At 46.6% G+C, this 144,179-nt stretch overlaps 2 protein-coding genes across 2 annotated transcripts; one reads left to right on the top strand and one right to left on the bottom strand.

Annotated features, from left to right (window-relative positions):
- Window positions 1-14,508: 14,508 nt before the first annotated feature.
- On the bottom strand, window positions 14,509-29,182 carry SIRT6 (sirtuin 6). The gene is made up of 8 exons (XM_056845029.1): window positions 29,104-29,182; window positions 27,572-27,699; window positions 25,594-25,776; window positions 23,530-23,589; window positions 22,223-22,318; window positions 21,340-21,420; window positions 16,909-16,992; window positions 14,509-14,598 (listed from the first exon to the last, which is right to left on the bottom strand). Exons 1-7 carry the CDS (start codon window positions 29,167-29,169, stop codon window positions 16,962-16,964), a joined length of 645 nt encoding a protein of 214 aa, XP_056701007.1. The 5' UTR covers window positions 29,170-29,182; the 3' UTR covers window positions 14,509-14,598; window positions 16,909-16,961.
- Window positions 29,183-41,461: 12,279 nt separating this feature from the next.
- On the top strand, window positions 41,462-107,691 carry ANKRD24 (ankyrin repeat domain 24). Its single transcript, XM_056843984.1, has 19 exons — window positions 41,462-41,586; window positions 51,367-51,497; window positions 53,084-53,172; window positions 59,548-59,612; window positions 61,948-62,005; window positions 65,062-65,132; window positions 66,305-66,411; window positions 74,859-75,031; window positions 76,776-76,828; window positions 76,935-77,027; window positions 81,082-81,189; window positions 82,610-82,654; window positions 82,822-82,920; window positions 84,220-84,286; window positions 85,822-85,943; window positions 87,636-89,180; window positions 99,580-99,753; window positions 103,498-103,563; window positions 107,614-107,691. Exons 1-19 carry the CDS (start codon window positions 41,518-41,520, stop codon window positions 107,689-107,691), a joined length of 3,213 nt encoding a protein of 1,070 aa, XP_056699962.1. The 5' UTR covers window positions 41,462-41,517.
- The last annotated feature ends 36,488 nt before the right edge of the window (window positions 107,692-144,179 follow it).

Below are 144,179 nucleotides of genomic sequence, written 5' to 3'. Positions count from 1 at the left end.
TTTCTGGATCCAGATACTCAGTGGCTGTCAGAGTAACAAGTTGCCCATAATAATCTGACAGAGACAGCTGACAGGTAGCTGTCAGATCAAAGGCATCTGGGATGATGCAAGAGGCAGCAATAGCCTTGCAGATTCTAGGGTGAACCGCAACTAACCGGTTTGAAGCAGTAAGGATGATGTAATACTGTGGCCAGGTCTACAGACAGGAGGCCTTATTGGTTTCAGGTGGAGTTCTGTATATAAGCCTATGTAACTGTAACTCTGTTTTGGGAAGTTTGGTGGAGAGAAGTGTACGTGATGAAGTGTCTTTTATCTGTGCACTGTAAATTAAACACTGTTTTCTATAAAGCAAGGAGTTCTGGTGGTGTGTCCTGGATAACTGCTAATCCGCCTGCTTCCACGTCAGGGCTATGGGCCCAGATTCGCTGCACTGCACAGGTTACGTGTAGTGGTAGCACGATTAAGTTTCCAGGACGTCCAGAGGCTTTTGGAACAGTGAGTGATTGAGTGGAGAGATGGCTCAATCTGCAATCCCAGTGGAGAGGCTCAACACTGACAACTACAGCATTTGGTCGGTGAGAATCAAGCATTACCTTAAGAGATAAGATTTATGGGATGTTGTGCTGCAAACCCCCACTGATGATGATGATGATGAAGGGCAACAGAAAGATAAGAAGGTGCTTGACAATATAATTTTGACTGTGGGGGATAGCCAGCTTGTATATGTTGCCAGCAAAACTTTCGCAAAGGATGCATGGGCATCTTTGCAAGCCGTTTAGCGCAGAGACTCGGCTGGAACAATACTTGCACTAATAAGGAGGCTGTACAGGACTAATAAATCACCTCACATGCCTGTCTCGGAGCATTAGAGAACTCTGGCAGAATTGTTTCGGCAGCTAGAGTTGAGAGGAAAGAATGTCTCAGACAAGGATAAAGTATACATCATGCTGGGTTCCTTGGATGCAAGCTTTGATGTATTGGTGGCCCCTCTGGAATGCATGGCTGTGGAACAGCTTACGTGTGATTAAGTTACCAGCAAAATCCTGGAAGACGAGGAGAGTCGGCAGGAGGGATGGATTCAGAGGACAACAGCCCAGCTGAGAATGAGTCGCCCCACGATGGAAAGAGCAGCATCTCGTCCATCTTCGGAGACCTCAGCCCAGGAGTTTAACAACCCGGATTTTCACCCCTGGTGAAAACTGAGGAGCATGAATGTAATTGAAAATGAATTTCGTTTAAAAAATAGAAAAGCCCAGTGTTTATTATTTTAAAATTTTATTTTAGACATACTCCACAGTGCCTTATCTGTCTCTCTCCCAGACAAGCTTTGCTTCTATTGTCAGAAGAAAGTCTGAGCAAATATTGGCATTAGCAAAGAATCTGGTAAAGTGATGCTTTCTCAGACTTTCTGTTGATAACAGGAGGAGATACAAAGCAATGAGTAAACAACAGAACAATTAGTGTTAAATTCTCTTATTCTTTTTCCCCATTAGATGATCTCTGGTGTTGAGATCAGGCCTCAGAACAATGATGTAGCATTTGGGGAGAAAGATGCAGCTCAGCAGGCCAGCACTAGAGGCTAAGATGGAGAAGACCTCCACAGCCACCATGGACTTCCCTTTGGTGCCCCGGTAGGTTGGCACAAAGGAGATCCAAACACTGCAAAACACCAGCATGCTGAAAGTGATCAATTTGGCCTCATTAAAGCTGTCAGGTAGCTTCCTAGCTAGGAAAGCCACTGTGAAGCTCACCAGGGCCAGCAAACCCAGGTAACCCAGAACAGTATAGAACATGGTGACTGATCCTTCATTACACTCCACGATGATCTTTCTGTCAAAGCATGGAAGTCCAAGTTGGGGAATGGGGGAGAGATTCCCAGCCAAATTGCACAAATGAGAGCTTGCAGGAGGGGACAGGCCAAGACGATGGAATTTGCCACTTGTATTTTCAATGCCTTTTTGGCCATGTTTCCTGGCTTGGTGGCCAGGAAAGCCAGAACCACCATGACGGTTTTCACCAAGAGAGACGAAATGGCTATAGAGAAGATGATTCCGAAAGCAGTTTGCCGGAGAAGACAAGTGACCTTCCTGGGTTGACTAATGAAGAGCAGGGAGCAGAGGAGGTGAGGCCTCGGTTGTTGGCTTTGACTTTGTCTTGGTGCTTAATAAAGGTTACTAGAACCAGAGTTGTCATCAGAGAGAGGAAAAGAGCCAGAGAAGCTAAAACAACTCCCAGGCTCTCTTTATAGGAAAGGAAGCTTATAGTCTTTGAGAGACACTGGACATGGTTGTTATCTGGGTATTGATCTTCTGGGCACTAGGAGCAGTGAAGTGCATCTGGAAAGATCAACCACTGGTTAAGCTTCTCAAATGTGACATAAATGTTCCTTTTATGGAGTTCTATATAGCCACTACTACCACTATCTTGAGCTGCTGCTGCTAAACCAGTTGGAAGGACCTTGCTTTGCAGCCTATTTATATGTGGTCCGAGGGGATGAGGGAGCTATTTGACTCACTGCAGAAGACCAGGTGGTTTTCCACAATGGGTCCCATTGTTCCTTTCCCATACTATTTCTATTTGGGGTAACTCTGCAGGGAGAGGGGTCCTTCTGCACCATGCCATGGTCGTGATCCAGAGCAGAACACTGTGCATGGGAAGAGAGGAGAATATCTAAGTATCATATGATAGATCCCTGGCTTCTCATACCATATGAATTCAGTCTTGTGGAAATCGATCCTGAGCAACGCTAGAGCTTTCCTCAATTGTACAGGGACACATAATATTCAATTTCTGACTCTTTATATGAGCAGATGGGGTTTATGTGAACCCATGAACACATGAAGCTGCCTTATACTGAATCAGGCCCTTGGTCCATCGAAGTCAGTATTGTCTACTCAGACCAGCAGCAGCTCTCCAGGGTCTCAGGCAGAGGTCTTTCACGTCGCCTACTTGCCTAGTTCCTGTAACTGGAGATGTGCCAGGCCTGCTTTCCGCTGCTCTCAGCAGCCTGTCAGACTGAGAATGTTTTGGTTTTGGTTCCACCAGGTGCATCTCAAGGCCGAGCCTGCTAACTGTTGAATTCCTGTTCCAGCGCTATCTCCCGTGGGAACGGCTCCTCGTTAGGAGGGGGGTGCCATGACTCATTGTGACTAATGCTTTCCCATATAGGCCCTGTACTGTACTACCAGTTCCCATTCGTGCCAATTTACCTGTTAGCTCTGTATACCTATAGGTTTTCTAATAAATCAACTCTCTTTTGGACTACTGGTCTGTGGATGTTGTTTGTGGGATTACTTGTGGGACAAGTACTCACATTTTGGCACGAATCACCTCTCTATTTTTTACCTGCCTGGCTGGAGCCCTGGAGGGTTCGCCAGGGTTTCGGATGGGAGCAGGGAACGTGCTCTCTGAGTGAATTGCCTGTGGCTGGAGCCCCGGGTGGGAGTAGAGGCAGCGCTCCCCGGGTAGAGGGTTTCTGGCCGAAACCCTGGAGGGTCCTGAACCTTGGTACCCTCTGTTGGAACCGTCGGACGAGTACCCTGACGACCCTTCTCTGCTGAATGACATTCTTGCTGAGGCGCAGCGGACGGATGCGGAGATCAATCGCCTAATTGTACTTATTTGAGATCAGTGGCGCCGCCTGGCTGACACGACCCCCTGGATGACCCCCGACACAGATCAAAATGCCCAGCACGACCTCCGTACACTGGATAGTTTGTTGGAAGAAGTTCAACTGGCGCAGGAGGATTTAGCAGCCTTAACCCGCTTGTTAGCGGGGTTAACTGTATGTGAGGAGCAACAGGAACCAACAGCGGCCCCAATCCACCCCGTTCCGCCCCGATCCATGGCGGGAACACGGGCGGAAGAGGTCCCGATCTCAACTGTTCCTGATCCCAACTTGTGCTTGAAGGAAGCACGGGATGTAGGGCTGTCAAAAAAAAAAAAATTCGGTACAGTTCGGATTCGGCCGAATTTGGCCCTTGTGGGTTCGGTACGTGCCGAAGTCTGAACTCCCCCACTTCGGATCCGTTCAATTCGGCGGGAATTCAAAGTTCGGAAAAAAATTCGGCCGAATAAAGCCATTAAAAACACAATTGCGTCTTTCCGTGGCTCTGGGGGGCATTTTTGGGGTTAGAGGTCCCAAACTTTTGGCAGAGCTTCAAAGGACGTTTATTGAAAGACTCCCCAAGTGTTGTAAAGATTGGGTCAGGGGGAGCTGAGATATGGGCCCTGAAAGGGGTCCCCCCCACCCTTAATGTGCATCTCTCAGCAGAGCTTGCCGCCCACGCACAAAGCTCCCAGCCCCGACAACAGCTGAGAAATTAGCAAAACAACTGCAAACACAACCTTGTTAAACAACACCTTTGCAACACACAACTGAAACCTCCCCCCTCAAACCATGGAGCGAGAGACTCGAGGGGGAACACACACCCCAGGCAGAACCGACGAAAGCCCCCTTTGGCTTCCCCCCCACCCACAGAAACTGCTCCCTCCCCACACACACACAGACTCTGCTTCCCCCCCCACACATACACAGGAGAAAAATTATAGATTAAAGCCCCCAAAGGGGTCTTACTGTGGCTGTCTTCTGTTCCATCAAGAGGGGCTGAAGAGAGGACTTGTAATCCAAGATGATTCCAATTAGGCACGGAACGTTTTGCTCTGGAGAAGATGAACAGGATCGGCTGATCCATTCATCCCAATAGGGAAAAGGGGAAAGGGGAAAGCCCATATCTCGGGACCCCCTGACCCAATGTTCACAAAACTTGGGGGGTATCTTAAGAACACTGGTCTGAAACTCCGCTCAAAGTTTGGGATCTGCACCCCAAAAATGCGCCCCCTGCAGCCATGGAAAGAGAAAAGGGGGGGAGGCGATATTTCTGCCCCCACTGAACCCATCTTTACAAAACTTGGGTAGTATCTTAAGAATAATTCACTGAAGCTATGCTAAACGTTTGGGGGCTATATCCCCAAAAAAGCGCCCCCTGCAGCCACATAAATGGAAAAAGGGGGGGAGGGAAAAGGGGGAGAGCCCATATCTCGGGACCCCCTGACCCAATGTTTACAAAACTTGGGGGGTACCTTAAGAAGCTTCATCTGAAGCTCCAGTGAAAGTTTTGTGTCTGTACCCCAAAAAATACGCCCCCTGCAGCCACAGAAAGGAGCGAATGTGCACAAGCACCCCCCCACACACACACGAGGATTTCGCTCTCTCTCTCTCTCTCCCTGGCCGGGCCGCACATCAGCTGATTCCTCCAGTACTCAATCCTGACTGATTGGCCAGAAGAAGACCCAGCTTGCCCACCGATTGGCCGGGGGAGGAGAATGCTGCTTACTGATGGTTATGCTGCTTACTGACGGCCGAATTTGCCGAATTTATTCGCGAACTCCCGAACTCGCTGAATTCGGCCCCCCCGGTTGCCCGTCAGTTTTGAGTTCGGTTCCTCCCGAACTAAAAACCACCGAATCAGGGGAAATTCGGCTGATTTTCAGTTCGGGCCGAACCGAATTGACAGCCCTAACGGGATGTAGTGGCCCGGATGGCCTTACTGTTTGTAGGACTGACCTCGGCCATGGCCACGGTGGCCGAACTCATGAAGCATTTAACCCCTGAGTTTGGAGCAGACGCTGCTGCTCTGGCAGTTCAGGTCCAACCGTTATTGGACCTAAAGGATTCCTCTGAAGACAATCTTGGTCTTCAGGGCCATGTGTGTAACATGAGGAAGGGGCCAAAACAGCAGCAACAACCAGATCATCAGAAGCCCAGAGACCTCTTCCCTTTGGTCAGCAGCAAGACTCAGAAGGACGTCTGGCTAGAAGGACCTTCAGCTAAAAGGAACTGAGGTTGTTCTTGAAATCAAAGAGGTAAATGTCAAAGTTGCCCATTCTCTGACCCAACCCCCCTCGGAAGGATCCAGGGCATATTTATAATGTCCTCGGCACAAACATGTTTGGTCCTGAATATCTTTGTTATTGACAAGGAACAGATGAGCTCTGGAAATCGACAGGGATTCAACAAGAATTACTGTTATTTAATAATTGCCGGAGAAAGAAACAATCACGTCCCCACAGTACAGGACTCTCTTAGCAGGAGAAAGCAAAAAACATGCTTGTGGGACCACACCTCCAGCACTCTCTGTTTGCCCTTCCAGTTAGGGTTGTTTTTTTTTTAAATTGTTTTTGTTCTGGTTGTCAAGAGAACTCAGAGCAGATTTTGCCCCTGACCATCAGGTTCTGGTCATAGGCTATTGTGCAACTGAGGATATTAAATCCAAAATGGAGTCTGTGTTTGCCACTTTGCCACTTGCCAAAGTGGCAAGGCTTAGAAGAAGAATGTGCCACTGAGTATACAACTGATTAATGACGACCCCATGCACAAGCATTCTGGGCAAGAGAAAAGCAGAGGTGGTTTGCCATTGTCTCCCTCTGCATACCAACCAGTCTTCCTTGGTGGCCTCCTATCCAAGAACAGACCGTGGCCAATCTTGCTTAGCTCCTACTGGGTTGTTTTGGTTGCTAGATAGATACTGAAGGAGAAGCAGTGGCTGGGCAAGCAACAATGGTCTCAAATCAGGGGCCATGGCTCAATGGCAGAGTATCTGCTTTGTATGCAGAAGGTCCCAGATTCCATCCTGGGCATCTCCAGTTAAAAAGATCAAGTCGGAAGTGATCTGAAAGACCTCTACCTGAGGGAGACTGTTAGAGAGGCCTTGATAGCTTTTCTCCATTGGTATGTCAGCCAGGCGAAGTGTTAAAAGCAGAGCCATAAATAGGAAATTTTGCGCCTGAGGCGAGAATACAATATTGAGCCTCCCCTTACTTTCACAGTAGTTGGAAAAACGGCACATATGTAAATAACAAGAATAATGCAATGTTCATTTTAGTCATCAGATCTGCATACACAATCAACTAAAGAGTGAGTATTTGACTTATCATTTAAAAATACAAAATTAAACTACATCAGGTATAACTATTTTTTACAATTGCCCTTTTTGTGCTTTTAATGACATTAACATTAAACAAAATTAACATGTTTTCATTTTTAAAGTCTATCTGTCGCCAGACCACCAGGAACATTTAAACAGGAAAGGCCTAGCACTGAAGACTTCAATGATCTCCACCATTTCTATTTAAAACTTTCTCTGATGTCCCAAACAGCCAACCACTATACTCAAAAAGAGCTCGGAGAGTGGGGGAGGAAGCAGCATGGAACCATGAATAGGGTTGCCAAGTCCCTCTTCGCCACCTGAGGAAGATTTTTGGGACGGAGCCTGAGGAAGGCGGGGTCTGGGAAGAGGAGGGACTTCAATGCCGTAGAGTCCAATTGCCAAAGTGGCCATTTTCTCCAGGTGAACTGATCTCTATTGGCTGGAGATCAGTTGTAATGCCATGTTTGAAATAAGATGCAGCAAAAAAAGAGAATTTTATTTAAAACACTCTGCACCAGGTCTTCCTCCCAAGGATGGTGATAGGGGCTGGAGCTGAAAACAGGCAAACATGGTTTTATGGAGACCAAGCTGTCCCTGAACACAAAATTTGTGGCAGCCAGACACAGTGTCTATTCCAACATAGGCTAAGAACTCAGGAATGACCAACATGGAATCCCCTTTGTAATGGTGCGAATCCTCCATCTCTTCTGCAATTTGTTCAGTTATCTGGCCTGAGGCATCTTCCATGCCTCCAAACTTTGCAGAATTCTTCTCTTCAGAACATCAACCAAAAAGCCTTTGCAGAGTCTTTTGCTGAGTCTCCCCTTGCGTTGAACATTGTTCGATAAAGTCTCGAGGAGACAGGTCACAATTTCTACAGTAGAGGTGCTTTCTTCAGAAGGAAAGGTGTTTTGCAAAGATAGCTCTCTTTGCCCAGGTAATCCTCAATGAATTTCAGAAGAGCATACTTCAGAGTTTCCACAGGCAGCCTTAAATGTGTTGGGGAGACTCGATCCACCAATTTCACTAATTTACCGAAATGGCTTAACTCATGCCCTGGGATCTCCCGCCCGGTGGTTGGGACGAAGGTACTTGAATGCCTTTATGGCAACAAACCACCGCTGTGAGTGGGAATGTACCATCCTCTGCCCTCATTCAGGGACTGTTGTTCCCTTTCCCCACCAAGTAGGCATTCAGACTCCAAGATCTCTTTGATAGAGGAAGATATCATCGACTAAGGCTCTTGTCAATGTCTTCCGGGGAATACGCCTTCACCCCTGCATATTGTTTGGCTGCCAATCGATTTTCCTCTTGGGATTGGTTCCTAAGGCCTGCCTTGGTGGTTCTGATGATCAGTCATGATATCTTCTGGGTCAGATTGCTCAGGAGAGACTGGGGTCGAGCAGAGACTGACTCCTTCCTCTGCATGCTGGCTAAAGCAGCAGAGCTGACATCTTCCAGCAGCACCTCAACCCAATCCTCAGAAATCAAGGGCAGGGGTGACTCATCTCTCTTGGGAGCTTGGTATGCCCCTCCCCTCCAGCAGATATGGAAAGGCTCAGAAATTGGAATTGAGCCTCTTTAATTCTTTAATATGGAATTTCTCCTCTTTAATTCTGACCTGTTAAGCAGGGATCTTTCCCCGTAGTCACCTCTGCTGACTGCTTTGGGGCTTCCTTTTGATTATGCGTGCCTTATCCGCCCATCCCTGCGTGTTTTGCCCGCATTTTCCAGATTCTGGCTGAAACAGCATCTGGAAACAGTAAAATGCGCAGGGGGAGAGCGAGGCGATAAGGCATGCATAATCAAAAGGAAGCCCCGAAGCAGTCAGCGGGGGTTACCGTGGGAAAACATCCCTGCAGAAAAGGCCTCTATCACGCAGCAGAGTTTATTCAGAATGGTTTCCACAGGGTTACAGATCTGGACTTGAAGAGCTCCTATGGAATCCGGATTTGTTCTGAGAAGATGTTCCACGGAGCACTCTTGTGATGGGATGCTGCCTTTCACACTGGTGTTCCTGATGACTGAAACTAGCGAGAACTGAACTGCTATGCTTTCAGTCAGGACAATACAGGGAGCAGCAATCTTCTCCACCCCCTTCTCTAACCCTTGTTGGAGATTCTGCAGAAACATGCTGGCTGTTTTCTCTGTATATCTTTTTAGGTCGCACGGTTGGAGCCTCTGTTCATCTTTTGTGCCTTCTATCAAAGCAGTCTGGCTGTGGGAATGCAGAATATTATGTAAATACCTGGGCAGGCAGGAGGTTTTTGGGGGGGAGGTGAGGGAAAGATCACAGCTACGCCAATGCAATCGTATTACTGGGAGTTTGAGTGGTAAAAGGCCCGTTGCGATGCGGCACTTCCGGGTGTAAACCAGAAGTGACGTGCTGGGCAGGCAGGCGCGCGTGCATGCATTGCCTGCTGACCCTAAGCTGGTCGGTGGGCAGCCAGGTGGATTGGCAGGGGTTTGCCCACCTCCACCTGGCACTTGGCAACCCTAACCTGAGGGCAGTCGCAAGTCTTTCCACTATCATAATTTGCTGGCCTCCCCATCTTCCCCCCAACCTGGTTTGGGGGTCCACTGCTGACCGGGTCTGTCTAGTGGCTGCGATTTGGAATTATATGCCATCTTGTTTTATTGTAATATGAAATATGGGGTTCATGTTCAAACATGGTCTTCCCTTCCTTTTTTCATCCATGAATCTCGTTTTGGTTCTCTGGGCAGGTTCAGGAAGTCCACTTGGTGTTTCTGAATCGGTTCTCCACTGGAGAGGTGGAGAACTAAAGGAGCTCAAGATATCACTGATTACCTGAAGAACAGAGCTTTTTGGAGGAGGGAGCAGTCCTGCCTGACTCGTCTACCTCTGGATGTAGCTGAGGACAGTCCCAGTGATGTCTTGGACAGACTGGATGATTCTTCTCTTGGAAGAAGCACACAATTTCAGCAGGTGCAGTTTTTTTTGTCCTATGGTAGTAGACCTTCTGTTTCCTTCTGATCATCAAAACAGTATTCTTGGGCATCTTGTTGAGCGTTTCAAAGGACTGGAGGATCCAAGATCTCCAGAAGGCTGGATCCAGAATAGCTTGTTGGTCTTTGAGAAGATGCCACAATTGATCTTTTGTGTGACAGAATGCAAGTTGTCAAGTACATCTGTGACAATGTCTTCCACAAAAATGCTGGTGATCCTGGAAACGGAAGTTCTTTGAGAGGGGCTTGCAGGATGGCTGCCCAAGATGGTCTCTGACATCAGTGTCAGGAACTCCTCGTGGACATAGGCAGAGAATTACCTGAAAAACGTAGAGGTCACCTAGTGTCTTCTGGAATATGTCTTCCAGAAGAACTGCATCTCTTTGGGTGAGGTCAGGCTTTAGTCTGGCAAACAGATTTCTGACATCTAAGCCCACGGTCCTACTCGGTCATCCATCACTTCCACTTGGTTGGTCTTCTCCTTCATCCAAGGGTACCTACATTTGGAACAACCCCTTTTGAGGTGATGATGGCCAGGGTGTATTTTTGGCTCTTGGAGGAGTCCCTGAAGACCAAAACAAAATAATAGTTAAAGAAAGGTCTGAAGCAAACATTAACTACAACAGCTTATTTTTTCAGCGACTCCATTAGAGTGGGGACTTTTACCCATGTGCTGTCCTAGATGTCCTCTACTCATTAAGAGTACATATTCCTCACTGCATAGCCACACCCCTTTGTTGGCGTAACAGCTCCCAATGTATTTTTCCCCTGGAGGGTATGCATTCATTGGGGTAAGAGCTTAGACGTAGCAGAGGATCAGTTACTTGAACACACCACATGAGTCAAGCCTGCTAGAAGGGGAGAGACTGAGTGTGTCCTGATATAAGTAATCGGTTTTCCAGAAAACAGGTCTTTAAAAAAATTTATGCTCTTGCAATGGCAGCATAATTGCAAGCATTTTTCACTTCATTCTTCATGAAAACAGAATTCTGCTCCTTGGTTCCTTGTAGCCATGTACGTGGGTGTGTTAAGTGCTGTCAAGTTGCCTCTGACTCATGGCGACCCTATGAATCAATGTCCTCCAAAACATCCTGTCCTTAATAGCTTTGCTCAAGGCCTTATAAACTGAGGGCCGTGGCTCCTAGATTGAAGCCATCCATCTCATGTTGGGTCTTCCTCTTGTCCTGCTGCCTTCCACTTTTCCTAGCATTACTGTCTTTTCCAGTGACACTTGTCTTTTCATAATGTGATCAAAGTATGATAGCCTCGTAGCTGTTCTCCTGATTATTGTGAGGCACTTAACAAATGTAGAAGCTTGGAGGCTGACTGAGAATTCTTCCTGGTCTCATCCTCCTCAGAAGTGGAGTTGTGCCCTAAAAAAAGAGAAGAATTTATCTCTTTGTGTCCTACCAGATGTAGGACCCACGCTACTTTGGCAGGTGGGGGGGGGGAAACTACAGGTGTCAAAGAAGAAGAATTGGGTTTTATATGCCGATTTTCTCTACCTTTTTTAAGGAGAATCAAACTGGCCTAGAATCTCCTTCCCTTCCTCTCCCCACAGGAGACACCTTGTGAGGTAGGTGGAGCTGAGAGAGTTCGGAGAGAACTGTGACTAGCCCAAGGTCACCCAACAGGCTTCATGTGGAGGGATGGGGAAACCAACCCGGTTCACCAGAGTCAGTTGCTCATGTGGAGGAGTGGGGAATCAAACCCAACTCTCCAGATTAGAGCCCTCCGCTTTTAACTACTACACCACGCTGGCTCCTCCCCTTTAGCATTTCAACACTGTGAATGTGGCCCTGAAGAACCCCACATTGACTTGGATTAAGGTCTCCATCTTGGACCAAATATGGGTTTCTCATTGCATGGATACATTACTCAGGCGGAGTTTCCTATTTCTCAAGAAATTATATAAACAAAATGGTTGATGGTAACAGTGCCTCAAAGACACTGTTGGGTTTCAGAGTTGCAAGTTATTGTGCTTCACCATTAACTGGTGAGGAATTCATGCAGTTCCCATAGATCCTTCTGAAGTAAACATCCCTAGCCCTGTATCTGATTTATAGGAAGTTTCTTTCCATAATCATCCTGCTCTGCCATCTGGTGACTTTGAATTTGTTTGTAATGGGGAAAACTCGTTTTAAAACACTGACACCTTTAAAGAACTGAAATGATCTTGGGGGTGGGGGGACTAAAATAATGCACAGAAAAGTTTGAAAAATTCTCTCCCCTCAGACACTCTGATCAATTGCAGGCTGGGCAGTATCATACGCTAATGGTGTTGCAATCCACATACCTTCTCCCTGGAATGGGGTGACTGGAATCGGCAGCAACGGCAAAAAGCTCCTTGCGAACTGATCTCCAGGCGACAGAGAACAGATCACCTGGAAAAAATGGCCGTTTTGGATATTGGACTTTATGGCATTGAAGTCCCTCCCCTCTCCAAACCCCACCCTCCTCAGCCTCCACCCCCCAAAATCTCCAGGTATTTCCCAACCTGGAGCTAGCAACCCTGCCAGTGAATTGGGTTGCCAGGTCTCCCCTCTCCACCAGCGGGTAAACCCAGAAGTGATGGGGAAGTTCTAGCACATTCCTCCCAAAACTCTATGGAAAGCAGTTTGAGTGGTAAACGGCCCCTTGCGATGTGGTGCTTCTAGGTGTAGACCTGAAGTGACATAGCGCCGTGGGTAGGTCCATGTGCACGCGTTGCCCGCCAGGTGGATTGGTGGATTTGCCCGCCACCACCTGGCACTTGGCAACCCTAAGTTCACAGAATCTAAAAACCTCTAATTGACTGACAGCCCAACTGAGAGTGTGATTGATAGGATTGCCAGATACCAGGTAATGGCGAGCACTCCTGGACTCTTCTGAAACTTTTCCTGCTCCGGTGAAATGGAGGAAAGCTAGGATTGGCTGTTTGCTTAGGGGAAGAGCTGCTTTGCAGAAGAACCAAGTACGCCCCAGGAAACAATGATGTGCCCTGCATTTGCAATCGCTGTACTAAATCTTATTAGAATGCAGAATGGGTGACCAGGGATGGAGGATTGGGAGAGAATACGTGTGTTACAAGATAGGACAAACTCTCTAGACCAGGGGTGTCAAACATAAGTCCCAGGGGGCAGATCCAACCCCTTGAGAGCCCTTATGCGGCCCATGAGCCAGCCCCCCCCCCATTTCCAAGATATCAATTATCAAAGACTGTTAAATAAAATACTGTAGGAGTGTTATTGTGTTAAGCATGTTTGTATTTTAAGTAAAAAAAAGTAAAAAATAATATCATTAATTGGCTTTGCCTGTGTGATCTATAAAGTTTGTATCTCCGGTACCTGGCATTACATTTTATGGTACACATGGTCCGGGAAGAAGAAGACGACGAAGAAGAGGAGGAGTTGGTTTTTATATGCCGACTTTCTCTACCACTTAAGGAAGAATCAAACCATCTTACAATCACCTTCCCTTCCCCTCCCCACAACAGGCACCCTGTGAGGTAGATGGGGCTGAGTGTGATTAGCCCAAGGTCACCCAGCTGGCTTCATGTGGAGGACTGGGGAAACCAACCCGGTTCACCAGATGAGCCTCCGCCGCTCATGTGGAGGAGTGGGGAATCAAACCTGGTTCTCCAGATCAGAGTCCACCGCTCCAAACCACTGCTGTTAACCACTACACCACGCTGGTGTTGTCATATCTGGCCCTCGTAACAAATGAGTTCGACACCCTTTCTCTAGACTTTCAGTTTGACAGTGATAACTGAGGTAAAAGTGAAACCAAGAAGTCAACACTCTAATTTGCCCTAGTTTCATTTACTGGCCAACCTAATTAATGACAAAAGGTCGAAATGAGTTAGACACCCTTGAGTTCGAAACCCTTTCTCTAGACTTTCAGGTTGTCAGTGATAACTGAGGTAAAAGTGAAACCAAAAAGTCTTGTCAACACTCTTAACTCACCCTAGTCTCATTTACTGGCCATCCTAGTTAATGACAAAAGGTCCAATTGGTGGGTTCCCCAAGGCTAGGAAAGGGTAGACAGGCGAATGCCCAGTTCAAAATCAGATGAACTTGTATTTAAGGGCTCCAGTCTTTAATCTGAAAGTTTATATGTTTTTTTAAAAAAACACAATAGGGAAGGGACTGTGCAGGCACTGCCGAATGAACCATTTTGGTTATCTTTGACATTTCTTCTGCAAAGGTAATTATGAATAAGTGTTGCCAGGCGGAGCCATCTGAGAGGGGCACAAAAGGAAACACTTGCAAATTCAAAATAAAAAAAGAGAGATGGGAAAGGAAAATGTTTCATAAGAGTCGAATAACCTCGAATGCCAAAAAGTTTCTAAGAGATATAACAGGCAATGCTGAAAACATGCGCGCACGCTTGATCAAGTGGGCAGCGGTTCCATTTTTGGGCGCTTGGCTGTGACGGGGTTGCTGTCCAGAGGGCAAGATTCATGCTTCAGAGAAGCGCCATGCTCCCGGCATGTAGGCTCGGGGCCCTCCTCTGTGCCGTTGCTATACGGAATGGTTTCCTCCTCGTTCAGGAACTTAAAGTCTGTGCTCGGTTTCGCCGGTGGTTTAGACTCGGGGATCTCAGCACTCTCCTTCACCAAGTGCGGCCCTGCCCACTCGGGGATTTCCAGCCCCAGGTCCTTCATCAGCTTCGTCATGACCTCATCCACGTACCCATGAATCCGTAGGTCAGCTTGCTTGTCCTGAGACAGATAGATAGATGGGAATTAGGCAAAAATGTAACTTTGGGTTAGCTGGTGGTGTTTTTTTCATCGCATTTTTGGCTTTTAACTGATACACGTTATCCGTCCTGGGGATGAAGAAGAAGAGTTGGTTTTTATATGCCAACTTTCTCTACCACTTAAGGAAGAATCAAACCGGCTGACAATCGCCTTTCCTTCCCCTCCCCACAACAGTCACCCTGTGAGTTGGTGGGGCTGAGAGAGTGTGACTAGCCCAAGGTCACCCAGCTGGCTTCATGTGTAGGAGTGGGGAAAACCAGATTAGAGTACACTACTCATGTGGAGGAGTGGGGGAATCAAATCCAGTTCTCCAGGTCAGAGTCCACCAAACCACTGCTCTTAACCACTACACCATGCTGGAGCTGCATTGAAAAGTGGGAAATAAGTATCTTAATTAATCCCAATGGTGCCCAGTGTCTAGGTCTTCTGGAGGCATCTGGACCTCCTTGGCCTGATCCAGAATGGCTGCTCTCATGTCCTTAAAAGGCGAACTATACAAATGAGCAAGTAAAGCCACCTCTGAGGTGGCTGAGGGAAGTCTGGTCTAACTCAGTGACATTCCCCACTTTAATTTTAATTTATCTACCTCATTTATACCCTGCCTTTCTCTCCAAAGGGGACACAACATGGCTTAGTTTGTTCTCCTCTCCTCCAGTTTTACCTCACAACAACCACATGAGGTTAGGTTAGGCTGAGAGAAAGAGAGCGACCGGCCCAAGATTACCCAGCAAGCTTCCATGACAGAGTGGGGGATTTGAACACTCTAACCACCACACTTTTTTTCAGCTATCATTTAAAAATTAAGTACACCACTAGCCCTTTTTGACTGACATGTCTAAGGGCTGAAAATACAGGCAGTATCTGACCCAGTGGCTTCAGTAAGTCAGACCATCCCTGCCTGCCAACATGCTCAATGCGCACAAATTTGTTGGGATGACCGATAAGCAGTCTTTATTCTTAAAAATAAAATAAAAAATTAAGATATCCGTATTTAAGAACTTTTAAACCTTTTCTTCCCCATGACAGTGGGCTCTTTAATTTTATTTTTGAAAATTTATTATTATTATTTTAAAAATTTAGGGATACAGAATAAAGAAGGAGGGTAGGGGAAAAGACAAAGTTTAACAGATTATACCTTCCGAGCCTTAACAAAAATGGTATTACCGAGGGAAAGTAACTTGCTCAATGAGCACAAATTTGTTGGGATGGCCGATATGCAGCCTTTATTCTTAACTTAAAAAAAAATTAAAGTATTCGTATTTAAGAACTTTTAAACCTATCAGGCTGGCTGCAATTAGGCCTCGGGTGGGATTGTGGACGACACCAGCGTGGTGTTGTGATTAAGAGCGGTGGACTCTAATCTGGAGAACTGGGTTTGATTCCCCACTCCCCCACATGAGTGGCAGAGACTAATCTGGTGAACCGGATTGGTTTCCCCACTCCTACACATGAAGCCACCTGGGTGACCTTGGGCTAGCCACGGTTCTCTCCGAACTCTCTCAGCCCCACCTACTTCACAAGGTGTCTGTTGTGGGGAGAGGAAGGGAAGGTGATTGTAAGCTGGTTTGAGACTCCTTAAGGCGGAGAAAAGCGGAGTATAAAAACCCTCTTCTTCTTCTATAGTTCATATTGTTTGTTGCTTTAAGTAGGCTCCTACTATGTAATTCTTGCTTTCGTTTAACATGTCATGTTAATACTTAACGCTGTGCTTCACCTCTGGTTGGTTTTCCAGATCTCTACTAGCCAAATGCCTACTGCGTTGTCTTTTGGATGTCCCACTCTGTTGATTGAACTGATTTGTTCTATGTAATCCGCCTTGAGCCCCAGTGAGAAAGGCGGACTACAAAAAACATAAACAAACAAACAAATAAGTCTCTTGATTCTACACTAACCTCCTTCTACCCACATCACAACATTTCTGTCTTTGGGTCTAGGGAACTTATGTAAGCATACAAAGCTCACTTACACGGAATCACACCACTGGTTCACCACGGTCGGTATTATCTACTTAGGTTGGGGATGGCTCTCCAGGTTCTCAGGCCAAGATCTTTCACATTACATACTGTGTTATGTGTAAAGTGCCATCAAATTGCAGCCGACTTATGGCGACCCCAGCAAGGGGCTTTCAAGGCATGAGAGGAGGAGAGGCACCCCCCCTACTACCTGAAATATATATATTTTTCAACCGGAGGTGCCAAGGATTGAACCTGGGGCCTTCTGCATGCCAAGAAGATGCTTTCCCACTGAGCCACAGCCCCTCCCCAAACTCACATGCTTGGTTGGCTGCAGGTTGACGATCACCAGCTTGCCCCCTTTCTTCTTCGTCAGCAGAGGGAGGTCGCCGCTGGGTTTGATCTGCAGTGATGTCCCCAGGGTGACCGACAAGTCGGCTTTCCTGGAGTGGGGGGAGGGAGAGAGAGGAAAAGCAGGTTTTAAAGGGATGGGAACAGGCAGCATGTGCCACAAACCCCTTCCTGAATTTGAATGCACTCGACCAGTTTGGTATACCCACCATTCGTTGCACCTAGAGTATTGTGTTTTGGAACCTGATCGTGATCCATTCTAGCAAGGATCCCTCACCTATGGATTCATTTATCTCCCCTGAGAAATGGGAGAGCTTTCTTCGTAAACTTTATTTGGATTCTCATTATACATCATCCTCACTCATTCAGGAGGCCCCACGAGATCTGCCGGTTTGGCCTCCTGTGTCAGTTGGGGAGGTTGAACTTTTGATAGCCAAACTGAAGAACGGCAAAGCACCAGGTCTGGACTTTATACCACCGGAGCTATTGAAAGATAATGTAAAATGGTGGGCTCCCCTACTGGCTGTATTGTTCAGTTACATAGAGTCAACGGGGGTTATTCCAGTGGTATGGAGGGAAGCTACCATTATCCCATTTTATAAAGCAGGGCGGCGGGAGGATCCAGTGAATTATAGGCCAATTAGCCTTCTGAGTATTTTGGGCAAACTATATGCATGCCACCTCCTAGAGAAGCTAAGAATTGGGTAGACCGGGAAAATTATCTGGTCGATGAACAAGCAGGCTTCAGGGAAGGGCGTTCTACTCTGGGACACAACCTGATTCTGTCACACTTGGTAGATAAATATGCGACTAGCAAAACAGTTTCCCTATACGTTGCCTTTATAGATCTAAAATCGGCATTAGATTCTATATCCAGGATGAACCTATGGGAGAAGTTAAGTACCTCCTCTATTGATCTGAGACTTTTATTTCTGATTCAGGCACTACATACTAATACCGTTGTTAGGATTAGATGTAATAAACAAGGCCTCCTCACTAACCCTATTCCTACCACTAAAGGTGTTAAGCAGGGCTGTATTCTGGCCCCTACTCTTTTTGCCATCTATGTTAATGACATGATTAGTTATCTTGGCCAAGCTGATACTCATTTCTCCATCCTTGGCGGGCCGCCATATATCAGCCCTACTTTTTGCAGATGACACAGTTGGTCTTAGAAGAGCACTGAGACAATTTGGACGTTATTGTGATCTAACCCTTCTTGAGATTAATTATCAGAAAACAAAGATAATGGCTTTTGGCCTGAAACCAAAGATTAGGGGCTGGAGTATTAATGGCCATAGGTTACAACAGGTGACAACTTACAAGTATTTGGGGGTCATGATTCAATCTACTGAGGCAAATAAGGCTCACATTCGGGTAGGAAATCGGCCCAAGCCATTGTTAGATTCTTCCACACAAAAGGAGGGAAATATGTACCAGTGGCCCTAAAATTACTTCTTGCTAAGACTGTACCACAACTTCTATATGAGACTTTATCGGCCCACCTCCATCTAGTTTTGTTCCTCTAGAAGTGGTTCAATCCAAGTTTCTAAGAGCTATTTTCCAATTCCCGAGAAGTGTCTCTAATGCTACCCTACGCCTAGAAACAGGGTTATTAAGAATAGAGGCAAGGGTAAGTCTTGCTTCAATTAATGCATGGCTTAAGCTTAGTCATTGCACCTCTGATATTACTTCGTTAATCTCTTCAGGTTGCAAAATTTTGTTTAGCAAAAATTTTGTTTAGCAGCAATGAAAATTCGTCGCCTTAGAACAGCGCAATTGACAGATGTGTCCCAGCTGTAATTCTTTTTTTAAAATGTTTTAAGACTCGGACTGTAATTCTTTGATTGTAAGAATCTATTAGTCCATGCTTTCCGCTTTATCATGTTTTGACTGGCTAAGTGCCGCAAATAAATTATCTACCTACTTCGTTAATACTTAAAGATGACCATTGTTCCACTTGGCTCAGAGCCACTCATCAGAAGGTGATGCTGGGTTTCTCACCCGAGTCTCTCCAGATAATGGCCTTGGGCCAAGCAAAAGCCATAGTCAAGCAGAGAATGTTTGATATTGAGAGACAGAATGATATTGCGATGGTTCCATATTTTCTAGCTCCCCCCAAGAAGAGATATGTGGCTTTGCCAGTTCCCTATTTATCGTATTTGACAGTTCCGGCATATAGAAGAGCGTTTGCTATGGCCCAATGTGGTTCCTTCCCTTTGGCGGTTCAGGAGGGCCGTTACTAAAAGGTACCAATGGCAGAGCGCATCTGTTCGTGTGCACACTGGAAACAATCGAACATATCCTGTTGGGGTGTGGGTTCTATAAAGAAGTTCGTGATAAGTATTTACAACCCGCTACAGAGATTTTCAGGTCTCTCAGACTGTGAGTTAGGTAACCTGCTTATAGTGGATTCTAATCCTCAGGTTTCTCTTGCATGCGCCAGATTCCTGGCTGCAGCTGTTAGGATCCGCAAAGAACTCAAGAAGGAAGAAGATTAATGGGTTCTAGGTTTTCTGGGTCTGTGTTTATGCATTCTGTCTTACAGGGGTTATTTTTTAGGTATATAGTGCAAAGTATTGTTTTGTATTGACCGCTGTGTATTTTGTGTGTGGGGCTATAATGGTCTCACTTGACTTATGCTGGTTATGTACCGCAATAAAGTAATTCATGATGATGAGTATTGTGTTCAATTTTGGGCACCACAATTTAAGGATGTAGACATGCTGGAACATGCCCAGAGGAGGGCAACAAAGATGGTGAGGGCTCTGGAGACCAAGTTCTATGAGGAAAGGTTGAAGGAGCTGGGTAAGTTTAGTCTGTAGAGGAGAAGATTGAGAGGGGATATGATAACCATCTTCAAGTACTTGAAGGGCTGTCATATAGAGGATGGTGCCGAGTTGTTTTCTGTTGCCCCAGAAGGTCGGACCAGAGCCAACAGGTTGAAATTAAATCAAAAGAGTTTCCATCTAAACATTAGGAAGAACTTTCTGACAGAGTGGTTCCTCAGTGGAACAGGCTTCCTTGGGAGGTGGTGAGCTCTCCTTCCCTGGAGGTTTTTAAGCAGAGGCTAGATGGCCATCTGTCAGCAATGCTGATTCTATGACCTTAGGCAGATCATGAGAGGGAGGGCATCTTGGCCATCTTCTGGGCATGGAGTAAGACTGGGGATGTGGGGGAGTGGGAGGTAGTTGTGTATTTCCTGCACTGTGCAGGGAGTTGGACCAGATGACCCAGGTGGTCTCTTCCAACTCTATGATTCAGAGTTTTCCCACTTTCCTGATGGAATGCAGCAGAATCCCAATTTGTAGGGTGTTTTATCTGTATTCTGTTTGGATTTTTGTCTAAAGTATTGTAATTATGCCAATAAAGGTACGTGTATGCATGTGTGAACGCAGCAGAACAAGGACATGATGCAAGAATGTAAGAGAGAGTCCTGCTAGATCAGACAGTAGTCCATTGGTTCAGGATTCTGCGACCTCTAAACAGGGTGTGAAAGCCAAAGCCTCTCTTCCCCTCCCCCACTGTTGGCCCCAGCAACCTCAAAGGCATGTTGCATCAGAGAAAGGAGCATCCATTGAGTCCTGATGGTGAACAGAGCTTGAGAAGGTGCAGAAAAGAACAACCAAAACTATCAGGGGGCTAGAGCATCTGCCCTAGGAGGAGCAGTTAAAACACACAGGGCTGTTTAGCTTGGAAAGAACGTGGTTAATGGGAGACATGATAGAAGTCTATAAAATTAAGCATGGTTTGGAGAGCAAGGACAAGGAGAAGCTTTTCTCCCTCTCTCATAATACCAGAACGCTGAAGCTGGAGGGTGAGAGATTCAAAACAGATTAAAAGGAAGTATTTCTTCACACAACGTATAAATTGTGGAACTCCCTGCCCCAGGACGTGGTGATGGCTGCCAACCTGGAAGGCTTTAAGAGGGGAGTGGGCATATTCATGAAGGAGAGGGCTAACCATGGCTACTAGTAAAAATGGATACTAGTCATGATGCATACCTATTCTCACTAGTACCAGAGGAGCATACCTTTTATATTAGATGTTGTGGAACACAGGCAGGACAATGCTGCTGCAGTCATCTGGTTTGTGGGCTTCCTGGAGGCACCTGGTTGGCCACTGTATGAACAGGCTGCTGGACTTGATGGGACTTGGTCTGATCCAGCAGGGCTTTTCTTATGTTCTTATGTACATTAATTCAGGATCCTGTGACCTTCAAACAGGGCGTAAAGGCCAAAGCCTCTCCCCCACTGTTGGCCCCAGCAAACTCAAAGGCATGTTGCATCCAAGCAAAGAGCATCCATTGAGTCTTGATGGCTAACAGCTGTCGATAACAGACCTGTCCTCGGTGATTCTGCCCAGCCCCCTGGGAAACCAGAGCTATGGAAGATCCTACCTGCAAGCTTCACTGGCCAGATTGAGGTCCTGATCAGGTAAGGAGTCTTCCCAGTCCAAAATGGTGTCCGTTAGTTTTCCTCTTTAAACAACCAACCAACAAAATAGAAAAGAGTTACAGTGCTATGGTTTCCCAGTTAAGTCATTATTCTTTGTCAAATGTTCCCTGTTTACTTCAGTGGAGGGACCCATGACTAGCTATACTACCAGCGTGGTTCAGTGGATAAGAGCGGTGGTTTGGAGCAATGGACTGTGATCTGGAGAACCGGGTTTGATTCCCTACTCCTCCACATGAGCGGCGGAGGCTAATCTGGAAAACCTTCCCTCCACATGAACCCAGCTGGGTGACTGTGGGCGAGTCACAGTTCTATTAAGAGCTCTCTCAGCCCCACCTACCTCACAGGGTGTCTATTGTGGTGAGGGGAAGGGAAGGTGATTGTAAGCCTGTTTGTTTCTCCCTTAAGTGGTACAGAAAGTCGGCATATAAAAACCAACTCTTCTTCTTCATCATCCAGTGTGGCGTAGTGGTTTACAGCAGCGGACTTTAATCTGGTGAACCGGGTTTGATTCCCTGCTCCTCCACACAAAGCCTGCTAGTGACCTTGGGTTAGTCACAGTTCTCTCCGAACTCTCTCAGCCCCACCTACCTCACAAGGTGTCTGTTTTGGGGAGAGGAAGGGAAGGCCGCTTTGAGACCTTAAAAGGTAGAGAAAAGCGGGGTATAAAAACCAACTCTTCTCCTTCATCCAGGCAACCCAGTCATTCCAGAAAACCCTTGGAACTGCAGAAACTAAGGATCTTTAACAGGTGGCTGAATTGGGCCCTATACTGTGCCAGGGATGCTCACAGAAACCTCCATGTACCCCTCCACTGAAAAGAAGTACCTGCAGGACCGAAGCCCTCTGCGTTTGGACACATCGCATAGCCGGCCCGTCGGCTTGAGGCCCATCGTCCCCACCACGGTGTCCCGTATGTACTGCCTTTAAACACATGCAAGGAACACACACTGAGATGGCGAAAACTCCTGGGTGCCGATAAATAAAAAAGACTCCAGCTTCTTTTCCACCTATTTTGCTTTGCCCAGTTCACCCCCACGCAAAGCTCCTTTCCTTCCGCTGCTCGGCTTTGCTTGGTCCTGGCGCCACGTCAACACAAACAGCTGCTTCAGTTTAATGACTTCTTAATAGCCTTTAATTCCCAGAGGGAGATGCTTATGTGGGCACGTAGCATCTCCCTCTTGGAATTAAAGGCTACTAGTTCAGCCAGTGCGGTTTAGTGGTTAAGAGAGGTGGTTAGGAGTGGTGGACTCTAATCTGGAGAACTGAGTTCGATTCCTCGCTGCTCCACATGAAGCCTGCTGGGTGACCTTGGGCCACTCACGGTTCTCTCAGAACTCTCTCAGCCCAGGTGGAGGCATGCAATGGCTAAGCCACCTCTGAATGTCTCTTGCCATGAAAACTCTACGGGGTCACCACAAGTCAGCTGTGACTTGACGGCAGATGCACCTACACTGTCTCTTTCGGTTCTGTCATATTGCCTGCAGACCCCTTCCCGCATCCCCAAAATCCAGAGGAAGTCTTCCCCTATGGCTATTAGAGGTAGACTGAAGGTTACAGAACTGGGTCTGTAATCACCACTGCAGTACCAAGCCCTCAGTGTGTGACTGACTGGCAAAATTAGATTTCACAAATTGAGTAGGAGTCACCATTTAGCTGGGAGGGAAGGCAGCAGGGTAGCCCAATCTCGTTGGAGCTTGGAGGCTAAGCAGGGTTGGTACTTAGAAGGGAGACCTCCAAGGAAGACTCTGCAGAGGAAGGCCATGGCAAACCACCTTTGCTTCCCACTCGCCTTGAAAGCCCCTTGCTGGGGTCACCATAAGTCGGCAGCGACTTGACGGCATGTTACACACACAGTCAGATAATGTGGCCCTTGGGCAGTGGCCCTTCCTTATTTGTACACAAGGTGCCAGGGGCCCTAAAAGCACAAAGCACAAGACCACAGCCTCTCCCATGTAGCACGTTAAGGAGTGGGAAGCAGCGTAATCTGTGGACCAGAAGAGCCACGACTGGAATATGGGTAAGAGGACGGACGGGAGGAGGACGGGAGGAGCCACTCAACGTCCCTTTTGCTCTGCTCCCCCAGTCCCCGTCCTTCTCCAGGGACCCAGTTCCAGAGCAAAGGGGGTACATACTTGCCGCACTTCATGCATTCTTCCACAAACATGTTCCCGTGCAACTCGGCCAGCTTGTCCCTAGGAGGGAGAGGAGATGTGACTGTTAGACAAAAAGCCTGGCACGTAGTAAGGCCCCTGTCAAGAGAGAAGCCATCTTCAGAGGACAGTTCCACTGAACACCCCCCCCTTTTCTCTTGTTCATTAGCAACGGGGGTCATCCACAGACACCCTCACCCCATCCCACAATAGATGGTTAGCTGTACAAGGGCGTTTCTCAAGCCTTGTTGCCAATTATCTCACTTGATTCAGCTGGAAGTGATTGGGAAGAAGAGGAGGAAGAAGAGGAAAATGAAGACAATGAAGAGGAGGAAGAGGAGAAAGAAGAGGAAGAGGAGGAAGAGTTGGTTTTTATATGCTGACTTTCTCTCCCACTTACAGTAAGGGCTTACAATCTCCTTCCCTTCCCCACAACAGGCACCCTGTGAGGTAGGTGGGGCTGAGAGAGCTCTAAGAGAGCTGTGACTAGCCCAAGGTCACCCAGCTGGTCTTATGTGTAGGAGTGGGGAAACCAACCTGGTTCACCAGATTAGCATCCGTCACTCATGTGGAGGAGTGGGGAATCAAACCCATTTCTCCAGATTAGAGTCTACCAATCCAAACCACCACTATTAACCACTCCCACCACACTGGGAGGGGGAGAGAGCTTGCTCTCTTCCAGAATCATCCTCAGAGGCAGCCTGATGATTGGTTGAAGGGGGTCAGGAGGTCTATGACCCACCTTTCTATAGAATATAGTCTCTGCTGATAGGCCACAGTCCTTACCCATATTCCATCTCCCTGCTTCTATTCGTGTTACCTGCTTTGCCTTATGCTACACTTATATGGAGGTATGCTACTTGCTAGGAATTGGTTCAGGTTCAAGTTTATCGCATTTGGCCAAAGGCCGTTACAGGAACTTATAAAAATCCATATAACTATCATTGATAAATGTTACATTTTGATAACAGATTAAAACTCAATAAATACATCTCTCTAACCCGCCAGAACTTATCAAAATACTGGAGAATGACATTGAACATTCTTTACAAAGGTAACATTCAAAGTTAGCTGGGAATACCTCAACATTAAATAAACAGCAATACCATTCCAGACTTACTATGAAATGGGAATAAACCCTAATAATTAGGTCTCAAGTACAAACTTTGAATGGCTCCCCAGATAGTGTTCAGTTATAATTAATAAATCCCACTTCCCAACAAAAAATGAGTTTACGTCTCAGCGCTACGAGTTGAATTTGCTAAAGCTACAAGAAATTGAGACTCATGCTGCTAATACCTGAAGGTGTATCTACAGAGAGTTTTCTTATTTTCTGTGTACTCGGAACTGCCACTGGAATGATATTGCTTGCAAAATATTTTTCTTTTAACTCCCTTTATAAAATTATTTTCACTCTAAGATGTGTTGCTGGGAGTCACTGGGCCAAACCAAGGGTAAACTTCGCTACATTACATCAGAGGGGCTTGTTTCAGGGTCTCAGGTCACAGACAAGGGAGCAAATCTCTCAGACCAAGGCAGGTCAGCCTTGGCAGCCCCTGAAAGGGATGTTTGCATTCAGAGGGTTATATCCTACCTACTACCTGGCTCAGGTAACCAGGAAGGTTCAGGCAGGCATATACGATCCCCACCACCACCTGTTTTATTCTCATAACCACCCTTTGAAGTCAGTTCTTATATATTGTTTTCTTTCATCAAGTGTATCTCCACTATTGGGAGGCCGGGGGAATCCTAGATGAGGAATGTGGCTTCCAAACAAGGAGATTCTCAATACTGCTCTTCTCGATTCTCTGTGCTGATCTGATTATTTTGCTAGTTGCAAAAATCTGATCTAGTCCATTTGCCGTTAAGATCTTCATAGCAAACAACACTTAAGTTTTAATCTTTATTTTTGCGTTACTGTATTGTATCTCCTAAACTTTATTGTTGCCAATTCTAGTGTTGTATTATCTGTTTGTATTTTATATTAATTTTTTTAAAAATACTGCTCTTCTTGCAAAAACAGATCCGGGAAACGTGGCATATTACCTTGGGAACCCGGAGCGCACGTGGAGCCCGTCCACATTTTGGCTGACTAGAAATCGTAGAACGCCCTTCCTCTGTAGCTCCAGGAGGGCCATGTGGGTCTTGGAAGGCCGTGCGTTCTCAAAGGTGGTGTCGAATTTAGGGGCCAAGCCTCGCTCCTCCATGGTCCACACACCGTTCGGGCCTCTAACAGGAGGCAGGGAACAAACACCCAACTATTAATCAGGCAGGACGGTGGTAAACCAGAAGTCATGGGAGAGGGGAGAGGGACCACAACTCCATAGATTTTGACCTTGTATATTCTGGATTCTGTCTCATAGCCATTCCTTTTATGACAGCCAGGGTGATGTAGCAGTGAGACTATGGTCATTTATGCAGGGGAAATTTGTGTTTGGTTTGCTGCACAGTTTTCTGCTCCAAATTCTCAAACATCATATGCATGAGAGCTGTGTGTGTTAAGTGCCGTCAAGTCGCTTCTGACTCATGGCGACCCTATGAATGAAAGCCCTCCAAAATGTCCTATCTTTGACAGCCTTGCTTAGGTCTTGCAAATTGAGGGCTGTGGCTTCCTTTATTGAGTCAATCTATCCACCCAATTCCAGGAGTACCTTGTATTAGGCATCTCCAGTGAATCACAGAGCTTCTGAGTCCCTCCCCCTGCAAATGCAGCCTTGTTGCATTTTACTTGGAGGGAGCGGGTCAGCTCTTAAAGGGGCTGCGTGTGCTTTTGCTGGGTATTCCTCCACACCTTTCAACAGCTCCCTGCCAGGAGCTGCCTTCCAACCTTTGCAGCCTCTCTTCGGTGTCTTCCTGCACATTTAATGAATGTTTAACTCCCTCTTTTGTGCTTTGCTTTGAGAGAAAAGGTTAGATGAGAGGGACAGACACGTGGGAGGGAGAAGAGAAAATGGGCGTGGGGAGAGAAACCCAAAGTTAAGAGATATGCATGGAAATAGGGGGAATTTGCGTCGTTCTTGACTCGAAGCAGTATTTAAACTTGTTCTAAAACAGGATCCTAAAATTGCAGGGGAAGAACGAGGCCAGAGTGAAGTCATGTCTGAAGGTCAGTAAAATCATGAATAACGCAAAGGAAGCCTCAAAGCAGTCCAGCAGGGACTGCACGGTAAATACCCCTGCATAAATGGCTGTTGTGATAGACTATGACTGGGAAGACTAGAATATAAATCCCCACTCTGTCATGCAGCTCACTGGGTAGCCTTGCTCTCACTTGGACTACCCTACCACATATGGTTATTGTAAGGATAAAATATTGATTTATTTACTTCATTTATCCCTCACCTTTCTGCCCATTGGTGCAAACAGGCCTTGGAACTTTCTTTAGGTAGAAAAGGGGACAGGATAATGCCAGTGAGATATCCAGCCTGGAAGGGAGCAATGAAGCTCAAGGTCTTTACTTCAAAAGGAATTTGCATCTTTCCTTTTGGCTGATCGGCACTCTTGTATTACGGAGAAGGTAGCAAAGTTTCTTTTAGAAGAAGAGTTGGTTTTTACATGTCGACTTTCTCTACCACTTAAGGAAGAATCAAACCGGCTTACAATCGCCTTTCCTTCCCCTCTCCACAACAGACACCCTGTGAGGTAGGTGAGGCTGAGAGAGCTCTAACAGAGCTGTGTCTAGCCCAAGGTCATCCAGCTGGCTTCATGTGGAGGAGTGGGGAAACCAACCCAGTTCACCAGATTAGAGTCCGCCACTCATGTGGAGGAGGGGGGAATCAAACCCGGTTCTCCAGGTCAGACTCCACCGCTCCAAACCACCGGTCTTAACCACTATACCACACTGGCCACGAGAATTTGAGGAACTAAGCGTAACTTACCCGATGGCTACCATGAATGAAATTTTATTTATTAGTTGTATATTTTAAGTACTGAATATCCATTTTATACGATTGCTACTGTGACCGATATGCCAATAAAGGTATTGATTGATACTCCAAAAGGAGATTTCCCTCCCCTTGCTCACCTGAAATCTGGAATTCCAGAAGCCGTACTGATGCCAGCACCTGTGTGAAACACCACATAGGAAGAATTTCGGATCAAGCTGGCCAACTCGTGGATTTTTCTCTCAAGCTCGTCCGACGGATCAAAAATCTGAACAGAAAACAGGGAAAAGGAAGAGAGGAAGATTAAGTATCGAGCAGGTCAGTCAGAAGCAGAAAATCCCAGCAAATGAGATCACTGAAGTTTCATTTAAACATTTTTATGCTACCTTTCCTCCCAATCAGGCTGGCGCACATAAAACATTCAAACACTCAAAACAATTAAAAACAAAATTTAAAATGATAAAAAAAATGATTCAATAGAAACACACAAACAAACACCAGAGCCAGGAAGGAGGAACAATAACCGTTCCCGGGGGTATGCCAAATGAAAGAAAAAAGTCTTCACCCGCTGGCAGAAGACAAATCTCCCTGGGGAGAGAGTTCCAAAGTTTTGGTGCCATGAATAAGAAGGCCCTTTTTGGGTCCCCACCTGTCTAGCCTCAGATGGTGGGGGCATCTAAGAAGGGCCTCCCAACATAACCAGAGCAAGCGGGTACGATGATTGGCATTACTATACGTACTCCGAGTGACCCCCGCCCCCAAATCTGTAGTGTACAGCCAAGTTCCAGCAAATGAACACATACGTGACTCTCCCAGATGTCTGAGTACAGAAATACCTTTGGATTTTTCATGCATTCCGATAGTCCATGTGCTTCTCATGCATGCACCATTATTTTCAATTCATCATATCCTCCCCACAATGAAATCCCCTCACTAAGAAGAAAGGCAGGATCGTAACAATGCACCCCACAATATTATTAGACTATTCTCAACAACCCTCATTTTTTGTTCCTGTTGTTGGATGGAGGTGTTTTGAGACACAGATTCATCTTTATTATTATTTTTTGATCTCTCCCCCACCCACCTTGGAGGAAAGACAGAACTGCAAAATTGAAAGCATTAAATCCTGGGAGGTTTTTGTTTTTTTTAACAGCTGTCTCAATGGTTTCGGTTTGTGGTGTGTTTGAGAGGGTTCTGATGCCATGAACACATGAAGCTGTCTTCTAGTGAATCAGACCCTCGGTCCATCGAAGTCAGTATTGTCTGCTCAGACCGGCAGCGGTTCTCCCGGGTCTCAGGCAGAGAAAGTCTTTCACCTCACCTACTTGCCCAGTCCGTTTTACTGGAGATGCTGGGGATTGAACCTGGGACCTTCTGCATGCCAAGCTGATGCTCTGCCCCTGAGCCACGGCCCCTCCCCATATAAGCATCTTTAATTTTTGTATTCTTATTATTTCCAGTTCCCCACCCCACTTAGCTCTCCTCTTTGTAGAAAGGGACGGATTATAAAATGCAGCAAATAAAACCCTTGCGTTGTTCATCATGCACTTTTTGCAGGGGGGGGAATGTTGTCATTCCTTTCATCTCTTTTTAAGCTCCAGCCCCTCCCAGCCTTTCCGCGGGGGGGGGGAGCTTGCGGGGTTCCCATGGAAACAGGGGAGCAGCCTCTCACCTCTGGCAGGCCACATTTCCCCTTGTCCGCGTAAGGCGAAAGCCCCGCTGCGTAATTCACCGACATCTTCCAGCTTCTCGCCTTTGCAACCCTTTTAAAATGCGGGCTTTGTCAATAAAGTTGTGCCTCAACATGACTTCCGGTGAGGGCGGAAGTTGCCTTCCTATGCCAACGCCCAGTAATGGAAGTGGCCGCCAGCGCCATATTTGTTTCTGGCAAAGAAAGGTCTACCTGGAACGTGCGCACGCGCAGTAAAACAGACAGGCAATGCAAACGTCATCCGGGACCATTTTTGTTTCTGTCAGGGTGTCGTATCGTGAACACAGGACACATCAGCTTTGCTTAACTGAAGAAGAGTTTTATTTAAGTTCTTTGGGCTGTCTCACTTTCTACTTGGCCTTCTCTCAGTCAGCCTCTCCGTTAGCTGCCTCAGCCATCTTCTAACTACAGGAGCCCTGCCGGGCCAAAACCGACAAACATGCAAATCAGAACTCACCCCCTAGAGGTTTCTTGTATACATTACAACACAGGGAAACGCCCACAATTTCCTTTCGCGTCGAAGTTGATAAATGGAGCTTCCTCCTCCAGGAGCAGCCTATCTTTGATCATAGAAGAGGTGGAAGGGCAGGGAAGCGTGCTGCTGTATTCCACCTCCTCTGCTGTATCCTGCAGGCAGGTTTCTAGGGTTGCCAGGTCCCCCTTCCCTACCGGTGGGAGGTTTTTGGGGCGGAGCCTGAGGAGGGTGGGGTTTGGGGAGGGGAGGGACTTCAAGGCCATAGAGTCCAATTGCAAAGTGGCCATTTTCTCCAGGTGAACTGATCTCCATCGGCTGGAGATCGGTTGTAATAGTAGGAGATATCCTACTTGGATATCCTAGTATTAATAGTAGGAGATATCCTACTATTACAACCGATCTCCAGCCGATGGAGATCAGTTCACCTGGAGAAAATGGCCACTTTGTATCTGGTGGTTGGCAACCCTACAGGTTTCTCAGAAGCTGAATGGCTCATCCATTTGCAGAAGCAGCCTACCTTAGAAAACCTGTTGTTGGGAGACAATGGGGCTGACGCTGTGGGCTTCCCAGAGGAATCTGACTTGCAGCTGATGGAGTCAGAATGCAAACAGCTCAGTCATTAGTTGTTACCCATGTTAGCGGTGTTGATCCTCCATTTCCGGACACAGTCTACCAGTTAACACAAAAAGGTGGGTCTGCTATTGCCATCATGCCCCATCTGGCTTGGCTGCTGTCAAAATCATGGATGCTGAAGGGCTCTTGACGTGATCCGATGATGCTCTTTTAAAAAGCAACATCCGGCTTCCTGGAAGATGGGCCTACCAATAGCCATTGCCCATGACAGCTAAGTGGAAGCTCCCCATTAAAAGGCAGCTTCACCAAATTGCTGCAGGGGTGAACTATGGTCCTCTTTAGCCTGCATGTGATCTACCCACGCATCTGCTTGGCCACTACTTGATAAAAACTACGTTGGAGTACAAAAAATACGGACCTTTGGTCTGAGCCAATGAGGCTTGCCCCCTGGTATGTTTATCCTCAGCTATTAGCCATGATAGCCAAATGGAGCTGCCATGTCCAGTGACAGTCTACATTTATTTAATAGTGTATTTTTATCCCACTTTTCCTCCATGCTGCTCGGAGCATGTTCATGGTTTCCCTCTCTTCCATTTTATCCTCACAACAACCCTGGGAGGTAGGTTAATCTGAGAAAGAATCGTCACCCAGTAAGTTTCATAGCAAGTGGGGATTTGACTCCAAGTCCTTTGTCATAAGCTAACACACTAGCTTCTACACATACATCTTATGTCCCAGAGGTGTTCACATCACAGCATGCTGAATAGGTGGAATGTTGGCTGTCTTCGTCATATTGCTGGATATTGTTTTTAATTGTATTGAGGTTTTGGATTATTTTCTGTTGTCCCCTGTCTTGGGTCACAAAGCTTGACTTATACCGAGCCATACCCTTTATCATGGTAACTCTTGTCTACACTGACTGGCAGCGGCTCTTCAGAGACCCAGGTCTTTCACATCACCTACTACCCAATTCTAGTAACTGGAGATGTCGGGAATCAAACCTGGGACCTTTCACATGCAAAACAGATGTTCTGCCATGAATACAGTTGCCAGCTCCAGGTTGGGAAATACCTGGAGATTTTTGGGGCGGAGCCTGAGGAGGGTGGGTTTTGGCAAGGGGAGGAACTTCAATGTCATAGAGCCCAATTGCCAAAGCGTCCATTTTCTCCAGGTGAACTGATCTCTATCGGCTGGAGATCAGTTGTAATAGCAGATCTCCAGCTAGTACCTGGAGGTTGGCAACCCTATGATGCCAATGGAAGAAAGGCGGGTGTATAATTTTTTAAAAATAAAATATATGTTGCCAGGATCCGGCAGGACTCTTCTTGCAATATATTTTCTATAGCATCATATTGTTGTTAACTCAAACAACAATATGATGTTAACTCAAACAACAATATGTATCTGCTCTCTTAAGCCTTAAAACGTCTAATACAGGGGTGTTGAACTCATTTGCTATGAGGGCCGGATATGACATACCGTAAATGTCACTTGGTCGGGCTGGGCCATGTGTACCATAAAATTTAATGCCAGGTACCTGAGATACAAACTTGATAGAAGACACAGGCAAAGGCAATTAATGATATTAGTTTTACTTAAAATACAAACATTCTTAAAACAATAACACTTTTACAGTATTTTCTTTCATTTAACAGTCTTTGATAATTGGCACCTCGGGACTGGGGGTAGGTATCTGCCTTGGTTGGCTCGCAGGCCGGATAAGAATTCTCTAGGGGAATCCAGCCCCTGGGCCTTATGTTTTCACCCCTGGTCTTACATCTTGAAGTAGCCAACTAAACCATGTTCTCACAATGGGTAGCCGTGTTAGTCTGTCCGTAGCAGCAGAAAAGAGCAAGAGTCCAGTAGCACCTTAAAGACTAACAAAATTTCAGGCAGGGTATGAGTTTTCGTGAGGCACAGCTCACTTCTGAAGAAGAAGTAAGGTGTGACTCACGAAAGCTCATACCCTGCCAGAAATTTCAGGAGACGGATACCCTGGACCGCCAAAAAAACAAATCAGTGGGTTTTAGATCAAATCAAGCCTGAACTGACCCTAGAAGCTAAAATGACTAAACTGAGGCTGTCATACTTTGGACATATTATGAGAAGACAAGAGTCACTGGAAAAGACAATCATGCTAGGAAAAGTTGAGGGCAGCAGGAAAAGAGGAAGACCCAACAAGAGATGGATTGACTCTATAAAGGAAGCCACAGCCCTCAATTTGCAAGATCTGAGCAAGGCTGTTAAGGATAGAACACTTTGGAGGGCATTGATTCATAGGGTCGCCATGAGTCGAAAACGACTTGACGGCACTTAACACACACACACAAGGTGCTACTGACTCTTACTCTTTTCTACTGTTCTCTGGTAAGACAATCTTTCTTGTGGAGGAGCACAGCGTGATTCAAAAGCTTGCATCCTGACTTTGCAACCACTAGCTGAGCCAAACAAGAATGATATATATGGTGTATGTGTGTGAACCAGGTTGGTTTCCCCGCTCCTCCACATGTATTAAATATAAAAGGCTAATTTATACTTGAGTTCATTATATTAAACAGAAGAATATTTGAAAATGTTGGGTTGGTAGCTACTTTGGGAACCTCTTAGGGTCTCTTAAGAATTGAGCCACTAGAAGTTCCTGAAGCACCTTATTGCATTTTTCTGCTCCCACCCCAAGTATTTCTCAATACATCATTAATTCTTTTCATCACAGCTGCGCATGAGCAGTAATGAATTTATTTGAGCAGGGATTGATGGAAAGGGGAGAGTTCATAGTTACACTCATTTGGGGAGGGGCTGTGACTCAGTGGTAGAGCATCTGCTTGGCATGTTCAATTCTCGGCATCTCTGGACTCTGGAGAGTTGCTGCCGGTCTGAGTAGACAATACTGACTTTGATGGACCAAGGGTCTGATTCAGTAGAAGGCAGCTTCATGTGTTCATGAGGGGAGGATGCTAATTTGGTGAACTGGATTTGTTTCCCCTCTCCTCCACATGAAGCCAGCTGGGTGACCTTGGGCTAGTCACAGCTCTCTTTGCCGCACCTACCTCACAGGGTGTTTGTAGTGCAGAGGGGAAGGTGATTCTAAGCCTGTTTGATTCTCCCTTAAGTGGTAGAGAAAGTCAGCATATAAAAACCAACTCGTTTTCTTCTTTTAAACTCAGTGTTTCTTCTGACGTCAAACCTGCGAGGCTAATAAGAGTCTTTGCTCTGTGTAACTTTACCTGTAAAAGGTGGTAACTTAATTCCCAGGACTGAACCGTTCCTCCCTGTGGGATCGGTTTCTCATTGGAGGGGATACCAGCCAGGAGGTGATGAGACACCTGGATAAACTGAAATTGCTCCTCAGCCTAGCTCCAGTAAGGAGATACTTTCGAACATATTCTGCCTTCCCTCTGTGTTGAATGAGGAGCTCCCTGTTGAGAATGGTGGAGATGGAGATTCTGAGCTTATCCAGAATTTAGCCTGGGGGGGAAATAGCGCTGTAAAGACGTGATGTAACAAGCCGTCCCCAGAGACCCCCTGAAGTAAGTATTGTAATTTTTTTGGTTTGGGAATAAGGCGATTTTTTTCTTCTTCTTCCAGCAGGATATTCAGGCACTTTTTTTAAGTGTTTGCTTGCAAAGAACAGAAGTGCACCAAACTGGTACTGAGTCCCCTTGGCTAACACTAGGGTTGCCAGGTCCCTCTTCGCCTCCGGCGGGAGGTTTTTGGGGCAGAGCCTGAGTGGGGCAGGGTTTGGGGAGGGGAGGGACTTCAATGCCATAGAGTCCAATTGCCAAAGCGGCCATTTTCTCCAGGGTAACTGATCTCTATAGGCTGGAGATCATTTGTAATAGCGGGAGATCTCCAGCTAGTACCTGGAGGTTGGCAACCCTACAGACCTTTTGGAGGATGGGCCTGAAACTAGGATGCCACATTGAATCATGCACATGGAGGAAGAGCCAGTGTGGTCTAGTGGTCAAGAGCAGTGGTTTGGAGCGATGGACTCTGAGCTGGAGAACCGGATTGGATTTCCCACTCCTCCACATGAGCGGCGGAGGCTAATCTGGTGAACCGGGTTTGTTTCCCCACTCCTGCACATGAAGCCACATGGGTGACCTTGGTCTAGTCACAGCTCTCTTAGAGCTCTCTCAGCCCCACCTACCTCATAGGGTGTCTGTTGTGGGGAGGGGGAGGGAAGGTGATTGTAAGCAGGTTTGATTCTTCCTTAAGTGGTAGAGAAAGTCGGCATATAAAAACCAGCTCTTCCTCTTTTCAAAAGGGGAGATGAGTTCCCCTGGATAAACAAATGGAATCACACAAATCAGGTGGGTTGAGCAAGAGGGGAAAAGATGTGCTCCGAGGCAGTATTTGGTCTCCTGGCAAGGTTGCGTCGATGGCTTCTAATTAGGCCAATTGGGAAGGGGAAGACATGGCTAGTGGTCTCCGGAGGTTAGAGAACATAAAACCGAGAATACAGTTTCTTTGTTTTATGTCCCAAGGTGGATTGCAGCCAGAGAGCTCGGGGAACCGTCAAAGCTACTGCTTCCTTCTAAGCCCTGATGGGGAGGTAGGAAGGCTACAAGACTGAACACATTCGCATTGCAAGACCATTAGGGTTGCCAGGTCCCTCTTTGCCACTGGTGGGAGGTTTTTGGATCGGATCCTGAGGAGGGCAGGGTTTGGGGAGGGTTGGGACTTCAATGCCATAGAGTCCAATTGCTAAAGCAGCCATTTTCTCCAGGTGAACTGATCTCTTTTGGCTGGAGAACATTTGTAATAGCAGGAGATCTCCAGCTAGTACCTCCGACCAAGCAGCTACAGGACCATCAACATAGGAACAAGCTAGATAGCTGTTAGTGTTGATCATGAAGAAGACGGTGTCAAAACGGGGCCACATCCAGAGCCCTGTACCTGCTTGGTTGGAGGGCTTTTCGCTCGCTCGAGAAGCTGCTCACCCGTTGAGCTGCACGTTATTGGAGTTCGGCTCACATATTTTGTTCCCAGGGCTTACTTGGCTCAGAGGACAACTGGAATCTTGTTCAGGTTATAATACCTGGGTTTCTCATTGAAGATATAAGGAAAAATACTAGCGCATAATTTTGCACTTAGTGCGTGGACTTGAATTTTGGCCCTACCAAGAATGGACAATGGGAAGGAATAATTTGAGTAGGAGTGGGTAACCTTGCTTGGGCTTTGTATGTCTTCATACCTGTGGTATTTTGTATTTTTGTATTTCACTTATTGATTGTCAGCACAATTGTTTGTTTATTTATTCAATATAACCAATTTCATACATAATATTGGCTTGTATTTGCTACATAATCTTTCAAACACACGACACAGCAAGCTAACTTATCTTCTAACCTCAAGGTACTAGCTGGAGATCTCCTGCTATTACAACTGATCTCCAGCCAATAGAAATCAGTTCCCCTGGAGAAAATGGCTGCTTTGGCCATTGGACTCTATGGCATTGAAGTCCCTCCTCTCTCCAAACCCCGCCTTCCTCAGCTTCCGCCCCCAAAATCTCTCGCAGGTGGCAAAGAGGGACCTGGCAACCTTATACATATACACAAAGTTTACAAGCAGATTTGAGATCCAGCAGCTCTGCCACAAAAAATCTTTCTATATACCAGAGGAGAGTCTAGAACATAGAAACCAATAGTAAAGGAAGCAGTATCTCTGGGCATGCAAAGAGCATAGTTGTCCTGAGCACCAGAAGAGTGCATTTGATCTTGTCCTGGCTCAGTAACTGAGCCCATCACCTTCAAATCTTAAGGCTTGGACTTTAAGGACAAGCACTGGGGCTTCCATAGGGTTGCCAACCTCCAGGTACTAGCTGGAGATCTCCTGCTATTACAACTGGTCTCCAGCCAATAGAGATCAGTTCACCTGGAGAAGCCGCTTTGGCAATTGGACTCTTTGGCATTGAAGTCCCTCCCCTCCCCAAACCCCTCTATCCCCACCAGTGGTGAAGAGGGACCTGGCAACCCTAGGCTTCCAGCAAAGTGTGAGCCCCAGCATATTCCCATGTAGACATGAGGCACTGAAACATCTGTCTTCCTTTTCCTTTGCACAGAGCTCACGGGACCGAAACTGAGATGAAGAGCCTCAAAGCCCGATTTAAGAAGTCCGATGTGAGTAAAAGCTGGTTTTGTGGCCGTTGAAGCATTGTGACAGAGTTGCCAGCTCCAAGCTGGGAAATACCTGGAGATTTTGGGTGTGGAGCCTGTGGAAGGCAGGGGTTAGGGAGGGAGAGGCTTCAGTTGGGTATAATGCCATAGAATCCACCTTCCAAAGCGGCCATTTCCTCCAGGGGAACTGATCTCTGCCGCCTGGAGATCAGTTGCAATAACGAGAGACCTCCAGCCACCACCTGGAGGTTGGCAACCCTACTGTTAGTCTGTGATTTAACCAACTGCTGTTGGTATTTAACCGAAGCATATCATTCTGTTGAATTCAGATCAGTGGCCTGGATGCAAGGCTTCCCTTCCCTTGTTCAAGAGTATTTCACGAGAAAACTAAATCTGGATGCTCCAGAAATACTCTCATTCCAAACCCTGGATTTTGGAGTTCTGAATTACTTTTTCTCCAAAGCTGGAACTGGAGCATTACAAATCCACCAGTTTTCTTATTTTTTTAGTTTTGAATTCTGTACATGGCAATGGGGCAAGCAAAATTTACTACAGGTTCCTTCCATTTGTTTACATCTTTACAACTACTTTTTTGTTGCAGTGTTTATTTGATGCTCCCGTGTATGTCAGTAATACACACTTCTGCTGGTGTCTTACGATGCGCAGGAATGCCAGTGGCGCATCCATAAACGACCACACAGAAAAATGTTGCGTTCACATAGATTGTCATATTAAGTCACTTTTTTTGCTGTTTTCTTTCAATCCCCACATGATTGTCAGGGAGAAAACACCAAGGAGCTGATACTTGTGGCAATCTACCCATGCTCAAGTTCTGGAATTAATTTTTAGAATTCATCCACCGAAGCAGGAATTAAGAAAGGGTGGGATGTAGTGCAGAGTAGGGTTGTCAGCTCCGGGTTGGGAAATACCTGGAGATTTTGGGGCGGAGCCTGAGGAGGGTGGGGTTTGGGGAGGGACTTCAATGCCTTAGAATCCAATTGCCAAAGCAGCCATTTAATCCAGGGGAACTGGTCTCTGTCGCCTGGAGATTAATTGTAATAGCAGGAGATCTCCAGCTAGTACCTGGAGGTTGGCAACCCTAGTGCAGAGTGAAACCTCAGAACTATTTATTTACTTACCTCATTTATAGGGTCCCTTTCTCACCGAGAAAGTTTAATATACGCAGCATGAAAAACAGTACAATATAATACACCTGGTAGTACAACTGTTTGTTGTAACAAGATGGTATAAAAAAACCTGGCAAACAGTGCCATAAAAATCCTATCATACATACACTGAATCACACAAAGAAGCTGGAATGTAAAGTTAGAAAACAATGACACGCACAATAAACAGTGTACTGGAGATGTCCTTTTTTTAAAAAGTCCTAGGCGTCGATGACAATCCTGTTTCCTTTGTAAAAATGCCCCCCTGGAACTTGTCTTTTTTACACATTCTGCAGGACTACAGGAGTCCTTCTGAACTCCTCCGGCAAGCCATTCCAGGAAGTGAGCAGCACAGCACAGAACGCTTGGGAGCAGGCATTTACAGAACTGCTGAAATCTGGCCACCCCTAACCCAAAGATATCCTTCCTTATTTGAGCTGTACATACGATTTTGGAGCAGGGTGGCTAACACTGAGGGTGGAGTTTGGGGAAAGGGGAGAGCTCAGCAAGGATGGAGGAGGTTGAAAGGGGACAGGATTGCTCTCTTTAAGGATTTGAAGGGCTGTCGCTTAGAGGAGGGCAGGGAGCTGTTCCTGTTGGCAGCAGAGGATCGGACTCACAATAAGGGATTTAAATTGCGGGCGGAAAGGTACCAGCTGGATATTAGGAAAATATTTTTTTGCAGAAAGAGTTGTTCGACAGTGGAATCGGCCACCTAGGGAGGGGGTGAGCTCCCCCTCCCTGGAGACCAAATCCTACAAGGAAAGGCTGAGGAAGTTGGGAATGATCCATCTGAAGGGCTGTCACTGAGAGGAGGGCAAGGAGCTGTTCCTGTTGGCAGCAGAGGAGAGGATTCGCAATAATGGCTTTAAATTTCAGACAGAGAGATACCAACTGGATATTAGGGGAAAATTTTTTACAGTAACGGTTGAACAGTGGAATCAGCTACCTAGGGAGGTGGCGAGCTCCCCCTCCCTGGCAGACTTTAAGCAGAGGCTGGACAAGCACTTGTCAGGGATGCTCTAGGCTGATCCTGCATTGAGCAGGGGGTTGGACTAGATGGCCTGCATGGCCCCTTCCAACTCTATGATATGATGCCATACTGTTTGCCCTTCTGAAGTTGCCATTTCCTTCAGGGCAGCCAGAGAGCAATTATAAGTTCAGGAGAACACCCCCCCCCCCAAAGCCCCATCTGGAGGTTGGCAACCCGTCCTTTCACACTTGCAGGACTTGGGCAAGGGCAGGAATAGCAACAGGCCTGACAGCATGGACAGAGACGAGGAGCCGTAGCACGAGAAGAGGGATTAAAAACCCAGAAGCTGTCCTGTTTTCTATTTCATAAATATTGCAGGGGATGGAACAACCCCTGGCGGTAGGGGAGGGGCTGTGGCTCAGTGGTAGAGCATTGGCTTGGCATGCGGAAGGTCCCAGGTTCAATCCTTGGCATCTCCAGTTAAAGGAACCAGGCAAGAAGGTGATGTGAAAGACCTCAGCCTGAGACCCTGGAGAGTTGCTGCCAGTCTGAGTAGATTGACTCAGATCACTGGCCTGGTTCAGAACAAGGTTCATGTGTTCGTGAGTGCGTGTAAGCCTGCAGTTCTGCGAAAACCACCTGTTCATTGCATGATTCCCCTCCCCCAACATGGGTCACCTGGCTCAGACACCTATCCAGCTACCTCCTTCTAGGTATGATGTGGGGGGGAGAACAACAGTTGGCAGCCCATCTCTCAGGTTTCTGGTTTCCTGGTGGATGGTGTGGGGGTTGGGGAGGAAGAAAGTCTCCCCTTTTGACAATGGATAACGAGTCAAGGGAGAGAGAAAGCAACCTGGAGGGAAACTGAGGCACAGGGAAAGAAAAGGAGGATAAAACCAGACACACAGAAATTTAGCAGGTGGCGAACCCTTTCCTGCAATGAAAATTAAAACAATGGGCAAAGCTTCCCCTGCTGATTTACCGTGTCTAGCCACCCTTAAAAGCACAGGAGCGGGTAGGGTTGCCAGCTCTGGGTTGGGAAATACCTGGCGATTTTGCGGGTGGAGCCTGAGGAGATCAGTTGTAACAGCGGGAGATCTCCAGCCACCACCTGGAGGTTATAACAAATGGACAACACGTGGGCTCAAGAATCAAGGTTTAATTTTCAGAGCTCAAGAATTTATTGTGTATTAGTCATTTAGATAAGTCTACATTAGTATTAAATTAAATTAAAACAGAAAACCAACGAAAAAACAATGATATTCCAATCAGGGCATTAAATTCATGCCAGTTCCTAGTAATACTTGTAAGCTACAAATATTCCAATCAGGGCAGTAGAATCATGCCACTTCCTGATTATACATGTAAACTTGGGGAGGGGCTGTGGCTCAGTTTGTAGAGCCTCTGCTTGGCGTGCAGAAGGTCCCCGGTTCAATCCCCGGCATCTCCAGTTAAAGGGACCAGGCAAGTAGGTGATGTGAAAGACCCCTGCCGGAGACCCTGGAGAGCCGCTGCCGGTCTGAGTAGACAATACTGACTTTGATGGACCAAGGGTCTGATTCAGTATAAGGCAGGTTCATGTGTTCTACTACAATATCCTGAAGACAACAGCGGAAAAATATATCACGCCACCACGGGTCATCAACAATAGTCACGTATAGATAAAGTCTCTCGATTACAAATCTTGAACTGGACTTAGCCGGCTTGATACGGAACAAATGGACCAGACAAGCCATGACAGCGTCGCCTTGGAGGATGGCAACCCTAGGGCCCAGAAGAAAGTTTGCAGCCTTGGCAGAGGAATCCCTAATTTTGCCATCGAGGACTTCATAATAAAAGTCCCACAAATTAATAATAAATAGGAACTCAATAATATTTTCAACACCATCCGTGCACCCTGCAAAATGCCCTAATCCAGAACCTCTGCCTGGCAGGCCTTTACAGTCAGCAATTTGACAGTGGGAGCCAAGAGCAAAATGGGGGGGGGCAGTTTGCCACTATTTCTGGGGCCACGGGAATGCAGACCCCAGCCTGGCCAAGGAAGAGAGAGCTGCCAGATAGGGTTGCCAGGTCCCTCTTCGCCACCGGCGGGAGGTCCTTGGGGTGGAGCCCGAGAAGGGCGAGGTTTGAGGAGCGGAGGGACTTCAATGCCATAGAGTCCAATTGCCAAAGCGGCCATTTTCTCCAGGTGAACGGATGGGTTTTTACTATAGAGATTTGGGGAATTCCTAGAGCGTCATCCGATGCTAGGGCCCCCTCCACCACAATTTTGCTCCTGCTGCTCAACTGAGCAACAGCGGGAGCTCGGAGGCCAGGGGTTGGAGGTTGCTATAGTGGGCAACATGGTAAGCCTAGCTCAAGATCCAAAAATTAATTGGATTACTTGGATCAATTATAGAACAATCCCTCCTGGAAGAGGCCTCTAGGCTAGGATTGCCTCTAGGCTAGGATCGCTAGGCTAGGATTCACGAAGGGTAGGAGGTTTTTGGGGCGGAGCCTGAGAAAGGCGGGGTTTGGGGAGGGGAGGGACTTAAACGCCATAGAGTCCAATTGCCAAAGCGGCCATTTTCTCCCGGCAAACAGATCTCTGTCGGCGGGAGACCAGTTGTAATAGCAGGAGATCTCCAGCTACTACCTGGAGGTTGGCAACCCTACGCAGCGTGCCCACGACTGAGTAACAGCGTGTACACGGAAACGAGAAAACGAGGAGGCACGATTCCCAAGCAGGCCTGAGCCCCGCTACCTATACCCCGCCCCCCCCCCCCCCAAAGAGAAAGGAATCAGGGTAAACGATAAGAACATTAGAAAAGCCCTGCTGGATCAGACCAAGGCCCATCAAGTCCAGCAGTCTGTTCACACAGTGGCCAACCTCTCCCTATTTACTTGGGGGGGGGGGGAGCATCCCCCAGTTCCCCTTCCAGCCACTAGAGGGAGCTGGTCCCTCTTTGGCTGGGCTTCGAGTCGCTTGCTTCAGGCTGCCTTCATCCTCAGCATCAGGACCAGAAAGCTCCATCCTTTATCCTTCTCCCGTGTTGCCAGGCCAGGTGTCGGGCCGGTCAGTCGGTCGCATGGATGGCTGCGCGGTATCTCCTGGGAGGAACCATGAAGCAGATTTGCTTCTGCACCACCTCCTCCTTTGCAGTAAGTCTCTCCCCCCTTCCCTTCGCTTCCCAAGCCGGGAGCCCTCCCTTCCAGCACAGCTTCCTTCCCTCCTCCTCCTTCTCCCAGCCTGTGGAATTTCATCCAGCCTCCTTTCTTCACCCCACCTTCCCCTCCATTCATCCCACTCTAAAACGTGTTGTTCAGCTCACCGGATCTGAAAGCCCCATTCCCTTACTGTCTCATAGATTAGGAGGCTGGTCAATGTGGGGAAATAGGCATGGGGATGGGGCGACGGACGGATAAACTCTGCATGTGTGCAGAGGCACACTTGCTAAATTACAAACGGCAGAACAGGAAAAGAATACCAGGGATAGAACTGGGAGATGAATGAGCCCCTGTATTTAGAAAGGAACATCCTCCCTTATTTCAGAAGATGACGTTGAATGTTACTGAAAGGCCCAAAGCGGAATATAATGTCCCTTCCCCCATTTTATGTTCACATGAACCAACGGGTTGAAATTAAATCAAAAGAGTTTCCGTCTAGACAGTAGGAAGAATTTTCTAAGAGCTGTTCCTCGGTGGAACAGGCTTTCTCGGGAGGTGGTGGGCTCTCCTTCCCTGGAGGTTTTGAAGCAGAGGCTAAATGGCCATCTGTCAGCAATGCTGATTCTATGACCTTAGGCAGATCATGAGAGGGAGGGCATCTTGGCCACCTTCTGGGCATGAGTAGGGGTCACTGGGTGTGTGTGTATGGGGGGAGGTAGTTGTAGATTTCCTGCATTGGGCAGGGGATTGGACTAGATGGCCCTGGTGGTCCCTTCCAACTCTACGATTCTATGAACCTTGTCAAGGAGGTGAGGCTGGGAGAAAGTGCCTAGCCAACAGTCGCCCAGCAAGCCACCATGGCTCAGAGGGGAATTTACCCTGAAGCCAGCCGGTTTCTAGTCCAGCACCCTCCTTGTGAAATCTCTCTTCCTTCCCATTCCATATTCTGGGTTTCTTCTACCCCTTCCATACCCCTCGCAGCCTTTGCATTTCTTGCCCCCTTCTCTTGGAATGCCCAGTCAAAATGCAAATAATTTCATTTTCAGGGCGGTAAGGGCGTTCAGTTCTCTCTACCCTTAGGATACCGTTTGGGATGTTCATAGAATCATAGAGTTGGAAGGGACCACCAGGGTTATCTAGTCCAACCCCCTGCACAATGCATGAAATTCACAACTACCTCCCCTCCAACACCCCCAGTGACCCCTACTCCATGCCCAGAAGATGGCCAAGATGCCCTCCCTCTCATCATCTGCCTAAGGTCAGAGAATCAGCATTGCTGACAGATGGCCATCCAGCCTCTGCTTCGAAACCTCCAGGGAAGGAGAGCTCCCGAGGAAGCCTGTTCCACTGAGGAATCGCTCTGTTAGAAATTCCTTATGTCTAGACAGAAGCTCTTTTGAAGCAGGGTTTGCCTCTGACAATGATCTATTCATCCCTTGCACATATGCCTTCCTTTAGGAGACTCAGGAGAATGCAGAAGGGGAGGGGGGAATAAATCCGTTTCCTCACAACAGTCTTGTGAGGTAGGCCATGTTGAGAGAGGAAAGAGTTGTGTGTGGGGGTTTGCCATCCATGCGACTGACTGGCCCAACATCTGGCCTAGCTTTCTGTATGTGGTGTATTGGGGTGGTGGTGGTAATAGTGGTAAAGAGAGCCAGCGTGGTATAGTGGTTAACAGCAGAGGGCTCTAATCTGGAGAGCTGGGTTTGATTCCCCACTCCTCCACATGAGCAGCGGACTCTAATCTGGTAAAACCTGGTTGGTTTCCCCACTCCTCCACATGAAGCCAGCTGGGTGACCTTGGGCTAGTCACAGCTATCTCCGAGCTCTCTCAGCCCCACCTACCTCACGAGGTGTCTGTTGTGGGGAGAGGAAGGGAAGGCGATTGTAAACCGGTTTGAGACTCCTTAAAGGTTGAGGAAATCGGGGTATAAAATCCAACTCTTCTTCTAAATGATTTCAGATGAATTATTCTTGATTATAATTCTGCAATCACTCCCCCCCACACACACACACTCATTGGATATTCCCCCCTATGCTTATTCCTGGTAGCCTTAGACTCCCATCCCCCTGGATAATAATCCTGACCTACACTGAAGGGTTGCTGAGACATTAAAACAGAAAAAATATAGTGCTACTGAATGTCTAAATAATCCCATGTTGTTATGGGTACTATTATGGGTTGGAGTCTTCCCCCGGCTATCTCTGTGTGCCTACCAAATTTTTCACCTCCTTGGATAGAAGACTGGAGAAAGGGACATGAGAACTTGAGTCTATGGGAACCTAGCTCCTGTGCCCCCCTTCTCCACCTTGACAGGGTAGATTGCATCTATGCCGAATTCTCTCGTTTGGCCTAGATTTTAAACCCCCAGATAAGGAGATTTAAGGATGTGGCCTGCGTTGATGTCAGAGCTGTGTAGCTGAGAGACAAGCTGTGAACAGATATGGGCCAGCCACCTTTGGAGTGAATGCCGCAAACCTATAGGTCTGGTTGAAGTGTGTGTGTGGGGGGGGGAGGGGCAACCTTTGCACAGAAACCAAGTTTTTAAAGTCTTCATTTCTCTTTAAAATGAAAATTCTCTCATCTAGAGACACCTACGTTAAAAAATTGAAATAGTAACTATTTCCTTCATGAAAAGTGTAATATTGGAATCATAGGCCATTTATGCTTGGTAATTAGCAGCACGTTCCAGGCCCCACATATTTTTTTGAGTTTTTCATGCTGAACCATCACCCAGGAAGTGACTGAAAAGCATGCCTGCTTCGCATTTCTTAAGAGCCCCTTTATTGCGACCTTTTGTGTTTGCTCTGCCCCTGCCGGGAAGAATTCCCTCAAGGAAGCATGCAAAGTCACAGCCGCACGTTAGCTATGCATACGGCGGTTGCTAATGGCTATGCAAACAGGAATGAAGGAGCAGGCATGTGTGTGGGAATTGGAATTTCTCCTTTTGCATCAGGACCGTGAACAGGCATTTTAAAGGTCGCATTTAAAAAAAGGAGCTTTGAGCGAGCATCAAAATTGACCCTGCAAAAATGGCCATAGAGGTCTTATAATATTGAGAAAAATATACTTGGTATATGATCAGATTTTTAGCACCATAGTGATGGGAAAGTAACAGTTGAATGTTTGGTCCCCGGCACCAAAAAGGTCTTGTGCCATTCCTTCTACAAAACCCTCTGAAGGTGACCTGGCTCAGCCTTGTGATCTTCTGCTGATCTTTACTCTGGAAAATCTAGTCTTGCCTGGCTTTACTTGCAGTGTAAGGCTTTTCCAAATCAAGATAAAAAAAAAAAAAAAACTTTAAGCAACCTGAAGCGGGTCATGCCTTTGAGTGACTATACTCTTAGAATGGACCTCTTCCTGAGAAGTGATATGTTATCTTATGCAGATAGTCACCTACTAGGTTCTCCAGCCAACCTGGGCAATTCCCAAAAAGCCACTCGCTCAGACAGTCAAGTCAGAAGCAGGTAAACTTTATTGTAGAAGCAACAGGTCCAGCTAAGGCAACTTGCAGTTTCAAAGCTGCTAATGACGGGCAAGACTACAAGGCATACCTTAAAGCATGGTTACATGATCACATCACAGCTGCAGGTTCAAACGGCCTGGGAAACAGATAGATAACGGGGCATGGGAGGAAGGAGGGAGACAGGAGCCTAAACATGGCATTGCTCGTTAGCTACTCAAGGTCGGAGCAAAGGGAGGGGGAAGGAACAAGGAGTGGGAATCACAGAGCAAAGGAACATCAAAGTAAACATGCGAACACTGGCCTAACTCATGTCAGGAGCCTGACCGCTTAGACAGGCCTGTCAAAGAGTCTCCACCAGTTGGGTTGCTTTGGTTTGGTCAAACGTTTCCCAAAATATTAAACTCCAGGTTTTCACCCCAAGTTTAATTCAGTAGCTGCCACCAACTCTGGACCAAAAGGTAAGCCTCCAGGCATGGGGTCCAGAGTAACCCCTGCCAAGCTTCAAAAGTTAAGTGTAACGCTTACCTGCAAGGTAGAAGCCTGCCAGGGAAAGATTACACTCCAAAAAATGTCTTAGGTTTTGGTAGGTGGTTTTTTACACTCAAACAAGGCACTTAGAATTTAGGCTTGGAATCCCAAAATCACAGACACAAGCCATTTAAAGGCTAACAATTTATTTATAAGATTCAAGCTGCTTTACAGGAAAGAAAAAGTCATGAAGTGTTAAGCAAGAAAATAATAAACTATTTAGCATAGCTAGCTAATACATTCAAAAGCCTTTTTGGTTCAAAAGGATTGGCAAAGGTTTCTTGCATCAGGTTTATAGTTACCAACTTCCAAAGATGCTTCCAGCATTCAAAAGTTTAAAAAGGTTGTCCAAAAGGTTTCTCCAAGCAGGTCAAGTTGACCAGAGTTTCCCCATAGGGCCAAAATCAAATGGGTTGTGATGCAGCCAGCACAGCCTTCCTGCTGTGCACCCCAAAGCGTGCATAGTTTGTTTAGGGTTGGTCTGTCCTTATATTTGTTTTCTCAAAAGGATGAGCTCATAGAAACCAATCGAGAAAACGAAAGCACTTAGCTGGTAATTAATCGCTTGGTCAGAAATGCTGACTCCTTAAGTGATGTGTCCAGGTGAGGAAGCTTACAGAACTACCTGCACCTGGACATTGTCATGATGGCTGACCAATTAGTTACTATGGCAATGCCTGGCCTTGCATTCCAAAAAGGGGAAAGGTTTAATGAGAAGCAGCTGGGGCTTAACTTACTCCCTCCACAGAAGCAGTTTTCAAAAGGAAACTTATTTTTCTGGTCTAAAATCCCAATAACACAAAATCTATAGGCCTCCCAGGCCTGAACCAAAAAAATCATGCAATCCAAGAAATTGAGAGGTCTCAGCTTCTTGACAGGGCCAACCCAATCATGGCTAGGCAAGGACTCAGAAGACATTCAGTGAAGAACCAAAAGGCAATTGAAGGCAATCTCTGACATTCTGCCCCCCTTAAGGCCCCCCTCCTCCATCCGAGCTTGGTTGGGGCTTTAGAGGGTAAGCACTGTGAAACTCACGAACCAGCCGAGGGGCCGCCACATGTGGAGCGGCTACCCACTCATAATCGGCCAGCCCCAGATGTTTCCACCGAACCAGATAAAACAGCTTTCCCCTTTTCAGTTTGGAATCCAGAATTTTAGACACTTCCAGATGTACCCCCCCCCCACGGTGGGCTCTTCAGGTTCAGGCTCAGGGTGGAAGTGGGGGGCTGCCGTATAGGGTTTGAGGAGTCTGATATGAAACACTGGGTGGATCCCTCTGAGAGTTTTAGGAAGCGCTAATTCCGCTGTGACCTCGTTGATCACCCTGGTAATGGGATAGGGACCTATATACTTCTCACTGAGTTTCTTACTAGTGTAAGCACTTGTAGGTACCAAAATCCAATAGCCACATCAAGAGACAAAAGTCCAAAAGAGTTGGTTTATTGAAACAGGTATGCAGAGCTTAGAGATCAAAAGGCAGGAACGGTGGGGGATGGGGGTGCACTTGGTTATATGGAGAATTACAGACACAGAAGTACAGTCACATCATGATAACATATGCAGTCTGGAAACGCCAAGCTCCCACGAACTTCAGACCCTGGGAACCGAGGCAAAGCAAAGCAACTGGCAGCTGCGCCAGAAAACAACCTTGAGTCAAGGCGAAATGAGGAGTTTACAGACAGCCTGACAGCTAGGACGTAAAGACCGTAGATTTTTCGTGGACAGATACACTTGATCCCCCACTTTTAGATCCCACCCAGGTGAACGATGTTTATCCACTTGCTCTTTGTACTTGTTTTTAGCTCGTTCCAAATTTTTCTGGAGCCAAGGCCAGGTGGTTGTACAACGTGTACCCAATCTTTGATTTCTCCTGTACCTTCCACCTCCGGGGTAAGGGTTGTGTTCCCGAAAGGCCCAAACTCTGCCATGCACCACCTGGAAAGGGCTAAACCCCGTAGACGAATGGGGAGCATTATTGTAAGCATATTCAGCAAAGGGCAACAATTCGACCCAATTATCCTGATGGTAATTCACATAACAGCGTAAATAACATTAAATTACAGCATTGACTCTTCAGTTTGTCCATCCGTTTGAGGATGGTAAGGTGAAGACAAACCTTGTTCCACCCCCATCAATTTCAGGAAGGCTCTCAAAAATTGCGCTACAAATTGTGGCCCCCTGTCAGAAATTACCTTGTGTGGCAACCCGTGATATTTCATCACATGTGTAACGAACATACGTGCTAACTTTTGGGCAGAAGGCAAACCCGAACAGGGAACGAAATAAGTCCGTCACCACCCACAACACTGTTTTCCCCCGACTGGGAGGAAGGTCCGTAATAAAGTCCATGGCAATGACTTCCCAAGGAACAGATGGGGCTTCCAGAGGTTTCAGGAGTCCAGGGGCTTCCCCATAAGTTTTTTCGAGGCTGCACAGGTGGGACAACTGCGCACAAACAGATCCACATCCGCCCTCATTCCCGGCCACCAAAACTGACGCCGCAGCAAATGCAAAGACTTGACAAACCCAAAATGTCCAGCTGTTTTCGCCCCATGAACCATCTCCAAAACTTCCCTCCTAATAGTTTCAGGCACATAAAGCTGTTCTCCATGAAACCACAGGTCCCCTCAGCGGGTGAGGGCTTGGGGGAGGACCTGGCTTCCCTCCTCCTGAAGCGTGGCTTCGTTCAATTTTACCCAGAAAGCCTCCGGGAGTCTGCTGGCCACGGCGGAGTCCTTCACCCGGCTTTGAGCCCGGGTGGTCACGGCCAAACCTGAACCCCCCCCCCCCGCTGCTCTGGGATGAAGAGAGAATCAACAGGACAATCAATTTGACCATGGTACTGGGGAAGCCGGGACAACGCATCAGCCAAAGAATTGTCCTTTCCTGGCACATGTTTTAACATGAACTGAAACTTGGCAAAGAACTGTGCCCAATGAACCTGCTTTGCTGATAGCTTTCTGGAGCCTTTAAGCACCTCTAGGTTCTTGTGGTCGGTCCAGACCTCAAAAGGCACCTCAACCCCCTCCAGAAAATGCCTCCAGACCGTGAGGGCATGTTTCACAGCGGCCGCCTCCTTTTCCCAAATTGCCCAGTTAATTTCGGCCTGTGAAAACTTTTTAGAAAAGTAAGCGCACGGCTTCAAATGTCCATCCCCATCCCTTTGTAACAGCCCCCCCCCCCCATAGCAACATCAGAAGCGTCCACCTGCACAATAAAAGGTCTTTCACAATCTGGATGTTGTAGCACTGGTTCAGATGTGAACAACTGTTTGAGCGTATCAAACGCTTTTTGGCATTCAGAAGACCACTGAAGCCGAGCGGACGGCAAAGCGGCTTCAGGTCCCTTTGCTTTCATCCGTAATAGGGAGGTGAGAGGCAAAGCAACTTGGGCAAAATCAGGAATTAGCAGCTTGATGTCAGGTTCTCCAGCCAACCTGGGCAATTCCCAAAAAGCCACTCGCTCAGACAGTCAAGTCAGAAGCAGGTAAACTTTATTGTAGAAGCAACAGGTCCAGCTAAGGCAACTTGCAGTTTCAAAGCTGCTAATGACGGGCAAGACTACAAGGCATACCTTAAAGCATGGTTACATGATTACATCACAGCTGCAGGTTCAAACGGCCTGGGAAACAGATAGATAACGGGGCATGGGAGGAAGGAGGGAGACAGGAGCCTAAACATGGCATTGCTCGTTAGCTACTCAAGGTCGGAGCAAAGGGAGGGGGAAGGAACAAGGAGTGGGAATCACAGAGCAAAGGAACATCAAAGTAAACATGCGAACACTGGCCTAACTCATGTCAGGAGCCTGACCGCTTAGACGGGCCAGCCCAAGCATGGCTAGGCAAGGACTCAGAAGACATTCAGTGAAGAACCAAAAGGCAATCAAAGGCAACCTCTGACACTAAGCAGGACTCAACGACTTTACCTACTTTTAAAAAGCAAGTCTTTTTATTGATGTACTTCTAGTAAATATGTGTAAATGCAAGTCTTTACATTCAGTTATAATGTATGCAGTAACAATATATTCAGTTACAGTGTATGCAGTAAAGCAAGCAAGTCTTACATACTATTCAGTTTTAAAATCCAACTCAAAATATAACTGTCAAATAAGTCTGATTTAGTTCAAAGTATCTAATGCACAATATCTAGAATTAAATATTTTAAAGCCATACATACCAACACCATCTTTGAGACCCTCTGAGAGAGGTCTGAAAATCTAGCCTTTCTGTGCCTGTATTTATACTGTTTCAAACCCCTTAATAATGCTGATCTTGAGAAAATTTGTACTGCTTAGTAGTCCTCCTTTCCATTACCAAATATAAGCAACAGGTCCAGCTAAGGCAAGTTGACAGTTACTAAGAAAACAGTTACTAAGAAAACCTTGGAAGGAAAAGAATCAGCCCAACTTGTGGCGCCTATGAACTTCATTATTACAGGCTGAAGAAGCGGAACCACGCGAAAAACGTTTACAAATTCCGGAAGACGTTTCCATCTCATCTATAACATCAAACATCTCATAAAAAAACCTGGAAATTTTCCTTTGCAAGCGCCAAGACGCAACTCAGTCTTTTCAGACATTATTTAAGACTTTCTTATGTGCAACCTTTAAAAGTCTTTGTTTGGACTCACTAAGAAGAGTTACCAATATTGTGTGTATATAGAATTTATGTTTAGTTGTGTTTAAGTTTGTTTGCACTTCACTGTTGTCTTTACTTTAGTGTAATACACTGTTTTGATACTTTTGCATATAGAGCTACGTGCTGTCTTTTCTTTAGAAACTGGAGGTTGGCAACCCTAAGGTGGACTGTATGGCACTATACTCCACTGAGGTTCTTGCCCTCCCCAAGCTTCATCCCCAAATCTCCAGGAATTTCCCAACCTGGAGTTGGCAAACCTAAGAAGTACCCATGCTTATTCGGTTGTGCAGCTGGGAAGAAATGCATATTCGGAGATTACCTGTTTACCAATCTTTGCACATGTGGAGAGCTAGCAAAAGAGAGCCCAGACCAAGAAATTGGTTTTTGTTTAGCCGAGAAACTCTAGGTAGCAATTTGTTGGAAAAAGTTCCCTTCTGATGGATTCCAGTTTAGACTTCCCCTTGGCAAGCTAACTTTCCTCATGCGGGGGTTTCATCTTCTCCAGGTGAGCATTCAGATGAACGTAATATGGCAGGGCTATACCATAAGTTATTTTTTTAAGAAGGTTTTTATTGTATATATGGGATACAGGAAGGGGAAGAGGGGAATAAAATCCGTTTGCAATATACAAACATACTTTTTGGTCATTGATATATATTATTCTACATTCCAAATACAATTCAAGTTCCAGATAACTATGTTATTTACTTTCTTGTATTAAAATTGCTAAAAAGATGTTCCTAAAATATAAAAAGCATTGTCTATATGATAGATATATAGATGTAAAATAACTATTTAAACTATGTGTTGGATATATAGGAATAGAATGGCTGCCACTTCTCATGGAAATGGTCCACAGAGTCATTATCTGTTAGATTCATCATGAAGGTCATTTTTGGTCATATTTGCGTATTCTAACATCTTGTCTTTCCAGTCGTCAAATTCTGGTATAGTCACTTGTTTCCATAAGTTATCTTGAACAACCTGCTCAAAGGGAGGATTCTGCAAAGTGCAGAGTTCAAATGCTACCACCATGTCTAGACAGAAGATCTTTGGATCGCAGCCCCAGGAAGAGACATTTCATGTAAAGAAATGTGAGGGACCTGGACTGAAAAGGAAGTTATTCTTCTGGTTGCTTTTCAGAGTCAGGACTGGAGCAAGAACGACGAGAAACTCCTGCAGGCCGTGGAGTACAACGATGCAGAGAGAGTTGCTTCACTCCTTCTCCGGAAGGGCCTGGTGCCCACCAAGCTGGACGCGGAAGGGAAATCTGCGTAAGCTACTTACATTTATTTGCAGCCAGGGGAAAACAAAAAAATGCATGGAAAATCAGGCCCCTGAGAGCTTATAATCCACCACACAATGAGAGCTGTAGAATAGTAGAGGGGGAAATTTCCAAATTAAGAACATAAGAAAGGCCCTGCTGGATCAGCCCAAGGCCCATCAAGTCCAGCAGTCTGTTCACACAGTGGCCAACCGTGTGCCTCCAGGAAGCCCACAAACAGGACGACTACAGCAGCATTATCCTGCCTGTGTTCCACGGCACCTAATATAATAGACATGCTCCTCTGATCCTGGAGATAATAGGTAGGCATCATGACTAGTATCCATTTCTACTAACAGCCATGAATAGCCCTCTCCTCCATGAACATGTCCGCTCCCCTCTTCAAGCCTTCCAAGTTGGCAGCCATCACCACATCCTGGGGCAGGGAGTTCCACAATTGAACTCTGCGTTGTGTGAAGAAATACTTCTTTTGATCTGTTTTGAATCTCTCGCCCTCCAGCTTCAGCAGATGACCCCACGTTCCTAGTATTATGAGAGAGGGAGAAAAGCTTCTCCCTGTCCACTCTTTCCATACCATACATAATTTTATAAACCTCTATGATGTCTCCCCTTAACCACCTTCTTTCCAAGCTAAACAGCCCTAAGTGTTTCAACTGCTCCTCATAGGGCAGCTGCTCTAGTCCCCTGATCATTTTGGTTGCTCTTTTCTGCACCTTCCCAAACTCTGCAATATCCATTTTTAGGTGTGGTGACCAGAACTGCACACAGTATTCCAAGTGTGGTCTCACCATAGATTTGTACAAGGGCAGTATGACAGCAGCAATTGTATTCTCTATTCCTTGTCTAATTGTTCATTCTATCGTGATTTCGCATGGGATTTTTTTTCAAATATCGAATCTTAATTTATTTGTGCATAAATAATGCTGGAAAAATGCATGCTTTTTATGGGGGAAGTTTGGTCCAAGGAGAATAAGGATGATGTGAAAATAAAGAGTTACTGGTTCAGTCTGCACAACTGAAGTCTGCAACAGGGATGTGCATGTAATTATATCAGAGGCCATTTTTGCATAGTAATTAGTAGTGCATTGCAGGCTGACTTGCCCCACATATTTTTTTGAATTTTGCACTCTGAACCGTTATTCCGGAAGTGACTGCAAAGCCTGCGCATACCTGCTTCGCATTAAAAAGAGCCCATTTAACGGGGCCTTTGGTGTTTCCGGCGAAGAATCCCCCTCAAGGAACCATGCGAAACAACAGAGGTGCGTTAGCTATGCATATGCTAATGGCTTATGCAAACAGGAACAAAGGAGCAGGCGAGTGGGGGGAGTAGAACTTCTCCTTTTGCGTCAAGACCGTGAAAAGGCATTTTTAAAGTCGCATTTTAAAAAAGAGCTTTGAGCGAGCATCAAAACTGACCATGCAAAAATGGCCCTAGAGTTTTCTCTCCATTTTCATAAGGCTAGAACTGAGGCTCACCCAATGAAATGGATGGGCAATAAATGCAGGGCAGATCAAAGAATGTCCTTCTTCGTGCATCCAAGTGGGGATTAAAGGCAACTGGGTTTTGCTCGGCAGGTTCCACCTGGCCTCCATGAAAGGGAATGTGGACTGCTTAGAAGTGATGCTGGCCAACGGAGCGGACGCCATGACAACCGACAGTTCAGGTGGGCTTGCGTGGTGTAGTGGTTAAGAGCGGTGGTTTGGAGCAGTGGAGTCAGATCTGAAGAACCGGGTTTGATTCCCTCACTCCTCCAAAGGAGCGGCAGAAGCTAATCTGGTGAACTGGATTTGTTTCCCCACTCCTCCACACGAAGCCAGCTGGGTGACCCTGAGCAAGTTACAGCTCTGTTAGAGCTCTCTCAGCCCCACCCACCTCACAGGGTGTCTGTTGGTGGGGAGGGGAAGGGAAGGAGATTGTAAGCCAGTTTGAGTCTCCCTTAAGTGATAGAGAAAGTTTGCATATAAAAACCAACTCTTCTTCCTCTTCTCCACCTCCTCCTCATTTCTGTCAGGAAGAAAGGAGCTGAGCTGGTTCTGTCCAGCCCGGGGCCAGAATAGACTCCATTTTATTTGTTTCTTTGTTTATATCTTGCTTTCCTCCCGAATCGGGACCCAAAGTGGCTGAACACGTCGTCCTCCCCTCTTCCTGTTTATTCTCACAACAGCTTTGCAAGGCAGGTTAGGCTGAGAGATTGTTACAGGCCCGAGGTCACCTGGCGAGCTTTCAGGGCAAAGCAGGGATTCAAAACCCGGCTTTCCCAGGTCCTGGACTGGCACTTGAATCACTACGGTCATTTATGCATGGAGTTTTACTTGAGGTTCATTGCTGGCTGGTCCCACACTTTCCTGTTGGGAATCTCTGCACCAGCAGTCTCCAAGCTCAAATCAAGTCCCCGCCCCTTTAAATCCTGCTTTGTAATTGGCTTACTTTGTAGTGCTTACTGTGAGAGAAAATCCCCCCCCGAAACCCAACTGCCACATTAAAAAGCATTTTAAGAACAACAAAAACGGAGCAATCTGAAAGGAAGTTGAGGAGAAAACCAAGTCTCGGTTTTAAAAACCCTTTCTTCTGCTCAGAAAGAGCTCTGAGAAAGCAGGAAGCATTTCAGTCCCCACCTCTGGACATGCTGCTTTGTAATTGGCTGTGAGCGAAACCAAGCTTGCACGTCCCGCACTTTGCCTTATGCATGGGGAATTCACCTGGGCTTTGCTCAGGGAAGATGGAAGAGTCGGGTTAACAGAGGAATGGAAAGACCCAGACGTTGCGAGGGCTGGGCACGAGGTCATCTCTAATGGATGGAAAACTCATGCATAACTCCAAGGAGCAACCGATTCAGACCGGGGGAGAACATGAGTTAAAGTACCCATGCATAAACGACCTATGTCATGCTGGCTGTCATATATAATCAACAAGAAACTCAGGTTCCGGTTCCAGCGAGAAAGCCACACACTTTTACTACTCAGATAATAATTTTTTAAAATCTTTTAAAACTTTATGTTTAAGAGGGAAAACATCATTCACCTGGTGTCTGCTGGATGGGAGAGTCGGTAGTGCTGGAGGCTGATAATAATTTATTCGTCATGCCAAATGCTAGAAAGAGAAACAGAGGGTGTTTGACCGAGGACTCACCCGACTCTCTGCCGCTGAGAGATTACAAGCAATTAAAGATAAAGGACTTTTTTGCAAATAATCTTGAGGTGGACAATGCTTATTTTACTCCACGCTCGGTTAACAACTTTGAGGTGTTAGAACTCCAGGATAATTTACAATCCTCTACTCCTCATTCGCAGTTTCCGGCGTATACTCAATCTCTGCCGGACTTAGACGTAACGAGCAGTACTACTCACCCCCAAGAACTGCTTTCTCCCTCCAGAGCCCTTGAAGCGGATTCCATTAGTAATTTTTCCAAAGCCGAACTGGTGAAATTAATTGCGGACCACAGCCTATTAACTGCTCAAACAACAAGCAAAATTTATGAACATTTAAACAAAATATCCTACAAGCTGCATACTCTTGAAGAGCTTATGGTGAACAGAGATAATGGGAATGGCTCATGCAAGGCTACAAAGGACTGTGCAGTCGGTTATCAGCAGGTGCCAACCCATTGTACGAACTGCTATGTTGCTCAAATTGAGAGTATACCTATTGGTGTAACTGTGCCTTCTAGGAGAATACTGTTAAATCACAAAATTGCACTTTCAATAGCCAATCTGCCTGTAAACTTTGCCAGGTGGGAAAACAGAAGATCCATTCTCTTTTCACTGGCCTCTTTGCTGAGAATGGACATCAATCATATTGACTTGATGGCTGTGGAAAATCTCCCCCGCTCCCCCAGGGGAAAAAGATTGATTCTGACTTTTAAAAAGCCTTTTATTCCTGAACGTCTTTTGAGGTCCAGACGATTTTTATTAAATTTTAAGATTCAGCTCACGAGAGTGTTTTATGACCCAGCCATAACACCACTCTTCAAAATGAACTCTACGAAGGAGGTCTCTGTCCCACCTAGGAGTCCAAAAATATTGAAGACCCCCCTTCGTGATATTCCACCTGAGGCTGACAGATCGGAGTCCTTGATTGATTCTTTTATACCTGCACAAATTCCTCTTAGAGAGCCTCTTATTCCAAAGCTGGACCTTCCTTCAACCAACACCTATGAGGCACTGAAAGAAGTCGCCACTCCGCTGGACTGCAACTCTCTTGAAGATTCTTTTCTGCTTTCTTTCGAAAAATTAACTCCCTTGGAACAACAGGGAGTCATTGGAAAACTGGAAAGCACTGTCCAGCTTCTCCAGTCGTACAAAACAGTTATATCCGCACCTTCCCCTGCTCCTCTTAAAGGGGCCAGCCTGCCAGCGGAACCAACCCTTCCGACCCTTGACTCTTGGGCTCCCTCAAGTAATGGAAAACCCACTTCCCCCACTTCGATTTTAAATATTACAACACCCCTGGTGCATGTACAAGCTCCTTCTTTGTCTTTCTGTCCTTCAAAATCAAATGGGTGTATTTTTAAAGACACCCATAAGAGGCTGGATCTCATTGAAGAATCCAACTGACTAGTTACAAAGGCCCCAGTCAGTTATGTTAAATTGCTATCTTGGAATATCTCTGGCTGGAACAGTAAAGTACAAGACTCTGATTTTATTAACTATATTAGACAATATGATTGTATTTGCTTACAGGAAACTTGGACGACTGGAAATGTTAATGTAAATGGGTTCTTCTCCCTAACTTTGCCTGCATATAAAGAAAATGCAAAGGGCCGATGTAAGGCTGGCCTAGCTATTTTAATCAAGCAAAATCTTTTTTCTAGGTTTGTCTTACTCGATACTTGTAATTGCGCTGCCCAAGCTGTTTTACTCTACAATCCCTCTCCCTTTCTCATTTTAATCAACATTTACCTCCTTCTACTGAAAATGAAAAATACTTAGAATCAAACTGGTTTAATCTTACAAATTTTGTTGTCAAAATTCTCCAATTATTTCCGTCGATTCCAATTGTCCTTCTAGGGGATTTTAATGCTAGGATTGGCCACGATAATCGGAGTTGGGCCCTTTCTGTTGATTTAGATGACATTGAGCCCGCACCTCCGCAGCTCGGTTTTCTTCGCCAATCTCAAGACTCTTGTTTTAATAAAGCCGGTTGCAAATTAATTGAATTCTGTATCGAACTTAATATGATAACGCTAAATGGACTCCGTCAATTTCCAGCTTCCCAGTATTTCACATTTAACTCGTGGCAAGGGAGAAGTGTCATCGACTATGGAATTTGTTCCCCCAAATTTTTAGACTTAGTCAAATCTGTTAACATTGATTTTCGTTCTGAAAGCGATCACCTTCCAATTTTAATCTCCTGGATGCGCCTGTCTGATAATGCTGTCTTGCAAGAACCCATCTCTGTATCACAGGCAACTTTAGGCCTGAAAAGAATTAAGTGGTCTGACTCTCTGGTGAGTACTTTCTTCACCCTTTTTCAATCTAAGGAAATGCTTGCTCTTAAATCAACGATTCTGAACTCTGACTCGCATACTGAGACTTTATCAGCCCTCTCCCAGATCAAAGTGCATTGCTTTTCATTGGCCCAACCTTGCCAGACCAATTCTACCAAGCCGGTTTCATGGTTCGACAAGGAATGTTTAGCCCATAAAAGGCAGCTAAGATCTCTGTTTAGGAAAGTTAGTATGAATGCTGCCTCTGATAGATTTGACGACTACCTTACACACAGAAAGTTGTATGCAAACTTGGTCACAGAAAAAAAGAATATCCACTTCCGACAAAAATGGTCACATCTTCTTGTGTCCCTTAAGTCCCGTGATAGCAAGACCTTTTGTAAAGCAATGGTAACCTCAGCTAATAACAACCCTTCACCTGAAATTAGTATCCCACCCCAAATCTGGGTTGAACATTTTACTATTTCATTCTCACACCAATCTTAGGCTCAACCCTGATGAAATTATCCCCTCAGATTACCCTAGATGGCCAGCTGTTGAGGTTGAAGAAGTCATTGATCTGATAAGTAGCATGAAATCCAGCAAAGCCCCAGGTCCAGACGGTCTCCCTGCAGAGCTGTTTAAGGAATTCTCAGATTGGTGGGCCCCACTTCTCGTCAAATTATTTACCTCCATTGATTTATATGGTATTCTCCCTAACTCCTGGTTAAATTCAATCATAATTCCTATTTATAAGAAAGGTGACCCAACCCTACCTGAAAATTTTCGTCCCATTAGTCTTTTATCAATCTTAGGCAAACTGTATGCGAAGCACTTGGAGCAGCATCTCCTTAGATGGGTAAAGGACAATGCCATCATCGGCCCTGAGCAAATTGGCTTCTCCAAAAATAAATCAACTTTGGATCATTGTCTGATCCTGGCCACTCTTGCAGAAAAGTACATGAAACTGGGCAGTAAGAAACTCTATGTCGCCTTTATTGACTTAAAGACTGCATTTGACTCGATCAACAGAGACATTCTCTGGTCTAAGCTGTTGAGTTTAGGAATTGATCTGCGTCTTTTATTCCTTTTAAAGAAACTACACTCACCCACAACGAGCCAAGTTAAATTTTCCTCAAACGGCGGCCTCACTGATAAAATTTCATTAAATACAGGTGTGAAGCAAGGTTGCATTCTTGCTCCCCTTCTTTTTAATTTGTTTCTGTCAGACTTGGCTTGTTTTTTAGACCCTATCAATGGACACCCGCCAAAATTAGGTGGCAAAACAATCCCTATCTTATTATATGCTGATGATACTACCATTTTATCCTATACCAAAATTGGACTCAAACGCTATTTAGTCGCTTTTGAGAAATATTGCCATCTAAATTTTCTCAAAATAAATTATTCTAAGTCCAATGTTTTAGTCTTTTCTAAGAAGTGGTCGCCCTCCAGCTGGCCATTGGGAAGGCCAAAATCCAACAGGTTAAGAGTTTTAAAGATCTGGGCATTTCTTTTAATTATAACTGTAAATGGGCAGTACACAGAAGTAGAATCACTAAATTAGGGAAAATATCTGCGAGTTAATTGAAGTCCTTTTTCTTTTATAAGGGCAACCAATACATCCCTGCCACAATTAAGGTGTTTAACTCTAAAATTTTACCCCAGGTCTTGTATGGTATCCCTGTCTGGGTAAATGCTTTTAATCGCGATTTAGAATCTCTTCAAGCCAATTTTTTTAGACAGATTCTGGGTTTCCCTCGTTGTGTGTCCTATTACGCAATCATCTCTGAACTAGGCCAAAACCTGTGCGAAACCAAGGCCTGGTTATTAACTGTTCGTTACTGGCTTAAACTATATTTTAGAGCGGAGCACGATTCTCTTTTATCTCTATTATTAAAAGAACATAATACATCCTGGGACAACTTGATATTGACTAAAATAAGATCAATCGGAGTCTTTCTTGATGACTTGGTTCCATTTACAGAGGCGCACATTTTTAAAATAATCAAACAACGTCTTTTAGATATAGAGTTACAATGGTTGCATCCTACGCAACCTTTTGTCTGCTCCTCAGCAATGTTGTGCCTTTTGAATAAAACAGTATTCCCCATTATTTTTATAATTTGGATATACCTACTCTCCGTAGAGCTTTCTCTCTTGCCAGGGTCAATGCCTTCCCATCTAGGATACTGTATGGAAGGTTCCATCAAATCCCAATTCACGAACGGACTTGCCCCTGTAATTCAAATTCCTTGGATACAATTGAACATATTCTATGTGATTGCTCTCTATACGAAACACCTCATAGAAAATGGTTAAAAAACTGGTTACATCCCAAGTTTTACCTGTCTAATAAAGTTAAATGTCAATTTCTAATGAGTGATTCAGCTCCAGAGGTTACAGTGGATGTCGCCAATTTTTTAGTAGAAGTGCTAAATGTCCAAAAACGTATAACCTCTGATATCTGATGTTACTGGCTATGATTTTATCTTATCGGTTTTAAGATTTATGATCATTGTTCGTATCAGTTGTAACAATTTATATGCCATTAAAGGTTTATGAATGAATATAATCAACAAAACAACACTAGGTCTTCTCCTTCTTCCACAGGTTACACGGCTTTGCATCTCTCGGCAAAACACGGCCACCCGCAGTGCGTGAGCAAACTACTTCAGGTAAGCACCTATTTTGGGTGCATGAGAATCAGGAAAGGCTCAGAAACACAGGGCTCAAAAATGCATGGCTCTAGGCAGTATAGCAGCATCCAGGGTTAATAGCAGAGAGGGGGCTTTGTTGGGCTTTGTAGGGTTGCCAACCTCCAGGTAGTAGCTGGAGATCTCCTGCTATTACAACTGATCTCCAGCTGATAGAGGAGGACAAGAAGAAGAAGAGTTGTTTTTTATATGCCAACTTTCTCTACCCCTTAAGGGGGACTCAAACCGGCTTACAATCACTTTCCCTTCCCCTCCCCACAACAAACACCCTGTGAGGTGGGTGGGGCTGAGAGAGTGTGACTTGCCCAAGGTCACCCAGCTGGCTTCGTGCGTAGGAGTGGGGGAACAAATCCAGTTCACCAGATTAGCCTCCACCGCTCGTGTGGAGGAGTGGGGAATCAAACCCGGTTCTCCAGATCAGACTCCACCGCTCCAAACCACCATTCTCAAGTTCTCAAGTTCACAAGGTTGGAAGAGACCACAAGGGCCATACAGTCCAACCCCCTGCCATGCAGGATCCCACAATCAAAGCACTCCTGACAGATGGCCATCCAGCCTCTGCTTAAAGACCTCCAAAGACGGGGACGCCACCACCCTCCGAGGCAGCGCATTCCACCGTCGAACTGTCCCCACTGTCAGAAAGTTCTTCCTAATGTTTAGGTGGAATTGCTTTTCTCTTAGTTAGAACATAAGAACATAAGAAAGGCCCTACTGGATCAGACCAAGGCCCATCAAGTCCAGCAGTCTGTTCACACAGTGGCCAACCAGGTGCCTCTAGGAAGCCACAAACAAGATGACTGCAGCAGCATTTATCCTGCCTGTGTTCCACAGTTTAAATCCATTACTCCGTGTCCTAGTCTCTGGAGCAACAGAGAACAAGCTAGTTCCCTCATCAACATGAAACACAGTTCTTAACCACTACACCACACTATGGGGATCAGTTCCCCTGGAGAAAATGGCCACTTTGGCCATTGGACTCTATGGCATTGAAGCCCTCCCCTCCCCAAACCCCTCCCTCCTCAGGCTCCGCCCCAAAAACCTCCCAGGCAACCCTACTGGGAAGGATTGTATGAGTGCAATTCATGCTTTCTGCGCAGCACCTGAGAAACCCTTGGCGCTGAATGGGCACCTTTTTGAATGAGCTGGCATAGCACAGTGAGAAAGAGCATTAAGTGAGAACAACTAGCTTGAATCTTGCTGACACTCGCTAGACGGGCTTAAGCCAGCCATTCTCAGTCTTGGCCCCGCTGGAATAGGCAACGTCTGATGTACGACGAAGAAGACCATGGAGGGGAGAGAAAGAGGGCAGCTAGACGGGATGGCGAGGTCAGCACTTTCTCTCCTGTTAAGCGTCATTCCTCGGCTGTCTCCAGATTGTTACTCTTAGGACAATATCCTGCTTCTTCTCTGAAGTTCCACTTGTGGGCCTTTTACGCACAGTCTGTTTCCGCTGGACCTGGCTGCTCTCTGACTGCACAGTGTACGCAGTCAAATTCTGAAAAAAAAACTTTTTAATTTTAATAGTTGTATTGAAGTGTGCAAAATATTACAGAATATGTCAAGATATACCAAAGAACATAGGCTATTTTTGCATGGCAATTAGCAGCGCGTTCCAGGCTGAATTGCCCCACATATTTTTTTTTTAATTTTTCACCTTGAACCGTCATTCCGGAAGTGACCGCGAAGCCGGCACATACCATCTTCGCATTACGAAAGAGCCCCTTTAACATGACCTTTGATCTTTGCCGGTGAAGAATCCCCCTCAAGGAGCCATGCAAAACAATAGTGGTGCGTTAGCTATGCACATGCTAATGGCTATGCAAACAGGAACGAAGGAGTAGGCAAGTGTGTGTGTGTGTGTGTGAAATTTCTCCTTTTGCGCCAGGACCGTGAATAGGCATTTTTAAAGTCGCATTTTAAAAAAAGAGCTGTGAGTGAGCATCAAAACTGACCATGCACAATGGCCTAGGGTATACAAAAAAGAAAAAAGGGAAAAAGGAAAAGTGAAATATAAAAACACAGAAACCGACTTCCAACTCTCCTCATACAGAACAGAATATAATTTTTGTTACTTCTTTTGTGAATAACTTTGATTTTATCTGTTTTTACTTTAATTATTATTTAGTTATTTTCATCTTAGTCCACTGGGGACTCAGAAATCAAAACTGCAGCCTGAGCCTGTATGGGCTTACTCGGAAGTAAGTGCTGCTGCATTCAGTGGGGATTGTTCCTCTGTAAGAGTGCCAAACGTCCGCAGTTGACTTGCCTTTCCCTGTCTCGTTCTGCCTTCATTCAGGCATCCTGCCCTGTTGACGTGGCGGACAGCAATGGACGGACTGCGTTGCATCATGCGGGTGAGCTCTTTCCGCAGCACGCAATGCTTCCGAAATTCTTCCGTGCCCAATTTGTCCTGAATGTTGGAGTGGCTAATGACCCAGTCTTGCTTTGGATTAAAGAATTAAGAACCTGCCATTAAAATAAAAATTACTTCCAAATATTGTACGGTGTGTATGCATGCAAGGTTTGTCACAGTTCTCGGTAGGGTTGCCAAGTGCCCGGGGGTGGCGGGTAAAATCCTGCCAATCCACCGGGCTGCCCGCCGATTACCTGAAGACCGGCGGGCAACGCAGGCACGCGCACCCGTGTGACGCATCCACATCACTTTCAGTTTTACTTTGAAGTGACGCGGATGCTCTAGCAATCTTCTTTTGATAGATTGATAGAGATTGATAGAGCGTCTGTGGCACTTCCGGGTAAAACCGGAAGTGACGTGGGCGCGTCACATGGGTCGCGCACTGCTGAAGAGCTCCCGCCGGTGGAGCAAAGAGACCTGGTAAACCTAGTTCTTGGGCATTTCAGTTCATGTGCGTCTTCCCCCCTCCACTTTACCAACATGCATTGATAAAATACTACAGGCTGAGTATCTCTTATTCAGACTGCTTGGGACCAGCATTTCAGAGCTTTCTGTATTTTGGAATATTTTGGAATGTTTGCATATACATGATGAGATATCTTGGGGATGGGACCCAAGTCTAAACATTTATGTTTTTTATATATTTTATATACATTTTATACACATGGCCTGTGTCCTGGGTCAACAGCCGACATCCCCCCCCCCTCACCGGCCGTACTTACCTGGCAGCAGACCCGACCGAGAGAAGCAGAGGCCGAGGAGGAGAGTTTGGCAGCAGTGAACCAAGCTCTGTGGAGCAACAGAGGGCAAGCTGGCTGCTACCGACGGGGAGGACAGTTCAGACTCCCTGTCGGACTGGTCTGAGGCCGATGAAGCTTTCCTCGACCGTCCCCAAGTGGAGCCCGAGGGTCTCGGACTGACATCCGCTCCACAGCCTGAATGTAATTTTAAACAACATTTTTAAATTTGTGTACATTGAACCATCCATGGCACTGCTGAGGGCCTGTGAGTAACGCCTACATGTCAGCTCAAAACGCCCGGTTTTTGGATCAGCCCGGATATCGGATGGCTGGATAAGGGATACTCAACCTGTACCTAGAATCTGTGGCACAGAGTGGTAAGCTGCAGTACTGCAGTCAGAAGCTCAAGACCAGAGTTCAATCCCGACAGAAGTTGGTTTCAGTTAGCCGGCTCAAGGTTGACTCAGCTTTCCATCCTTCCGAGGTTGGTAAAATGAGTACCCAGCTTGCTGAGGGTGTGTAGATGACCGGGGAAGGCAATGGAAAACCACCCTGTAAAACACAGTCCGTCTAGTAAACGTCAAAATGTGATGTCACCCCTTGGGTCAGTAATGACCCAGTGCTTGCACAGGGGACTACCTTTACCTTTAAAATCGATCTTGATGCATGTAATTTTTGAGTGCAAGAGCACATGTGAGCATTAGTAACTGTGTGTTTTCCCAATAAGCACATGTGCACATTGGCATAACACCGCATCGTCATGCTTACAGCTCCCTCAAGGTTGCTCATTTGCAGTGTTTCTTCCATGCTCATGTTCACATCAGTACTGGAGGGAAACAATGCAAATGTGTGGAAGGCACCAGAAAAGAAAGCTGCGACAGAGTGTGCATGCGCCAATCCCAGGATTACTTTTAGACGTTTTCCTAGTTAAACCGGAATTAAGGAGGAGAGGAATGCAGCACAGAGAGGAATGGTGGAGCAATGAAGGAACAGAATTAGGGAAGCTGGCTGATTGGTCTGCTGCAGCTTCCGTTGGGCAACACACACAACACTCATGTTTCCCTGACATACTAGGTTTCTATGTGCGGGGTGTGTTTGTGTGGAATTACTGAACAAGGTGCCCTGACCTGGATGTCCCAGGCTAGCCTGATCTCAGCAGGATTTGGAAGCTAAGCAGGGTTGGCCTGCTTAGCTTCCAAAACCTGCAGATATTTGGATGGGAGACCACCAAGGAATCCCAGGGTTGCTATGCAGAGGAAGGCAATGGCAAATTACCTCTGTCTCTTGCCTTTACCTGGATGTCCCGGGCTAGCCTGATCTTGGCAAGTCTCAGAAGCTCAGCAGGGTCGGCCCTGGTTAGTATTTGGATGGGAGACCACAAAGGAAGTCCAGGATCGCTACGCAGAGGCAGGCAGTGGCCAACCACTTCTGAACATGTCTTGCCTTGAAAACCATACTGGGTTGCCATAAGTCAGTTGCTTTACACACACACTGAATGAGGTGATTTCCTCACCTGATACCGCCTGGAAAAATTAATCACCTGTAGCCAAGTCTCATTCGGCATTCAAATAACAACAAACACTTTATTACGGCCTTGCCAGAAAAATACATATAGTTAGTTCAACGGGCAGATGTACATGTACATACTATATGCTGTTACAACATAATCCTTCTTTCTGGGAACTCAGTCCTAAATAGTCTGCATACATAACTACATAGCCTTTTGAGGTTGATCCTTCACTCCTTAGGAATACTCTTAGATTGACGGATTTTAATCGCTACTGCGCAGAACCTCGCAGTGGAGGATGTTCCCCCAATAACAACATCTGCAATAAATCTGATTGTGTCACCCCTGTGACACCTTTTATTAGCGGGAAAATGAGCTGGACACGAGCCTCATTATACCAGGGACAACCAAATAAAACATGTGCCACTGATTCCAGCTCTCCTGACCCACAGGGGCAGAGTCTCTCTGATATTGGTATCTTCTTAAAACGGCCCTCCAACATAGCCGAAGGGAGAGCCTGGACACGAGCTAAAGTAAATGCTCTCCTATGGCTTCCTCCTTTCAACTGAAACAGATAGGATGCTGGAGCTACTTTGTACCTATTATTTTCTGTTGATATGAAGGCAGGACACCTCCCCACATCTGCATTAGAAGTTGCAAATTGCCTCTGGTGCTGTGGTCTTTGTAGAACCCTGACATGTATTGAAATGCCCCATTGCAACAGCAGATTTGATCCCTTCTCTTTTTCAGCGCTCAGCGGATGTATCTCTTGCTTGGAGATTCTCTGTGATTTCAAGGCTTCTTTGAACACCAAGGACCAGGTAAGGCACCCCCCTTCCCCAGTTCAAGGTAAACTTCCCATTTCTTTTTGGTTGTATCTTCTCACCGCCAAATCAATGTCCTTAGTAAGTGGCCACAAAAAAAAGGGCAGAGAATGGGATATTTCCTGCAAAATGCTGTTTCTTATGAATCTTGCTGTTCTCTAAACACACACACACACACACACAAAGTTTCTAGCCCTACTGAACGTTACTAGGCTTTATGGCAACCTTACCCAGTAGGGTTTTCATGGCAAGAGACTAACATAGGTGGTTTGCCATTGCCTTCTTCTGCATAGCAACCTTGGACTTCCTTCATTTCCTGCATCCAAGTACTAATATGGGCATCAAGCTCACTTCTTCAGATAAAGCTAGATTTTCGGGGTATGAGCTTTCGAGAGTCAAATCTCTGATGAAGTATCTGACTGAGATCGTTTATGCATGGGTATTTTCCCTCACGTGAACTTCTGTCTCAGTTGTTCCTTGGAGTTATGCATGAGTTTTCTATCCGTTAGAGATGACCTCGCTGCCAGCCCTCACAAATCCTGGAGCTTCCTGTTCCTCGGTTAACCAGATTCTTCCCTCTCCCTTGAGCTCAGCCAGGGTGAAATCTCTGTGCATACGGCAAAGTGCGGGACATGCAAGCTTCATTTCGCTCACAGCGTGTAAAGAGGCAGGGATTCAAATGCTTCCTGCTTCCTGGAAGCTCTTTCTGAGCAGAAGAAAGGCTTTTTAAAACCGAGGGTTGGATTTCTCCCCCACCCCCTTCTTTTCAGATTGCTCCATTTTTTGTTTTATGTTCTTAAAATGCTTTTTTATGCGGCAATTAGATGGGGGGGAGGGAACTTTTCTATCACTACAGACAATTACGAAGCAGCATTTCAAGGGGCGGGGTTTCAAATACTTCTTGATTTGAGCTTGGAGACTGCTGGTGCATAGACTCCCGACAGTAAAGTGTGGGTCCAGTAAGCAATGAACCTCAGGTAAAACTGCCATGCATAAATCACCAAAGGGAGCTTTGGATCTTGAAAGCTCATACCCCGAAAATCTTTTTGGTCTTTAAGGTGCTACTGGACTTCAATCTAACTTGCCTCTCATCTATGGTTCTGCACCCTTACCCTGTAGTTTGGTTGGTTTGTGCCGCTGTCCTTTCAGCATCTCCTCTCCCTTGGCAGGATGGGGCAACCCCACTGATGCTGGCAGCCAAGATGAGCCATTCGGAGCTTTGCCATTACCTGCTGCACCGGGGAGCGGCCGTGAACACAAGAGATCAACGGGGCCGGTGAGGGGCAAGGCGTGTGTGTGTGTGATGCAGTCAATGGGGTGGGTGCAGGCTTGCCAGGTGCCTGCATATGGTGGGCAACCTCTAGCCAGTTTTGGCCGGTGCTTGCCATCAGCCAGCCAGTTAGCAGGGGGAAACAGGCCAGCCAATTAGGGAGTGCGGCAGTCATGGTCCCCGCATGGTGACATGACTTCTGGTGTGACCTGGAAGCGCTGACATGACGTTCTAGCACCCCCCACTTCAAACTTCATGGTTTCTATAGAGTTTTGGGGCGAGAACTGGAGTATCGCCCTAGTCCAATGCTGGCCCCTAGGGTACCACTGGGAGGGGGCGTGGCTCAGTGGTAGAGCATCTGCTTGGCATGTAGAAGGTCCCAGGTTCAATCCCCGGCATCTCCAGTTAAAGGGACTAGGCAAGTAGGTGATGTGAAAGACCTCTGTCTGAGACCCTGGAGAGCCGCTGCCAGTGAGAGTATCATAGAATCATAGAGTTGGAAGGGACCACCAGGGTCATCTATTCCAACCCCCTGCACAATGCAGGAAATTCACAACTACCTCCCCTCACACCCTCAGTGACCCCTACTCCATGCCCAGAAGATGGCCAAGGTGCCCTTCCTCTCATGATCTGCCTAAGGTCATAGAACCAGCATTGCTAACAGATGGCCATCTAGCTTCTGCTTAAAAACTTCCAGGGAAGGCGAGCTCACCACCTCCCGAGGAAGCCGGTTCCACTGAGGAACCGTTCTAGCTGTTAGAAAGTACCGTACAGTACTGATTTTGATGGACCAGGGTATGATTCAGTATGAGGCAACTTCATATGTTCATATCATCACATGGTGGCGATGATAGCACCCCCTATGATAGGTACTTGCCTCTCCTGATCTCCGATAGATCCATTCCACTAGTAAGGGTGGTTTCCACCAGCCGAGGAAGACCCCCTGATTAGGGCTGTTGAAAAAAAAAATTAGGATTCCGCAAAATTCAGCCCATTTTTATTTGGGAAATGCCAAAGTCCGAACTCCCCCGATTCGAATCCATGCAATTCGGCGCGAATTCCAGCGGTTGCAGCAGTCCTGGGGGCTTGCCTTGAGACCGTTTGACTGTGGCACAAATAGGGCAGCTGCAAACGAAGGAGTCCACATCAGAACGCATCCCCCCCACCAAAACTGTCTGCGCAACAAGTGAAGGGTTTTCAGGAACCCAAAGTGTCCCGCAGTTTTAGCTCCATGGGCCAATTGCAGGACTTCTCTTCGAAGTATCTTAGGCACGTATAATTTCGAGTCTTTGTACCAACAACCACCTTGCTCAAGCACACCTTGGGGCAGGGTCTGGGCAGTGCATTTGGCTAAGCACTGAGCCCGAAGGGAGTTCAGGAAGGAGTTGGAGATGGTCATCCCCCCTCCTTTCGCGGGAGAGGCTGGACCAGGAGCTGGTGGTGATGGAAGGGGGGGGAAACTGATTGTTGCGGGGTGCCGGATACTGACGGCGCAAGGGGGGCTGGCGAGGGAGCCGGCTGGTTAGGGTGGGAGACCCTGTCGGCCACTGCGCAGTTTCCATGCTGAGGTCGAGTTTGGGACCAGGTCTGCATGGCCAGCATGGGCAGGGCCCCTCTTTGTGCCGGGCTGAATAAAGAGTCTGTCGGCCGATCAAGTTTTACTGGATATTGAGCCAATCCGGATAGGGCATCAGCAAGTACGTTCTGTTTCCCAGGCACATGTTTAAGAACAAAACAAAATTGAGCAAAGAAGTCCGCCCAACGCTGTTGTTTTGCGGACAACTTATGGGTCCCCGTGAGGGCAGCTAGATTTTTGTGATCGGTCCAGACTTTGAAGGGGACCCTGGACCCCTCCAGGAATTGCCTCCACAGAGTAAGGGCATGATGGACAGCTGATGCCTCCTTCTCCCAAATGGGCCAGTTTAGTTGGGCATGCGCAAACGTTTTCGAGAAGTAGGCACAGGGGTGAAGGAGACCGTCTGGTCCTCTCTGGAGAAGGCCCCCCCATGGCTACATCGGATGCATCGACCTGCACAATAAACATTTGGTTCGGATCTGGGTGCTGCAGCACAGGTTCAGAAGTGAAAAGCCGTTTGAGGGCCGCAAAGGCGGATTGGCATTGATCAGTCCACAGTATTTTGGCAGAGGGCAACGTTGCAGAAACCCCTTTACCCTTCGTTTTCAGGAGGTCAGTGATTGGCAGCGCCACTTGAGCGAAGTTGGGAATGAAACCGCGGTAGAAATTAGCAAAGCCCAGAAATTGCTTCACTTGCTTGCGAGTGGAGGGTGGAGTCCAGTCAAGTACCGATTGGACTTTAGCGGGGTCCATGCTAAGGCCACGATGAGAGATTATGTACCCCAAGAAAGTTATTTTCTCTTGGTGAAATTCGCATTTAGACAGCTTTGCATTGTGGTTACGCAGCTTTGTGGTTACGCAGACATTGCAAAACTTCTCTGACCAGTGCAACATGTTCCTCCATGGTTTAGAATAAATAAGGATGTCATCCAAATAAACTACCATGCCGCGGTACAGTAAATCATGGAGGATTTCGTTAATGAGTTGCATGAAGACCCCCAGGGCCCCTTTTAACCCGAAAGGCATCACAATAAATTCATACATTCCAAAACAGCTAGAGAAAGCGGTGAGGGGTTCGTCCCCCTCACGGATACGGACTCGATAGTAAGCTTCCACTAAGTCTAATTTGGAGAAAACGCGTCCCTCTTGTAATTGTCCCAAAATGTCTGAAATCAATGGTATGGGATAGGCGTTGGCTTGGGTAACTGCATTAAGCTTTCGGAAGTCAATGCATAAACGTAGGTCACCCTCCTTTTTTCGGACAAAGAACGCAGGGGCTGAGTTGGGAGCGTTTGATCGTCGAATGAACCCTCTAGCAAGATTTTTATCCAAAAAGTCATGTAACACAGCGCGTTCGGAAACGCTCATGGGGTAAATCTTGCTCTTAGTTAGTGTGCAGTCTTTGACCACTTCAATTGCACAATCTGTGGCATGGTGGGGGGCAAAGCGTCGCATTTTTTAACATCAAAGACATCTGCAAAGTCTCTGTATACCTCGGGCAAAGGAGTCGGCGATGAGGTATCGGAGGTTAAAGCCGGAGCGGGTGGAGGTACCACCGCGACTTCATGTCGGTGCTGTTCGCACTTGGGATTGGCAAAGGAGATAGTGTCAGTTTCCCAGTCTATACAGGGACTATGACCTTTGAGCCAATTAATCCCTAGAACAACTTCGAATCGGATGGGGGCTATGGTAAAGTCTATTTGTTCCCAATGAGAACCAATACCCATCGCTACTCCCCGTGTGCGATGATCGACTGGTCCCCCCTTAAAATGGCTCCCATCCATCTGGGCGAATTGGACGGGAGCTGGTAGCGCTTCGGACTTGACTTTGAGGGCTGCAAATGTGGCCTCACTAATTAAAGTGCGGCCGCAGCCAGAGTCTATAAGTGCTTTGACAGGTAATTGGGGACCCCCTTTATAGTGTTGTAACACTGCGTCCACATAAACAGTGGTTTCCACTTCACTCACCTTGACGGGAGTCTTGGGTTTAGCAGGAGATTCTGCAGGGGTCTGTGGAGACGCTCCACTCACCACAGACCGTATCCGTTTTTTGACAGGTCAAGTGGGGTTTCCAGGTTTAGAGCTGGAGAATTCCATTGATTATCCTCGTCAGAAGAAGGAGAGTTGTCCCCCAGTGGGGCACTTGTAATCCGGGACCCTGCGGGGTCACTTGGTGCAGAAAGGTTAGCCGATTCCTCAATGTGAAGTGCAGAGGGTGTGGGTCGTCCCGGCGCTGCGCTGCGGGTGGCCGCGGTGCCTCTGCGTTGAGGTCTCCCTCTAGCTCGGGATGGCATGCTGGGGCGAGTGTTTTCCGGGCGTTGAGGACAATTCACTGCAAAGTGACCCAATTCCCCGCAAACTAGGCAAGCCCCCCTCTGGAATCTTGTTTCGCGATCCAGAGGTGGCCGCGTAGGTTTACACAGGCTGGAAAGCGGCGCTTTTGATGGGTTTTTTTGGGCGCTTTTATCCCTGCTCCGTTGCCGGACCAGGGAAATGAAACGTCGGCGGCTCTCGACTTCCTCAGCTAGTAAAATCCAATCCTCTAGGGTCTCTGGATCACCCCGCATATACGACCAGTTAAGAATGTCAGGGTGTAAGGCTTCCCTGAAATAGTGAATAAGGGTGGCTTCAGGCCAGTCCACAATTTTACTGGCCAGTCTTTGGAATTCATCGGCAAATTCCCGGACTGGAGAGGAGCCCTGTCTGAGTTGTAATAGTTCTGCTTTGGCTCGCTCCCCCATAAAGGGGTCCCCAAACCATCTCCGCAAGGCAAACATGAAATTGTTGAGGGAGCGGATAGAACGGGATCTAGTGTCAAATTGAAGAACCATCCAGTTGGCTGCTTTCCCCGTCAATAAAGAGGCTACGAAAGGAACTCGACTATCCTCTGTGGGAAAGTATTGCCCCTGTTCTCTCATGTAACTGTCCACTTGATGTAGAAAACAGGGCAGAGTCTCGAGCGAACCATCGTAGGTCGTCTTTAGCTGAGGTTGCTTCCATTGACCGGGTATGGGTTGTCCCGGTTGCACAGGTGCCCCAGGAATTGGTACAGCCAGGGCTCTTGGGGCTAGGGGGAGAGCAGGTGGTTGAGCGGGTACACCCGGCTGAACTGGGAGGTCTACTGGTGCTGTGGGTGGTTGAGCGGGTACACCCGGCTGAACTGGGAGGTGTACTGGTGCTGCGGGTACAGGGAGAACGGGCTGCGCTGGAGTCGTCAGCGCCTGCTGCAAGCACTCGTTTTCTAGAAATAAGCGTTCCATTTGATCCTGGAGGTGGTCTACACGATCGTATAACTCCCGGTTTTGAGCCCGCAATAGGTGCACTTCTTCCTCAGGGCCACCCGGACGATGTGCTTGACTGGACCGCAAACCAGTGGCCCAATGGGAGCTGTCCCCATACAAAGCCGGCGAAAACGTTGGTCCCAACGAGGGGTCGGTCCGCATGGTGTCTTTGGGGTGCACATCCGCTCGCACCCGTTCTGCAGCCAACTGCTGATCCCTATCCCGTTCGGCCTGAGCTTTGGCCGCCGCCCCCGCCGCCTCTTGGTCCGCGAGAGCCTGGGCGGCTTTGAGCTTCAGGGTGGCAGCCGTGGTAACAATCGGTAGAAGTTCTTTCTCCAAAAGGGCGAGGAGCGGTTCAGACTCCCCGCCCAGCAGCGGTTGGACCTGGACCGCTAGCTCGGGTGCCCCAGCCCCGAAAGTAGGGGTCAACAACCGTGTTAGATCGGCTACCGTGGTATCCTTTGGTAGTCCCACAAACAGTAGCGCTGTTTGGACAGCAGTCTGTTGTGCCTCTGCTTGACATTCAACCGCATTTGGCACCAGTGAAACACCTACCGGCGCCTACTGGCTCAGGATGCGGCAGGGCGAATTGGGGAGGCTGCCAAAGGTTGCTGTTGAGTTTCCTGCAGAGTTAACCTTGCCAACAAGCGAGTTAAGGTGACCAGGTCATCCTGGGCAGCCTGTACTTCGTCCAGAAGCCCGTCCAGGATCACAAGGTCATGGTAGACGTTCTGATCCGAGTCCTCAGAGGTCCAAGGTTGTGCCGCGGCTAGCGATTGCCACTGGCCTCGAATAAGTTCCACTAGGCAGTTGATTTCCGCATCAGTCCGTATTGCTTCCAATAACAGATCCCGTAGGAGGGTAGGGTCGTCAGGGCAAGTCGACGACCCCAGCAGCAGGGCCCAGGGATCCACATCCACGTCCTTCAGGATCCCGCTAGGCAGTTAGTAGAAAGTATGAGCATTGCTGTCACAATGTAAGCCTTTGGCCTAACCTGAACCAGAAACCACATCAGAGACAGTCAGGTCTAAAGAAGCTGGGTTTTACTGGTCAAATAGGTTAACAGAGCATAAAGTAAAGGTGACAGCAATGGAGCTTGCTGGCTTGAACTTGGTAATATAAAAGCATAGAAAAAAGCAAGAGATTACAAATCACAAACAGAGCTGAGGTTCCCTGAGCTTCAAACGGATTTAGATATGCACATCAGTCCTTGAGTCTGGTCAGTGGGAAAACGAAACTAAACAAATCAACTGAGATACAGGCCTGACATTCTGCCCCCCTTAAGGCCCCCTCCCATCTTGCAAGGGGGACGGCTTGTCCGGGTTGCACCAGCTCGCGCCGTCCCGACGCGCACGTGCCCAGCCAGCTCTGTGCGGCCCCGCCCACCTCCCAGCTGGTTGTCGGGGCGGGGAACGCCGGCATTCACTCCATAAGACAAGTTTTTAGAGGAGGAAAACAATATTTTTTCTTGTTTTCCTCCTCTAAAAACTAGGTGCATCTTATGGTCAGGTGCGTCCTATGGAACGAAAAATACGGTAACCAATCTTATGAATGAGGGAAAACCTGAGGATGCACAACTGAAGCCCCCCCAAACCAGGGAGGGAGAGACACGAGCAGCCACACACAACCCCAGGCAGAACGGGCGAAACCCCCCCTCTCAAACCAGTATGGCTTGGCCCCAAACGGGTAAAAAACCAAGGAGGAGGAGGCGCAGTTGCCGAGTGGCGCCGGGGAGAGACTCATGCAAGCCGCACCGTCGCACTCAACCCCAGGCTAGGGGCAAAAAACAAAAGCAGAGCACAGCACACACTCCCGCAGAGGCGAGCGGGGACATACACCCCTCGGCAGAACGGGCGAAAGCCCCCTTTGGCTTCCCCCTACCCACCCACAGAAACTGCTCCCCCCCACACACAGACTCTGCTTCCCCCACACATACACAGGTAAAAAATTATAGAGAAAACCCCCAAAATGGGTCTTACTGTGGATGTCTTCTCAGGAGTAATCCAATACAATTCCATTTATGCACAGGAGGTTTTGCCTTGGATTTGCCGCTCTCTAGATGCACAGGATCGCCTGCTCCCAATCATTCCAGTGGGTGGATGGGGGGGACCACATAACTCGGGACCCCCTGACCCAATCTTTACAAAACTTGGGGGTTCTTGCAAGAAGGGTCACCTGAAGCTACACTGAAACTTTGGACCTCTACCTCCAAACATGCCTCCCCCGGAGCCGCAGAAAGCAGCGACTGTGCTGTAAATGGAATAAAGATGCACATTAAGAATGGGGGGACCCCTTCCAGGCCCCATAAGGCAGGACCCCCTGACCCAATCTTCACAAAAATTGGGGGGTCTTGCAAGAAGGGTCCCCTGAAATTACACTGAAATTTTGGGACCTCTACCTCCAAACATGCCGCCCTGGAGCCGCGGAAAGCCGCGACTGTGCTGTAAATGGAATAAAGTTGCACATTAAGGATGGGGCCCCTGACCCAATCTTAACAAAAATTGGGGGTTCTTGCAAGAAGGGTTCCCTGAAGCTACACTGAAATTTTGGGACCTCTACCTCTAAATATGCTCCCCCAGAGCCGCGGAAAGGCGCGAATGTACACACGCACACACCCCCACGGGAATCTCTCTCACACACAAACAGACACTCTCTTTCTCTCCCTGGGCCGCGCAGCAGCTGGGCTCACATACTCAACCGTGACTGATTGGCCAGAAGAAGACCCAGCTTGGCCACCATTGGCCGCGGGAGAATGCTGCTTACTAACTGATGGTTATGTTGCTGATTCAGAACCCCTGAATTTGCCGAATTTATTCGACGATCGCCCCGAACTCGCCGAATTTGGCTCATCGTTTTCCCACCCTTTCTTGAATTCGGTTCCATCCGAACTGAAAACCGCCAAATCGGGGGAAATTTGGCTTTTTTCCCTTTTGACAGCCCTACCCGATGCAAGATGCTCATGTCCTGGGAAGGCTCCTTCTGCCGGAGGAAATTACTTTCGCTAGAATATCAGATCCTAAGAGTCTTGGCATACCTATCATCTGGCTGGGAGGATTTTGGACGCAGAGGAGTTGTCCTGGTTATGTCCTTTGACCCACCCTGCCAATGCAGGGAACGCGACTGGCTTGTTTTCAATATTCCCATTCTGTGATTTGTAAGTCTTTTACGCATGGCTGTTTCCCTCGCGGTCACCCCTCCGATGACTTTGCGTCTTTGTTTTGATTATGTGTGCTGTTCCCTACCATCAGAGGTTGCCTCGCTTTCCCCCTGCGTTTCCCCGCATTTTGCCCACATTGTCAGGGACCTGTTTTATTGCAAATTTCAAAATACGGGGAGATGCTGGGGGAGAGCGAGGCAACTTCTGACGGTTGGAAGTGGCATGTATTATTATCAAAACGAAGCCCCGGAGTTGTGGGAGGGGTGACCATGAGGTGAAACAGCCACGCATAAAAGGCCATAAACATTTGCAGTGTTCTCTTCGGGGGATCTCCGTTTGTTCGTTTACCGCACCAGAAAACCCCTCCTTAGTCCTGATGCTCGCGCACCTCTGTCCAAGAGCCGTCCCTCTGAACTTAACTGGGCCTGTCTTGGCTTCAGAACAGCCCTGATGGTGGCGTGCGAGAACGGCAGCGTGGAGACAGTGGAGGTTCTCGTCCATGGCAGGGCCCGGGTTGGTCTCATTGATGCCACGGGGCACGACGCGGCGCACTATGGCGCAGCCACGGGCAACGCCCTCATCCAGCACTACCTGCAGGAGGCTGTCCACCGCCACTCTTGGGCCAGCGGTAAGCCCTCCTCCTCCTCCTTTGCCCTCTCTGGCCCTAGAGCAGATGGAGAATGTAGGGTCCCCTCTCTCCTCCGGCGGGAGGTTTTTGGAGCGGGGGGGGGGGGTAGGCAAATATTGCGTGCGCGGCCACACCAACATGATCGCATCACTTCCTGTTTTTACCTGGAAGCGCCGCATCAAAGAAGTCTATTACCACTGAAACTGGGGAAAGGCCCATTGTGATGTGGCACTTCCAGGTGTAAACAGGAAGTGACGTGGTGTTGTGGGCAGGCGCATGTGCACACTTTGCCTGCCGACCCTGAGCTGGTCGGCGGGCAGCCAGGTGGATTGGCAGGGGTTTGCCTGCCACCACCTGGCACTTGGCAACCCTAGGAGAATGAGAAGCCTCAGGGAATTGTAGTGTGGGCATCGGCAAAAGCAGTTTAAAATGAAGGCGATTTTTCTCTTTGGGGTGCTATGCTAATGAAACCACGCCTCTACAGTTTGGCCTTGGCCAAACTAGCTACCTCATAACATACCAATGAAACCACTGATGCTTAAAGCAAAGCATTGGGGAGACTACAGACTCATTGCTCCTTTTTAGCGCTTATCTCCTTCAGCCTCTTCTGAAGCCCGTGAATCTGCTTTCATGGACCTCAGAAGGCTTGCTCTCATTATTTCTATTAACCCTTCGCTCTGGCCCACACAGGGATTCCCTGTGCAGGATATGGAGAAGAGATGGGGCACCAATTAGGGTTGCCAACCTCCAGGTACTAGCTGGAGATCCCCTGCTATTACAACTGATCTCCAGCCTACAGTGATCAGTTGCCCTGGAGAAAAGGGCCGCTTTGGCCATTGGACTCTGTGGCATTGAAGTCCCTCCCCTCTCCAAACCCTGCCCTCCTCAGGCTCTGCCCCCAAAACCTCCCTCCAGTGGTGACGAGGAACCTGGCAACCCTTGCACTGGTTAATTTATTGATTCATCCTAAACGAGAGAGGTAAGGATGCCAAGTCCCCCCTCTCCTCCGGCAGGAGGTTTTGGGGGCAGAACTGAGGAACGGATTGCGCACGGCTGAGCCAAAGCGATTGCATAATTTTGGTTTATGCCCAGAAGTGCCACTTCGCAATGGGCCTTTTACCACTCAAATCCCACCCTCCTTAGGCTCCACCCCAAAAACCTCCCATCGGTGGTGAAGAGGGACCTGGCAACCCTAGAGATAGGTCAGACTGAAAGGCAGTGACTAGCCCTTGGTCATACCATGAGCTTCACAGCTCAGGGGTGATTTGAACCTGATCAGATCCTTGTCCTACGCTCTACCCTTGACACCACCTGCTTGGTATGGAGAAAGTCCTGGGTTCAAGTGCTTAGCATCTCTAGTTAAAGGATCTCTAGTTAAAGCATCTCCAGGTGGTGGCTGGAGATCTCCCGCTGTTACAACTGATCTCCAGGCAACAGAAATCAGTTCCCCTGGAGAAAATGGCCGCTTTGGCAATTGGACCTCTATCGCATTGAAGCCCCTCCCCAAACCCCACCCTCCTCAGGCTCCACCCTCAAATCTCCAGGTATTTCCCAACCCCGAACTGGCATCCCTAATTTCCCTCAATTTCAATTCAGCCTAGGGGAAAGGAACATGCAGGCATTATTATTTTTTATAATGTATTAAAAATCTATAAGAAAGTGTATGTCGTTTCCTGCTGTCATTCCTTCAACCCTAATCTCGCTCTCTGTTCTTCATCCCTTTCTCCATCTTCCCCCCCCACACCATTTCAAGAAGAGGAATCAGCTGAATTATCCTCGCAGGTAATGTTTTTCGACACCGGGGCTGGGGTGCATCTGTATTCGGGACAAGCAGCTGGGCGGGTGTCTGTTATAATGGCCTCTCTCAGGGATGTCTGTTTTTTTACAGGCTTCCTCCCCCTGGCAGCCACTGTCCAAGGGCAAAAACAACAGCCCAAAGAAGAGAAAGGCCCCCCCGCCACCTTTGAGCGCCCCCGACCAGGTAAGGAGCCTGGAATTAGGGTTGCCAGCTCCGGGTTGGGAAATACCTGGAGATTTTGGGGCGGAGCCTGAGGAGGGCGGGGTTTGGGGAGGAGAGGGACTTCGATGCCATAGAGTCCAATCGTCAAAGCGGCCATTTTCTCCAGGGGAACCTATCTCTATCGGCTGGAAATCAGTTGTAATAGGAGATCTCCAGCTAGTACCTGGAGGCTATAGCAATAACAATTGGTCAGCCTGCTGTAACGTGTGTTGAAATGAATAACAGCAGAAAATTACCCAGCTTTTAAAATAACCAAAAGTGTAATAACTTACAAAATAGTGTATATCACTAACCAATACGCATAATCGACCACTTACCTGAGGCTTGGAAAACACGATATTTTGCAAACAGGAAGTTGAGTGGTTGATAATAATATTCCAATGTGGACTTTATTAGCTGGACTGACAACCCCATACCAGCCCCACTCAGCATCAGGCACCACCGCAACTGAGCGTTGCAAATTTCAGACTTCACGTTGTATCGCATGTGCTCATAGTTCCATGCTGATTCCTCCCCCACTCTCCGAGTTCTTTTCGAGAATAGTGGTTGGTTGCTTTGGGGCATCATAGAAAGTTTTAAATAGAAACGGTGAAGATCGTTCAAGTCTTCAGTGCTAGGCCGCTCGTGTTTTAATGTTCTTGGTTGTCTGGCGGTAGACAGACTTTACAAATGAAAACATTCTTGGTTTTGTTTAATGTCCATGTCACTGAAAGCACAAAAAGGGCAGTTGTAAAAACAGTCATACCTCATGCAGTTTGATTTTGTATTTTTAAATGGTAAGTCAAATACTCACTTACTTAGGCATTAGTTGATTGATCTCCAGCCACCACCTGGAGGTTGGCGACCCTAACTGGAATGGACATTGAGACCACACGATAGAAATGTTCTGATGTAAGCCTCTCAGAGCCTGGCTTTGGCTGGGGTAGATCGGGACAATAAATACAAAAATAAATAAACTAGATTATCTTCTTGCCTTTCAGCAGAGCTTCGTAACAAACTAATGTGCAACCAGAATGTCAGAGGTTGCTATTTTACACCAAAAAGCAACCAATGGGGGTAATCGTGGCCCTGGTGTCAGGGCTAGTACGTGTGTGTACAACTTAGGAAATAATGCTTCTCTCAAACATACCGTGGCGCAGAGTGGTAAGCTGCAGTACTGCAGTCCCAAGCTCTGCTCATGACCTGAGTTCGATCCCGACAGAAGTCGGTTTCAGGTAGCCGGCTCAAGGTTGACTCGGCCTTCCATCCTTCTGAGGTCGGTAAAATGAGCACCCAGCTTGCTGGGGGTAAAGGGAAGATGACTGGGGAAGGCACTGGCAAACCACCCTGTAAACCAGGGGTGGGGAACCTTTTTCCTGCCAAGGGCCATTTGCACATTTATGACATCATTCAGGGGCCATACCAGGTGTAGATCTCCCTGTGGGGGGGGGAAGAGGCTAGGGTTGCCAGGTCTCCAGCCACCACCTGGAAGTTGGCAACCCCAGGGGAGGCCACACAGAGAAGGCCTGCAGGGTGCCCCCACTCCCCCCTCCCAGGCGGAAGGGCAGCCAGCAGTGGGCCAGAGCAAACAAGGTGCCAGGGGGGCACAGCCCACAGTCGATTGGCAAGGGAGGAAGGAAAACAGAGAAAGAGGAAAAGGGAGGGAGGGAGAAAGGGAGAAAGAAATGGAGAGAGAGGGAGAAAGAAAGAAAAGGACGAAGGAAGACAAAGAAAAGGACGGAGGGAGACAAAGAAAAGGATGGAGGGAGACAAAGAAAGAGACAGAAAAAGAGGGAGAAAGAGAGGGAGAGAAAGGAGAAAGAGTGACAGAAAAAGAGGAAGAAAAGAGAGAAAAGCCTCCCCTCCACACACACACAAACGCGCATGCTGGCCCCGTGCGACCGGGCCCCAGTCTCCATGCCCTCTCCTCCCCAGAGTCCACAAAAGGCCCCCCCCTGAAGCCCGATTGGCTCCTGCATGCATGCTCTGCCGCCGGGAGCCGCCAGCCTCTTTCCCCCTCCCTCTCGCTGCTCAACAGCCAACAGAGGAGGTCCAAAGGGCGCAGCAGTGCCACTGTAAGCCAGGAACACCCTCTGGGAGGGCCGCCCTGCGCCCCACCTCTGCAGCAGGGCCCCGGAGCTCCGGAGGGCCACAAAAAATGTCCTCGGGGGCCGCATACGGCCCCCGGGCCTGAGGTTTCCCACCCCTGCCGTAAACAAAGTCTGCCTAGTAAACGTCGGGATGTGACGACACCCCGTGGGTCAGTAATGACCTGGTGCTTGCACAGGGGACCTTTACCTTTTTTTTACAAACATCCTTCTCTTTGAATCCTCTTGGATTTCAAAGTGCCTTTCAAAACAAGAGTTAGAAGATTTTTTAAATTCTAATAATACCCCTGACATTTTGAGCTCAATAATGGGGGGGGGGGAGAAAAGCGTTCATGAGAGGAAGATTTATTTCAATAAATGCCAAACTCAAACAGGAAAAGGAAAACGAACAAACAGAGAGCTCCAGAATGAACTCAGACTCTTAGAGAAGAAGCATCAGGACCTTCAAGACAAAAAATACGCTGCATAAAATAAAACTGGTGAAACATAAAAATGGAGTTTAAAATGTGAAAATCGCCACATTTTGGAAATCTCAAAGATGAGATAACTGGCTCCTGGTGTATTTGTTTATTTAAATTTGTGCGGCGCTTGGTTCTCTAAAGTATTCGATAATCATTTCCCGTGCCTTGGCCCGTCTGTATTCTCTTACTTAATCGCTTTGACTGGAGTGGGCAGGAGCGCTATTGTTTGATTGCTGAAAGGGAAAGGAAATAACAGACAGTGTGAAGAAACTGTGAGCTTGGAGAGAGATCTCAATATACCCCTTTCCTGCTGGAAACTCCCTATGAGGAACAGTACGGATTTCACTTGCTGAAGTATCAATGCTTTTGTGTCATCATCAGCTTCTTTTACACCAATCCTTGCCTTCTGTTAAGATCTATTTGCATGCCTAGCAGCCAATATGCCTCACTTCTCACTAAAGTTGTTTATGCATGGGAGTTTTACCTGAGGTTCGTTGCTCGCTGGACCCACGCCTTCCTGTTGGGAATCTCTGCGCCAGCAGTCTCCGAGCTCCAAGTCCCCGCGCCTTGAAATGCTGCTTTGTAATTGGCTTACTTTGTAGAGCTTACTGTGAGAGGAAAATCCCCCCAAATCGAATTGCTGCATTAAAAAACATTTTAAGAATAAAAAACAAAAAAGGAGCAATCTGAAAGAGGGGAGAAATCCAAGCCTCGGTTTTAAAAAGCCTTTCCTCTGCTCAGAAAGAGCTTCAAGGAAGCAGGAAGCATTTAAATCCCCGCCTCTTTACACGCTGCTTTGTAATTGGCTGTCAGAGAAACCTAACTTGCATGCCCCGTGCTTTGCCTTATGCATGGGGTTCTCACCTGGGCTGTGCTCAGGGGAGAGGGAAGAATCAGGTGAACAGAGGAACGGGAAGTCCCGGGATTTGTGAGGGCTGGCCACGAGGTCATCTCTAATGGATGGAAAACTCATGCATAACTCCAAGGAACAACTGAGACAGACCGGGGGCGAATTTGAGTGAAAGTACCCATGCATAAACGACCTAAGACTGCCACACTTAACGAAGAGTTACAAATGAATGTGGGAGTATAGAAGTCTTAGGGGAAATAGATGCACATACTCTAAAGCCTGGAGCAAACATGTTTAGAAAAAAGCAAACTCATTAAGCAAGGACTCATCCCATCTCTAGGCCACATTTTCATCCACATCCCCAACATCTTGCTGCTATTGTTTGATGCTATATTTATTTGTCGGCCGCCGTTATTTTCAAGCACGCTCCTCACCTGCCGGACCACAGTTCATCTTCTGCTGAACGGAGCAACCGGGTAGTCACCACCAAGCCCACCAGGGGGCACTCATTTCCACCGGACGCAGAGAGGATCTGGGGGCAGGGATGCCACAGAAGTAGGGCAGGGAAGACGGGGGAAAGAACCCTGAGTCATGCCACCCTGGACGCTTGTTCCCAGGGGGAATGTGAGGCTTACGAGGAAATTGTGCGGCTGCGGCAGGAGAAGGCACAGTTTCTACAGAGGATCCGGAGCCTGGAACTGCAGCAGGAGAAACAGAAGCAAGAGGTAAGGGGTAGTTTTGACCACCAGTACCCCACAGTTAGGGTTGCCAGCTCTGGGCTGGGAAATACCTGGAGATTTTTTTGGGGGTGGAGCCTGGGTAGGGCAGGGTTTGAGGAGGGGAAGGACCTCGGCAGAGTATAATGCCAGTGTCCAGCCTCCAAAGCAGCCATTGTCTCCAGGGGACCTGATCTTGGACGCCTGGAGAGCTGTTGTAATAGCGAGAGATCTCCACCAGGTGCCATCTGGAGGTTCCCACCAAAGCACCACATAAGCAATACAACAAACAACGAGAGAGTCCATATAACTTGTTAGAGCTCTGCACTCTCAATAAGCAGTTGCGCTTCAATGCAACCCAAAGAAAGCATGGCAGGCTGTGGTTTGCAGCTGTTTCACATACCCGTGCGGGGGATAACTCTTCGTCATTTCTTCTCCAACCAATTGGCGTTATTACACACTCCTCTGAGGGCATGCTAGAAGCGCCCCTGTTTAATTATATTGTTCAGTCTATGGTTGGAGAAGAACTGAGGAAGCATACCGTGTGGGTATGCGAAATGGCTGCACTGAGCTAGCCATGCTGTTTGCTTTTCTCCAAGCTGTTTCAGCACTGCCGTCTGATGCCTTCCAGCGCTGATTCTTCCAAGTCAGCTAAGGAACAAGAAACCTTCACATGTTAAGCAACAGACCGCTACAAACCACAGCATGCCACGCTTTCTTTTGGCTGCATTGAAGCACAACTGCTTATTGAGCGTGCGTAGCTCTAACAAGTTATATGGACCCCCTCATTAGAACACATGAAGCTGTCTTCTAGTGAATTAGACCCTTGGTCCATCGAAGTCAGTATTGTCTACTCAGACCGGCAGCAGCTCTCTGGGGTCTCAGGCTGGGGTCTTTCACATCACCCACTTGCCTAGTCTTTTTAACTGGAGATGCTGGGGATCGAACCTGGGACCTTCTGCATGCCAAGCAGATGCTCTACCGCTGAGCCATTGCTTATGCGGTGCTTTGGTGGGAAAGTATATTGGCAAATTAGAGCCAAGTTGTCAAATGAGCTATCACGTTGTTGTTTCTTTGCCACTTTGTTCAACGGGAAGGTATATTCCCCCCCCCCCTGCAATCTGGAGGTTGGCAACCCTACCCAGTCCTTACCTACACAACTTGGAGGTCCCTGTAAAACAGCGCTGAGCCAAGACGGTATAAATGTAAAAATGCTATGCTGAGTCAATAGACAGCCAGAGTGGCACCCACAATATTTGGATTGAGGCAAGGGTCTCCCGCTGAGAAGCTGTTGTTCATAGGCAGCCCTTACTCCGGAACCTCTCAGCGTAGTAATGATATAAATACAAAATTTATGAAGCTTCTCTAAAAGTGAGAAGCCTTTCAGTCAGTTTTAACCTTGACTGCCTTTTCCCTCCCTTTACGCTAGAGACCGGGGCTGGAGGACGCCTCCTTACACACTATGGAGAAGCAGGTAAATCGTATCCTGGGATTACAGGGTTTACGACCTCAGCCCTATTTGCATGTCTACCAACCTGACAACAAGAAACACGATCTTTTACTTTGAAAACCAGAGCAGCAATTCTTGCCAGAATTGGGTGACAGGAATGCAGGGGATAATATTTTTCTTTGGCCTGCCAGATACAAGATCTTCAGAAGCAACTGGCTGAGAAAAGAGATGAGAAGGAGAATATGGGAAAGGAATTGGAAGTGCTCCGGAGCCGTCTGTCATCGCTGGAGGTACAAGAGCAGAGGGAAGGGGGTCAAGGCTTCCTATTGGTTGAACATGTAATGTTTAGGGTTGCCAGCTCCGGGTTGGGAAATACCTGGAGGTTTTGGGGGCAGAGCCTGAGGAGGGCGGGGTTTGGAGAGGGGAGGGACTTCAATGCCATAGAGTCCAATTGCCAAGCGGCCATTTTCTTCAGGGAAACTGCTTTGTATCGCTTGGAGATCAGTTGTAATAGTGGGAGATCTCCATCTGCCCCCTGGGCGTTGACAACCCTAGTAATGTTGGTGAGTTTAAAGAGTTGAGCCAGAATCAATGGTTTTTATAAGCACAAGTGAAATCCTATTGGCCCTTTGTGTCAACTGACCCTTGTTGACCTGGAAGCTGCAAAACTACCTTATGGCCATCAGCATAGTGGTCTGACTGCAGAGCAGGGTGCAAAACCATCACAGTGGCCCTGAAAGGAAGGGAACCTAAGCCCCCCCACCCCCTGCCACAGTCCTTAATTGGAGACGTCTACTTGTATGGCCACTGAACAAATAATAATAATAATAGTTGGTTTTTATATGCTGACTTTCTCTACCACTTAAGGAAGAATCAAATTGGCTTACTATCACCTTCCCTTCCCCCTCCCCACAACAGACACCCTGTGAGGTAGGGAGCTGTGAGGTAGGCTGAGGGAGCTCTAAGAAAGCTGTGACTAGCCCAAGTTCACCCAGCAGGCTTCATAGGTAGGAGTGGGGAAACAAATCCAGTTCACCAGATTAGCCTCTGCCGCTCATGTGGAAGAATGGGGAATCAAACTCGGTTTTCCAGATCAGAGTCCACTGCTCCAAACCACCACTCTTAACCACTATACCACGCTGGCTTCATATAGAGAGTTCTACATTCCATATTTCCTTGAGCGATAGAAAAATATTGTATTTCTTTATGCATCTAACTTCCTTGTGAAGAGAGTATACTGGTGTCTCTGCAGATTGATTTTATTTTCAAATATACAGGTTGAGCAGGTGGGCAGCAAGCAAATCCTGCTAAGCCTTATCAGTCCACAAAAGCAGCCCCTGGAGTACCTCCTTCCCCACAGCCTGCTTCTCCAACAAAGGACTCCCCCTGTGCTGCCCCAGCAGAAAGCGAAATGTTACATACGAGACACCCCCCCCCACTGGTCAAGCACCAAACTTTCCTTAGACACCAAGGTTGTAGGTTGGTGTGGTTTCAGGGACCCCCCCCCCCAAACCTCGCTTCTTGAGACCCTCGGCACCAGATAGCCCTGTGAGAATCTGGATCCCCCCTTTCTCTGTTCTCACTTTCAGAACGAGAAGGAGAACACCAGCTACGACATCGAAACGCTGCAGGATGAAGAACTGCTGGAGTTCCCAGGTAGGGGCCCATGTCCTGTTATCCCCGAATCTCAAGCTCTGCTGAATCACACTAGTGGGACATCTTGTCCAGCATCCTGTATCCCACAGTGGCCGAACGTATGCTGCTGGGATGGATGCCCACAAAGCAAGGCATGAAGGCAAGAGCCCTTCCGCAATTGTTTACTCTACAGAAACTGGAATACACAGGTAGACTGCCTCTGTACATGGAGTATCAGTTTACCCATCTTGGCTAATAGCTTCTGCTCCACAAAGATAGCCCTGCTGGATCTGATCCAAGGTCCATTTAGCTCAGCATCTTGTTTCCAAACCACATAGGTCTCCAAGGCATATTTGCTGATCTGGGTAAATCATTATGCGAAGTTCTGTCCAGAGCATGAGCCCAGCCATAAACCATCATTTTTGTTAACCTAATTATTTGGGTTTGTATTTTTTTTAAGTGCCTGCTGGCTCTGATCCCCCCCCCCCCAAAAAAATAATTCTCTGGTTTGCATTAATCATAAAAAGCCAAGGTTGAGTTCTTCCCGGATTGAACTATTGTATGCTGGAAATGGGGAGGGAGATCATATTACTCCCCTGTGGCCTGCCAGGGTGAACATTTCTTTTTAGTGGCTACTTGTCTATATTCTACTAACCTGGTCCACAACAGATCTCTTGAGGGCTGTTTCGTGGGCACCACAACGTAACCTATGTTAGCATGACACCTTGTTCAAACATCCTATGGTCGCATTTGCACTAGGTCATGGGTTTTGTAGTTTGATGTACACTGCAAAAAAAAAAAAAAAAAAAAACAATCCCCACAAGCATGCAAGCTTCTGGGACCTATATTCAAGAGGCACGTAATGTGTTTGGGCACAGGAATATAATTTACTTTGCAACACGGTCATGCAGCTGCTGCAGGAACATGAATATTTAAGAACAAAATAATAAATCTGTGCTCAGGAGTTAGGAAAGACAAAAATTAATGAAAATATCTCAAGGATTCGTGGGTGGTTTGGTCTCCTGTCCATGCTGAGCATACTCAGACGAGTTCAGCTACAGCAAAGTGGCTGCATCATTTTTTCAAAACTTTATTATATATTGACGTATATTTTGTCTTTATAAAATGTATCATGGCCAAGGTTGACAGATACACAAATCCAGAGAGGCTAGAATACAGAAATGTAGACTAAAAATGCCTTAGGGAAGTAATGGCATCATTACAACAAAAAAAGTTATACAGATCCTCAAGTTAATCCACTGTAAGGGGAACAAAGGCCTAGGAAATACTTATGTGTTCTCTGGTTGTTTATGCATGGGTACTTTCACTCACGTTCGCCCCCGGTCTGTCTCGGTTATTCCTTGGAGTTATGCATGAGTTTTCCCTGCATTAGAGATGACCTCACAACTGCTGTCAAAAGCAACAATTAACCAGGGATAAAGCCTACAAAAGCTATATCCACTCTGGACTGGCCTCGATACTCACGCTGCATCTTGTGTCTGCATCCTGTGTCTTCAGACCAGACCTGGAGACCTTCCTCTACTTCTTTTCCACAGGGGCTGAACTGCTGCTTTCCAAAAAAAGCTTGAGCATCTCTACAGAGGAACTCTTGGCCACCTTGCAGGGCCAGGTGCAATCCCTGACCCAAAAGAATAAAGAGTTGATGGAGAAAATACAGGTACATTTGGATGGTCTTCTTCCATACGGCCCCTGCATTGGCCAGCAACCCTAATGGTCAAGCTAAAAGAGAACAAATCCTCCTTGCGGGTTTGTGATCTGAAATGAACTACCTGCTTGGGGGGGGGAGTAGGGTTGCCAGGTCCCTCTTTGTCACCGGCGGTATGTTTTTGGGGTGGAGCCTGAGGAGGGCGGGGTTTGGGGAAGGGAGGGTCTTCCATGCCATAGAGTCCAATTGTCAAAGTGGCCATTTTCTCCAGGTGAACTAATCTCTATCGGCTGGAGATCAGTTGTAATAGCAGGAGATTGCGAACTAGTACCTGGAGGTTGATATATAAATTAACACCTCTACACCAGAGAGAGTTGTACAAAAACAGTACAGGTCATGCAAAAAACCATGAAATATGAATATCTGTATACAGTAATTGTGGGTTATAGATCAAATCAAGCCTGAACTGACCCTAGAAGCTAAAATTACTAAACTGAACCTATCATATTTTGGTCACATTATGAGAAGACAAGAGTCACTGGAGAAGACAGTCATGCTAGGAAAAGTTGAGGGCAGCAGGAAAAGAGGAAGACCCAACTAGAGATGGACTGACTCAATAAAGGAAGCCACAGCTCCCTCAATTTGCAAGATCTGAGCCAGGCTGCCAAAGATAGGACATTTTGGAGGACTTTGATTCATAGGGTCGCCATGAGTCGAAAGCGACTTGACGGCACTTAACACACACACACACACACACACACACACACAATTGTTACAACACAAATTGAATTCCTTAGAACAAAGCTCAGTTCTACAATATTCAGACTGGTACAAGATCCAAAAAAATCACAAGCTCCAAAAAGATCCTTCAAGAGAGCGTAGTAATGACTTCTCCAATTAAGCACAACACATACGGTAATCTAGACATTCCACCATTTCAGCAGGAGACCTTTACATTACATCAGCTTAATATTCCATCATTTGCATGCAAAATTGCATTCCATAATAGAAAGAACAAGAACGCAGTGTGATGCGAAATATTTCCTCCCATCTTTTTGGAGCTTGTGACATTTGGCGAATCCAGCAAATTTTGGACTTTCCTTTACTATTGTTTGGCTTCATGAATGAAGTACTTTTTGGTTCTTGTATCAGTCTGAACATTGTAGAACTGAGCTTTGTTCTAAGAAATTCAATTTTTATTGTAACCATTATATAAAGGTAAAGGTCCCCTGTGCAAGCACCGGGTCATTCCTGACCCATGGAGTGACGTCACATCCCGATACTTTGTTTACGGGATGGTTTGCCAGTGCCTTCCCCAGTTGTCTTCCCTTTGCTCCCAGCAAGTTGGGTGCTCATTTTACCGACCTCGGGATGGAAGGCTGAGTCAACCTTGAGCCGGCTACCTGAAACCAACTTCCATCAGGATCGAACTCAGGTTGTGAGCAGAGCTTGGACTGCAGTACTGCAGCTTACCACTCTGCACCATGGGGCTCCTTAACAATTATATAGATATTCATATTTCATGTGTTTTTTTGTGTGTGACCTATACTGTTTTTGTACAAGTACCTGGAGTTTGGCCACCCTACTGTATTGTATTTTAAGGCACCTGTGGTACAATCCTGCCATATAAAAACAAACCCAGGGAGCATTTCTCAGTGCTCTACGGTTCTCTCCCCCCACCAACCAAATTTGCATTTTGCACAGATCCTGGAGAATTACGAGAGAGACGAGAGCGACGCGGACGCCTCCGGGGACTTCATCCCTGTCATCTTGTATGACTCACTGAGGTCAGAGTTTGACAGGCTGAAGGAGCAGCATGCCAAGGCCCAAGCAGCCCTGGAGGCCCTGGACGGCACCACCGATGAAGCCTCCTGCAAGCTCATCCCGGCGGAGGCTTACGAGAATCTGAAGTCTGATTACGAGCAGCAGATCCGAGCCCTCAAAGAAGCTCTGGAGAAGAGTGGCTCGCTGGCAGATGGGAAGAGCAGAGGCCGAGAGATGAGGAACTCTGGCTTGGGGACGGAAGAGGAGAAGGAGGCAAGGGGAAGCCAGTTGGAAGAGATGGCCAAAGAGCTGAGCGAGACTCGGGAGAAATACCAGGCCACCCTCAAGGAGGCGAGGCTCCTTCAGGAACAAATCGAGTTAGGAATCCTGTCAGTGGAGGAGAAGGATGTCGTTGAGAGCTCCAGAGCGGAACTAGAGACGGTGAAGGCCGCTCTGCACCGGGCTCAAGAGGACCTCAAGGAGCGAGACCAGAAGGTGAAGGATTTGGAGGGAAAGCTGAAGGAAACGTCCACGCAGGTTCCCTCCACGAAGGAGTATGAGGAGATGAAGGCCTTGCTTGCCGTCTCCCTGGAGGAGGCCTCCAGAGAGAAGGAGGCCCTGCTGACGAGGTGCAGCTCTGCTGAGGTAGAGGCGAAGGAACTGAGAGAAACCTTGAAGGAGAAGATCCGCGAGATGGAGAAGGCCGAAGGAGGCCTCTCGGAAAGCCAGAGCCTGCGGGAGGAAGCTGGCGAGCTGAGGAAGAGGCTTGAGGCTGCGACAAAGCAGAACGTGGAAGCGCAGGCCCAGGTGGAGAAGCTCAAAGAGGGGCACAAGAAACTGGAGAAGGAACTGCAGGCCTCCAAGGACAGGCTGGCCTCCCAATGCGTGTCCAAGCAGGAGCACGAGCAGGCTGTGGCAAAAGCGAGGACATCGCTGTCCGAGGCAGAAAGGCAGGTGGCGGAGCTAAAGGAGAAGCACGCCACTACCCAGAAGGAGCTGGCCGAATTTCAGAAGAAGTCAGAGAGCTACAGGCGAGAATCGGTGCCCCTGGTGGAGCATGCCCGTGCCAAGGAAGCCCTGGAGGGCACCTTGTGGGAGCTGAAGGCCAAGTCCAAACTACTGGAGCAAGAGCTGAATGCTAAGAACAAGGCGTTCGCCCAGCTGCAGGCGGAGTTGAACGCCGTCCATCAGGACGCCGTCTCCAAGGAGGTCCATGAGCAACTCCGGGCCAGCCTGCAGGGTGAAGTGGAAGCCCTGAATGCCAAGCTGGCCGATTTGGGGCGGAAGCACGAGCGCACCTGCACCGAGGTCTTCCAGGTGCAGAGGGAGGCGCTTTTCATGAAGAGCGAGAAGCATGCGGCTGAGGCCCAGCTGGCCATAGCGGAAAAGCAGCTGAAGAGCTTGCGGGCCGAGTCGGACCGGATCCAGGAGCTGCACAGCCACATCGAGGATTCGGCCAAGCTGGTAAAGGAGAAGGACAAGAAGGTGAGGAGTGAGCACTTGTGGCAGGAGGTGAGGGAATGAAAACTTTAAGGCTGGAGATGGGTGGTCATGGCTGGTGGCCACAGTGAGTAGCATCAGGTATAAGGGGGGAATCACAGTCTATTTTTTTATTATTATTTCTTTTTATACAAGTTTCTAATATATATTACTTATTCAACATACATTGTTTGTATATCGTACTTTTCTCATTCCCTTCCCACCCCTTCCATCCCCCTCCCTATCCCCGCTCCTTCTCCTTGTAATTTTTAGTCTCTTAACCCCAGCCATGGGCACAAAGTCTGGATCTTCCACCGAATGTCTTTTCTTCCTTCCACTGATATCCACTCTAAGTAGGTCTTCCATCTACTCCTGATTTCCCTGTTCTTATCTTCCCATGAAGACTTCTGATGCAACATCTCGACGATATCCGACTGTATAAATTCAAACGAATAGTTGTGCCATTCTATAGTCCATTTGCTTTTATCCTTCCAACCCAGAGCTATTACTGCTTTGCTTGCTAATAACATAGCCTTGAATGTGGCTTGATCCCTCTTGTTTACCGCCAAGTTCCCTGTTATACTCATTAACACTAGCTTAAAATCTATGGTTAAGGGTACTTTACATATTCTCCTTATAATTTTTAGTATTTGTGTCCAAAAATCCCTAACCTCTGGGCATTCCCACCACATGTGGGAGAACCATCCTTTAGATTGTCTACAATGCCAGCACATGGGGCTTAGTCCCGGAATCATATTCGCTAGTTGCGCTGGTGTTTTATGCCATTTTGTAAAAAAATTATGTTCCAACTCATTAAATTTAATCACTTTAATTTCCTCTAATCCTTTCATAATTTTACCTGCTGTGTTTTCTGATATCTGACCTTCCTTACTCCAAGTTTTTTGTAAATATGATATTGTCATCTTTGTTTGATATCATTTTCCTATAATTTTTTCCTGCCAATCCTAGTTTTGATTTTTGCATTTCTTTATATATTTCTTCCATTGGTTTCTCTGACCATATTTCCCCTTTATCATTGATCATTTTAACGCTTCTGTAGAGGCCTGTTGTTTTTAACCAATATTGCTTGCCTATCTCTTCTACTATCTCTTGTAAAGATTTTAGGGTTCCTCCTCTGTACATATCTCCCAGTCTATAATATCCTTCTGACCTTAGGATTTCCCACCATTTACATTCCCTCATTTCGGTGTGCATAGTCTCTAGCGGTGCCCATTTTGAAGTCCTTCCTAGCCATAAAGGTTGAAATTTGCTCCATACCTCTAGTGCTGAGCGTCTGGGCCCTATGGTTAATTTCAAATTTCTACTTATAACTTTTGAGAAAATACCAAATCTTCCTATGTCACTGTTGATCTTGTTTTCAAATCTAACCCATTTCTGGTCACTTTCTTCCCCTATCTCTAATAATGACTTTAATTGGAAGGCGGCATAGTAGCTATTCAAATCAGGGACTTCCCAACCCAATCCTGATCTGTGGCTATATACCAATCTTTTTTTGAATTCTACATTTTTTGCTATCAAATATCCACCCTCTTATCATTCTATTCCAGTATTCTATTTTTTTTAACTAATTCCTAATGGTATCGTCTGAAATAAATACGTTAACTTAGGCACCCAGAACATTTTAGTACTTCTAATTATAGAGGAGATTCCTAAGGTTTTATTTCTCCACCTTTTCATATCCTTCTCTATCTTCCTCCGTACGTTATTATAATTGACCTCTGATATTCTATTAATATTCTTTTGTAATACTATACCTAAGTATTTAAACTTTTTAGCTCCCATTCCTATATTTGTAATTTTATTTATCTCTTTTTTTTCATCCTTGTTCACATTGAGATATATAATTTCTGATTTAGCCATATTGACCCTTAACCCTGAACACCTTTCAAAGTCTTCTAATATAAAATTTATTTCTTTTATCCCTTCTTTAGGGTTTGTCGTAATAACTATAATGTCATCAGCAAATAAATTAATTTTCATTTCTTCTTCTTCATTTTATAGCCTTGCATTATTTCTTATCCTTTCTGCTAACTGTTCTATCGCTATGATAAGGGGGGGGGGGAATAACAGTCTATGGAGGGCCCATCACTAGTCTCCAAGGGACAGCATCTTCACAAATGGAATACCCTAGGAAAATAAATCCCAGGATGGCCTTATTTGCAAACTAAATCAAGACCAGTTCTGCTCCTGCTAGATGCAAGAAATTGATAAGAAATCATCATACTTAGGCCTGTCGAAGGATACCTAATTAAGTATGGGCAAAAGAGATTCTATATTCACCATCAAGAATTATATTTTAAAAATGAGATTAATCCAGCTGTATAATGCGTGCTCAGAGAGTATATACCCAATTTTTGGGTATCCTTTCATCACTGCGAACCCCAGCTCATCTTAGCAACCTTAAGTCCCTTGTTAGCGCAGAACTTTTATACTCGCTCTTTTGAACGCTGCTCCTTTGGAAGATACGATAACTTACTGTATTCAGATAGACTTTGTCCACATGATCTGAAGAGAGTTGGCACCCTACTTCATATGATGTTGGAATGTTGCCAATACAATTCTTATCGTGATCAATGGATTACCCCTATTTTAACCTTTTGACCTGCCACTGTAGCAAAAGATAAAATAGTCCCCTTTTTGCTGGTGGATAGAGATCCGAGAACAACACTGGCGGTGGCCAAGTATCTCTCCAACATATTTTCCTTAAAGAAAAAAAGGCTCCCCGTTTATTGCTCAAGACCTTTGGGCCATGGTGTAAGCTCCTGACCCTTCGAACCAGAAATCACCACAGAGTCATATAGAATCCAAGCAGATGGCTTTTACTGGTCAAAAAGGCAATACAGTGCATACAGGGAACTATGGCAGCTATGAGAGTCTCACTAGCTGAATGATAATATAAGGCTGTAAATGGCGGGAGATTACACAGCATCAGCTCACATAAACAGAGTACACTTTCCCAGGAGCAGCATTCCCAGGCCTTGGTATGCGTGGTCGACCTTGAGGCTAGACAGTACAGTACAGACACAGAAACAATACTGAAACCGAGATAGCAGCCTGACATCCTGCTCCCCTTAAGGCCCCCTCCCAGTCTGTAAGAGGGATGGTCTTTCCGGGTAGGCAGTGTGAAAGGCATCGACGAGTTTGGGGGCGGAGACATCTCGTGCGCGAACCCATTCGTCGTAGGCAGGGGGGAAGTGTTTCCAACGGACTAAATACTGTAGGTTTCCATGGTGAACACGGGAGTCAAGGATTTTGGAGACCTCGAAGTGTTTCTCCCCCCCACACCATAATGGGCTGTTCGGGAGGTGGATCGGGATGCCATTGTGGAGAGGCAGTATGGGGCTTCAGGAGGCTAATGTGGAAAACGGGATGTACACGCCTCAGGGCTTTGGGGAGAGCTAGCTCCACTGTGACAGGATTTATGATCCGTGTGATGGGGAATGGGCCAATGAATTTGGCATTGAGCTTAAGGCACGGACGGGTGGAGCGTAGATTTTTGGTGGAAAGATAGACCAATTTACCCACTCACAGATCTCCCCCGAGGGAATGATGTTTATCGGCTTGTGCTTTGTATTTGCACTTGGCTCGGTCGAGATTGCTAACGAGCCAAGGCCAGGTGGTACGGAGGGTGTGTGCCCAGGAAGCAACGTCAGGATCTCCCTCCCCCTCCACATTATTTCTGGGAGTAACAGGACCGAAATCCTGTCCATACACTGCATAGAATGGGCTAAAACCTGTAGATTGATGTACAGCATTATTGTAGGCATATTCTGCAAAAGGTAATAGTTCCACCCAGTTATCTTGGGGGTAGTTAACATAACAGCGTAAATAACATTCAAGTACAGCATTGACACGTTCAGTTTGACCATCTGTTTGGGGATGGTATGCAGTAGACAATCCTTGTTCTACCCCCACCAACTTGAGAAATGCTTTCCAAAACTTGGAAACAAAGCCACTGCCGCGGTCACAGATTATTTTGCGCGGAAACGAATGTAACTTGAAGATATGTGATACGAAGAGGCGGGCCAGTTTCTGAGCAGAGGGGATTCCTGCGCATGGAACTAAATGGATTTGCTTGGAAAACAAATCAGTAACAACCCATAATACAGTTTTTCCCCCGCTGAGAGGGAGATCAGTCATAAAGTCCATAGCAATCACTTCCCAGGGTTTGTTGGGTGTTTCCAGAGGTTGCAGTAGCCCCGGGGGTTTGCCCTGTGAACGTTTCACTGTGGCGCAAACAGGACAGCTGCGAATAAAAGAGTCAACATCGGAACGCATTCCCCCCCACCAAAACTGTCTGCGCAATAAGTGGAGAGTCTTTAGAAATCCAAAATGTCCAGCTGTTTTTGCTCCATGAGCCAAGTGTAAAACGTCTTTTCGGAGTGCTTTAGGTACATATAATTTTGAGTCTTTGTACCAAGAGCCCCCCTGTTCTATTACCTCAGGGGGTAGGGTGTGATTAGAGCGTTCTGAAAGGCAGTGGTCCCGAAGGGTATTTAAAAAGGATTCGGAGATGGGAACCTTGGCGGGTACCCCCCCCCCCCGCTACAGTGGTTTTAGGAATTGCGATGGGGGTAGTGCTTACGTGCGGTGGTGCGGAGATTGCAGGCGGCAGGGCAGCCGGTGGGGTTGGAGGGGTGGAATCGCCGGTTCGTTGTTGTTGTGGAGGCGGTTGGGTAGTCGACCGGGTTGGAGGAGTTGGAGAGCTGGATCTGGGGTGTTGTTGTTGAGATCGAGTTTGCACGGCTAGTACAGGAAGGGCTCCTCTTTGCGTAGGGGTGAACAGAGAGTCGGTTGGCCTCTCGAGTTTTACCGGGTATTGCGGCAAGCGGGAGAGGACATCTGCGAGAACGTTTTGTTTTCCAGGAACATGCTTTAGGACGAAACGAAACTGAGCGAAGAATTCTGCCCAACGTTGTTGTTTCGCTGACAGTTTATGGGACCCTGTGAGGGCAGCTAGATTTTTGTGATCGGTCCAAACCTCGAAGGGGATTTTGGAACCCTCCAAGAATTGTCTCCATAGAGTCAGTGCATGGTGAACGGCCGCTGCCTCTTTCTCCCAAATGGGCCAGTTCAATTGTGCGTGCGCAAATTTTCTCGAAAAGTAAGCGCAAGGGTGAAGGAGACCATCCGGACCTTTCTGGAGGAGGGCCCCTCCCATAGCTACATCGGAGGCATCGACTTGCACAATAAACATTTGGTTTGGGTCTGGGTGCTGTAGTACGGGTTCGGAGGTGAAGAGACGTTTGAGGGCCACAAACGCGGCTTGACATTGATCAGTCCACAGGATTTTTGCAGAGGGTAAGGTAGACGCGTTTGCTTTTCCTTTGGTTTTTAGCAGATCAGTGATGGGTAGGGCCACTTGGGCGAAGTTAGGGATGAACCCTCGATAAAAGTTCGCAAACCCCAGAAACTGTTGTACTTGCTTTCGGTTGGTGGGGGGAGTCCAATCGAGAACGGCTTGGACTTTGACAGGGTCCATGCGAAGACCTTGGTGGGAGATTATGTATCCTAAAAATGTGAGCTGGTTTTGATGGAACTCGCATTTAGCCAGTTTTGCGAAGAGTTGGTGATTGCGCAGGCGCTGCAGAACTTCTCGGACCAGAGTTACATGCTCTTCTATGGTTTTCGAATAAATAAGAATGTCATCCAAATAAACCACTACCCCGCGATACAGTAAGTCATGAAGGATTTCGTTTATAAGTTGCATGAAGACCCCCGGGGCCCCTTTTAATCCGAACGGCATCACGAGGAATTCATACATTCCAAAACAGCTAGAGAAGGCAGTGAGGTGTTCATCTCCTTCTCGGATGCGGACTCGGTAGTAAGCTTCCACCAAGTCTAACTTGGAGAATACCCGGCCCTCCTGTAACTGTCCCAAAATATCAGAAATTAATGGGATAGGATAGGCGTTGGTTTGGGTGACCGCATTGAGTTTTCTGAAGTCAATGCACAGATGAAGGTCGCCCTCCTTCTTTTGAACGAAAAACGCAGGGGCCGAGTTCGGGGCATCCGATGGACGAATGAACCCCCTGGCGAGGTTTTTGTCTAGGAAGTCCCGGAGGACAGTGCGCTCGGAAGCGCTCATGGGGTAAATCTTGCTTTTGGTTAATGTGCAGTCCTTGACCACCTCAATTGCACAGTCCGAGACCCGGTGGGGGGGCAAGGCATCACATTCTTTGAGGTCGAAGACATCCGCAAAGTCCCGATATACGTTAGGTAGGATTGGAGGTGCTGGGACCTCGGAGGTTAATGCTGGGACGGGCGGATATAACAGCGCAAAGTTTTGCCGGTGTTGGTCGCACATGGGATTAGCGAAGGAGATAGTGTTTGTTTCCCAGTTAATACTGGGACTATGTCCTTTAATCCAGTTAATACCCAAGACCACTTCAAAACGGATAGGGGCTATAGTGAAGTCTATTTGCTCCCAGTGGGAGCCAATTCCCATTGCCACCCCTATGGTGCGGTGATCAACTGGACCCCCCTGGAAATGGCTCCCGTCCATTTGGGCAAATTGGACAGGGGCGGGTAAAGCCTCAGATTCGGCTCTGAGTGCAGCAAAAGTGGCTTCGCTTATGAGAGTGCGACAGCAACCGGAGTCGATGAGTGCTTTGACGGGTAGTTGGGGGCCACCGTTAAGGTGTTGTAAAACTGCATCCACGTAGACGGTGGAGTCCACTTCTTTGATTTTGGTAGGAGCATTCGGTTTAGCAGGAGGATCTGGAGAGGTCTGTGGAGACGCTCCATTCACCACAGACCGGAGCCGTTTTTTGACAAGTCGAGGGGAGATTCCAGGTTTAAGGCTGGAGAATTCCATGGATTTTCCTCATCCGAAGAGGGAAAGTTGTCCCCCAATGGGGCACTTGTAATCCGAGACCCGGCGGGGTCGTTAGTAGTAGGCAGGGAGGCTGGGTCTCCAGCATGGAGTGCAGAGGGTGTGGGTCTTCGCGGAGCTGCGCTGCGGGTGGCCGCGGTGCCTCTGCGTGGTGGACGACCTCTGGCTCGGGTTATCGTGCTGGGACGAAATAATTCATGGCGGTGCGGGCAAACAGCTGCAAAGTGGCCCATTTCTCCGCAAGTAAGACAGGCACCCCTCTGAAATCGGGCGTCACATTCCTGGGGCGGACGTGGAGGATTTCGTGGGATGGGCGGTGGTGCCTTGGATTGGGGCTTTTGGGTGCCTTTTTCCTTGTGCTTTTGACGGACTAGAGAAATAAAGCGTCGGCGGCTTTCCAGTTCCTCGGCCAATAGAATCCAGTCTTCAAGGGTATCGGGATCACCCCGCATGTATGACCAGTTCAGAACATCAGGGTGCAAGGCTTCCCTGAAATGGTGAATTAGGGTGGTTTCGGGCCAACCTACAATTTTACTTGCTAGTCGTTGGAATTCATCGGCAAATTCTCGAACTGTAGCAGAGCCTTGTTTTAGTTGTAAGAGTTCCGCTTTAGCTCTTTCTCCCAGGAAGGGGTCCTCAAACCTCCTTCTCAGAGCAGTCATGAAGTTGTTGAGGGAACGGATAGCACGAGAGCGGGTGTCGAACTGGAGGACCATCCAGTCAGCTGCTTTACCTGTCAGAAGGGAAGCTACATAACGCACCCGGCTATCCTCCGTGGGGAAAAGCTGTCCTTGTTCTCGCATATAACTGTCCACTTGATGCAAGAAACAAGGTAGAGTCTCGAGAGATCTGTCGTACGTAGTCTTCAATTTGAGTTGTTTCCAAGGGCCGGGCGCAGGCTGGCCCGGTTGCACGGGTGGTCCGGGCGGAGGAACAACGGGAGCTCCGGGAGGCAGGGGTGGAGCAGGCACATTAGCGGGTGGCTGGATGGGCACCCCCTGACCCGGTATCGGAACGGGCTGTGCCTGGGCTATCAGGGCTTGTTGTAATTGCCTGTTATCCTGAAGCATACGTTCCATTAGCTCTTGGAGTTGATCAACACGGTCGGAGAGCTCCCGATTCTGGGCTCGTAAGAGGTGAACATCCTCACTTGGGCCACCAGTAAGATGAGGTTTACTGGTCCGGAAGCTCATGGCCCATTGAGAGCTGTCTCCATATAGATCCTCGTCTTCAGACTCTCCTGAGTCTCGACGTCGGTCAGCCAGACGGCGTGCGCGTTGGGTCGCGTGCGACGGGACAAACGCCGGGGAAAAGGACAGACCTGATAGCCCTTGTACAGTGTCCTTGGGGCGCGTATCCATTTTCGCCCGATCCCTAACCCTTGCTGCTGCCGCCTTGGCTGCTTCAGCAGCTTCTCTCTCTTTTGCGACCTTAGCCGCTTCGGCTGCTTCCTTATCCGCAAGAACTTTGGCGTTCTCAAGTCTTAGGGCAGCCTCCGCCGTAATGCGCGGTAAAAGTTCTGTTTCCAGGAGTGTGAGTATGGGGTCGGGTTCCCCGCCCAGCAAGGGTTGTATTCGAACCGCCAGTGCGGGTGCATCGGCTCCAAAAGTCGAGGTCAAAGCTTGAGCCAAGGTGGTTACCGGGGTGTCCTTTGTACATTCCACAAGGAGAAGAGCGGTGCGAATAGCGACCCACTTGGCTTCAGCCTGACAGCTGGCCGCATCCGGTATTAGGGAGAAACCCTCTGGCGGGGCTCCTGCCATGGCAGAACTAGAGGAAAGAGTCTCTCGAGAAATAAGATTATCCAAAAGTCCAGTTAGTACTTGTAAATCCTCAGTTGCCAACCGGGCATCGTCCAGTAATTGATCCAAGTCTTGAAGATCTAAACAAGTATCAGTATCCTCCGATGTCAACATCCAGAGAATCCCTTTTAGAGATTGCCACTGTTCCTGTACCAGTCCCCTCAAGCGGCAAACCTCTAGGGTAGTCCTGAAGAGTTCAGCGACTATGTCCTGTAACAGGGTGGGATCCTTCCGAGAGGAATCCAGGGTAGTAGGTCACTCGGAGAGCCTCGTAGCTCCCATCCAAGTGGCAGGCGAACCCCCCTGGGCTCCAGCCTGACTAGTAGTACAATGAAGAAGGTGAGGGATAGCTGCCATAATGTAAGCTCCTGACCCTTCGAACCAGAAATCACCACAGAGTCATATAGAATCCAAGCAGATGGCTTTTACTGGTCAAAAAGGCAATACAGTGCATACAGGGAACTATGGCAGCTATGAGAGTCTCACTAGCTGAATGATAATATAAGGCTGTAAATGGCGGGAGATTACACAGCATCAGCTCACATAAACAGAGTACACTTTCCCAGGAGCAGCATTCCCAGGCCTTGGTATGCGTGGTCGACCTTGAGGCTAGACAGTACGGTACAGACACAGAAACAATACTGAAACCGAGATAGCAGCCTGACACATGGGAGCTTGAAAAGGAAAGGAAGATACATCCCATAATTCTTTGTATCATGGGGAACCTTCTGAGCTCACCATAGAAGTCACCAAATTCCACCCCAGCAGGCAACCAATCTGTGTAGCATGCCCAGAGGCGTTGGAGGTGGGAAAATCTGCTGAACAGGACAATTTTGGTTTACAGGCTAATAAGCTTCTGAAGTGGAGTTTTAGCTTTGTTTGTTTTTTAGCTAAGAGCCAGTGTGGTGTAGTGGTTTGAGTGCTGGACAAGGATTTGGGAGACTCAGGTTCAAAACGTCACTGCCATGGAAATATCCTGGGTGACCTTTGGCCAGTCACATATTCTTAGCCTAACCTATCGCAAAGGTCTTCTATGCCTGGCTGTTTCCCTCGCTGTCACCCCTTTGTGTTGATCACGCATGCCGTTTCCAACTGTCAGAGGTTGCCTCACTCTCCCCCTGCCTTTCCCTGCATTTTGTCCGTGTTTTCAAATTCGAGATAAAACAGGCCCTTGAAAACATGGGCAAAACACAGGGAAACGCAGGAGGAGAACGAGGCGACCTCTGATGGTCGGAAACGGCATGCATGATCAACACAAAGACCAGAGGTTGTCGGAGAGGTGACCACGAGGGAAAAAGCCATGCATAAAAGGTAGGGTTGCCAGGTCCCTCTTTGCCACCGGCGGGAGGTTTTGGGGCAAAGCCTGAGGAAGGTGGGGTTTGGGGAGGGGAGGGACTTCAATGCCACAGAGTCCAATTGCCAAAGCGGCCATTTTCTCCAAGAGAACTGATCTCCATCACCTGAAGATCAGCTGTAATAGCAGGAGAGCTCCAGCTAGGATCTGGAGGTTGGCAATCCTAATAAAAGGCCATTGTGGGGCCAAAATGGAGGAGAAGAGAATGGTGAAGGCTACTTTGGGTTCTCATTGGGGAGTATGGTGGGTATAAATGAAGTAAATACAGGATAAAAACTTTAAAAAATGATCTCTAAAAACAGTGCTGCTGGCAACTGAAGGGTACTTTGATGAAAGGGGGACACTTTAGACAAGGAAATGACTGTCTACGTGCTTCCTCCTCCTGTTCCACAGATCACAGAACTTTCGAAAGAGGTTTTCAAGTTGAAAGAAGCTTTGAATGACCTGTCAGCACTCTCTGGCCAGGCAGTGGCCTCGCCCAAAGCGGTCTCCCCGCAGAAGACAGAGAACCAGCAGGAGGTGGCCACGCTCCAGGGCAAGATCAAAGATCTGGAGCAGCAGTTGGTTGTGAGTATCTTGTGGGGAAGAGATTGGAGATGGGACCCTCACAACCATGACATGAAAGGGATGTCCATTCCGTATTTGTCCCCAGGGCCTGCTGTTCCAAGTTAGATTGCCTCTGTACATTGAGATTCCATACAGCATCCATCTTAAATCTGCTAAAATTCCAATGATGTTGCATGCCATTCATTCCAAGTACAACCCAAATCCTGGTGTGTGTGTGTAGTATTTGCTATGTTGTTATGTAAACTGTGATAAGGACCTGCTCTGAACATCTGTGGGATGGACCATAGCCTAGAGTAGGGTTGCCAACCTCCAGGTACTAGCTGGAGATCTCCTGCTATTACAACTGATCTCCAGCCGATAGAGATCAGTTCCCCTGGAGAAAATGGCTGCTTTGGCAGTTGGAGTCTATGGCATTGAAGTCTCTCCCCTGCCCAAACCCCACCCTCCTCAGGCTCCACCCCACAAATCTCCAGGTATTTCCCAACCTGGAGCTGGCAACCTTAGACACAACTAGGGTTGCCAACCTCCAGATAGTATAGCAAACTAAAGTTAGCGTGCTGACAATAACTTGGCAAACAAAAAACAGCAACGATATGCGAAAAATACAAGTGGTATTAATTTATCATATCCACTGTTGCATGAGAAAATAATTGATTCTGTAGAAAGGCAAACTTGCCCATTACAAAAATTAATACAAAAATTAATACAATTATGGTTGTTCAAAGAATACACTGTGCATAGTAGCATGTGTAGCTCATCACTTTGTCCAAGAGGAGTGTTGCAGGTTCTTTCGACAGTGTCCGGTAACCATCTGTTTCGGCTTATATCAAAGCCTTCCTCAGGGACCACTAAACCATAATACAATAGCTTAGTACAATGCATAAACGCAAAAGGCATAAGGAACAGAATACAATATAATTAAAGTATATCAAAACATGAAATGAAATACTCACACGCTTGCTGTTAATAACTTGCTTGCGCTTTGGCAAAATAGCTCAGTCATCACCTTCTATTTAAACATTGCTATCACCTGGGAGACTATTACTCATCAAGCCTTCACAGTTAAAGATACAGTTACATTTTAAAGTCATCTATACATAATGCAAAAAGCTCTTACAAAAAACATGCCAAATCCATTGAAGTATTTAACCCTTTAGGAATGAGAGTATCCAAAAACTGAATATACTTAGATTCTTGGCGCTTTAATATAAGGTCTATATCAGGTCTATCATATTTAGTTGTAGCAATAAAGCGCCAAAGTACAAAGAATGACAGTTCCTCATCAGTATGGTTTCTGTCTAGCTGGAGATCTTCTGCTATTACTACTCCTCTCCAGCCGATCGAGATCTTTTCCCCTGGAGAAAATGGCTGCTTTGGCAACTGGACTCTATGGCATTGAAGTCCCTCCCCTCCCCAAACCCCATCCTCCTCAGGCTCTGCCCCAAAAACCTCCCGCCGGTGGCAAAGAGGGACCTGCAACCCTAGACATAACAGTGGCAATTCTGAGTGAGAAATCAATGCTTCCTGCAAACCCTGTTGCTCCCAAAAGAAAATTACCCAAAGTAGGGTTGCCAGTTCCAGGTTGGAAAATACCTGGAGGTTTTTGGGGCAGGGCCTGAGGAGGGCGGGGTTTGTAGAGAGGGACTTCAATGCCATAGAGTCCAATGGCCAAAGCAGCCATTTTCTCCAGGGGAACTGATCTCTGTCAACTGGAGATCAGTTGTAATAGCAGGAGATCTCCAGCTACAGCCTGGTTGGCAACCCTATCCCAAAGAGATGCTTTTCAGAAAGAAAGAAAGAAAGAAAGAAAGAAAGAAAGAAAGAAAGAAAGAAAGAAAGAAAGAAAGAAAGAAAGAAAGAAAGAAAGAAAGAAAGAAAGAAAGAAAGAAAGAAAGAAAGAAAGAAAGACTCTTTTTTGACTGGGCTCTAGCCTTAATCTTTAATTTCCCCTAGTTCTTACTGTAAGTAATCCAGAGAAACCAAATTTATTGCCCACATGTTCAGTGGACATCTGGAAATTAATCCAGATTTTCCTGGAGTAATTACAAATCAGTGTTCCCTTCTAACCTGTACCCAGGATTTTTTTTTTTTTTTTACTTTTGCTGCAGCATTTTGGAATTGTTAGGGCAAGTGAGGAAGATTTCTAATTTACACAGCAGTTCAAGAAATTCTGCAAAGTGGAACTGTTCACAAGGTTTAATTGTGGGCACCCAATGTGCTGCAGTGGGACCCTGGGCAGGGATGCCAGCTCCGGGTTAGGAAAAATCTGGAGAGTTTGGGGTGGAGCCTGAGCAGGGTGGGGTTTGGGAAGGGAGGAACCTCAGCGGGGTTTGGGAAGGGAGTGACTTCAACGGGGTATAATGCCTTCCAAAGCAGCCATTTTCTCCAGGTGAACTGATCTCTGTCGCCTGGATACCAGTTGTAATAGCGGGAGATCTCCAGCTACCACCTGGAGGTTGGTAACCCTATTCTTTGGTATGGGCACCAGATACAGCTGGCAACCTGCCAGAAAGAATTAGGGGTCAGGGACAGGTTAAACCATAGGGTTTGGGGGCAAATCCTAGGGTTCCCAACCTCCAGGTACTAGAAGGCAATCTCCTGCTATTACAAATGATTTCCGGCCAATAGAGATCAGTTCCCCTGGAGAAAATGGCCACTTTGGCAATTGGACTCTATGGCATTGAAATCCCTCCCCTCCCCAAACCCCACCCCCCTCAGGCTCCACCCCAAAAATCTCCAGGTATTTTCCAACCTGGAGCTGGCAGCCCTAGCAAATCCTAGAATGACAACTCAGCATAATGAAGTCACTTCCTTTTTTGCCCAAAGTGACCTCATGCACTGGTGTGATGCCAGTGCAAACCCCTCCATTTTCCCCCTAAAGAAGAAGAAGAGTTGGTTTTTATATGCCTCTTTATCACTTAAGGAAGAATCAAACCGGCTTACAATCACCTTCCCTTCTTCTGTCAGCAATGCTGACTCTATGACCTAAGGCAGATCACGAGAGGGAGGGCATCTTGGCCATCTTCTGGGCATGGAGTAGGGGTCACTGGGTGTGTGTGTGGGGAAGTAGTTGTGAATTTCCTTCATTGTGCAGGGGGTTGGACTAGATGACCCTGGTGGTCCCTTCCAACTCTATGATTCCTTCCCCTCTCCACAACAGACACGTGAGGTAGGTGGGGTTGAGAGACTGTGACTAGCCCAAGGTCACCCAGCTGGCTTCATGTGGAGGAGCGGGGAAACCAACCCGGTTCACCAGATTAGCCTCCTCCGCTCACGTGGAGGAGTGGAGAATCAAACCCGGTTCTCCGGATCTGAGTCCACCGCTCCAAACCACCGCTCTTAACCACTACACCACTCTGGCCAGTTTGGTGCTGGTGGAGAACACGGGCTATTGTCAGGAGGTCTCTCACTATATCTTCTTAAAGGTAAAGGTTCCCTGTGCAAGCACCGGGTCATTCCTGACCCATGGGGTGCCAGAGCCTTCCCCAGTCATCTTCCATTTACCCCCAGCAAGCTAGGTACGCATTTTACCGACCTTGGAAGGATGGAAGGCTGAGTCAACCTTGAGCCGGCTACCTGAAACGGATTTCCAGTGGGATCGAACTCAGGTCATGAGCAGAGCTTGGACTGCAGTACTGCAGCTTACCACTCTGCGGCACGGGGGTCTTTTATATCTTCTTGGGGGCTGGCAAAAAAGATAGGCGTGTTTAATGATCTCAATGGCTGCTCTGTCTTTGGTTACAGGAGGCTGAGAGGCGGCACGCCTATGTTGTTTCTCTGTACAGGGGACATCTTCTCTATGCTATTCAGGTGGGTCAGCAGGGGTCCTGGTTTTGGGGAGGGGGCTGGATGGAGTGGGGGGAAATGGGGAGATGGACGAAGGAAGATGATGTCTGGAGTGCAATCTGATAGAAATCTGCACAAATTCTCCTTGGAATGGACCAAAGGGTGTGCCCGGGCGCATCAGTGCACTCGCTCAGGTCCCATTAAATAAGTGCATGCCGGAAAGATTCTTGTTGGGTTTTGAGTGCGGAGTGGCTGCTAGTGAGTTCACAGGAGGTGAGAATAACATTCAGAGGAGTCCAGAGGAGGGCAACGAAGATGGCGAGGGGTCTGGAGACCAAGTCCTATGAGGAAAGGTTGGAGCTGGGTATGTTCAGCCTGAAGAGGAGAAGACTGAGAGGGGATATGATAACCATCTTCAAGTACTTGAAGGGCTCTCATATAGAGGAAGGTGCCGAGTGGTTTTCTGTTGCCCCAGAAGGTCGGACCAGAACCAATGGGTTGAAATTAAATCAAAAGAGTTTCCATCTAGAACTTAGGTAGAATTTTCTAACAGAGCGGTTCCTCAGTAGAACTGGCTTCCTCGGGAGGTGGTTGGCTCTTTGAGGTTTTTAAACAGAGGCTAGATGGCCATCTGACTTTAAGCAGATGATGAGAGGGAGGGCATCTTGGCCATCTTCTGGGCATGGAGTAGGGGTCACTGTGTGTGTGTGCCTGTGGGAGGTAGTTGTAAATTTCCTGCATTGTGCAGTGGGTTGAACTAGATGACCCTGGTGGTCCCTTCCAACTCTATGATTCTCCGTGCGCATGAGCGAGTGTGCCAGTGTTGATTGCACATCCATTTTCGCATTTTGGCCACTGAACCGCGCCGGAGACCTACCAAAATCACACACCTCTTTCCCACCCTTCACCTTCTCTCCCCCTCCCGTTCTCCCTTCATTGCTTTCCCCCAAAACTCCTCAGTACCTCTCCGGATGCGGCTCGCGGTGGGGGGAAAATCACTATCCTCACCCGGGTTCTTAAAGGCACCGGTTTGGAAGGAAGGAAGGGGAGGGACATCCCACTGGAGCAGACCCGGCTTCGAGATTTCCGGGAGGCTGGAAGGTCATTCATGTGTCAATCAGTGCTTGGAGCCTGTGAACGCATGTCTGTGTGCTTAAGCATGTTGTGCCAGGGCGCATTGGCCCACGTCAGATTGTGTCTGTCCCTTGTGCCCGTTCTTGTTGCATGGCAGGGTGGGGGGCAGTTGTGACTTGGGGAGGGCTTTAAAAAAAACTTGGGTTGCCCTGTGTTTGAATGCAGTTTTGTTTTTCTTGGGGAACATGGAACTTGGTTAGAGTCATGCTTCTATGTCTGGAGTTTAGAGCAGCGTTTCTCAACCTTTTTACCCTTGTGGAACTCTTGAAATAATATGTCTCAGGGAACCCCTATGTATGATTACACATGATTTACATATGATTAGCCTATTCATCACTATTTCTCACAGAACCGCTAGTGATTTCTCGCGGAACCCCTAGTGATTTCTTGCGGAACCCTAGGTTTCCGGGCAACCCTGGTTGAGAAACGCTGGTTTAGTGTCAGAAGCCGGTTTCCAGGAAAAGAATAAGTTATTTTTTCTAATTATACTTTTTCCAAGTTCACTTTTGCCAAATGCTTTTACAAAGGATTTTGCAAATGCTTACACCCCAACACGAGAGAATTCAAATTATGTCTCTACAGAAGTCTCTAGGGTACGGAAGCTAGATTCACGCTCAAACAAAGCCAACTACAGTTGAGGGCCTTGAATTACAATTACTTAATGACCTTTGTTGTTTGGTCATGCTTTAGGTCCTCTTAAACTTAAACTGGGAAGTCCTGGATTCAAATCCCTACCACAAAGCTCATTGGTTAACTTGCTGCAATTTTGTAGCCTAAACCTACCTTTTCGGGGCTGTTGTGAAGATAAAATGGGGAGCAGTAATCTATGATGGAGGAAGGGCAAGATTAAAACTTCTATTTGACCCAGGAATTCCCGGTTGGCTGGCGTTTTCAGTCCTCCCAAGGCAAAAGGAAGAAAGTAAACCTGAGATTTCACTTGGTCGTCAGCAGAGTTGCCAGCTGGCCAGGAATAAAAACTTAGCAAGCTCTGCTGCTATGACTGGCACAGCAAGAAATGGCAGCTGAAGGTTTTTGCAGTGCAGGAATGCTATCACCTGCTCTGATCTGCTGTTCAAACTGCTGTCAAAGGCCCAGCAATAAGGGAATGGTTGAAAAGTTGGCAACTTTCCCACAAGACAGGTGTGAGAAGGCTGACGTTACAGTGGCAAATGGAATTCAGGTTTTCCCTTTGGAGTAAGGTGTTTTGTTTTATTTTGGGAACCTGTTTGGTCTTCACAAAGTACATAAGCATTTGGAATAATACAAAGTTTATTTATGGCTTTTCCGCATTCTCATTTCCCTCACTTGTAAGTTCCTGTTTCTTCGGAAGGGGTGTGCGTGTTCTGTTCCACACGTGTTTTGCTCCCGCTACCGGTTGTTTCGACATTACACCGATTTATGTCCAGCATAAAAATTTTGCAGTTTAAATCTGCAGGGAGATTTGCTGGACATAAACTGGTGTAATACCAAATCGACCACTAGAGGGAGAAAAACACATTGAAACAGGAATTTACAAGGGGGGAAACAGGGATTTACAAGGGAGAAAAATGAAAATAAGGAAGAGCCCTTACACAGCTGCCAAAAGTTCAAAGTGGTAACAAACTTTACTTGGGGAATCATTTCACATACATTATTTTGGGAATCACATGCCTTACAATGGAAATCATTTCATATGTATTTTTTCAGGATCGTATGTGTTGTTTTGGGAATCCTTATCCCTGCAGGATAGGTTGAAGTTATTTTTGAAAGATAGGGCAGGTTTTTAAGAGTGTTGCATGTGGTTCCGGGCCTCTGATCATACTATTTCCCGATTTCGCCTTTATCAGCTTGCAGAAGTTCAACAAATGAGGCTTATCTGCCCACCTAGTCCAATGTCTGTCTGTCAGTCCGATGGGCAACTTTTCAAAGCAGGTACCTAAAAGGTTGAGTGAAATAAAATACAATTAAACAATAAATTCATATTGATTACAAAGAACTATGCATATATTCAAAACAAGCCCTTATGGCAACAAATAGAAGAAGAACGGTTGGTTTTTATACTCTGCTTTTCTCTACCTTTAAGGAATCTCATAGTGGCTTACAATCACCTTCCCTTCCCCTCCTCACAACAAACATATTGTAAGGCAGGTTGGACTGAGAGAGTTCAGAGAGAACGGTGACTAGCCCAAGGTCACCCAGAAGGCTTCATGTGTAGGAGTGGGGGACTGAACCCAGTTCATCAGATTAGAGTTCTCCACTCTTAACTGCTAGAGTCTGCCATTCGTGTGGAGGAGTGGGGAATCAAACCCGGTTCTCCAGATTAGAGTCCACTACACTCTCCTACCTCTTAACCACTAGAGTCTGTTGTTCATATGGAGGAGTGGGGAACCAAACCCGGTTCTCCAGATTAGAGTCCACTACTCTTAACCACTACACTCTCCTACACTGGCATGTGGTTTTAGATTATCAACCCTGTGTTTGTTGCTATAAGGGCTTGAACACATGCTGTCTTATACTGAATCAGACCCTTGGTCCATCAAAGTCAGTATTGTCTACTCAGACCGGCAGTGACTCTCCAAGGTCTCAGGCAGAGGTCTTTCACATGACCTACCTGCCTAGTTCTTTTAACTGGAGATGCCGGGGATTGAACCTGGGACCTTCTGCATGCCAAGCAGATGCGCTACCATTGAGCCACAGCCCCTCCCCTCCTTGTTTTTAACAGATGCATAGCGCTTTGTAATAAATATTAATTCATTGTTTAATTGTATTTTATTTCACCCAACCTTTGGGGTACCCAACTTTGTTTGTCAGGTTGGGTCATTCCCCCCTCTGTTTTGTCCAACTTTTCAAACCACCAGCTTAGGGAATCAGGCCGTAGTCCTGGCAAAAGAGAGAGAAGATAGGATGAAGCGGGAACTCCAATGCGCTCTGGCTGACCTGCTTCCCCAATTTCCTTCCCAGGGTCACATGGATGAGGACATCCAGAGGATTCTCTTCCAAATCCTGAAGATGCAAAGGCTCCAAGAGCAGGGAAGATGAAGTGGGAGAAAGGAGCCTATTTCCGACTTGTGGGGGTGGGGGGAGACTGAGCTGTTTGTTATGGAGGATGAGCTGCTCATTATGGAGGCTGAGCCCTTCCCTGTGGAGGCTGAGCCATTCCTTATGGAGGCTGAGCCGTTCCTTACAGGGGAATTCTAGAGACCTTGCATAATCTGCCACCCTCTGCACCCACAACAGCTGTCCCCAAGGAAGACACAGCGCCTCCCCGTTTGTCATTCTCCTTGCCACCATCCCCACATGGAGCCTCCCACCACACAATATCTGTCTCCAAACAACGTGTGCTAAAAGGGGGGGAATCCATTTTTTTGTCCCCGCCAGAAGGTCAGCACCATTTAACGACTGCCCGGTAGGAAGAAATCCAGCACTGTTCTTCATAGACACACCTTCGTTCCTGCTGCTCCTGTTGGATTTCTGCCCAGCACTGTGTAAAGGCATTGATGGGGAAGTGGGGGAGGAGTGACAAACCAGGGTGAGTAGTGGGCTTGGGTGGGTTGGTGGCCCCTGCCCCAAAGAACTTGCAAGGTGATTCTGACAGGGGAGGAAACAAGGGGGAGATCATTTGGAGTCTGGCTACTAACAGACCTATAGTAGAACTGTGCATATAATGGCATTCCACAGGCATGCAGAAAACCTACAGAAGAGGGCACTGAGCACTGATTCAAAGCATACATTTAATAACATTAAACAAGTTTCTAGTTCTCATGGCTGTGAAGATATACTTGGTACATTTTTAGGACTCATTGTAAGCTTCTGGGTTGTATTCAGAGGGTCTCAGAGAAACATGTTGAGGGGGTATTATTTAAATTAACAAATCAAAATGTTCCTTTGTACCATCTATCTTCACTCTGAATTCCGTCCTGAACTTTCCACATTTTTTTAAAAAACCCACAAAACGTCAGCATTTGTACCTTCTGGCCACCAGAGAGTGTTAGAAGCTCAGACCTGCCAACATTCAGCAAGGGAGGAACAAATTCTAGATAGTTTTCTGTGGTCGTGGAAGGAGGGTTCGGGGGGAGGGGCTGATGGGTTTACATCCTGTTTCCCTGTCCTAGGATGAGCAAAACAAATTATGCAAAAATATGCAGTGGGTGCTTACTTTGCATAATGTATGCCCTGCGCAGGCAACCCTAATCTTTTCTGAGTGCAATATTTTCATATATTTTGGGCTACACGCGTGGGAGAAATACAAGCAATTGCAGCCAAACCCACTTTGTGGGGTTTGCTATGGATGAGGAGGTGGGCTGAGCTAGAGATGAGCAGATCACAAACCTCTTTTGGACTGTTGGCCGATCTCTAGGACATTGCCCAATGCCACCCAGTAGGTGAGATTCTTGCAATGTACATAAATCAGCTGTGATTTGCCGGCAATCTCCCCCCCCCCCTCCAAGTGGCCCTTGACCTGACCCAGGAAGCAACATCTGAGGGGCAAACAAATCCCTGGAAGCAACAAATCAATGGCAAGTTGCTCTTCCCATAAGTTTTAGCTCCATGGGGTCTAGATTCAGGCCAGGGCCATGGGAAACGAAGATTAACTCCCCCCCCCCCCGATACCATTTTAGTACTGAATGCTGTTATTCACCCCATGGAGAAAAACATACTGGCAGGGAAGGAAAATAACCTGAAATGGGGAAGGGTCAAGTTGTGAAAACAGTGTGGGGAAAAAGACAATTACCTTTTATGTAGGGACGTTTCCCCACATTTCAGGGCTTCCTTTTGATTGTGGAAACTGTGGAGTTTTGAGGGGAGAGTGCTAGAAAATTGCCAGCACTTCTGGGGTAAATCCGGAAGTGACGGCATCACAGAGCACACTCAGATCACCACCACCACTCGTCTGCTGGCCTACTTCCAAACCCCAGCCAGCTGAGGGGTGGCGGGCAACCTGGTGAGTTGGCGGGCAATCACTGGACATCGGTTCATGTAGGTTATCTGGGCTGTGTGACCGTGGTCTTGGTATTTTCTTTCCTGATGTTTCGCCAGCAGCTGTGGCCGGCATCTTCAGAGTAACACTGAAGGACAGTGTCTCTCAGTGTCAAGTGTGAAGGAAGAGTAATATATAGTCAGAAGGGGGTTGGGTTTGAGCTGAGTCATTGTCCTGCAAAAAGTATCAAAGGTAATGTACTAATAATTGTCCTGTAAGTATCAAGATAATGTGCTAATGAGGGTGTGGTATGTTAGTGGAACCATTGTATCCTGAAGTGATCTGTTAACATGTGGAATCCAAAGCTAATCCGCATGGCAATTGTGGACTGTAGTCTTTGTTAGTCTGGAGTTTTTCAGGACAGGAAGCCAAGCCTTATTCTTAAACTCTCTTCTTTTCTGTTAAAGTTGTGCTAATGTTTATGAATTTCAATGGCTTCTCTGTGCAATCTGACAAAATAGTTAGTAGAATTGTCCAGTCTTTCAGTGTCTTGGAATAAGACCCTGTGCCCTGTTTGTGTCAGTCCATGTTCAGCCACTGCTGATTTCTCAGGTTGGCCAAGTCTGCAGTATCTTTCATGTTCTTTTATCCTTGTTTGTATGCTGCGTTGTGTGGTCCCGATGTAAACTTGTCCACAACTGCAAGGTATACGATATACTCCTACAGAGGTGAGGGGGTCTCTTTTGTCTTTTGCTATTTTCTTGGTGGGTTTAAACACTTTGTAGGTTATGTTTTTTCAAAAGTTTCTCCATCCTATCAGTGACTCCTTTAATAAAGGGCAAGAATACCTTTCCTGTGGGAGACTGTTTTTCCTGAGTTTTCTGATTTTTGTTTGGTTTAATGGCCCTTCTGATTTCATTTCTGGAATAGCCGTCTGCTAGCAGTGCGTGATTTAGATGATTAATTTCTTCCGTGAGAAACTGTGGTTCACAGATCCGTCTTGCACGGTTCAGGATACAATGGTTCCACATTAACATACCACACCCTCATTAGCACATTATCTTGATATTTACAGGACAATGATTAGCACATTACCTTTGATACTTTTGCAGGACAATGACTCAGCTGAAACCCAACCCCCTTCTGACTATATATTACTCTTCCTACACACTTGACACTGAGAGACACTGTCCTTCAGTGTTACTCCTCTGAAGATGCCTGCCACAGCTGCTGGCGAAACGTCAGGAAAGAAAATACCAAGACCACGGTCACACAGCTCGGATAACCTACAAGAACCGATGAACTCTGACCGTGAAAGCCTTCGACGATCACTGGACAGTTGGGAACCCAATCCCCAAGGGACATGAAGGTGCTCTCCCCCACTTAGAGGGTGGACTCATAGGGTTGCCAACCTCCTGGCAGGGCCTGGAAATCTCCCAGAATTCCAATTGATCAGTTCCTCTGGAGAAAAATGGCAGCTTTTGGAGGGTGGACTCTATGGCATTATACTAGGGTTGCCAACCTCCAGGTAGTATAACAAAGTGCAAAAATAACTGCTACCACATAACTGCTACATTTATGCTACATAACTGTATCCCTACGTGGAACTTGGTGACTATCCGGAATGTTAAAATGCAGTCATGAATTTCTGAAGCTGGAATAATATAGGATTGATTATATAGGGGACTGAGGAAGAACTGAACAGTAGAATTTTGAAACGGCCGTATCCCCTTTCTACTGTGATTACAATCAAGCAATCAATCTTTACTTTAGGGTCATTTGACAAAAAGTGTACTGTGATTACACATTTTGAAGATACCAGCTGGATATTTTTAAGCATACTTTGGAAGGAATGTGCCAGGATATGCCATGAACTATGGATTTTGACTGTTTGATGATAGGTTGTCACTATGTATGATGTTATGTGGTAGCTCATAAAATATTTTTGCACTTTGTTATACACAGTTTTGCTCCTGTACTAATTTCCTAACTTTGTAGTATCAGTACAGTGGTGTCTATTTTTTCTACAACCTCCAGGTAGTAGCTGGAGATTTCCCGCTATTACAACTGATCTCCAGCCGATAGAGATCAGTTCCCCTGGAGAAAATGGCCACTTTGGCAATTGGACTCAACGGCATTGAAGTCCCTCCCCTCCCCAAACCCCACCCTCCTCAGGCTCCGCTCCAAACCTGAGGTATTTCCCAACACGGAGCTGGCAACCCTACATTATTCCCTGTTGAGGTCCCTCCTCCCCAAACTTTACCCTCCCCAGGCTCTGCCCCCAAATCTCCAGGAATTTCCCAACCCACAGTTGGCAACCTTTGGGTGGAGCCCGAAGGGGAGGAGTGCAGGAGCTGTACGAAAAATCAACTTTTGTAGCTATTTTGTGTTTCTTCTCATCCACAGCAATAAATCACCACTCACACCCATGCTGGATCTTTCATATCTTCCCCTTTCTTTTAAGGAACAGGTCTGCAAACGGCAGGCCCATTGGCTCTTCTCTAGCAGGAACTGCAGCATGCCAGCTAGAACGTTCAGCAGGTCCAAAATTCAGCAGTTCCAGTTCGTCTCCGGCTGGGGAAAACCCCTACATTGAACTTCTGCCTGTTGAGCAGCTACTGAAGGCACGGGCATCACCTGTCAAAATCCTGCTCTCAGGTCAGCTGTGAGACTTAGGCACCATTTGTTAGAAAGCAAGAACATGGCATAAACCGCTTGCTGGGTCCAAATGTATGCCCCCTGCCAGTCTGCAAGTACTTGAAGGGCCGTCATATAGAGGAGGGTGCCGAGTTGTTTTCTGTTGCCCCAGAAGGTCGGACAAGAACCAACAGGTTGAAATTAAATCAAAAGAGTTTCCGTCTAGACATTAGGAAGAACTTTCTGACAGTTAGAGCGGTTCCTCAGGGGAACAGGCTTCCTCGGGAGGTGGTTAAGCTCTCCTTCCCTGGAGGTTTTTAAGCAGAGGCTAGATGACCATCTGTCAGCAATGCTGATTCTATGACCTTTGGCAGATGGTGAGAGGGAGGGGCATCTTGTCTATCTTCTGGGCATGGAGTAGGGGTCACTGGGTGTGTGTCGGGGAGGTAGTTGTGAATTTCCTGAATTGTGCAGCGGGTTGGACTAGATGACCCTGGTGGTCCCTTACAACTCTATGATTCTATGATTCGAAGAAGAGTTGGTTTTATACCCCGATTTTCTCTACCTTTAAGTAGTCTCAAAGTGGCTTAAAATCGCCTTCCCTTCCCCTCCCCACAACAGACACCCTGTGAGGAAAGGGGGGCTGAGAGAGCTCTAAGAGAGCTGTGACTAGCCCAAGTTCACCCAGCTGGCTTCATGTGGAGGAGTGGGGAAACCAACCTGGTTCACCAGATTAGAATTTGCCGCTCACGTGGAGGAGCAGGGAATTGGACCCAATTCTCCAGATCAGAGTTTGCCACTCTCAACCACTACACCACGCTGGCTCTCAAGGACCTTGGGCCAGGATTGTGTCACAGCTGCGACTCCTGTGAGATTAAAACGAGCTGCCGGTCTAGTATCTCCCATTTGCAATCTATACCTCGACATCATGAAGAAGAAGAAGAAGAAGAGGAAGAGGAAGAGGAAGTGTTGGTTTTTATATGCTGACTTTCTCTACCACTTAAGGGAGAATCAAACCAGTTACAATCACCTTCCCTTCCCCTCCCACAACAGACACCCTGTGAGGTAGGTGAAGCTGACAGAGTTCAGAGAGAACTGTGACTAGCCCAAGGTCATCCAGTGGGCTTCGAGTGGAGGAGTGGGGAAACCAGCTGGATTCACCAGTTTAGCCTCCGCCCCTGATGTGGAGCAGTGGGGAATCAAACCCGGTTCTCCAGATTACAGTTCACTGCTTTCAAACTACCGCTTTTAACCACTACACCACGCTGGGAAATGGCAGGCAGCAGTCTCAATTCGGGATATCCGACTCTCAGACTCTGGGGTGGAGTCAAGGTGGGTGGGCCGTGGTGGGGGAGGCTAGGGCAGGGGTCCCCAACTATTTTGGAGCCTGCTTGGCGCCTTAGGAACATGGAGAGGAGCTGGCGAGCACCACACCAAAATGGCTGCCACAAGAGGGGGAGGCTAATGTTCGACCTCCCTCCTTGCTTTACAAAAGAATTGCAGAGGAGGAAGGGAGAAAAAGGGGAGTATGAAGAGCATGAGCCAAAAGGAGGAAAAGACCCACATGCAGGCCGAGGGAAGCCCCAGGTGCTTAACAATCCCCCTGATTAGGGCTGTTGAAAAAAAAAAAAACAGTTCACTTCAAATTCGGGTTTAAATAACCTTTTTTTATTCGAGAAATCCCGAATTCCCCCTATTCAGTATAGGGGGAATTCGGCTTTAAATTCGGCATTCCCAAATAAATTCGGCCATTTAAACCCATTTAAAACACATTCACAGCTTTCTGCGGCTCGGGGGGTGGCATTTGTGGAGGTAGAGGTCCCAAACTTTCAGGGTAGCTTGGAGAAACCCTCCTTGCAAGAACCTCCAAGTTTGGTGCAGATTGGGTCAGGGGATCCCGAGTTATGGGGTCTGGAAGGGGTACCCCCATCCGCCCATTAGAATGAATAGGAGCCCTGAAGGGGGGCCCCTTCTCTCATAGGAATGAATAGGAGCCCGCTCCTATTCATTCTAATGGGAGAAGGAGGGACCCCTTCCAGACCCCATAACTCAGGACCCCCTGACCCAATTCGTACCAAACTTGGGGGTTCTTGCAAGGAGGGTCCCTTCAAGCTACCCTGAATGTTTGGGACCTCTACCTCCAAAAATCCCCCCCAGGAGGTGTGAGGGAAAAAATACCATAGCCTCAAACTTTCCTAGCCCATTTTCTTCTACCCTACCTAACAACTAGTGCTACCTTACACAACACCAGACAACATCACAAACAAGGCAGCTACCTAGAAGCAGAACAATCAACAATGACAACCACACTGAGAAGTCTAGACTGTTAACAAAAAACCCCGGTAGGGTGGGGCAGAGCGTATCTGCTCAGAGGTCAAGCATTAGAAACATGGAGGAGAACTACCAGAAAAAGCTCACCAGCCAAGCAAACACCAGCTGGACTCTCTTTTGGAAAAGCCGGCTTGCTGCAGTCATACTTGTGTTTCCCTCAGGATTCTTTAGGTGCTGTGCTTAGAATCATAGAGTAGGAAGGGGCCACACAGGCCATCTAGTCCAACCCCCTGCTTAATACAGGATCAGTCTAGAGCATCCCTGACAAGAGCTTGTCCAGCCTCGGCTTAAAGTAGGGTTGCCAGGTCCCTCTTCGCCACCAGTGGGAGGTTTTGGGGGTGGAGCCTGGGGAGGGTGGGGTTTGGGGAGGGGAGGGGCTTCAGTGCCACAGAGTCCAATTGCCAAAGTGCCCATTTTCTCCAGGGGAACTGATGTCTGTCGGCTGGAGACCAGTTGCAATAGCGGGAGATCTACATCTAACACCTGAAGGTGTTAGCTTAAAGACTGCCAGTGAGGGGGAGCTCACCACCTCCCGAGGTAGCCGATTCCACTGTCGAACATCTTTTACTGTAAAATTTCCCCCCCTAATATCCAGCCAGTACCTTTCCGCCTGTAATTTAAACCCATTCTTGCGAGTCCTATCCTCTGCTGTCAACAGAAACAGCTCCCTGCCTTCCTCCAAGTGGCAGCCCTTCAAATCCTTAAAGCAAGCAATCATGTTCCCCCTCAACCTTCTCTTCTCCAGACTGAACATTCCCAAGTCCTTCAGCCTTTCGGCCCCTGATCATCCTCATCGCTCTCCTCTGCACCCGCTCCATTCTGTCCACATCCTTTTTGAAGTGGGGTCTCCAGAACTGCACACAAGTCTCCAGGTGCGGCCTGACCAATGCAGTGTACAGCAGGACCTTGACATCTTGCGATTTGGATGTTACGCCTCTGTTGATGCCCTCTGTTGCTGCAACGCAAGTAGCTGCCTCGGACTGAGCCCCCTCTAGCTTAGCATCTCCTAAGCTACCTAGGGAATTGGCTTCCTAAGGAGGTGGTGAGCCCCCCACTCACTGGCAGTCTTTAAGTAGAGGCTGGACAAGTACTTGTCAGGGATGCTCTAGGCTGATCCTGCATTAAGCAGGGGGTTGGACTAGATGGCCTCGATGGCCCCTTCCAACTCTATGATTCTATGATCTGCCTGGACTGGCTGTGGCTCCCTGGGGCTATCAGGCAGCGAGAAGCCTTTCCTTGCACCTGAGATTGACTGACCAACGCAGTGGTCTCTGATGCATGACTAAACTACCACTCCAGAAGGAACTGGGACGCGATTGTACATACAGGCCATTAACGCATGGGATTGGAACACCCACCCACAAGAGAAACGTGGTTTAACATGGCCCTTTGCTCTGACCTTCTGATCTTGTGTTCCTAGTCTGAATCCAGTAGAAACAGCATATCAAGGAATCCTTACTGCCCTTCATTTTCCTCAAGCGAGAGAAGCGTCTGAACTCTCCTTCCCAAATGGTTCCTAACCTCCCATGATTCTTCATAATATTTTCACCAGTGGCCATTCCCCCACCCCCTTGCCACACCTTTACAAGCACTCTGACTTTAAGGGACCCATTTCCTTGGTGGGGGCAGGGAATCCCCCACCTCCTGTTGCCTGCCGCCACTCCAGTGGCAGTAGGAGGGAGGGGGGAAGTGTACATCACTACATCACTTTCAGTAAAAAAAAAAAAAAAAGGAAGTGGCATAGGGTAGCTCTAGGAATCACCAGAAACTCTGTGGTGAAACCATAAAGTTTCTGGCAATTCCTAGAACTACCTATGTCAGTTCAAATTTTTAACAAGAAGCTAACGTTGCACCTCCCCATATCCCCACCCACAATGTTCTGACTTCCTTATGCCTAGCTGTTTATGTTCATCCCTTTTCTGTATACTACACTACACTAGGCTACCACTTAGAGTTGCCATGCCAGCTCCAGACTGGGAAATACTTGGAGATTTTTGGGGTAGTGCCTGAGCAAGGCGGGGTTTGGGGAGGGGAGGGACTTCAATGGGGTATAATTCCAAAGTGGCCATTTTATCTAGGGGTACTGATCCCAGTTGTCTGGAGATCAGTTGTAATAGCAGGAGATCTCCAGCCACCACCTGGAGGTTGAGTACAGAAAAATGCTACTGACTCTGCATAACAACGATAATGTATTCAAAATCACAATTAGCTACACAGCCAATTCAAGTGTACAAAACACAATAAAGTCCCAGTACAGTAACAATCACTCCAAGGTTGAAGTCTTCCGGTGAGGAAACTGGGATACGATTGTTTCAAATCTTTCAATTCTTCCTCAGTCCCGTTTCTGTACAATGTGTAAATAATGTGTCAAATCAATCCTATTACAATGTTATCTAGCTTAACAATAAAAATATATTTTTACTTACAATCATCCTTTTAAGCTGGTTATTAATACAAGCCTTTGTAGCTTCAATCATTCTTTCTTGCATAAATCCCCTTAAGGGATACAAATAGCAACCACGTATTTCTTTCTATTAATGATTCCAACACTGGGATATCAGCTTCATATAGTTGCTCAGACAAGTTTACAATATAACGTTCCCGGGCGGGATAGAAGCTGTAGTGATTCAACTCCACAGCGAAGCAGCTTAAGAGTCACCCGGTGTGACGTGACGGCAAGTTCTTAAAGAGACAGTCATTAAATAAAACATGATAGATCGTTCTCAAGATTTAATCCATTAGACTCTAAAGAATTAAATGAATAAAGTTCTTTCTGCCTAAGCAGTCGCTCAGTGTCCCTTCTGTCAAATCATTTGCCACGGAGCCTCCAAATCACAAAAAACCGGAAGTCATTTTCATTATGGCGAAACCTGGTAAAGTGTTCTACAACTGGCGCTGAAATTTTTTTGGCGCGTATTCTAGACCTGTGCTCTAATATTCTGGCTTTTATTGGACATATGCTCGATCCTACATAAATCCTTTGACACTGCAGATCAAGCAATACACACAGAATTTTGTTTCACAATTGGAAAAATCATTTAATTTGAAAGTAAAATCGGTGTCTGTTCTTTTAAATTTCTTAACTTCCAAACTAAGGTTACACGCTAGGCACTTTTGGCACCGAAAATGCCCTTTCACTCTATCTTGACCAACTTCATGTGATATATCCGAATGCATCAATTTGTCCTGGATGGACATAGTCCTACGGTATCCAATCTTGGGCATGCCCTGACATCCTGGGATTTCGGATAATAAATGCCAATGCTGCTTGTAACACTGGTGATACGGTTAGACAAGTGTGTATATTGAAAGGCGAAGGTGAGTTGGTCCCCTTGTCTTCTCCAGGTTTCATTCTCATATATCCCTCCTATCCCGAGTTTCTGTTCTCATTCTAGCCCTATTAATGACACAAAGCGGATACCCTCTACGGGTCAGGGCAGATGTTAGCTTGTTAGCATTATCTACATAATCAGCGTGGGTAGAGTTGTTGCGTCTTGTCCGTATTAACTGGCCATAAGGCACGTTTTCTCTGAGGTGCTTGGGATGATGTGAATGAAAGTGTAGTAAGGCATTTTGGTCAGTTGGAACTGACCGAGAGCTCGTTGGAGTCACTGCGACTAACAAAAGTGTCAAGAAATGGGAGCTTCCGCGGATCTATACAGCCAGTAAATTTAATGACAGTTCTCCCATTGAGCCAATCAAGGAATTCATTATAGATTAGGGGAAAGTATATACGTCATGTCATCAATAAATCTATGGTACCCCAAAATTTGACCTGCATATGGGTTATTATTATATATATGCTCCCTTTCAAAATGTGCCATTTATATATTGGCAATGGTGGGTGCGTAAGCAGATCCCATAGCTATCCCGCCAATCTGCAGATACAACTGATCTTGAAATTTGAAAAAAATGTTACCAAAAGAAAGATCTAAACGTTTCAACAAAAACTCTGTAGACGGATTAGGGTCTATTCTTGAATTTAACAAATTGCTCGTTTCTTGGTGCTTAATGTGACTACATAGTCTGTGCTGTATATGTTGAAGAGGCTTTTTAGTCTGAAAGCCCTGTGTGGCTGATATATTCACATACACATATAGTCTTTCGTCTTAAGCCCTACATGGCAGATCTCCTTTTGCACATATTTGTCTCCCTGCGGGGTTGCCTTTTTTGTTGATGCTTTAGTTCTATTACTAATTGTCAGCCTGGTTAGGCTATTTTTTAGTTAACTGACACAAGTTATACAATTTATTGCTTTAAGCCCTGCGCGGCAGTTCATAAATTACAAGCCCGGTCTAAGCTGTTATCAGGCAACTTTTAAGTTAATATTTATTGCCTTAAGCCCTTAAGGCAGTCTTGTTTTCTGGCAGGTGTGTTCTGCAACATGCCAGCATATATATTTTTGTTTCCCTATGGGGTTACATTTACTGATTGCTTGAAAAAATAGATACATTACTCCAATTGTTAATCTTGCTTTTTCATTTGTATGTATGAGCCTTGTGCTGCTTTTTTCATTAGTCTATACTATTTCAGCATAGGTTTCTTGTTTCCTTAGTACCTGGAGGCTGGCAACCCTAACAATCATGGCTGTAGCTTTGATTCAGCCACTTTGATTCAGCCACTTTCAGGCAGGCCTGGATTCCATTTTGAATTTAATGTCATCAGCTGCATGTCAACCCAAGGCGAGAATCTGATGTCTGCCACAGCAAATGCTGCTCTGGGCTCCCTTGAGCAAATCTGTAGGATATGTTTGAAAATAGACCAGACTCCTTTGGCACAAACAGGTGGTCATGCGCGTGTCCTCTCACAAACATGTTTTCCTGCTGTTTAGGTACACAGAGAGCTCAGTGCTATAGAGAGCTAATTATTCATCTCCCCTGTAATTATTAAACTAAAAGTACTTTCTTGCTGAGGGGGTAATTTCCTCGGCAGTGAACTTTGCAAAACTGTGCCCTGGGAGACCAAGTGGTGAAATAAACAAGGTTTCCTTAACACTTTGAAACTCTTACAAGACGTGATCTCAGCATGGACTCTGCCAGAGGGTACAATTATTTCCTGGCGTCCTCCCAGAATCACTTCTCCAGAACTCTTTTAGGTACGGTTGCTAGGTAGTAGCTGGAGATCTCCCACTATTACAACTGATCTCAAGCCAATAGAGATCAGTTCCCCTGGAGAAAATGGTCGCTTTGGCAATTGGACTCTATGGCATTGAAGTCCCTCCCCAAACCCCACGCTCCTCAGGCTCCACCCCAAAAATCTCCAGGTATTTCCCAACCCAGAACTGGAAACCCTACCTTTAGGGGAGGGGATGTGGCTCAGTGGTAGATAGCGTTACCAGCTCTGGGTTGGGAAATACTTGGAGAATTTGGGGGTGGAGCCTGAGGAGGGTGGAATTTAGCGAGGGGAGGGACTTCAAGGGAGCATAATGCCATAGAGTCCAATTGCCAAAAGCGGCCATCTTCTCCAGGTGAACTGATCTCTGTCTGCTGGAGATCAGTTGTAATAGTGGGAGTTCTCCAGCCACCACATGGAGGTTGGCGACCCTAATGGCAGGACACAGCATGTCAGATTTGAATAACTGGGGCCATCATGGCTGTTTCCAAAGGGCATTGTCCTGGCTCTCCATGAGCAGCAAAGGGCATGGCATGCCCCCCAACAGCCCCACCAATTTCATTTATCACGGATCGTCTGGGGAAGTATTCAGTGTGTTTTCAGCGACCTGTTTTATCTCAAATTTGAAAACGTGGGCAAAACGCGGGGAAACGCAGGGAGAGAGCGAGGCGGCCTCTGACAGTCAGAAATGGCAGGCATAATCAAAATAAAGACCCAAAGTCATCAGAGGTGACCACAAGGGAAACAGCCACGCATGAAAGACCTATAAATAACATGAACAAATAAAGACAAAATATCCAGCTCTTTGGCACTATTGCTGGAGTAACTCTTACTTTCGGTGGCTTCAGGGAGAGTCACCATGCAGGTCAAACCCATGGAACCATTTCTCTGGCCCCTTCAAACACCATTTCCACCATTTCCACATCTGACAGCCGTCGATGCCTTATTTCTCTTAGAGGGCAACAGTAAGGCAGATGTTCCTCCATTCCCCTCGCCAGCAATGTTCATTTCCTCAAACTCAGTGGTGGTTCCAGCAGCACCCTCTCAAGTTGCTCATCACCACTACTGTAAAGCCCTAATTACTTTTAGCATTCAATTAAGTAATTCAAGGCAGAGGTTAACAATCAAGCAGGTCTTTTATTGATCAATAAAAGAGCAGAGCGCACGTGGAAGAAACTCTTTAAAAAGGTCAGAGTCCTCCCCCAGAACAAAGGAAACAGCATGTTTTATAGGTGATTAAACAGACAGTACTAATGATAATTGCGTATAAGACTTGAGCCAGTGATCATTAAGAACGTATAAACAACTATTTGCATATCCTATAAGCTTGTTAGCGAGTCTGGCTGTACCAGCCAAGACACAGAGAGAGAATGATCTCACTTGCACCTGATTAGTAACAGTTGTGGGTCAAGCTGACCTTAGGCCTTACACAAGTGAATGTCTCTTGACCAAAGAATATATTTTACCCATCATGCATAGTGATTCTAGAATTGGATATAAGAATATATATGTATGTGTGTCTCATGCTATGTGAATATACATATATGTGAAAGAATATATGTTTTCCCCATAAACTGTTAATAAGTCACTACATTCCCCCCTTGATTTGAACCTTTAAATTATTTTAAAGTAAAAATAAAAACACTTGAGGTGTGGGTGCAGATTAGCGAACTACCTTTGGTAAGAACCGTAGAACCATTACGTTCCCTGGTGCCTTGGGTGAGGGTTGATCAAGGGGCATTGTGACCATGGGTTAGCTTCGGAGAACAGCTCGAATGAGATACATGAAACAGGGGATACAAAAGGGTATAAGGATTATCCCCGCAAGTGCACAAGCTAAAAAGAACATCAACTTTTTCCACCAAGCCCCTGCAAAAAGATTTTCCCACAAAGATGCATCCCAAGCACTTTTCCAGGATTGAACAGGGACATGGGCTACCTTTCGGATATTGGAGGCAATATTAAGGATTGCTTCTCCATTGTCATCTATTTGAAGGCAACAATTAGTAAAATTAAATTTGGCACAAACTCCTCCCTGTTCGGCGAAGAGATAGTCTAAGGCAAGTCGGTTGGCCCAAGAAGCATCATTGTCCCAAGAAGCAGGGTCATAATATTCAATGATACCCTGTGGAGGCCAAGCATCACCCCAATGCTGAGATCCACCAATATTAATAGATCTCTTATCTCATTTGAGATCATCATAGATTGGGATTCCTAGGGAGTTTCCTTTGACTGCAGGCAGCAAGAAAAACCCTGGCTGGATGGTCCCGAATGCACAAGTTCCAGCCCACTTGAGTGGCAGTTGAGAATAAGCAGTGTTGCCACACAGCCAAAAGAAACCATCAGGAGCAACCCAGGGGAGGGAGAAATTAGAAGGGTCACTCCAGAGCAGTCGTAAAGGGAATGCCTGGAATGGGTTACTGCCTGAGCAATTAAACAGTCGGGAGTCATTAGCAGGGACACATTTTTCACTCCTGTTGGTGGCTGAGAAAAAGAAAGTGGGAACTCGAGGCCACCAGAAGGAGTGGGTGTCATTGGCTACAAGAGTGGAGGTACATAGAGTATTTCCTACTGGGTGACTGAACTTGGCAGATTGTCTGCAGGATACACAGAGGCTGCCAAGAATTGGAGCTCTCAGCAGCCAGAGCTGTGGCCTGGCTGAAGGGTTAAAGGAAGGGTGGCGATTCCACTCAGCTGAGGAAGCCGGGGGAATCTCAATTGGTTGCCAAGGCCAATCCGTGCTAGCGATCGATCCACCACAGACCCAGCAATTAGTAACATTTAGCACATCAGCAATTATTTCTCCCAAGTCAATGAATAAATTTTTAGCTGGATCTGGGAGCCGAACTGTTTTCGCCAGCTGTCTATATAGGGAAGGATACACTAGGGGGCATTTGGGAGTTGGGATATTTTTCAGAGGGGGAGGCAGCAAGACTCTGGCACTTGCCTCAGGAGCAGGAGCAGGCAAGTTAGGAAGGTGGCCTTTTGAGTCTTTCTGCTTCACCTGGGATGTACACACCCAAGAGGCCCTAGGGCAAGACACTCCAGCCCACTTCCCAGTGACATATCCTAGGTTTTGGGCCATGAGATAAGTCTTTCCTGCCTCTGTACAGGTCTTAGGAGGGAGTTGGAGACAAACGGAAATAACAGTAGGGAAAAAGCGAAAGTCTTTGACTGAGTAGCCATCTCGTTTTATGAACTCATGGCACTGACAACAGGTAGCGGGGACACATCGAATGCAAGCGATGGACAGTGCCAGGGGGCTACAGAGAATTACTATAAGGAGGGGGGTTAGGGGACCCCTCCATGCATGTAGGGTTTTCATGGTAAACAACAACATTTTCTGCACACTGACCTTCAGAAAAAGGTACACCACACAGTACCTGTCTCTGAAACCAGCAAAAAATAAAAGCAAACCCCACCCCAATCAAAAGGACCAACACCTCGAGAGTCCAGTCCATTCAGGAACCGCTTTGAAGTCTTCAGGAAAAGTTTTGAAATCTCTTGGCAATCTTCAGACACAGAGGAGCGAGCTGTTCAACTTGCCAGTTGAGATTTGGGTCAGGAACAGGCTTCACTCTGGAACAGTGGATCCAAGGCTTGATTCCTTCCACTTTCACTGCTGTTGGAGTAGACAGGAGGACTTGCTTCGGGAGCGACCACCTGGGCTGTTCCGGACTTGGGGAAAGTTCTTTGATCAGGACCCAAGATCCCACCTCTGAGCATGGAGGCCGGTCGGGCTGCGGGGGAAGGGCATCCAGCACCTGTTTGTGAATAGAAGACAAAACCTGCGCCAGCTTTTGCATGTACAAACTTAAATTCTTTTCTCCCCCATATGGCTGTTTACACACAGAAGCAACAAATGGTCTCCCATACAGTATTTCAAAGGGGGACAACCCAAGTCTGGACCCTGGGGCACTTCGGATACGCATTAGGGCAAGGGGCAGGACTTTAGTCCATGGGAGAGAAGTCTCTTGACACAACCGGGAAATGTGCTTTTTGAGGGTACAGTTCATGCGTTCAACTTTGCCCGAAGCCTGTGGGCGATAAGCTGAATGCAGGGACCACTGTATGCCCAGAAAAGTACTGACAGCTTGTGTAACTTCTGAAATAAACCCCGAGCCATTGTCGCTTTCTAACCCCTTTGGGAGAGAGAATCTTGGGACCAGAATGTCCAGCAGGGTGGTGACAACCTCACGAGATCCCTGAGTGGCAGTAGGTACCACTTCCACCCATCCAGAGAAAGGGTCCACAAAAACCAATAAATGTTTTTTTCTGCCATGTTGGGGAATTTCAGCAAAGTCAACCTGCCATGCCTCTCCTGGGTACTTGGCTGTTCTGAGTCTAGTTGGGGGTCCCTTGTGGACAGGAGGCTTAGGGTTGGTTCGCAGACATTCGGGGCAGTTGGCAACCACTCGCTGTGCTATGGCACGGAAGCCTTGATTGCAGTACCAGGACTGAAGCCATGCTGTGAGAGCTTTAATTCCCATGTGGCTGGCTTTGTGGGCTCTCTGGACTACGAAAAACAGTCCTTCTGCTGGTAGTTGTATCTTGTCTCCTACTACCCACCAGCCCTGATGCCACCTCCCCCCTTTTTCTAGTACATCCTGACTGCTGTACAGGAGACATTCAGTTTCGCAGGGATCAACCAAGACAAGTGGGCAGAGAGGGTCAGGGGCGGGGGGGAGGAGGGCAGCTTTCTTCGCCCAGTGGTCGGCAGCATGGTTCCCTTGGGACATGTCTGAGCTATCAGCCTGATGACCTGGGCAATGAACAATAGCAAGGGCGGATGGCAACCAAAGGACATTCATGAGTTCCTCAAGGAGGGGCTTCATTTTTAAGGGCTTCCCATCAGCGCCATGAAACCCTCTTTCCCGCCAGAGGGTGGCGTGGGAGTGGGCCGCTAGGAAAGCATACCGGCTGTCCAGATATATGGTGGCTGACTTGTCCTGGGCTAAGCGGCAAGCTTGAATCAGGGCAACTAACTCAGCTGCTTGGGCTGAGCAATGGGAAGGCAAGGAAGACATAAACACTGGTTGAAAGGAGGAATCTACAATCGCAAAGCCTGTGTGGCGATTGCCACGGAGGACATAAGAAGAGCCATGAGTCCACAAAACAAGCTCACTGTCAGGGATAGGATCACAGCGAAGATCGTGGAGCCCCCCCCCCCCACGTGGCTTGTAAAACCTCCATGCAGTCATGGGGAGGGGTGTCTTGGTCAGGATCGTCAGGAGCGGGCTGCACTGGGAAGAGGGTGGCTGGGTTCAGTCGCTCTGAGCAAATGAGGGAGATCCCTTCCTGTTCAATGAGCAGAGCCATGTACGATTAGATGTAGCCCAGACTGGGGCTTTCTGCTCCAAAAGGGTGCGAACAGAGTGAGGGCAGAGGACTTCTAAAGTTCCCCCCAAGGTTATTTTCTGAGCCTCTTGTACCAGAAGGGAAGTTGCTGCTACTGCGCGCACACATGGGGGCCAACCTCTGGCAACGGGATCAAGGCGCTTGGAGAGATAGGCAACAGGGCGAGGAATAGACGCGAGGTTCTGGGCAAGAAGTCCCACTGCACATCCTGCATTCTCAGTTACAAAGAGGAGGAAGGGTCTTTGAGGATCAGGAAGAGCCAGGGCGACAGCTCGAAGCAGGGCTGAGCGAAGGGAGTCCCAAGCTGCATGATGGACCTGTGTCCATTCTCATGCCTATCCCTGCTTAGTGAGATCGTAGAGGGGTTCTGCTAAGACGGAGAAGGAGGGTATCCAGACGTGCGCATACCCTACAATTCCCAAGAAGGCTCTAACGTCTTTGACAGTTCGGGGTTCGGGCAGGCTGCCAGCCTGAACCGGGGACGTGTGAAGGCGCCTGGTGCCCAAGACATAGCCCAAGTAGGTGACTTCAGAGGAAAGCCATTGAACTTTCTCTCTACTAACTTTGTAGCCACAGGCAGCTAGGTGATTGAGGAGGGCAATAGAAGAGTTTCGGAGGGCGTCCATAGAGTCCGATGCCAACAAAATTTCATCAACATACGAAACCATTGTACAGCCTAGGGTCTCTAGGTGGCTAAGGTCAGTGAGGGCAGCTGCAAACACCGCAGGGGAAAGTCTGACATTTCCTCATCAGGGTCTTCAGGAGAGACGACCCGCAGAGGTTTACAGACAGTGACAATGGCTGACTGTGGCTCCAAAGGAGGAACAGCCAGTCCCAAACGGGCTGCGAGCTGTGGGTTTTTCCTGAGTCCCCAAAAGGGGGAGAGATAAGCCTTTTCGCGGTGCTTTCCTGTTCTGGACATATAGCGATCTAATTGAGCAAGGACAGTTGAGTCAAGAGAGCCTGAAGAAGGCCAGGCAGCTGCGCGAGGCAATTCGTATTGGGGCCACGCTACTTGACAATAAAACACAAGGAGGTCCTTAGAAAGTCCTGTGCTGCCACATAAAACTTTCCAATTCTCACAGACACAAGCCACAGGGCCGGAGAGCTTGCTCTGATTACAACCCATTTCAGCTAAGGGATTTTATCGTTCGTCAACGTTAAAGACTGAACGGGCCTCTCATAAACTGGGCTCCTGCTTTCCCTCCCTATCTTGGCTGAAATGTACCTTACCGGGGAAGGGAGACAAAATGAGGCGGCACTTACATCCAGACAAATCCCAAAAGGGAGGGGGAACGAAGGAAGAGGTAAGGTGTCCGCTTCCTCGAGACAAAGGGATTTACGACAGCACGCACACTCCCCCCCCTGTCACCTGCTGCTTGCAGGGTTGACGCTCGCTCTGGGGGCAAGCGAACCACTCAGCCAGCCTTGACACACTCCCCAGACAGACAGTGTCTAACTTGAACAGCAATACTCACACGTAAAGTAGCCCAGGAAACCTCCCCAGGCAGCATGCTCTCTACGCGGGGCCAACTAATCCCTAACTATAAATGCAACCGGCAGGATAAGCTGCTGGCCATCGTTGGAAGTCTCTCCTCCAAAATCTCTTGGCAGATGGCATCCATCTTGGGCATCTTCAAGATCCCACAGGTAAAATGACTTGCCTGGAAAGAGTAGCCACACAGATGCAAAGACCATTTGCTGAAAATAGCTTTATGGACACAGTGAGTATGTAGCACTATTGTTAAGGAATACACAAAGACTCTCCAGATAGTTCATTAAAAGAATATCTGCTAGGCTGTGTATAACTGGCTTGGATACTCCATTTCTTTGGAGGTCAGTTTAGCAGTGGCCAAGAAACTAAGATGTTTATCCCAAATCCAGCTCTGGATTTCTTAAGAATGTAAGGTCATTTCTGCATTGGCGTTTTACCTGGGGTTCGTTGCTCTCTAGACTCACATTTTCCTATTGGGAATTTCTGCACTGGCAGCCTCCCAGGCTCAAATCAAGTCCCTCCCCTTTAAATGCCACTCTGTAATTGGCTCACTTCACCCGGCTATGAAAAATAATCACCCCCCCCCAAAACCCCAACTGTCGCATAAAAAAGCATTTTAAGAATGAAAAACAAAAAATTGAGCAATCTGAAAGGGGGGGGGGAAGAAATCCAAGCCTCATTTTTAAAAAGCCTCTCTTTTTTTGCTCAGAAAGAGATCTGGGGTAGCAGGAAGCAAGAAGCCCTTGAATCTCGACTTCCGGTGGTGCCGTTGGAGAGAGCACTCCATTTCCCCAGGTTGTCCTGGGAGAAATCCAAGTTTGCGTTATTTTTGGGGTACATAGATACCCCAATCCGACCCTTGCAAGTGGGTTGGAAAGCAGGAACTCCCTGCAGCCCGCAAACGCGGTTTGACCTCCTAGGTACTCTGAGGGGGCTTTTTTAAGCCCCTCGGAGTCCTAGACGCCGGTCCTGCGAGGGCACTAGGGAAGGACATCGCCAAAACGCAACTCTGGCAGCAAGCTCTACCCTCCACCGCCTTAATACCAACATAAGGACTACATAAAGAAAAGAACCTCACCTCTTGACACCCAAGTGAGTACAAAAGAACTCTTCGTCTACTTACTAGAAATTTGAACAGACGGGGGGCTGATAAGAATATTTCTGGGACCCCCACCCCTCCATAATCCGAACTGAAAAAGTTTGATCTGAGTTAGTCATCGGGATTAGCGACAGGAGCCTTATCGGATCGATCAGCCTAAACCATAACAAAGAGTCGGAAGGATACCTTTTAGACTGACAAGAATTATCACCAATGAGAAGGTCCGAAGGAAGGGGAGGGTGATCTCTCTTCCTGATTTTCCGGCGAATTCCTGCCACGTTTGCAGTAAGGGAGTGCCTGGAACGGAAGACTCTCTATAACACCCTCTCTATCATTGGAACTAAAACAACAGGAAGTAGCCGCGGGACTGAATATCCGTCGCACTCGAGTTACTTTCAAATCATTCCTGAAGGAATAACCATCGAGAAGAGGCGATAGAAGGTCTGCAGCACTAGCAACTTCCTGTTTACTTCCTGATTAACCCGATCTAGAGCGACCGAAAAAACTCACTGGTATTTTAAAACTTTAAAATGCAATTTTAAAGCCAATTTCGACTCTTTTCAACCCGAAAAAATTATTAGGCTGATCTTTGAACTATCACCTTTTAACCAGCACCTTAAAGGCCCTGTCGGTAGACATGTATTTTACCAGCTTTTTTGAATGTAAATGTCTCGACCCCGCTCTGGCTCACTACACAGCCCTGCCTATACTAAACTAAGGGACTCTTTACAAACCTCGACCATGGAAAAAAAGTTACAGGACATGCTAACTAAACAAACTGAGGCAACAAATAAACAGTTTGAACAGATGTCTACACAGATGGCACAGTTGACTTCTATGATGACAAATCTTGGTCAAGCATCCCAAGCTATTAATCAGAAGTTGGATGTGGTCACTGGAGACTTGAAAGAAGTAAAAACTCAAATGATTGTTATGAAGACAGATATGCAAGCGATGGATGCATCAATTAAGAAAGTGATGGATGAGCACAAGGACAGAAAGAAAAAATTAACAAGCCAAGAAAAACAGATTGAAACAATACAAGCGGATCAGATGGCGGCAAAAAATCAAATGGCAATGATGGAGATGAGAGTGAGAGAGACCAATCTTCGTATACGCAATTTTCCAGATATGATGGGAGACAATAAAGAATCTGCAATACCAAATTTGGCCTACTTATTTCAGATAGATGAACAAGAATTAAAACAAGCCATTAATAGAATATACAGGATACCACTACCTGCTAGAATGAGAAGATCTAAGCCAAGAGATTTGATGATAGTGTTTTATGACACCAGAGTTAAAGATAAGATTATGAAGATTCATTATGAAAATCCAGTGTCAGCAGGAGATTCCTCTCTTATACTATTGAAGGATATTCCAAGGCACCTACTTTCACAGAGGAATAACTACAAAGACTTTGTGTCTATACTGAAAGCTAATGGTATCAAATACCGTTGGATTATGCCACAAGGTCTGGCTTTCACCTATAAGGAAGTGAAAACGACAATTCTATCCCAAGCAGATGTGGGGAAATTTCTGAGAAAATATAAAATGGACCTTAAAGAATTACCTGGAGAGAAGGAGGAAGAAGAAGAGGAAGAAGAAGAGGTACAGGGTGCAGAAGGTGGTACCAAACTATAGACTTTTTATTTTGCTAAAAAACACTACATTATGGCAAAAGCAATTTCTTGGAATGTAAATGGACTGAATGAGAAAACTAAAAGGGCCAGAATCTTCAAATATCTACAGAAATATAAATACTCCCTAATTTGCCTACAAGAAACCCATATAGCTTCAAAGCATAAAAAATACTTGGAGAAACAGGTGCTTGGACAAGCATTTATTGCTTCTGCTAAAACTAAAACAAAGGGAGTGGTAATCTATGCCCACCCCAGTCTCTGTCCAGAACTAGTATATAAAGACAATGAAGGAAGAATTGTAATTATCAGAACTAAAATATTGGGACAAAGGACAATAGTGGTTGGAATCTATGCACCCAATGAAGGGAAAAAATCCTTCTATGAAAAATTACACGACCTGATAGCCCAGTACGCAAAAGACCAAATTTTATTGATGGGCGACTTCAATGGAATTATTCTCCCATCTCTGGACAAAAAATCAAAAGCAAAAGATATCAATGATGGATGCTTGCCTAAAACTTTCTTTGCCATGGCTTCAGAATTAGAATTACAAGACATTTGGAGAACAATGAATACAACAGCTAAAGAATACACCTTTTATTCAGCAAGACATGATTCACACTCCAGAATCGATATGATATGGGCCAGTAAATCAATTTTCACGCAACTACGTAAAATTCATATTTTACCTAGAACTTTTTCTGATCACAATCCTGTTACCTTTGATTGGAACAATAAACAAGCATTTAGATGGCGAATGAACGATAAACTGTTAAAAGACAACAAGATACAAAAGGAATTACAGGTTTTAATGAAAGACTTTTTTGAAATTAACCTTAATGGGGAAACTTCTTTAAATACAGTTTGGGACGCATTCAAAGCTGTTCTGAGAGGTTTTATGATACAGAAACACTCGGCCTGGAAGAAGACTCAAAGGCAATTTACAAACAACATACTTTGGAATTTACAAAAATTGGAGCAGAAATTGGTAATGGTAACACAGGAAGAGGAGAGAAGAGAAATTCAAATACAGATTTCTGCATCTAAACACCAATTAAATTTGGTAATAATGGAGGAAATGAATAAAAATCTGAAACTTGCTAAACAAAAGTATTTTGAATATGCAAATAAACCAGGAAAATTTTTAGCAACACAACTGAAGGACTCATTTCAAAAGAAGATTATAACAAAAATCCAAACTGCTAAAGGACCAGTTTATTCAACTTCAGAAATTCAGAAAGAATTTGTTTCATTTTACTCTAAGTTATATCAGAAAGAAAATACTCCAAAACAGAAAATAGATAAATTTCTAAACTCAATACAGATGAAAGCTTTGTCAATGACCCAGAGAGAATGTATTGAAGCTCCAGTAACAAGGGAAGAAATACAAGAAGCAATACTGAGACAAAAAACGGATAAAACACCTGGACCAGATGGAATTACTGCACTATTTTATAGAACATTTAGTGACAATTTAGTTGGATTTTTTGGTTCACTTTACAATGCAATTTTGGACGAGGGAACATCCCCGGAGACTTGGTCACACGCATTTATATCACTGATACCCAAAGAAGGAAGAGATCCAGAAAAAACATCTAATTACAGACCTATATCGCTCTTAAATGTGGATTACAAAATTTTTGCTTCGGTTTTGGCATGCAGGATAAAGCAATTTATTAAGGATCTTATACATGAGGACCAAGCAGGTTTTATACCAGGAAGGCAAATAAAAGACAATGTAAGAATTTTACTAGATTCACTGGAATATTATGACCAGAATATTCAACAAACTGCGGCTTTTGTATTTTTGGATGCAGAAAAAGCCTTTGATATGGTCTCTTGGAACTTCTTGAAACGGATTTTGGATAAATTGAACTTTGGAGATCGTTTACAGAAAGGTATATCGGCTATTTATACCTCCCAACAAGCTAAAATTTTGGTTAATGAATCAATGTCAGATAACTGCCAAATCACGAAAGGGACTAGACAGGGATGTCCCTTGTCTCCACTTTTATTTTTGTTGGTGTTGGAACCGCTATGTGTGAAACTAAGAAGTATGGAGGACATCCGCAGGCTAAGAATTAAAAAACATGAATTTAAGTTGAGAGCATTCGCGGATGACCTACTGCTAATTTTGGAAAACCCAACACAGTCAATGAATATACTTCAGGAGACTTTGGATGATTTTGGAAAAGTATCAGGCTTTAAAGTGAATCAAGAAAAAACAAAGATAATATTTAAAAACTTATCGGAAATACAACAACAGGAATTTATATCATATACTGGCTGGGAGAAAGCTAACAAAGTTAAATACCTGGGAATTTGGATTACTGCAAAGAATAAAGATCTGTTAACCAACAACTACCTCAAGTTATGGGGTAAGATTAAAACTGATATGATTATATGGTCAAACAAAAAATTGTCATTAATGGGACGTATCTCAACGATCCAAATGAATGTCTTACCGAGGATGCTCTTCTTATTCCAAAATTTACCAATAATATCACAAACTAAATATTTTGAAACTTGGAGGAAAGACATTTCAAACTTCATCTGGCAAGGAAAAAAACCAAGGACTGCTTATAAATACTTGGTGGATCTAAAAACTAGAGGAGGTTTAGCACTGCCTAATTTTCAACTCTATGCTGAAGCGGTAGCTTTAGTATGGCTAAAAGACTGGATGAATTTGTCAAATGTACGTTTGTTAGACTTGGAAGGTTATAATAACTTAAGTGGATGGCATGGTTATTTGTGGTATGATAAAATTAAATTACAAGCAACATTTCGTAATCATATAATCAGGTCCTCTCTACTTCGTATCTGGATGAGATATAAACACATTTTGGAACCAGAAACACCGATGTGGATATCGCCCCAAGAAATGCTAACTCTGCGCCCACTTAGACCAGACAAATTTATTACTTATCAAGATCTAATTAATTGGGAAGGAAAGAAATGCTCACTAAAAGACTTTCAACTTCTTAAGGATGATTTACAATGGCTTCAATATTACCAAATCAAATCAGTTTTTGTACAAGATGCAAAAAAAGGTTTCTCTAAAGAAAAATCTCCTTTTCAAAGGATTCTACTAGACAATAATACAAAGCTGATTTCTAAAATGTATAATCTCCTTTTAACAATATACTGTGAGCAGGACACGATTAAACCAACTATGATCGATTGGGCTCAAAATGTGGGACATGATATTGTTTTAAATAAATGGGAAAGATTATGGTCTAAAGATTTAAAAGGAATAAAAGCACAGTCAGTGCGAGAAAACATTTATAAAATGATGTATAGATGGTATCTAACACCCAAGAAAATTGCAAAGATTTATAAAACGATGTCCCCTACTTGTTGGAAATGTAACAAAGAAATTGGTTCCTTTTATCACATGTGGTGGACCTGTGACAAAGCCAAAGACTTCTGGGACATGATCTATAATGAATTGAGATTAATACTCCAAAAGAATATACCCAAAACACCAGAAATGATATTATTGAGTATGATTCCAGACGACTTAGCAATACAAAGAACTTTTTTGATTTATGCCACAACAGCTGCGAGACTGCTTTATGCAGCGAAATGGAAAGGGCTAGAAACTCCCGAGAAAAAAGACTGGATTGTTAAAATGTTTGAAGTGGCAGAAATGGCAAAACTCACAGCTATTCTAAATGAAGAAAATGACGTTCGGTTTTTGGGGGAATGGGGGGCGTGGATGCATTATTGTGAATATGAGTTAAAATTGGGAAGAATGGAAGAATATTTTCTAATCTGATCCAGAGGATTATTTTTGATTTTTTTTATATTGAATAAGCATAATTATATTTACTAACAGATTATGGTTTTTTATATATGGTATTGATATTTTATTAAGATTAGATTACCTATGACGGGATGAACTTTTTATTAAGAGGCAGATAGAGGTGAAGGGGAAGTCAAAAAATTTTCCATTTCTTTTTTTCTTTTTTCTTTTTTCTTTTTTATTATATGATATGGAATTATAACAACTTTAGGTTAGAATTGAAATTTGATATTGTTATAGATGTTGTTTAATGCAATGGAAAATTTCTATCATAAAACCCAATAAAAATTTATATATATATATAAAAAAGAAGCCCTTGAATCTCCCTGCTGTTTCGTGATTGGCTCTTTCTTTGCTTTTGCATCTGCATTGAATTTTGAGCTGGGCTGAGCTCACATTAGAGGGAAAAGTCGGATTAGCAGAGGAATGGGAAGAGCCGGACCTTGTTAGGGCTGGCAGCGAGTTCATGCCTCGTGGAAGGAAAACACGTGCAGAATTCCAAGGAATATCCGAGTCAGACAGGGAGCGAACGTGAGTCCAAGTACCCTTGCATAAAAGGCCTCTGAAACATAAGAAAAGCCCTGCTGGATCAGACCAAGGAAGGAGGAAATTTAAGCCTGATTCCAGGATATGATGGATCTTTGTAATACATTTTTTTAAATCCACGTTTAAAACAAAAGTCTTCCTTCCTTCCTTCCTTCCTTCCTTCCTTCCTTCCTTCCTTCCTTCCTTCCTTCCTTCCTTCCTTCCTTCCTTCCTTCCTTCCTTCCTTCCTTCCTTCAGCTTGGTTATGGTTAATTCAACCCTGTTCTTAAAGACAAAACCCTATTTCCTTTCTTCTACTGGATCGATCCCAATGAAGCACCACAGTACATGGGGTTAGTCCAGCTCTTGCAGTATTTCCACTGGAACTGGATTGGCCTTATTGCTCCAGATGATGACAGCGGGGAGAATTTTGTCCAGACCCTGACCCAGATGCTGGCCCAGAACGACATCTGTGTGGCCTTAATTGAAAGGACTTTTTCGGAAATTTCAAACGAGTCGTTTTTTAGACCAGGTTTTGACCGTTCTGAAGAGCAACGCCCAAGTGGTCATTGTCTCTGGGGACTCGAATGCCATACGGAACTTAATTTTGCCCCTGTCTTCACACAAAGAGCGGACCAAGACTTCCTCTGGGAAGGTCTGGGTTGTGACGACTCAGTGGGAGTTCGCTGCGGCAGGATTCCCCGTGCAATGGATGCATTACAATCCTTCCATGGGGCCCTGACCTTCAGAATCCAGACAAGCAGAGTGCCACAATTCCAAAGTTTTCTGAAGACTCTGGACCCAAACCAACCCCAAGGAGACATCTTTCTCAGTGACTGGTGGAAACTCGCTTTTGACTGCGTGCTTCCAAAACCAGGACAGTACATTTTTGATGGCATGAGAATCTGTACAGGGAAGGAGAAGCTCGACAGCCTGCCGGTCTCCGTCTTCGAAATGCGCATGACCAGCCACAGCTATAACATCTACAATGCTGTCCAGGCTGTGGCATGTGTTGCATGCCTTATACTCATCGGGATCGAAATTCGCAACAATGGGTGGTGGCGAGATGCTTCTGGGTGTAGAACCGTGGCAGGTAATGTCCTCCCTCAGACATTCCTCTTCTGCAAAGAAACAGGTAATAAATCCCCTGATGATCTGATGTGTGGGGTGTGTGTGCTTACAGTCAAGGGGTAGGTATTCCCCCTATGCTTCACCATAACAGGGGCTATTTATGCTTGGTAATTAGCAGCGTGTTCCAGGCTGAAATGCCCCGCATATTTTTTGTTTTTCATGCTGAACTGTCATTCAGGAAGTGACTGTGAAGCCAGTGCATACCTGCTTCACATTTCTTAAGAGCCTCTTTAACGCGACCTTTTATGTTTGCTCTGCCCCTTTGAAGAATCCCCTCAAGGAAGCATGCAAAATCATAGCCACGCATTAGCTATGCGAATGGTGAATGCGAATGCTAACGAAGGAGCTAAGGAGCAGGCGAGTGTGGGGGGTGGAATTTCTCCATTTGCATTGGGATGAATAGGCATTTTAAAGGTCACATTTAAAAAAAAGAGCTTTGAGCGAGCATCAAAATTGACCCTGCATAAATCACCAGGGAGAAGCTTTTTGCCCTCTCTCATAATACTAGAATGCGGGGTCATCCGCTGAAGCTGGAGAAAGTTGGCCAGTTCACACAATACATAGCGAAATTGTGGAACTCCCTGCTCCAGAATGTAGTGATGACTGCCAACTTGGAAGGCTTTAAGAGGGGAATGGACATGTTCATGGAGGATAGTGCTATTCATGGCTGCTAGTCAAAATGGATACTAGTCATGATGCATACTTATTCTCTCCAGGATCGGGGAGCATGCCTATTATATTAGGTGCTGTGGAACACAGGCAGGATAAATGCTGCTGCAGTCGTCTTGCTTGTGGGCTTCCTAGAGGCACCTGGTTGGCCACTGTGTGAACAGACTGCTGGACTTGATGGGCCTTGGTCTGATCCAGCATGGCCTGTCTTATGTTCTTTTGACAGCTTCGTACATCTGAACAAGGCCTTCTGCAGGTACCAACCTGCAAATGGGCAAAGCCAACTACTGCCCGTACACGCACCTTCTCCGTTGTGGCCCCACCTTGTGGGATGGTGTGCCTGAGGAGGTCAGGAAGGCTCCCACTCTCCTGGCTTTCTGAGATCTATGCAAAGCTGAATTATTCAAGAGGGCTTTTCTATGCAGGCAGTAGGGTAGCGCTGTATAAAACAATTCACAAAGTTATTTAGACAAATTATTAGGGACTGAAGTCTATACTACTGTGTATAGTTGGCTGTAAGTTGGGTCCTGTTATGTATATAGATAGTTAGGCCAGTAAGCAGGGGAAAACCTAGGAGCTTGAGTCCCCAACGAAGGCTTCTGAACCTGCATGCGCCAGTGGCCCTAAGCCGGCATGCGCCATTGGCGACCCCAGGGTTGTTCCCCCCATCACGGATCGGGGGGGGAGTGGCCGTGGGTGGCCAGGGGGGCATATAAGCAGGGCCGGTTCACTGTATTCTCTAATTCTGTTCGGTTCACAATAAACGCGTTGCTGTTGGAACTCCGTCTCTGTCCTCATGTGTCCTCCCCATGCGGACTTAACAGGTCCTATTGTGTAATTTTGCATCATTTAATGTGTCATGTAGGCCATTTATGCAGGGTCAATATTGATGCTCGCTCAAAGCTCTTTTTAAAAATGCGACCTTTAAAATGCCTATTCACTGTCCCAATGCAAAAGGAGAAATCCCACCCACCCCGACTCGCCTGCTTTTTCGCTCCTTGCATAGCCATTGGCAACGGTTAGGGTAGCCAGGTCCCTCCTCGCCACCGGTGGGAGGTTTTTGGGGTGGAGCCTGAGGAGGGCGGGGTTTGGGGAGGGGAGGGACTTCAATGCCATAGAGTCCAATGGCCAAAGCAGCTATTTTCTCTAGGGGAACTGATCTCTATTGGCTGGAGATTAGTTGTAATAGTGGGAGATATCCCGCTATTACCTGGAGGTTGGCAGCCCTAAGAATGGTCCTTTGCATAGCTATGCTGCGTTTGTGATTTTTCATGGTTCTTTCAGTAAATGCTTCAGTGCAGGGGTGGAGCGAACACAAAAGGTCACGTTAAAGGGGCTCTTAAGAAATGCGAAGCAGGTATGCGCCGGCTTTGCAGTCACTTCCTGAATGACAGTTCAGTGTGAAAATAAAAAAATATATATATGCGGGGCACTTCAGCCTGGAATGCACTGTTAATTACCGAGCATAAATGACCTTGTGCTTTGCTTCAGTTCTTCTTTTTAGATTTCTGGTTGGTTCGACAACCCGAATGTTATTTCATTGTTTATTGAAAGCCCCATCCTGGTGATTTGTATGGCCTCACTTTGTGTAATCCGACTTAATTGTTATAAATAACATGAAGTAAATAAATAACACCTCCCAAATCCATTACAAAATGTCATTTACTTCGTATCGTTTCATAGCTCCACATTTCTCTTTAAGAGCATTAGGCAGTTTTAAGAATGGTGGCTGTAAATTCAGGAGACAGGGGCCATTTATGCAGGGCTGTTTCCTCGCGGTCACCCCGCCAACTATTTCGGGGCTCTGCTTTGATTATGAATGCATTTTCCAGCCATCAGAGGTTGCCTCGCTCTCCCTGTGTATTTTCATACGTTTTCCCCATGTTTTCTGGATGCTGGCTAAACTTGTGTTGCCAGGTCCCGCTTCGCCACCGGCGGGCGGTTTTTGGGGTGGAGCCTGAGAAGGGCAGGGTTTGGGAAGGGGAGAGACTTCAGTGCCATGGAGTCCAATGGCCAATGTGGCCTACGTGGGTGTCAGGCCTACTTGCGGTGTCTCAGATAAGTTTCGCTTTCTCACAGACTGCTCAAGGACTGTTTTCCCAATACTGCATTCCTGTTCCCTTTGAAGCTAGCAGGTGCCCGTGGGAGCTGTGGTGCCTGTAGGCTGTTGAAAGTGATCTCATGAGACTGTATTGCTGAACCCTTTTTTCTAATGTTTTTATATTATCAAGTGCATGCCATTTCCCTCCATTGCTGTCTTAGGACCTCTAAGCTCTGCTTCCCTATGTTACCAGTAAACCTACTCTTTTGACTACTGAGTCTCCTGGTGTGATTTCTGGTTTTCTATGGACCAAGTGCTTACATTAAGACAGCAATCCCATCTCTCTCATCTGTCAGGCTAGAGCCCAGGAGGGTTTGCCTGCCACTCGGATTGGAGCTAGGACGGCGCTCTCCGAGGACCTACCCATGGCTGGAGCCCCGCGCGGTTCGCCCGGGTGAGAGCGGATCTGCTCCCCGGGTGATGGGTTCCTGCTAGGAGCCCTGGAAGGCTTCCATCTTTGGTCCCTTCCCTTAGGAACGGCGGCTGACGAACCCGAGCTCGTATGGGACGTTATAGCTGAACTACATCGTACTGATGCGGAAGTTAATCGCCTGACTGAACTTGTTCATGCTCAGTGGCGTTCTTTAGCCGCGACGGTCCCCTGGACATCTGACATCGCGGATGCCAGCGCCTGCCAAGAACTTCACACCCTCGACTGGTTGGTGGAGGATGCTCGATTGGCGGCAGAGGATTTACAATTGTTGACTAGCCTATTGGCCGGACTAACTGCCAGTGAAACGCAAACTACTCTGACGGTGGTCCCGATCCGTTCGGCGAGGTCTTCAGACATGGTGACCCCGGCCACACCAGCCCCCGAGCTCTGCCAAGCGGAGGCAAAAGCCACACGGGTGGCTGCGCTTTTTCAGGGCCACACTGCAGCCACTATCTCGGTGGCTGAACTCACCGCGGCCACCCGCAGCGCAGTGCCGGGAAGACCAACACCCCCTGCACTTCACGTCGGAGAATCATCTAGTCTCCCTGCACCCATCGACCCCGTAGGGTCTTGGATTACAAGTGCCCCAGTGCACGCTGTTGTACTGTGTTTGTAGCATCTTGCCTATGTTCCACAGCACCTAATATAATAGGCATGCTCCTCTAATCCTGGAGAGAATAGGTATGCATCATGACTAGTACCCATTTTTACTAGTAGCCATGAATAGCCCTCTCCTCCATGAACATGTCCGCTCCCCTCTTAAAGCCTTCCAAGTTGGCAGCCATCATCCTGGGGCAGGGAGTTCTTTTCCATCTCTATGATTCTGTGATTCTATGAATGGTTTATTCAGCCTCCTTCATGTATGGGTTGAACTGGCCAACAGAAAAAAACCCACACAATACTTCAGTATTGTGAGATATTTTAACTGTGATTGTTCCTTCCAGATGCAATCCGTTGTGTCCAGTGCCCAGAAGATCAATACCCAAATAAAAACCAAACCGGGTGCATCTTCAAGAAAATACACTTTCTTTCATATCAAGAGACTTTGGGATTTGTTTGAGCTTCTTTTGCTCTTTTCCTTACTCTGATCACATTTCTGGTGTTGGCGACTTCCTGTAGAGAGTTTGGTCCGAGCGCCATTGTTTCCTGGGGGCTCCCAGGAGACACCAAGAGTCGTTTAGATTTGTAGTGCAAAAAGCACTCCAACTCGGTCCTAAATAGTGGATCGGGAAGCAGGAAATTCCCCTGCAGCCTTCAAGAGCGGTTTGGACTCCCATATTCTCTGAGAGAGCTTTTATTAAGCCTCTCTTAGACTTGGAAGTTGTCCCCGCCGGCACATAGGGGCCACCATTGCCACGGACGACTCTTTGGATTATAGGCTTTGACCTCCTCTATACATTAACATCAAATAATCTATGAAAAGAACAAGAAGCCTCACCTTTGGAAGTCAGAGTGAGTAAAAAGACACTTTTTGCCTTTATCTTGATAGAGAAGACCTGAATGACGATACAAACACCTACGAAAACCGGCGACTCCCTGCCCAGCGTAACGAGACTTTTAAAATAAACAAATGCCATTAAATTAACTGACCTTATCAACTTGATCAGTGAGTAGACGCAATAAAAGGGACTTCTGAATGACTTTACAACTACCAATTAAATGCTTTGAGGGGAGGGAGGGAGACGAAAACCTTCCCCCCCCCTTCCGGCTTTCTTTGATTCAATGTCCAGTCACGTCGCCTCTTAAGACCAGAAGATAATAAGAAGGGCTTTGTTACCATCGAAAAGACAGGGCAGATTGGAAGACTTGAAGTGAATCTCCCCGGTGTAACCATCAAATCGTTCCTACCACTTAACCACCAAGAGGAGACGACGCAGGGTCTATGATACTGCAGTTTCCTGTCTACTTTCTTTTCTTTATCTGTGCTGCTTTGAAGCGTAATTGAGGATATCTTGAAAATTACAAAGCCTGCTTCTATATAAGAATACAAGCAGATATGTCAAACAAGAGGATGGAAGAGATGTTACTCAAACAAATGGACATGTTTGCAGTGCAACAAGATTTAGTCTTTGAAAAACAACAAGCGCTCTCACATCAAGTATTTCAACTAGCTGAGGTGATGAATATCCTATTTAAATCAATTAATGGAAAACTGGACACAATTATTGAGGAGATCCACGATATGAAGACCCAAGATATGACAACAATTATGTCAATGGAAAAAAATGACAATGAATTAGAACAATTTATTTTTAAAGAGTGACTGCAAGTGACCAGCTGGCAATGAGAGAGAGCAACATGAGAGAACTCAATACCTCTACAATCTACTTGTCTGAGTTACTGCTGACAGGAGGAACATTATTATCCCAAGAAAACACTTCCTGGCAGCCAGCAATGGAGGGAGACATGACGAAGGATTTTACCAAGAAGCTGCTGGAAATTTTAACAAGAAGCCAATGGATACAATCACTGGGATCTTTTTTTACATTTTCAGAGGCCAGAATTGCAGCTACTATATTGAAAAACGGGGGTGGGGGGGTGGGGATTGGGAAATAAAGAAGGACTGGCAGATCCCCTCCCAAAACAAGATAATGGCTAAAATGATGCTTATTTTTTGGGTGTAAGGGAGCCACGGTGGATTTACTTTGATGAATTTCTAATGGGAAAATTTGTTTATGTATTGATCTAATCCCTTTATTATAGAATAGTAGAATGTTATATAGAGACAATGATGATAATATTATAACTAGGTAGGACTTGAAATTGCTTATAGAAGTAGTATAGATGGCTTAAAGCAAGTCTGTATGAGAGAAAATAAGGATTAGAAATTAATTTGAAATGCAAAAGTGTTAACCAGTAGAATTAGTGACTGAAGAAGATGCGGGGAAGTCACATATAGTAGATAGCATTGAATATTATAGATAACATATTCTCAGTAATAGCAATGAATTTTTTTTTGTTACAAGCAGTTACAACCGAATATATTGTTGAGATATGTTTATTTTTGTTGAATTGTAGAAAATAATAAAAATAATTAAAAAAAAACATTTCTGGTGTTGGCAACCTTCATTAAGAATTGTGACACGCCTATCGTCAAAGCCAACAACCGAGACCTCTCCTACGTGCTTCTCATCTCTCTCCTGCTCTGCTTCTACTGTTCTTTGCTGTTCATTGGTCAGCCCCAGAAAGTCACTTGCATTCTTCGACAAATTGCATTTGGCATCATCTTTTCTATTGCTATTTCTGCAGTGTTGGCAAAAACTGCCACGGTGGTTCTGGCCTTCATGGAAACCAAGCCAGGAAACACAGCAAGAAAACTGCTGGGGAGGCAGATGGGGAACTCCGTCGTCCTGGCCCTTCCACTCATTAAAGTTGTTGTCTGTGGTAACCTCTCCCCCATTCCCACATCTGGACTTCCATTCCCTGACTGAAGAGATCATAGTGGAGTGTAATGAAGGCTCGATCACCATGTTTTACGTTGTCCTGGGTTACATGGGTTTTCTGGCCTTTGTCAGTCTCATGGTGGCTTTCCAAGCTAGGAAACTGCCCGACAGCTTTAACTAAGCAAAGTATATTACCTTCAGCATGCTGGTCTTCTGCAGCGTGTGGATCTCCTTTGTCCCTGCCTACCTGAGCACCAAGGGGAAGTCCATGGTGGCCGTGGAGGTCTTCTTCATCTTGGTCTTGGGTGCTGGTCTGCTGGGGTGCATCTTTGTCCCCAAATGCTACATTATGGTCCTGAGGCCAGATCTCAACTGCAAAGATAGTCTCAGAAAGAAAATTACTTAAAATTATTAAATGTTTATGTAACCCTTTTTTGTTGTAAAAGGGCCAGGTTAGTGACCATAGGATGGTGGATTCCCCATTCAAAAAACCTGAAACACTTAAACAAGTAACATTTATTGATAGGGGAGGGAAACAAACTATTTAGCCTAGTTTGTTGTAAACTCCAGGTAGTAGCTGGAGATCCCCTGCTATTACAACTGATATCCAGCTGATAGATCAGTTCATCTGGAGAAAATGGCCACTTTGGCAATTGGACTCTATGGCATTGAATCGCCTCCCCAAACCCCGCCCTCCTCAGGCCAGTGGTAAAGAGGGACCTGGCAACCCTACTTACACTTAAAAGCTCATCTAATTTCTTATCTACTATATCACATTCTCGGAGGCAAGTAGAATAACTCGGGAATGAGCATGATATTTTTCAAATTTAAAAAAAAGTCTGATATATACACCTTTACAGGGGGGGTTAAAACAATTATTTAATACCTTTAATGAAGGGGCTGTAATAGTCCAAGAAATTCATCAATATTACAAGGAAGAAGAAGAAGAAGGAAGAAAAGAAGTAGGAAAAAAAGAAGGAAAAGAAAAGAAAAGAAGAAGACAAGTTGGTTTTTATACCCCGGTTGTCTCTACTGAAAGGAGTCTCAGAGTGGCTTACAATTGCCTCCCATCTCTCCCCCCCCCACAATATAAAAAACCAACTCTTTTTCTTCTTCTTCTATAGCTGCAGTGCCAGATGTGGCTCAGTATGGAACCAAATATGACTCTACAAATGTTTGCTAGAAAGTCCATCCTGTGTTTGATCTGCTTCGATCAACCCTCTCCTTCAGAGGCTCTTTTCAGTCAGTGCAGGCTTCAGCTCGGCAAATGTGCATCTCGCCTGCCCTCTGCTGGTTGCTCATTACTAGTTCACAATCAAAACAGCACTATCACCCCCCTTCAGTCATTACAATTTTGGAGCTCCAACTTTACATACTACGGTCTTTTATGCATGGCTGTTTCCCTGGCCGTCACCCCTCTGATGACTTCGGGCCTTTGTGTTGATTACGCGTGCCGTTTCCGATTGTCAGAGGTCGCCTTGGTCTCCCCCTGCATTTCCCTGCGTTTCTGAAAACTTGGGCAAAATGTGGGGAAACGCGGGGCGGGGGGGGGAGAGCGAGGCGACCTCTGACGGTCGGAAACGGCACGCGTAATCAACACAAAAACCAGAAGTCGTCAGAGGTGTGACAGTGAGTGAAACAGCCATGCCTAAAAGACATAAGACAGTATGCTGTCCTCCTGATACATGGGGTCACCGTTTTGAATGAATAGGGCAACACACATTTTTTCCAGCTTTCATATGCGCAAACATTTACCCTAAATCTGGGTTTCCTAAAGTGCTTACCGAAGCTGGGGGAAAACATGCTTTGCCTTATTCATAGTGCAAACTCCTTTTATACATGATTGGATTGCCAAAATCATTATAACTGATCAGACTATATGTTCAGTGGCCAAATATCCCCTCTCCCCCGAGGAGGCTAAAAAAATCCATAAGGGATGGCAGAAGTTAAATAGCGGAAGATCTCCAGCCACCACCTGGAGCTTGGCAACCCTATTCCTCAGGTGGGGAGGCGCTAATGAAGTCCCACTTTCACCTTCCCACTTATGGGAAGTTTCCAACTTCCCATAATTCCTAGCAATGCTTCTACCTGTGGTTAGGGTTGCCAACCTCCAGGTACTAGTGTAAAGCCCTAATTACTTTTAGCATTCAATTAAGTAATTAAAGTAAGAGGTTAACAATCAAACAGGTCTTTTATTGATCAATAAAAGAGCAGAGCGCACGTGGAAGAAACTCTTTAAAAAGTGTCAGAGGCCTTCCACCCAGAACAAAGAAGACAGCATATTTTATAGGTCATTAAACAGACAGCACTAATTACAATTGCGTATAACACTTGAGCCAGTGACCATTAGAAACGTATAAACAACTATTTGCATGTCCTATGAGAATCATCTGGAGGCGTTTACTTTAGCTGGTAATGAAGAACCGAGAGTTAACATTCCATAATGACATTTCTTGTCTTAAATCAAAGCTTCAGGCTTAATTAGAGAGCCTGCCTGTACCAAGTGAGAATGATCTCACTTGCAGCTGACTTGCAAACTGTTTGCTGGGTCAACCTGACCCAGGCCTCACACTAGTGAATCTCTTTGACCAAAGATTTCTACTTTACCCATCATGCAGAGTGATTCTAGATTTGTATATAAGAATATATATATGTGTGTCTCATGCTATGTGAATATACATATATGTGAAAGAATATATATTTTCCCCATAAACTAAGTTAATAAGGCATTACACTAGCTGGGGATCACCTGCTATTACAACTCATCTCTGGCTGATACAGATCAGTTCACCTGGAGAAAATGGCTGCTTTGGCAATTGGACTCCATGGCATTGAAGTCCTTCTCTAAACCCCCCCCTCCTCAGCCCCCCCCAAACCTCCCACCAGT

Source organism: Euleptes europaea, chromosome 2, assembly GCF_029931775.1.
Source record: "Euleptes europaea isolate rEulEur1 chromosome 2, rEulEur1.hap1, whole genome shotgun sequence".
Classification (NCBI taxonomy): domain Eukaryota; kingdom Metazoa; phylum Chordata; class Lepidosauria; order Squamata; family Sphaerodactylidae; genus Euleptes; species Euleptes europaea.
The sequence above is the reverse complement of the archived record's forward strand: the minus strand, read 5'-3'. Positions and strand labels throughout refer to the sequence as shown.

Excerpts from the sequence above, each read along its gene's own strand:
- SIRT6 (XM_056845029.1), bottom strand. The coding sequence starts at position 29,169 with ATGTCGGTGAATTACGCAGCGGGGCTTTCGCCTTACGCGGACAAGGGG. Across the intron at positions 27,700-29,103 it reads GGAAATGTGGCCTGCCAGAG|ATTTTTGATCCGTCGGACGA; the intron begins GTGAGAGGCTGC and ends TTTTCTGTTCAG. Across the intron at positions 21,421-22,222 it reads AGAGGGCTTCGGTCCTGCAG|AGGAAAACTAACGGACACCA; the intron begins GTACTTCTTTTC and ends GGTTGTTTAAAG.
- ANKRD24 (XM_056843984.1), top strand. The coding sequence starts at position 41,518 with ATGGCTGCGCGGTATCTCCTGGGAGGAACCATGAAGCAGATTTGCTTC. Across the intron at positions 85,944-87,635 it reads AGTTGATGGAGAAAATACAG|ATCCTGGAGAATTACGAGAG; the intron begins GTACATTTGGAT and ends CATTTTGCACAG. Across the intron at positions 99,754-103,497 it reads ATCTGGAGCAGCAGTTGGTT|GAGGCTGAGAGGCGGCACGC; the intron begins GTGAGTATCTTG and ends CTTTGGTTACAG.